Source organism: Mchenga conophoros, linkage group LG2 (genome assembly GCF_057382185.1).
Source record: "Mchenga conophoros isolate Kocher_MC1m ecotype Shallow Benthic linkage group LG2, M_conophoros_male_GT1.1, whole genome shotgun sequence".
NCBI classification, from domain to species: domain Eukaryota; kingdom Metazoa; phylum Chordata; class Actinopteri; order Cichliformes; family Cichlidae; genus Mchenga; species Mchenga conophoros.
Window position 1 is genome coordinate 25,652,624 of NC_140527.1, and position 117,113 is coordinate 25,769,736.

The 117,113-nt window shown below is 39.7% G+C and overlaps 10 protein-coding genes across 23 annotated transcripts; 6 read left to right on the forward strand and 4 right to left on the reverse strand.

Annotated features, from left to right (window-relative positions):
- Positions 1-766: 766 nt before the first annotated feature.
- stc2a (stanniocalcin 2a) lies at positions 767-7,189 on the forward strand. Its single transcript, XM_085290194.1, has 4 exons — positions 767-1,083; positions 3,080-3,222; positions 3,832-4,043; positions 4,254-7,189. The coding sequence occupies exons 1-4, from the start codon at positions 942-944 to the stop codon at positions 4,615-4,617; spliced, it is 861 nt and encodes a 286-aa protein (XP_085146320.1). The 5' UTR covers positions 767-941; the 3' UTR covers positions 4,618-7,189.
- Positions 7,190-11,293: 4,104 nt separating this feature from the next.
- LOC146582038 (cytoplasmic polyadenylation element-binding protein 4-like) lies at positions 11,294-22,003 on the forward strand. Of its 3 annotated transcripts, none has more exons than XM_085290195.1 (11): positions 11,294-11,505; positions 12,383-13,502; positions 13,611-13,709; positions 14,573-14,666; positions 16,761-16,784; positions 17,163-17,339; positions 17,600-17,689; positions 17,786-17,904; positions 18,454-18,568; positions 18,654-18,835; positions 18,968-22,003. In XM_085290195.1, the coding sequence occupies exons 2-11, from the start codon at positions 12,438-12,440 to the stop codon at positions 19,193-19,195; spliced, it is 2,193 nt and encodes a 730-aa protein (XP_085146321.1). In that variant the 5' UTR covers positions 11,294-11,505; positions 12,383-12,437; the 3' UTR covers positions 19,196-22,003. The 3 variants fall into 3 exon arrangements, with proteins under 3 accessions (XP_085146321.1, XP_085146326.1, XP_085146322.1); XM_085290200.1 differs by having other exon boundaries at positions 14,576-14,666; XM_085290196.1 differs by lacking the exon at positions 11,294-11,505 and adding an exon at positions 11,537-11,953.
- Positions 22,004-25,624: 3,621 nt separating this feature from the next.
- On the forward strand, positions 25,625-29,781 carry LOC146582039 (uncharacterized). Its single transcript, XM_085290295.1, has 3 exons — positions 25,625-26,033; positions 28,329-28,405; positions 29,110-29,781. The coding sequence occupies exons 1-3, from the start codon at positions 25,721-25,723 to the stop codon at positions 29,200-29,202; spliced, it is 483 nt and encodes a 160-aa protein (XP_085146421.1). The 5' UTR covers positions 25,625-25,720; the 3' UTR covers positions 29,203-29,781.
- A 7,567-nt stretch (positions 29,782-37,348) lies between these two features.
- LOC146582040 (homeobox protein MSX-2-like) lies at positions 37,349-39,982 on the forward strand. Of its 2 annotated transcripts, none has more exons than XM_085290278.1 (3): positions 37,349-37,754; positions 37,864-38,513; positions 39,069-39,982. In XM_085290278.1, exons 2-3 carry the CDS (start codon positions 38,210-38,212, stop codon positions 39,503-39,505), a joined length of 741 nt encoding a protein of 246 aa, XP_085146404.1. In that variant the 5' UTR covers positions 37,349-37,754; positions 37,864-38,209; the 3' UTR covers positions 39,506-39,982. The 2 variants fall into 2 exon arrangements, with proteins under 2 accessions (XP_085146404.1, XP_085146411.1); XM_085290285.1 differs by having other exon boundaries at positions 37,726-37,754; positions 37,871-38,513.
- Positions 39,208-64,457, reverse strand: drd1a (dopamine receptor D1a). Of its 2 annotated transcripts, XR_014894260.1 has the most exons (3): positions 64,128-64,457; positions 63,219-63,335; positions 39,208-39,501 (listed from the first exon to the last, which is right to left on the reverse strand). XR_014894260.1 is itself a non-coding variant. In XM_085290263.1 (2 exons), the coding sequence occupies exon 2, from the start codon at positions 62,955-62,957 to the stop codon at positions 61,845-61,847; it is 1,113 nt and encodes a 370-aa protein (XP_085146389.1). In that variant the 5' UTR covers positions 62,958-63,335; positions 64,128-64,457; the 3' UTR covers positions 58,458-61,844. The 2 variants fall into 2 exon arrangements, 1 of the variants encoding a protein (XP_085146389.1); XM_085290263.1 differs by lacking the exon at positions 39,208-39,501 and having other exon boundaries at positions 58,458-63,335.
- A 3,963-nt stretch (positions 64,458-68,420) lies between these two features.
- Positions 68,421-71,343, reverse strand: LOC146582042 (uncharacterized). 2 transcript variants are annotated; one of them, XM_085247936.1, is made up of 4 exons: positions 69,714-70,105; positions 69,516-69,566; positions 69,287-69,424; positions 68,421-69,176 (listed from the first exon to the last, which is right to left on the reverse strand). In XM_085247936.1, the coding sequence occupies exons 1-4, from the start codon at positions 69,834-69,836 to the stop codon at positions 69,042-69,044; spliced, it is 447 nt and encodes a 148-aa protein (XP_085104062.1). In that variant the 5' UTR covers positions 69,837-70,105; the 3' UTR covers positions 68,421-69,041. The 2 variants fall into 2 exon arrangements, 1 of the variants encoding a protein (XP_085104062.1); XR_014888733.1 differs by lacking the exons at positions 68,421-69,176; positions 69,714-70,105 and adding an exon at positions 71,144-71,343 and having other exon boundaries at positions 69,353-69,424.
- A 13,082-nt stretch (positions 71,344-84,425) lies between these two features.
- Positions 84,426-88,316, reverse strand: nek12 (NIMA-related kinase 12). The gene is made up of 2 exons (XM_085290253.1): positions 87,127-88,316; positions 84,426-85,081 (listed from the first exon to the last, which is right to left on the reverse strand). Exons 1-2 carry the CDS (start codon positions 88,223-88,225, stop codon positions 84,885-84,887), a joined length of 1,296 nt encoding a protein of 431 aa, XP_085146379.1. The 5' UTR covers positions 88,226-88,316; the 3' UTR covers positions 84,426-84,884.
- Positions 88,317-88,759: 443 nt separating this feature from the next.
- Positions 88,760-92,231, forward strand: pin4 (protein (peptidylprolyl cis/trans isomerase) NIMA-interacting, 4 (parvulin)). The gene is made up of 4 exons (XM_085290305.1): positions 88,760-88,927; positions 89,101-89,168; positions 90,203-90,322; positions 90,696-92,231. Exons 1-4 carry the CDS (start codon positions 88,891-88,893, stop codon positions 90,852-90,854), a joined length of 384 nt encoding a protein of 127 aa, XP_085146431.1. The 5' UTR covers positions 88,760-88,890; the 3' UTR covers positions 90,855-92,231.
- A 108-nt stretch (positions 92,232-92,339) lies between these two features.
- faf2 (Fas associated factor family member 2) lies at positions 92,340-98,987 on the forward strand. Of its 2 annotated transcripts, none has more exons than XM_085290209.1 (11): positions 92,340-92,481; positions 93,321-93,389; positions 93,487-93,621; positions 93,898-93,974; positions 94,067-94,205; positions 94,309-94,394; positions 94,625-94,716; positions 95,196-95,373; positions 97,098-97,269; positions 97,356-97,499; positions 97,747-98,987. In XM_085290209.1, the coding sequence occupies exons 1-11, from the start codon at positions 92,419-92,421 to the stop codon at positions 97,927-97,929; spliced, it is 1,338 nt and encodes a 445-aa protein (XP_085146335.1). In that variant the 5' UTR covers positions 92,340-92,418; the 3' UTR covers positions 97,930-98,987. The 2 variants fall into 2 exon arrangements, with proteins under 2 accessions (XP_085146335.1, XP_085146339.1); XM_085290213.1 differs by having other exon boundaries at positions 93,487-93,564.
- A 440-nt stretch (positions 98,988-99,427) lies between these two features.
- Positions 99,428-112,690, reverse strand: rnf44 (ring finger protein 44). 8 transcript variants are annotated; one of them, XM_085290227.1, is made up of 12 exons: positions 112,448-112,690; positions 110,851-110,957; positions 108,347-108,539; positions 107,938-108,160; positions 107,574-107,741; positions 106,982-107,155; positions 106,700-106,861; positions 104,631-104,746; positions 103,823-103,910; positions 103,454-103,575; positions 103,270-103,369; positions 99,428-103,175 (listed from the first exon to the last, which is right to left on the reverse strand). In XM_085290227.1, the coding sequence occupies exons 3-12, from the start codon at positions 108,451-108,453 to the stop codon at positions 103,113-103,115; spliced, it is 1,323 nt and encodes a 440-aa protein (XP_085146353.1). In that variant the 5' UTR covers positions 108,454-108,539; positions 110,851-110,957; positions 112,448-112,690; the 3' UTR covers positions 99,428-103,112. The 8 variants fall into 8 exon arrangements, with proteins under 8 accessions (XP_085146353.1, XP_085146348.1, XP_085146355.1 ...); XM_085290222.1 differs by lacking the exon at positions 112,448-112,690 and adding an exon at positions 110,553-110,633 and having other exon boundaries at positions 110,851-111,469; XM_085290229.1 differs by lacking the exon at positions 112,448-112,690 and adding an exon at positions 111,226-111,467.
- Between the last annotated feature and the right edge of the window lie 4,423 nt (positions 112,691-117,113).

The following is a 117,113-nucleotide window of genomic DNA, read 5'->3' on the forward strand; positions in this document are numbered from 1 at the left end:
GAACTCATTGTCACAGACTAAACTGGGAATTGTGTAACAGAGCTCTCTGTATGTAGTTCCCCATAAAAAAAAGTTAAGGAATTCTATTTATAGCAGTCAGCAGTCAGTCATAAAAGTTATTATAATCTAACCTTAAAATCAGTGTATATTATTAATAGGCTGGTGTGCAATTGCCAGGCAGTTAAATTTCATTAAGCGTTTCTGTCACAGCAAACTTTGCAACCACCTTCTGTGGAAGTAGTGTTCTCACACATGTTGTCGACACTGCGCTTAATTTAAAAGCTGCCTTAGAATAATGAGTAGCAAGCTGCAGATCCACTGACATCAGATTGCTTTTTTATTGCAGAGTGTTTGGACATTACACATGTTACATTTTCCAGCATATTGGTAAGCGTAATGCGTCTTGAATCTCCCACTGCTCTGTGTATCCTATGTAAGTGTTTCCATGGCATAAGCAGACTTTCTGTTTACTTTTCATTGCTGCAATAAAAAGCAGGAACTGCAGCTTATCTTAGATCAAATCAACTAGATAAAGACTATTAAACGTCTGGTTGGGATATTGGATGTCTGAGGGTTATGCTGATTGTAGAATTCAAGTCAGCTTACTCATGAATATTGCCTTAGAGGGCCAGTTTTTTATGGCAAAAAGGGGACTTTTCGCTGGACACTCCCCTAAAACCTTGGACGTGGATTTCTGCGTCTCTGATTGGTTGTAAAGCCCCGACCGACAACACCTGCTTAACTCCTTCATCCAAATTGACACCCGGGGCTCTTAGAAATATAGGCAGCATCACTTCCAGCTCGTGCATTCAGTCCAACAGCTGCCCCATAAGCCACCGAGCAGCAGCTCCGTCGATCCAAGGTGCACCCTCACCCACGCAGAGACACTCGCACTCGCCGAATCTTTGCAGTGGGGATAGAAGCTCATTGTCGGAGAAGCAATGTTTGTCAATCTGGCAGTGCTGCTGCTGCTGGTTTTGTCAGTACTGGAGCAAGTAGTGGGAACGGATAATATTGACATTTATGACACCCCCCCGGAGAAACCTGCGAGCCAGAAAGGACGCCTCTCGCTGCAGAACACAGGTAAGAAATGAGTGGCAATAGAGGTAAGAGTCGTGGGGTTTGACCGGACACGTGTTTCTCGTGGCTGCACAATTAAACCATGCAGGAGGCACGTTTAGTCGGTTTTGGCAAATCCGTTTAAAAAATAATAATAATAAAATGTTTTATTTTTATTTATTTATTTTAACTTAAATCCCGACGTTTCACTCGAGAGACGTTTTTCGATACCTGCGAAAGACGATATTTTGTAAATACTCAGATAGAAATTCAGTATGTTAGTAAACTATTAATAGAACGGCGCAAGGTAATAGGCAACGTATACGGCAGCGCATCTAGGTGTGCGTGCGCGCTTGTTAATGTGTGCGCGCGTGCCACAGCTGATTATTTCAGTGGTTAGCTGCTTAAAAAAAAATACATGTAAATATGTATGTCTGCGCTGTGTAGGCTGTCTCCTGATATCAGTGCTGGGTGAGGTGTGCAGGTTAGTAGAGCGGTAATGAGTGCACTAGTGCGGTGCTTGGTCTGCGCTGAAGGCAAGCTGGAGTTAATTTACTGAACCAATCCTTTGAGGCAGTAGTGCTTATTAAATACCATTAAAAAAAGGGGGGAAGTATGCTTCACCCAATTAACACAAAGCCCCAATACCACCACCACCATCACCTTCTCGGACTGCTGCTCTTTCCCTGGAACTTGCACTTTATATTGAGTGATTTTTTACCCTCACAGACCCCAAGTCTTGGTCGAGACCGACCATGTGAACCTGTGTCAAAATATTAGAGCCTAGTTGTTATCTTTCCTCCACGCTGAAAAAAAAAATGGGGACAAACTCCAATGCAGGTCTCTCTCTCTCTGCAGAGACCCTGGTAACACCACTGTGTAATTCAATGCAAGCTGCGGCCAAGCTCGTACGATCCAAGCACATTCCCGTGATGCCAAAACAAGCACTGCTGACAGCGGCTCACTTTTCCTGCGCACTAAAGTTCAACTCAGAGCCTACAAAACCCCCGTAGCAGCCCCCGCCCCTCTCTCCTCCAAACACACACACACAGCCTCACCACCACCACTACCACGAAAAAAAGAGGCTCTTTGTTGACAAGCGGGATTTCTAATAAGTCACACTTAATCCTTTATTTGCTGTGGTCGAGACAGAGTCTCCTTTTCTTGCAAACAGGGCGCAACTCTGACTGTGAGACAAAAACTGTTCTCACGCCCATCAGTTACCAGCTCCAAAACTTATCACCTGTGTAATGATGTATTACTTAAGTTAACAGTTAACGGTTGTCAGAGCCAGACTGAACTGTAAATGCTCTGTTGCCTCACGAGGTAACTTGCCATCTGCCACATTAATCTAAAATTGATACGGGGTCCCACTGTGATTTGTGATGTGATTCTGCCCTTTTTTTTTTTTTTTGATACTTGTATCTGATGCCTGCAGTTAAAACAAAAGAAAGGGGGAAAGAGACAAGCCTTTGATGTAAATGTGAAAAGTTCTCTTTTTTGTGCTTGCATCACTGCTGTTGCATTTTCAGTATGCACTTGATTGGCTCTGCAAATATAAGAGTGCAAGACTTGTTGATGCACATTTAGGGGGGACACTGAAATGGCTGCTTGTGTTTCCTCCACAAGTAGTTAAGGCTGTATCTGCAATGCACCATCCTATCTCAATGCTAGGCAGTGCAGATGGATTGTGGTGCAGAATGACACAGTAATATCTGTCACCAAGTGTTCCTCTGCAGGAACCCCTCAGCTTGGGGAAATTAAGACTTCCTCTCATCCCTGCACACACCCTCCCCTGCATTCTTTCTCTCTCTATTAGAGAGAACGCACACGAACAGCATCTGTGGAAATAGTTATACGCCACATCAGCTTTATGATTTGTGCAGCAATCGGTACTGAAGTGGAGTTGTGCCTCCAAGCTGTATGGTCTTCGTTGCCAGCACGCTTGTAACGGTCTGCGTGCTTTCTATGCTGAGAGCAGATGATAAGGTCCCTCCTCTAACCTGTTCTCTGTTTCCAGCTGAGATTCAGCACTGCCTGGTGAGTGCAGGGGATGTCGGCTGCGGTGTGTTTGAGTGCTTTGAGAACAACTCCTGCGAGATACGAGGGCTACAGGAAATCTGCATGACGTTCCTGCACAACGCTGGCAAATTTGACTCTCAGGTACTAAACTAATCCGTCTGTTAGCAAAAAAGAAAATGGTAAAACAAGAGGCAGCTTTCCTTTTTATTAGTCCATTGCTTCTGAATCATCAATTTTCTTTTTAGAAGTGCGATCATACATGCCCTGAACTAATCATCTATTTCTTTTTCCCTTTCTTGACAAGTTCACATGCCTTTCAGCGGAGTGATGTGTGTACAGTTAGGACTAAGCGTCATGAGCCAGCTGGCTAGAAGCCCAGTGAGCTCCCTTTTCATACATAGCAGAGGTTGAAACCCTGCCAACCCAGGCTTGACTGGGGTGTTAATATGCCTATAGGGTCACATACTAGGAACTTACATTTCAGAAGATTTCAGTAGAAGAACAGCGGTATTTGACTACTGATTACAGAATTACATGTCCATTTTCCTTGTGAATAAAGTGTAGTTACCATTTATAGAACACAACCAAAAATACACTCCAAAACTACTAAAATAGATGTACGGTACCCACAAAATGCCAAAGCTATCTGTGTAAGTACTATACATGCAAGAGAGAAGGAACACCACATGAGCTTGCTCTATAGCTGATTTTCTAGGAACTTAAAGGGAACCCGTCTTTATGTGTACATAGGGGAAGTCCTTCATCAAGGATGCTTTGAAATGTATGGCGCATGGTCTGCGACACAAGTTCGGCTGCATCAGCAGAAAGTGTGTGTCCATTAAGGAGATGGTGTTCCAGCTCCAGAGAGAGTGCTACATCAAACACAACCTGTGCTCTGCCGCTAAGGAGAATGTGGCCGTCATGGTGGAGATGATCCATTTCCAAGATCTATTCCCCAAAGGGTAAGGGACTGATCTGGACCAGGTTTAGAGCGGTATTTTCTCTAAGCCGTCCCTTCTCTTTAATCCCAGATCTTTTTTGAAAAAAAATTACGATTTTGTGGATATTTTTATTTGTTCTTCTGTTGATTGTAAAGATGCATCTCAGTGAAGTCTATCCATTTGCTAGACGCTTATTGTACTTCCAAACCTAATGTGCCTCTCTCTGCTCAGTCCATATGTAGAGCTGGTGAATATTCTCCTGAGTTGTGGAGAGGAAGTGAAGGAGGCGCTGTCACGCAGCGTCCGACTACAGTGTGAGCAGAACTGGGGGGCCCTCTGCGACAGCTTGAGCCTCTGCACCTCAATGGCCCCGTCTCCTGCCAGCACCCCAGTCGAAAACCGCCGCCACCTCATGCCTTCACAGCCTGAACCGGAGCACCCTCGCCTGCCGCGGCAAGGTGAAAAGGAGAAAGCTGGTAAGGCAGGCTTCAGCTCTCACCCACGTAACCGCAGCCAGGGACCCCGCCGTCATAGTCCGGAAGCTGGAGTGGTGGCTGAGGAGGAAGACCCCAAGGCCACCGACATCCGGAGGTGAAAGCTCAGGAAATGGACTTTTGACCTCCTACACCATTTAAAAGCCACACTTGCAGACTTGTGTACACCTTCACACAACTACAAACACACACATATTCGCACACCTTTCAACACACACACACAAATTCCCATAGACTGAGCTGAAGGAAACAAGCCCCGAATTTTCCTATCCTTATTCCGCCCTTTCTAGTCATTCCAGCAGTCCCACATGGTAAATGTGCAGGGTAATCATGGTGTAGCTCATGCCAGACTGTAGGCCACATTATCATTATTATTATTATCATTATTATTTTAAAAATGAATAACAATTGTTGACTATTTCAGCTGTTAGGACTATTTTGGCTCTAATATAGCATTTTCTCAAATCATACTCACTGTAAGATTTGATTATATTTGTATTATTTATTTTATTCTTTATGCAAAGTTGAAATATCAATATGTACATAGAATATCTATATTTATATGAACATGTATAAATATAGTTACAATATGCAATACTGATGACATAGTATATGGTGTGCTGTCTGTCATTCTCTTCACAGTATTGCACCCATCACACAAAGGTCTGTAGATATGTAACATACACTATTTGCTGTTTTCAAAGTGGATATGTATTATAACTATAGATACTTGATGATTAATACAAATTGTACAGGATTTAAGTCCAGTTCTGGCACATATGAATTGTAGTGCATGACGGCCATTAAATATGTGCATTCTTCAAAGTGTAAGTCCACTCAGAAGAGAATGAAAATGTAATGCTACGAATATGAGCAGTTAGTTCACACTTGTATGTATCGATAAGTCTCTCGCAAAGCTAGAAATAAGAGCGCAGAGATGCTTCGTCGATGTCACCCTGGCACCGCTCTCTGGGCAACAGTCAATGGGAATCTGTATGCTTCACGAGTATTAGATATATTCTATTCACGTGTCTTACTTTAAATGCAAGTATCACACCACTCTCATTCATTGTTAATAGAGCTCTGGAAACTGTGTGTCAGAGACATTGCAGATCGGTGTCAGTGTGTTTGGTTTCAGGAGCCGTCACTCATGTTCACAAACAGCAGCTGAAATGTCAAATGTGTGACTGTCAGCTATCAGCGGCAAAGAGGATGTTCGATTTCAAATGCCCCCCCCCCCCCCAAAAAAAAACCAATCATAAACATCAGGGTGCCTAAAGTCATTAATGTCCACCGTGACCGCTTCTCTGTGATTTTAATTGAATCGATTATACTGTGTCATGAGGGAGGTTTTAATGTTAAAGCTATTTTGCGAAGGTGTTGAGCCACAAAGTCTTGGATTTTGCATTGTCGGTTTGTGTTTGACCAGTGCAGCTTGAGAAATAAGACCACATTAGCTCAGTAGTCACCCTCTAGCCAGAGACCGTTTCCTTTAAGCAGCCTGGATTTCCTTTCGACGACGGCACCAAAAAGGCCTGCATCCTCACTGAATCAGGTCGAGCCATGCTGCCCTTCCTCGGTGTCCCAGTGGGTAGGAAAGAGGCTTGACAGAAACCCTCCAGATCTCCTGGCCCATATAAATTAGTCCTTATTCATCTGTGGTCCCATACCTAGGTCAGACATGAAGGCCTGTTATTCTACCCGTTAGAAACACAGCGAGGACCCAGGAACTGGGTTAAGTCCACACACGGGGGCTCTGGCGCTGTTATTCTAAATGTTATATTTACAGAGGCCACCAGAGAATTCCTCTGGGTCACAGCCAAGAGCCAGCAAAACAGAGAGGCAGAGACGAGTGGAGCAAGGAGTGAGACGAGCCCAATTTCTTTCTTTCTTTCTTTCTTTCTTTCTTTCTTTCTTTCTTAAATGTGATGATTCACTCTGTCTTTCCTTCTCTGAGGACTCTTCTTTTCCTCCTTTAGGGCACAGACATGCAGATTTTTGACCATTTCAGGCCAGTCACATGCTTCAGTTGTGGAAGTGCAGTTTATGAACACATTTCACCACATGCTGAGGAGTGCTTTGTGCAAAAATAAAAATAACACATGTTCAGATTTTGTGGCTCAGTTAAAGCTTTTTCACAGTTTTTTCTCCTTTTACTACATACTAAAGATAAAGATTTATTCTCCCACTCATTTAGACACGATCTTAAGTGCAACTTTGAGGCTTTTTTTAATCATTAGTATTATTATTACTATTATCATTATTATTATTTTTTTGTGGAAGTTGGGATTCCTGTGACATCCCAGCATAAGACATAAGCTAATCCTATGAGAATGTACTGTATGTTTGTAACGTGACAATCTGTTAAGCGCTCTGTCATTAGGTTTGATATGGCTTTTTGTAATACTATAGTGGCTTGAATGGCTTTTTTTGCCCTGTATGTGTTCAGAGGAAAATAAAACTAACCAGGTTTCCTGTATTCTTAGTGCTCCATAACTACATCACAGGTTTTCCTCTGTTAAGCACAAAGTCTCTGCTTTCACTGCTTCAAACTACAGGACATCATCTAGAGACTTGTAACTTACTTGGGTGATGTTGAGTTTATAACCCTTGAAGTATCTTTGGACTCTTTAAGTCAGATGAACATTGTTCATTAAAATATTTTTGTCTGCATTTTGTGTTCTTCAAGGCAATTTTCTTTCTTTTTTATCAATGTTAAAGTTGCATAAAACTGCAAACAGACACCAGAGGCAAACCATTTACTCAGCTCTAAGTAAGTTAGCAGAGAAGGCCTTGACGTCTCAGGTGTACCCACAGGTTAAAAGACACCCTATTCTCATTTGACTTGCTGCCTCCTTTCTGACAGTGAAATACGGACTGTGTTTAAAGTTTCAAGGACTGGAAATATCCTCTCTTTTGAAAGGGCCCAAACATTTACGTCAGCAGCTCTGGATTGTATGCAATGCCGGGGCTGGGTTTAGGGTGTCAGTTTTTATGAGAAGGCCCAACAGTGTACATTGCCTCACCAAACATTTAGACGGTGCTCTGATTTGAAAGGTAGACTTTCACCTTTTATTCAGGTGCTCAAAATCATTCTAAAGTCACTTGTAGGTCATACACAAAGGTGGTAGTCACACAAATCCTGTATTCTATTTTTCCATTTGTCTTACTGTGTGGCAGGGGAGAAAGGCAGCAGCATGTCTGTGATACTATATAATTTGGCTTAATTCAGATATGGACACTCTGCAGTTCTGTGTGATTCGGCTTTGCACACTGTGCACTGCTGCATTTCTCAGTTGGTAGTGATAGGGATTAACCACTGGGTGGCGACATCTCTGCTTATTGACACAAAACTAACTGGAGGAAGCAGGTGATTGATTATTAAAAGTTGAGATTCTGAAAGGAAACTACAAATTGTTTTATAGATGAAAGAAATAAAGACAAAATATTTCCAGGTTTACATTTTACTTTGACATCGGCAGCATACAGAGAAGTCGTCATAAGGCCAGGATTAGAGTCTAAATGTCAAAAATGTGAATACAGCTTTAACCTCTTCATTAGCTTTAAGTTAATTTCTGACTTAAAACATGGATTTAAACCATCGTGAGTTTGTGTATGTCTGATACCAACCTCATTGATGTATCTTGTTTTTGCACTTTATTTATTTTTTATTCAAATAGGTATGTGTCTTTCGTTTTTTAACATAGGTTTCATTGCAAATCATAAAATGTCCCTTCTTTAGAAAGAAGAGTCACCTTCAGATCATTGCATGTTATATGTTAAACTTCTCCATATGTTCATATGTAGTTCATACCACACCCAAGAGGTAAGATGCTGGGCCACAGTGTGTTTCAAGAACAGGTCTAATGCACTGTGGTATTAATTCTGCCAGACTTCTATTTTTCCAGTTTTTTATTTTTCCATTTTCTTAACTGCTTATCCAAGATGTGGACAGTTTCCACACTTTGTTTTTTGCCAGTGATAATATTGATGGTAGAGCATGCTGACTAATGTGTCAGTCCATAATTGTGACTCCAAAGGCCATTGCGCCATTTTCTTCATACTTATCAAACTATATGTTGAAACCTCTTATCATTCAGATTAAAAGAAAATGATTCCAGAAGCGATAACTCCCGTAATGACAGAAATGTTTCATCATAGTATAAAGACTGTCATTCAAAAGATTTCTTTTAACTGATTTGCAGTGAGGATTTCTTCAAAGGCAGGGGAGGGAAATTCCTTTTCCCAAGGAGCCACATGGAAAACTTGGACTGTTGTGGAGGGTCACACCACTAAGCTTATAAATAATTTATATTGAGCATTTCAGCTTATTGGTGCGGCCCTCCAAAACAGATCCAGTTTCTCATGTGACCCCTTGGGAAGAGTAATTGCCCATCCCTGTTCTAAGGGGACAAGTGGACCCAAATCAAGTTAGTAGGGATCAAGGGGGTTTGTGTTTTTTCTTTCATTTGTCACATATCACAGTGAACATATTCCCTACTTTTGATTTTATATTTATGTGGCGTATAAAACATTTCTGCTAGCATTAACTGTACGGTGTGGCGTCAAACAGGATTAGAGAGCATGAGAGAGATTATGCGGTGCCACGCTAAGCTTTTTACAACCATGCTTTGAGTCAGAGATGGATGACCTCCTGGACAAACAATGGGCTGCTGACTGGACCAGAAATCTCCCAGCTTTCATGGTTGGTATGGCAACTGAGCTCTGTCAATATTGAAGCGACAGTCATATCTCAGACAAGACTGAACAGAAGCAAGAGAGGATGTGCCTCCGAGCTGCGAAACCTGAGAAAGCTGGTTCCAGGCGCTTTGTGAACGTCTGCCCCGTGTGCTCCAATGTGAACTAATGAATAAATGACTGGGTGCCCAAGTTTCATGGATGAATCATTTAAGAACCATCTGGGGTTAAAGTGTGCACACCACCTCCTTCTACTGTTGGGTTTAAAAAGACAGATGTCCTGTATGTGTGTGCTACAGCTGTCAAACACACCAATCTATTTTCTGAGCTGCATGAAACACATGAAACCTCTGCAGCAAGGCCTACTCTCATTTGGAAATATTCAATACACTTTCAATTCGATGCAATTCACTTTACCTAAATTTAATTCAGGTCAGTTTTTTTATATAACAGTAATTCAGAACAACAGTTATCTTGAGGCAGTTAGAAATTGTGGTCGCTGGCCTTAACTTTGAAGAAAATACATGCTTTACTAATAAACATTCGGCAGGCTGGTCGGGCCAGGACAGAAATGAGCCAGAAATACCTGAAAAAGTCCCATGGAAAGAAAGGATAGAGAGGACAAAGACCAACAAGAGAGGACACAAAGCTAACTGCATGTAATAGTAATGTGGAAATAGCATATGAGGCCTGAGTTATACCAGCATACCTAAGGGATCATCCAGGGTCATCTGAGCCGACCTAAACTATAATGTTTACCAAATAACACAGCTCTAAGCCTAATCGGAGGTGCCTCATAGCTGAAGGCTCCACCTCTTCTTATACTGTCAATACAGAGCATGTTGCTCTCCAGACAGAAAAAATGATACCATTTATATTGCTTGAACTCTTGATGGGCACAATGGCGTAGCAGATGGTTGCACAAAATGTGCAGCATACATTAAAACACACAAATAATATAACATTAATATAATACTGAACTAGTAACACTCGGATCAGCTGCCTGTTATTTTTCACAAGACTCCAAAAGCTCAACACACAATGCAGTGTTGTTAAACCAACCCAACAGGCCCTGCAGGACATGGTTGGGAAGAAGTGATGTGTGTCACTACTGTTAGCACTTACAAATGAAGGGTGGGTCTGCCTTGGGGGTTTAGGAACACTGTAAAGGCAAACATTAACTTGTAATCTGGTTGGAAAGGAAGTGAAATGGAGTAGTTATGTCTGCTTGTTTGGATACTATTATAAAAACCATTAAGGTTATGAATGTAAGCACACGTGTTCTTAAAAAAACAAGCCCTGTTTTTCTTAAGTAGGTTTAGCCTAAACAAAAGTAATTTTACTACCACAAGTGTAATGTATACGCTGTGCAAACAAGTGCACTCCTTTTGAACAAGACAACCTTTCATCTCTTGTTGAATGGCCATTTACATTGTTAATGAATCAGCTTCTCCAGAGGGAAATTAAACACCTATGTAAACTTTTGGTTTGCAGGAGGATAATGGGTGTAGAAGATGACATTCTTGTGTAAAAATGTGATCTAGTAAGTGAAGGTATGATATGATGGCATGATCAGAAGACAACTGGCCAAAGTGAAATGAATGAACCTCTCAAGCTCGATTACATTCTGAAAATAGCAGCAGCTTATTTTAACGAGATTGCTATGCGGGACTATGCTGTGGATAGGGATTGTAGCAGATCAATAAAATCTCCCTACTATCTATCTATTGCTACCAAAGTACGCTGCTTTTCAGGGCCAATATAATACTACAAACATTTGCTTAGCCAAATAATCTCATCTGCATTTGAAAAAGGTGGTTGCAAATACTGGCTTTTTACTCTAAAAGCCTAAAAGTGACTGAAATTATTAATATGTTTTTTTAACTCTTCCATTGTGGTTTAGACAGAAAAAAATATACAGATAATTTTCCTTATATAAAATACTTTTCCCTACAATTTCAAGACATCCTTATTTGGGACTAGAGCGTCTTGGGTGTATCTGCCATTCATCGAGAAGGCGTATGATGGGTGGTTCCTCTTAGCAATTAGCCAATCAGCTAATAGAGCTAGGGTTGTTTAGGCGGGGCTACGGAGGGAAATCCTGACACACACTGGCTAGCTGTTGGAGCTGGGGGCAGGGCTTGTAGACGGAAGTGTCTCCCGACTGGTCCAGCTGTCATCTAGAAGAGAGTGGAGACCATTTACACCGGCTGCATAGGAAATGCAGAAAAAGGAAAAAACGCTAAAATATGGCAACATCTAAACGATAAGGTCATGACGCCGAACTGAAGGTAGCTATGCCCGACATGTCGACGCTTACACACGTCTGTCGTTACGTTGGAGTAGGTGTCGAAATTGCGTCACGGTATTTCGGGATGTAGAAATGATGACAAGGATTGGTAGGCTGTGTGACATTGAACATACAGGACACGAAACAGACGAGGTCGTTTAAAGAGCCACACACCGGTTCCAACATGTCACGTCGCGAAAAACTCTGAGGTTTTTGACGCTAACGGAAATTCGAGGAGACGTTGCAGCGACTGAACTGGTTTATTGCTTTCTGGCTGCTGTGCCAGTATGCTACAACGTCTCTGCGGTTATCAGCTATTATCCTAGCCTAGCGGCTCGGTGAAGGGAACTACCCTAGATTCAGAACAGACTGGAGACGTCATCAACATTTTCCTGTATTTAAGTGGTTGCTTATCGGGAGGTCATTGCTTGGAAAAGGGAGATCATTCGGTAGGTGTTCGTGGTGTTGGTCGCCGTGACTCTTGAGCGTTCGTGGTTAGCCTGCAATGCATAAACGTACTTTAAAAGTGACTGCATGATTAATGGGGCACATGGAAGGTGGCGGAGCAGCTGTTAGCTTGCTGCTAGCTGCGTAACGACCTTTTGGAGACGTCAGCTTCACAAGCTTAGACTGTTAGCTGCCTGCGCTTGTTTTTCCGTGGTTGCCTTCCTGCTTTAGTGTTATATTTCATCTGAGGCCTCCCATAGCCAAGCGAGTCAATGATTTAATCTCATTGATTGCATCACAAGACCAGGCAGGGTGCAGCCCAAGCACATCTACTGCGTTTGCAAGGCTGTGTGTGTGTTTTTTCTTATTTTCTAGGTGCCAACTCTAACAATCTTTTGAAATTTTGTCATACATTTTCTACCACATTTTAGGATAAAGAAGACTGAGTAAGTCAAAAGTGAACTTAAGATTTACTGGGTGTCCTAAATGGGGGACTACGGGTTTGGAGTTCTGGTGAAGAACGGCAGTGGCAACAAATCTACTTTCCCTGTAAGGATCCCTCCTCACCTGCAACCCCAGCACTCTCACCACCCTTCCAACCCCCCCAGCCCCCCTTCCTTTGTAAACAACACCTGCTCCACCAATGGGGGAAGTGCTTGGCTGTTCCCTGCAGTAACCCCGCACACTAACATGCAAGATGAGATTCTGGAGTCAGAAAAGTCCAAGGCCTTGGACCTCCAGGATATGCAGGAGAAATCTCAGGTCCAGGCCCAGCCTCAGGCCCTGTCTCCAGGCCAGCAGGAGCCCGGTGGAGGCTTAGGAGAGCTTGAGGGAGCTCTACCTGACGACGGCTCCCTGGAGAAGGGTACTTTGGAGAGCAGTGCTGGCAAGGAGAAGCTGAGGATGGAGTCTCCGGTGCTAAGTGGCTTTGACTACCAGGACACCCTGGGAATGGGTACAAGCTGTGCACAATCCACTTCTTCCTCATCTTCTCTGACCAGCTTCAACAACTGGTCTCCTGCTGTCCCATCTACCCAGTCTCCTGTGGTTGGGGAAGACGTTGGAGGTTTCTTTGGTCCCGCTGGCTCCAATGCTAATGGACCACATTTGCTGTTCCACAATTTCTCCCACCATGCTGGCCCTGGCTTTGGAGCAGGAGGTAGTTTCTCCCCACAGATTGGGCCAGTCTCCCAGCATCACCCTCCCACACCTCACCCTCAGCACTACCATCCCCAGGGACAAGGGGTTCCACAGCAGCACAGGCGCTCCCCAGCTAGCCCTCATCAACCCCAGCCTTCCTTCCCTCCACATCCCCATCGCACTGGACCATTTACACAGCTGCCCCACCTTGCTCCTACCCAGAACAAACCTCCCTCCCCTTGGGGAAGCTACCAGAGCCCCTCCACTCCCACATCCACCTCGTGGAGCCCAGGTGGGTATGGTGGCTGGGGAGGTACACAGGGGATTCGGGATTACCGACGGGGTGTCGGCGGCGGGATGTCAGGCCTGAACTCTATTTCGCCACTGAAGAAGTCCTTCCCTAACAATCAGGTAGACAGGGCTGTCATGGTTAATCTCATACTATGTATATTCATAGTAGATATTTGCATTTGCTGATATAAAAGAGACTTGTCATACAATTATTAACATTTTCTCCAGGTTCCTTTGCAAAAGTTCCCCAGAAATAGCTCTGGCATCAACCACAAGGGCTGGGTGGAGGACAGCATGAGCCGCAATGACAGTGTTTATCCTTTCCAGGTAGGCATACAGCTAAAATAAAACACAGGCTGTTGTTAAGGGAATTACTCAATATCTAAATTAAGTAAGTTCAGTAGGTATTGTGAGAAATGATGAACAGATATGGACTGTGATTGTATATGTGCTTTGTGTATTTTTAACAGACTAAGTATGTAATCCTGTCATACTTGCTTAACTGTATCAAATGTAACAAATGAACCATTGAGCAAAACGGGAGATGTGACAGGCAAGCCAGCTAAACGGATGACTTCAAACTTATTGTGTACTGAGATCTTATCTAGATCATTTGGTTAAGAGCTGTCTCATCATCTGGTTGATCACATGGGTTTCCTACTGTCCTGATTCGAGTTGTCTCGCGCTCTGCTGCAGCTTTAAACACACTTGATATGCTTTTATATAAAGTGACACACTTTTACTTATGTAGTCTTTATCACCAGTTGTGTGTTGCTCACAGATTTTCTTTGTTTTTAGAATTTTTAAAAATCCAACTCTCCTCAGTTTTGGTTAGAATTTGTATTGATTGCAATGTGGTAAAACCGAAAGTAGCTTTTTTTTTTTTTTTCTTTTTTTTCTCTCTTCTCTCTCTCACCGGCTCATTTTATGCAGTGTGTCTTCCTATCAGATGCTATCAGATTCAGTGGAAAGATGTCACATTACAAGCGAATGCAGATGACTTTGTAACATACTTTGTTTGTCTCCATTTTCTGTTTAGTGCTCTGTGCTGGATGTCACCACAGGGAAAAATGAATTTTTATTTCTCCTTTTAATACTTATTAGCATCATGGGTATCTCACAGCTTATACTGCTTTAGATGGTGATTTTGGGAAGTGAGGAAGCTAATTGTTGTTTTCCCCTCCTTTCAGCAGGAGAGAACACGGTCCTTTGATGGTTTCAGTATGCAATCTCTGGAGAACTCTCTGATTGACATTATGAGGGCTGAGCAGGATTCCTTAAAAGGTTGGTTCCCACACTAACAACAGTGAGACCTAGCTAGATTTTCTCATTGCTGGCTGTAAATAAATGTATTCAGAAATCTGTGTTTATTTGACACGTAGGAATTTTTTCCATATCCCAAAATGCATATGTAATTGCATATGTTATGTTTGAATGTTTCTCTTGCAGCATTGTGCTTTGATGTTAATGGCACTACCCACAAATATTATTCAGCTTTATTAAATCCGTGCTTACTGCAGGCAAACCGTTGCATTAGTGGGTTTGGATATTATTGACCTTTCCAATATGGATGCCTATATCATTTTCAATTCTTGGGTTGCAGTCAGACAGTCAAAACCCCCCAAAAAGTTAATGTAGCTTTCCCTGAACACTTTCCAACAACCTTAATGGAAAACATCAGGTCAAGGCAGGATGTGAAGGAAAATTTTTAAGGACAACCACGGTGCCAAGATAATCAGAGTGCACTTTAGACTAGCTGTGCAATTATGCAACCTTAATGTTGTCAATGTGGTTTTTCTATCGTGAAGCTAAAATCTTCCTAAAAAAGGTGGCCTACAAAAACCCATATCTGAAGATGCTTCACCTTATGTGACACAGTGTCATTTCGTGCAGGTTGTCCACCCTACGTATAAAAACCCAGTTTAAATAATTTGGGGTCAAAGGTGGAACCACTGCTTGCTGTGGCTGTGGGTGGAGCTGCTGCAAGAAATTTAACACTGATTTACAGGTGTTGCTCATTATTTTTCTATCAACTAAAACTACCCCAGCTTTACTCGTTGGTCATACCGATCGGGTGTTTTCATGAACCCTCGGCGCATTATCTATTTCTTTTGTTAAAGATTGTTTCATGATTTAGATTCATTCATTTGTTTATATATATTTTTTTTTTTTTGGGAAGGGGGGGGGGGGTGTTAAACTCTAGGAGCAGCACCTTTCCTTAAAGTTGTGAAAATTCCAACCAGTAAAAGACTATTTGACTGCAACCTTTCAACACCAAAACAATTCCATGGCTCCCCGGCAGCCATTTTGGTAATTCCTTTGCGCAGTTATTGTGGGCTACGAAGACCGGCTTAGACTAAGTGAATTAGATAACCATAAATGAACACTAGGGCACAAAGTCAAATCTGATTTTTACAAAGCCACATAAATGCCTTGGTGGTTTCCCCCAAACATGCATTAAAATCTAACCACGTACACTGTGAATGAGGCCAACGCAGTCTTGAGTCTCTCAGTGCAGAACATTACCTATCTTCTATTAAGTTATGAAAACAATCATATGCAGCATTTTTCCACTGGCATTTGTTTGATCTCGACGCAGACTCCCTTATTAATAAAACATCTACCTTTTGTCACCATCAGTCAGAAGGGAGCCATTTTGCATCACAGCCAGTTCTGTTAATGCTAATTCGAGAGCGTGGATGTGCGTACTTTTTTTTTTTTTTTTTTTAAACCTGGTCTTTGATCTTTTATACAGTCATACATGCCATTTTAAATTAGGATGTTTTCCATCTCTCTTGGCTTCTCAGTAATCAAAATCATATTCCTGTGGTCATATTCACAGAGGTGAAACGAAGTGGTTTAACACACATTTTTGGCCTCATTTTAATGTATATTGCCCTAAGATGCACATTTAGTTTACTTGTACTGACAATGTGAGTTGCATTTGTGGCCTTTTCTAAAAAATTTTTACTAAATGCTGTCCTTTTCCTGTACATGAAGAACACCCCCCCCCCCCCTCCTCATTTCAGCTATTTAGACATGAGAGAAGGGAATTAATAGAATTCCTACTCCATTTGGGAATCATTTCATCTCTCAGTTTTGTGAAGCTGCTCCTGTTTTTGTTTTTTTTGTCATTCAGTAAACTTCAGCTTCTTTCACTAGGGCGGACATTCACCTCTACCATTGAATGATATGCAATACTTCAGCTGAAGTCAGCATAGCAGACAACAGTGTCCTAAGATTAAAAAAAAAAAAAAAAGTTTCTTAAAATTGGAGTCCAGACCTTCACAACTAATTGTAAATGGTTGATAGAAATTTCCTATATGTCTTTATCTTGTGATGTTTTTCTAAAAACAATTTGTTTTGTTTTACATGCAGCGAGAAGTTATGGGAGAAGACGAGGTAAAGCTTGTTAATGTCATGTCTGTCATTTTGATTTCTTCGATGTGATTTAAACAGCATCAGTTGCCTCTGACATGATTGCTTTGTTTTTGCCTCTGTTTGTCTGCTTGATTTTTGTCTGCATCACTGATTATTCTGTCTTCACTGCTTGAGATCCTTTTTTCCTCTTCAGAGAGTTTACACCTTTGCAGGCTGTCCATCAAGAACTAGTATTAATAGTAATCCTAATTTTATTGCGGGATAAGAAGTGGCAATTGTCCTTTGTGTTTTTTTTTTTTTTTTTTTTTTAAATTTTTTATTATTTCTTGTGATTGAACTTATTTGGATTAATTCTGATTGGAAGTTAAAATGTGTTAATTAGATCCTTCTCTCGATTAGGTCATTCGTCTTTGTTCCCCATGGAGGATGAGCGCTCTTTTGGAGATGATGAGTCAGGTGACCAGGGGCTTGCTGGCCTCGGTCCAGGCCACTGCTTTGCATCCCTTAATGGTGAACGTGTGGAGCGATATTCGCGCAAGGTGTTTGTTGGAGGGCTGCCCCCAGACATAGATGAAGGTGAGTCATGTTAAACCTGAAGGGGGTCCTTGACTAACTGCAGTTTTTACAATAATGAAATATAAACAACTTTTTTGTGTTTTCACGTGTTTTATGGCATTTCTAGATTTAAGTTATATATTTACAAGTTATATTTCAGCTACTGTATCAATGGTGTCCTGTGGCATGGTAGTGATATGCAGTGCCATTTTAAATAGGTTTGCTGATGTGCTTGTTGACTGTTCTTTTTTTTTTTTTTTTTTTGGGTTTTTGTTTTCTAGATGAAATCACTGCCAGTTTCCGTCGGTTTGGTCATCTTTTCGTGGACTGGCCTCATAAGGCAGAAAGCAAGTCCTATTTTCCACCCAAAGGTGCATCAGAAAAGTTTAATTTGATATTTTGTGCCGTTCAGATTAAAATTTATTTTCTGGTGAGCACTCATTGTTCTGAATGCCCAATATTTCCAGGATATGCATTCCTGCTGTTTCAAGATGAGAGCTCTGTTCAGGCCCTGATTGATGCCTGCATTCAGGAGGATGGCAAGCTTTACCTGTGTGTCTCCAGCCCCACCATCAAAGACAAACCGGTGAGTTTTAGCATTAAAGCTGCATCCACACCAGAAGTGACTTGCAATCATGTGAATCGCACATGTGTCGTTGCCAAACGTGCAGGACCTAACAATCCTTCCTCAACTTCCAGACTGAAGAATATTACTGACTGGAATATTAACAGTAGTAAATACATTAGAGGGGTTAACTAAGGTTAAATAGTTAAATAAGAGCCTGCAAATGACCAGCCAGCAACTTCGAAGTTGTGAAACAAGCGAATCACTTCCAGCGTAGATGCAGTGGGCTTTTTTATTTTTATTTTTTTTTATTTTTTATTTTTTATTTTTTTATTTTTTTTTTTTTTGGTGTCCATCCTCATTACAAATGTTTTGCATTCTGCTGTATGCTAAATGCAGCACACAAGAGGCTTCTTGTAAAAAGCCCCTGCTGCAACCGACAAGACTATTCAGACTGTTATAATCTATATTACATGAGCACCAAGGCCTTAAAATTATCAGTTCTAAATGTATCTTGGTCAGAAACAAGTAGGACACTGGGGAAATTATTATGCATTTTAAATTTTGTAGGTCCAGATCCGGCCCTGGAATTTAAATGATAGTGACTTTGTAATGGATGGTTCTCAGCCATTGGACCCAAGGAAGACTATCTTTGTAGGAGGTGTCCCTCGTCCCCTGCGTGCAGGTATACATTTGAAGTGACTAATAAATGTATCAAGCTTCTGAGATTCAAACTGTTAAAATCACTCTAAGTTTCATTGCTATTCCAGTTGAGCTTGCCATGATCATGGACCGTCTGTATGGGGGAGTGTGTTATGCTGGGATCGACACAGATCCTGAACTGAAGTATCCAAAAGGGGCAGGGCGAGTGGCCTTCTCCAATCAGCAAAGCTACATTGCAGCCATTAGTGCCCGATTTGTTCAACTGCAGCATGGGGAGATTGATAAACGGGTGAGTTGATCAGATTCTAGTTCCATATTCGTATCCTGAAAATGTAGATGGTATGTTTCAAAATATAAATTTCCCACTTACCAGACCCCCCTCTCTCTCTCTCTCTCTTTCCCCCCCCCCCCCCCGTTCCAGGTGGAAGTGAAGCCATACGTCCTGGATGACCAGCTGTGCGATGAGTGCCAGGGGACTCGCTGCGGAGGGAAGTTTGCTCCTTTCTTCTGCGCCAATGTGACCTGTCTGCAGTACTACTGTGAGTACTGCTGGGCAGCAATCCACTCCCGCGCCGGCCGCGAGTTCCACAAGCCGCTGGTGAAGGAAGGAGGGGACCGACCACGACACATCTCCTTCCGCTGGAACTGAGACAAGAGACCTGGGAGGGACTGAGAGAAAGGGGTAGTTAAGGGCGGGGTATGGGCTATGATGAAAAATAAATGCACTTTTCTTTTAAGTTGAGAAAAAAAATGGTAATATTGATAATTTATTTTTATTTTTTTATTTTTTTAAACTTGGGCCCACAAAAAGTAAATGCTAAGAAGAGTGAAATCCCATTTATGTTTTGACTTTCAGTGTGCATGAGCATATGGATGCATTATATTTGGATTTGTGTTTCTTGTTGACTTGACTATATTTTCTTTCCCTTTTTTTTTTTTTTTTTTTTCATATTAGCTGGCAAAGCTGCTTACATTTGTTGATGAGAGTAACATAAAATTTAAGTGAGGTTCATCACACCTAAATCAGTATACTAACTATGGGAGTTTAGGAAGGGTGCATTTTCTTACTTTTTGCTTGCAGGATTAGAGAACAACTGTACAATTTACCAAAGGTTTAATGTAAATGGTTGAGGTGAACAGTGGTGGAACTCTGTTTCAGATGGATGGATGGATGATTGAGTTTTCCAAGCAGCTCAGCGTATAGCATCTGGCCACGTCACAAAAGACAAAAAAAAAATCTCTCCCTCAGTTCAGTACACATGTTTAAGATTGTCAGCATGAGTTTTCAGGTCTTGGTTTAAAAGTCAACACTTTGTAACCAGAAAGGGCAAACCAAAGATTGGCCTAAACGCATCACCTAAAACAGTCATTGATCTGAGGGTAATCAGGATAATGTTCTCGTACAGTTAAGGAATGGCTGGAGTTTTGGTTTGTGAGTTTCAGCTAACAAAGACACAGCCCTCAGGGCTCAGGTATTGGCAGTAGTATTTACTCACTTTATATTGTCAGGGATATTAGCACTGGAAGCTAACATGCTAATGTAATACAAACTAATGGGAATGCACAGTCCAGTCTCCCTGAGTTGTCCTCATGGTGTACCACTGCACGCTCTACCATGACTGGAGCTTCTCTCACAAGTGTTGTGGTTGGATATGGTAGTAGCTAGAATTTGCTGTCACAGAGATAAAGATATTATTTTATACATGGCCTGCTGATTTTTGTACAGTGTTTTATAGCTGATTATTTTGTCATGAACATATATACATTTATTATGCACTACTTTTCTAAATATTTTTTTCAATAGTCATTTTAGGCACATTTTTCACAGATGGGAGAACTCCTTTTGCAATACCTCATTTTTTTCACTTGGTGAAAAATAATTTTGTACCTTTGTTACTAAGAGATCTGCATTTATGGTAAACTTAATTTAACAAAAAAGAATGATATTAATATAATTTTCAATTAGCTTTTATATATTTAAGTGCTGGTAAATCTGAAAATTGTCTGGTGCATTAGTGTGATTCTGTAGATTTAAAAAAACAAAACAACAAAAAATATATAAAGCTATCATTAGCCAGTCATATATGGATTCTCCTCTGTCCTAATAAACATCATTACAGGATCCTAAGGCATGGCAAGACCTTTCTAAACTGATTTTGATAGTCTTGAAAATGCATATAATCTGATATTTTGCTCCTAGGTGTAGTCACTAAGATTATCATTAGGGTAAATGTTTTGGCTTTGATCAATGTGAAATCTTCCCTTCTATCACCGGAGTGGATATCAGCTGTTTGAATATTTAGATCCTCTTTCTGGGACTGCCTGTGAGTTCTACTTATTCTTGGCATGCATAAGAAATAAAATGACTAGTGATAATGCAGGACCTAATATAATGCACTAGATCTCCTTTTTTTTTTTCTCTCTCTCTCTTTGACTTTCTTTATTTCTCTTTGAGATTGCCTCTCTTGTAGCCTCTCTTTACATGATTGAGTCTGCCTTCCTTTACACAGACGTGATGTTTATGCAATCTACACGGTGACAACACTTTAGGTCTGTTTTTTTTTTTTTTTTTGTAACATAGAGGACACTCAGTAGGACATAGGTGAGGAGACTTGATCACTTTGACCCCCTTTGTGATGTGGCATGCTTTGGGACATAACCTGAATGTGATTTAATGTTGCAAGTTAACTTTGAGCCATTATGTGCAATACTTATTCTTTCCAGAAACAGTTCTCCGCAGTGTAAGTCATTCAATCCATATAAACCATGCAGTCATTTACACACCTTTTGTTTCCTATTGTTCATGCTGATGTCTGCAAAAGGAAAAAAATAATTTATACCTGAATTTATTTTTAAACATTAGTTTTGTGCTTATTAACATATTTTGCTACAACCATGCTACTGTGATTGAAAACATTGTGTATATAATAGGTCGATAATGTATTTACCGTTTGCTATATTTTCAGTTGAAATGAATTACTGTCATTTTGATCAGTTTTTTTTTCTTTTTTTTTGTCATTTTTTTGGGGTGATGTGTTCAACTCGTTGACGTGTCTAGTTTTTCTAATTGCTGTATCTGTGCTCCACATTTTCACATGGGAAAAAAATGATTATGTCTGTTAGTATTACTTGATTGCAAAATTTCAATAGTTTTTAATTAAATGATGGGAAGGTTATATTTATTAACTTTTTTTTTTTTACCTGATATCATTTTGATTTTTTTTTAAAGTCATTTCACATTTATATGTAAGTTCCAATTTTTATATTTTCTCGATTAATTTGCGCTACAATACAGACGTCAGTTTTTATAGTTGGTTTGTAGTACTGAAGTAAAACAAAGATCTAATGTCATATATTCATTTGCTGCCAACTGTTTGTAACTGTATGCATACATTTGAAGTATTTGTAATGTGAGATGTTGAACGAATTAAAAAAAAAAAAAAAAAAAAAAAAAAAACCGCTGTGAGGAAGAATCTGTCCTGTGTGTTAACGGGAAATTCTCTAAACTGGAACCACGCATCTATTGCCATTGTTGTGAAAGGGTTTTTTTTTTTTTTTTTTTTTTTTTTTTTGTGTGGCACAGCCATGGGTTAAATCTGCTCAGATTAAGCAGTATTTAAAGACTGTTGCTTGTTTAGTCTTCTGTCCTGAAAATCTTTGCCTGTGTAGCTGCATTTGTTTTCTTTTTAAATTTATTCAAGTGAAAAATTTGCAAACAGTATGGGGAGCATAGAAGATTGTTAGTGCAAACTGCTAATCTAGACAAACTATTTCTAGACGGTAATGATTTTTGTCCTTGGGCTAAACCTGTAGTTATTATCTTGCAACATCTAATTAAGTTTCATGTTCCAGCTATTCCTCTAACCTTATGTATTTTATACTTTTTTTTTTTTTTTTTTTTTTTTTTTAAATAATACTCCAGACGTCCATAAGTGGGTCAATAATGACCTGCATTCATTTCTTATGGAATTTCATGGGAACTTGTGATTTGTAACTGTCAGCTAGATCTAGAGATCTATAGAGATCTCTATATAACCAAAAAGAATTGGGGGGACCACACTTTGTGGTCCTTAATATTATTTTACAAATGACAGACGGCATTCATTCAGCATTCAGACAGCAATTCATCAGAAGTGATTGTGCATTACAGGGGGAGGTTTCAAATGTCTACTGCACATGCCAAACAAGCTTGTCAAGTATGACCAGAAGATTTTCTGGGTTTGTGATGCAAGGATCCTCTTTGCAGTATTTGGAATGGTTTACAGGGAGGCAAATTCAATAGAATCTGAAGGAAAACATTGTCCAGTAGATTCAGAAACACACAATGCAACATCACCACAGTTAACTTTCTCCCCAGTGTGCCTAAGGCAGACATCGTTCCTCTGATGAAGCCTTCAGAGTCCTGGCTTACAGCACAGTGTTAGGATTCAAACTTACTATGGTCAGCTATGTCAACAGGAAAGGAATGGGTGTTGTACTCCTGAGCACATTGTATCAAAATTAAATTGTGAATAAAAATACCAGAAAGGGGAGGGGGGGGGGGGAACACAATTGATCATATTCTATAAGACCAAAGGAGGTGTAGATACTATGGACCAGATGGCACATATATCTGCCAGTGTAGAACCTAGAGGTGGCCCATGGTGCTGTTGTACAACTTGACGCTGCCGCCCTGAATGCCTACACCTTTTCCATGGCTTAGCGCCCCAAATTCAAGAATGGTATTTTAAATCCATGACGGGTCTTTTTCACTGAGCTCTCAAAGGAGCTTGCCACACCACATATGAGAAGTCAACTGGATGGTTGTTCCCAACTGCAAACATCGATCACTGAAGCAATGGGAAGCTGTGGCATGAGAAAAACCACAACTTGGCCACAGGAGAAGAAGCAGATAGGGCAAGCCAAGAGAACAAAATTTCAAGTAATGAAGATTGTAAAGTCAGACAGGGCCGTGCAGAGACGTTTAAAGGGGCGGATGCTCAAAGTTAAAAAGGGGCACATTGAACCAGGCTGAATAACAACAACACACATTCATCAAGAATCTAATATGGGCAACAGGGCAAAGCAAACGTAGCTGATGTTTTACCTGATGGGTACAATGTTGCTGTTGAGGGGTTTCTGCTGCTGCTGCAGCTGATAGTGCTGGAGGGCAGGGCTGTGTTGATCTGAGACTGTAGACATTAAAAAGTCCATAGAGATGGTAGCTGATTAAACAAGTGTCATGAGATAATAACAAAATGCAAAGATTGGTGACAGCGCTTGGAACCATAAGGCAACAAAAAACTGTGAGAAATAAACTAGGCTCTGCCTGTGAATCACTCTTTGCTTCTCTTCTTCGTTCCATCCCATCTTTTCATATATCACTTTCCACTTGCTGTCCATCTGAGAACAAGGCACAACTTGCTATTGCAATAAACTATAATCTAATTATCCACACCTAACAACTCTTGCACTTAATCTATAATAAAATGATGACAGAAAAATGTTATAGCACTGCCTTTAGTAGCCTCACACAGCTCCTACTGTTCCCTCCTCATGTCCTTACCAGGCATGTCTGGACAATGTTATATCATGATTAATAATTTAAAAAAATCCATATACATAAAACAAACACATGCACACACACACAGTGACATTTTAGACCTTCTTCAGAATACTGTATATACTATGGGCATCTCGGTGCTGATCCAGAATCCTTACATTATTATTTATTACTAGAGCTACAATAATAAAGCAATGAGGAGGGGGAAGTAATAAATATGAAATAATGTATTTATGATGATTCCATTTGTTTCACTATCCACTCTGTGCAGGGGCAAAGCTTATTACATTTTTAAACTGTAGAGATACAATAATTTTACTGCTGTAAAATCCAAATTTTGTCTTATTTAAAATATAAATCGAATATAATCTGCTTCTTAATGTATGTTCTTTAAAATACAGTGTGTGTTTTTTAATATATTATAATTATAATAATGCATAATTGTGAACATGCATATTAGATCATTTTTTAGTGAAATATAATCCTTCCAGAAAGGCAGGAAAAGCGCTGTAACTTACTTACTAAATATGTTCTCTAAAACGGTGACAGAGCAACAGACCCATGACAGCCTTACACAGATAGCCAGCAGCTATGACCAGCACTACTTGTGCAGTTAATAAAAAGACAGGTAATGTTTGTCACGCTGTTGCACACACAGCACGCTCGTTTGTTTCAGTTCGTCAGTTGCTACAAGAAAACTTACCAACGTGTACGTAATAAGCTGATACTCTTGGGTGCTATAGACTACAGTGTACGCTGCACACCTACTTACTGGTTTTGTCGCATCAGTCTGTATGGAAGAAATATAGTAAGTCTGTGTCTCTGAGTTAACTTGTGTTTCTCCTACAGCTCCAGACCGCAAAAAATGCGCGTGCTCTTTGTGAGCTCGTTCCCGGCTCGTAACCAGCGCGTTCTGCCGTCAAGGGTGATCATTGGTTAAATGTGATCATGTGACTGATGCAAGTCAGATCCTTTTATTTAGCAAAACTGTGATTAATAGTTAAATATTATTGTTGAGGGGCACAGACAGGACTCCGCACGCAAACACACATAAAAAAATAAATAAATAAAATTAAAAAAATTTAAAAGTTGCCTCAACAAAAGGGCACTTTGGGCACTCATCAGGAAAGGGGCGGGTGCTCAAGCCCCTCTAGCCCCCCCCCTCTGCACGTGCCTGATAGTCAGATGTCGGTGTGGGAAATGCAACGTACCTGTGTGTAGGGATTACAGCCTGAAACAGGTGGTTGTCACAACTACATTCAGTGACGGAAAAGGCTAGAAAAGAGAGAGGAATTGTCTGGACAGTTACACACACATGTATATACTGTCTCACACAAACACACAAAACGGATTTTGACATCGTTCAGTTGCTGTTGTGTATTTTTTTTTTCCTTTTCTCATTTTAAAAATGTTTTAAAAAAAGTTAAAAATACAAAATACTTCAAACATTAGAATCATTCTTGTGTGGATACATCTAAAGGTTAATTCAAGAGATAGTATTCTGGCTATTTTCGGCATCCACATTTTTCGAATAACACTGCCACCTGCTGGTCGTTACAAGCACAATACAGAAAAAGGCAGAGTAAGCACAAAGTGTCATCCGTCAAGTGTGAGAAGGTGTGAAAAAGAGAGATGCGGCGAGTCAAGACTGTGTATGTCCCCCAGTTTGGGTCACAGCAGAGCTCGAGTCAAAGAACTGAATCGGATAAGACAGAGTCCCTTTCTCAGACCCCGAGGGAGAAGACTGGGAACAAGCGCCGCAAAGACAAACGCGCAAAGCCTCGGTCCATCTTGAAAGTAAAAATACCCAGACTCACCAGCCACAGTTTGCTCGGAAAAGTAACAAAGGACAACAAAACGCCGGCAAGGTCGATGTTGGAGCCTGCAGTAAATGATACCAAGGCAGCAATGAACCAAGGAGGAGAAAGGCAGTGTAGTATTTTGGGTAACTTTAGCTAATAAGCTAACTATGTAGCTTTATTAAGGCTGAACAGTTAAGTGAGCTGTTGCTAGCTTAAAAAAGAGCACAGGTCTTGTGATTTCCGGTATATGCTCCCCAAAATTAGTATAAAAATAAAAATAAGGTATAAATGACTTGTTGGCCTATAATCTATGAAAAATGTCTTTCATGAATAATAATGATGGTAAATAATTTGGAGCCAGAAAGAATATTCCTGTCACAATACACAGTACAAGTACAATAATGCAGTCATAAAGATACGTACAAAACACGTAATGTACGTCTGTGTGTTTATGTATATATAGACAGATATACAGTACCAATGTGTAAATAATGTTGACTACAGCCTATTTACCAATACAAGTAAATAGGTTACATATAAAACACATATATTTACAACCATGCATGCATAGTTAACTCATAGAGAAAATTTGCTTTGGATGCAGAAGTAGATCAGTGAGCTCACCTCACACTAGGACAATTGAGTGTAAGTGTGCCGTGTGTAACATTTGTTTTGCAATTTTCAAGTAGGGCCATGCTTTAAAACTAGCTGCGCAAGCTGATGAATGATCTTCCCAAAGTCCGGCCTGCCCATCCATTTCAGTGTCCTCTTCACTCAGTTGCTGTAGAAACACTTAACTACTGTAAACCAAATACCTAATTTGAGTTTGCACTGCAAAAGCCTGTCGGTGATGTGGTTTGTATTTTTCAGTGCCAAATTGTATGAATTAGTGTAACTTACAGTTGAAAGTTTCAGTACAATTTAGCTAAGGGCCACAGTGACTTGACTGTGTGGGCCTGGACCTCCAAGACCTGTGCATAATACTGACACTGCTCCGGACTGAACAGAAATAAGAGCGCTCACTCTCACATTCACCCCTCTTTTCTTTAGCGGCTGTGTTTATGTCTTGTGCTCTCTAAATGTCCTAATTCATGCGATGTCCTATTATTCAAAATATAGTTTAAAAATATGTAAAAGACAGCACTGAGGGATGAGTGAATGGCAAAAGAAATATATGTGCAGTATATTTATAGTTGTTTTTGGCTTTCACCAGTATTAATCAGTGTTCCTTAACACAAGTGTTAAAAAAAAACTTAAAACTGTATTTTTTACAGAATGATTTCAGTAATTTTTAGTATTGTTCTGTTAGCCGCTTCCATTACTAAGTGTTTTGTATGAAGTTTGTCTTTGACTGTGTTTGAGTGTTAGTGTTGTTTACATAACTGTATTAAGCTTTTTGCTGTTATGTCCACCCCCAGGGCCAGCTCATTTCACATTGGCCTCCTTAATATCAAGCTGGTGAAACTATAAACCTAGACTGAAACTAAAAGTCTAACACAAAGCCAGTGTTCTTTTAGTGTCAGGCCCTAGCCTGGATAAATGGGGATTGTTGCATCAGGAGGGGCATCTGACGTCAAATCATGGCCAAGTCGAACATGATGATCATATGTGGAAGTGATGGTGGATGAGTTTAAATGGGATCAACCATCTAAAGTAAGGGACAGTTCACAAGTAGGGTGAGGAAGCGAGTGCAGGCAGGGTAGAGCAATTGGAGATAGGTGTCAGTGATTTGTGACAGAAGGATAGCAGAAAGAGTGAAAGGGAAGGTGTGCAAGATGGTAGTGAGACGGTTTGTAGACGGTGGAAATGAGTACATAGGAAGGACACCTCAGGTTGAGCAGTTTGGAGACAAAGAGAGAGGCGAGGCTGAGATGACTTGGACATATGCAGAGGAGGGATAGTGGATATACTGGACAAAGGAGGTTGAATATGGAGCTGCCTGGCAGGAGGAAAAGAGAACTCAGACCAGGTTCATGGATGTAGTGAAGAAGGATATGCAGAGAGTTAATTTCACAGAGGAGGATGTGTGAGATAGGGTGAGATGCATGCAGATGATCTGTAGTGGTGATTTCTAAAGAGAGTAGCTGTAAGAAGAAGTAGAAAGTGGGCAATCATGGCTCAAGAGTTGGCAGTTTGTCTTGTAATCAGAAGGTTGCCGGTTCAAGCCCCGGCTCGGGCAGTCTCGGTCGTTGTGTCCTTGGGCACCTACTGGTCATGGCCAGAGGGGCCGATGGTGCGATATGGCAGCCTCACTTCTGTCAATCTGTTCCAGGGCAGCTGTGGCTACAACTGTAGCTGCCTCCACCAGTGTGTGAGAGTGAATGAATAGTGGAATTGTAAAGTGCTTTGAGGGTCTCGAAATGCGCTATATAAATGCAATCCCTTATTATTATAAAAAAAAACCTAATATTCATCCTGTTTGTCATTGTTGCGGTCAGGTGCTGACACTGCAGATGGAGATGTTTTCTTTTTCTCCCAAAGATCCACTGGCAAAGCAACAAACGAGAAAGAAAAGGTAGGTGGTGTGCAAAGTGTGCAGCAGAAAAATGGTAACAATGTGTACCAAACAAGTTTATATAGTTAAAATTAGTGTAATTTTAAATAGCTTAGGGTTTAATGGCAAACAAAAAATTGTCTTCTATCAGGCTCACTGTATATTGAAAACCTCTTTATGTTTTACTTTGTAATTTAACTTTAGCGTGACTGATCTTTCCTTAAACTCTAACTTTCAAAAGTTAAATAAAGGCTCAAACTGTGCATCAGGACTTCTAAACAGGCATGCAGTTACAGTAAAAAGTTTGTGAACCCTTTGAATTTTTCTCTCTTGTTGCAAAAATATGACTGAAAACATTACAGCATGTAAAAACCAACCAAAAAAAATTTATTCTTTTCATCAAATGTGAGTTGTGGAGATCACTTAATGTCTATGTTATTCAAATAAAATTATTTACACACGGTTGTGGTCCTGTTGATAGGACACCTGCCTTTAATGTACTTCCAAATTTACAGTCAGTATTTGAGGGTCATGTTAATTTCTGCTTGTCACAGAAATTAATTCAGAAATCTGATGTTTTGGGTCATATTTATGTAGAAATATAAATATGGCTCACCAAAAGTTATATGTGTATTTTGTGTCCTCTAGACCCACGAATAAGGCAAGATCTATTTACACCATTTCTCTTTTCCCTTTCCTCTGATTTTTTCCCCTTCACTGGATAGGCGAAGCAATTTGTTCTTAGGACCATCTCCAAGATGTTGGAGGAGAATCAGCTTATCAGACAGAGACTGGATGCTCTCACTAAGGCCAAATGAGTCTGCGAGGATCATAGTGGCCCACAAACATAGTAGGCAACTTGCTAGTACTCAGCACAAGTGTTTCTTTAAATCTTTGTTCTCATCGGTTGCCACATTTACTTTGTTAAGCATTGGGTGTGTGTTAGAAGTGTTGTTAAAGGTCAGGTTGCTGGATCTTGAAGCAGTTTGCATAGAAATGCATTTCTCAGAGAGAACCACCGTTTACTGTGTTTAGCTGAAACTGTTATCTTATTAAATCGGTCAGTGAAATAATTGTGCAGAAGTCTTCTTCAAATTATACATATTTTACCGACTAAATGTTAACTGAGTCTACATAACATGACAGCGCCTTTAACAGGGCTCTAGACTAACTTTTTTCCACGGTTGCACTTATTTTCTTAGGTGCAACCAAATTTTTCTTTAAAAAAGATATCAAAGTTGATGATCCCGACTTCATCCATGGTCCAGGATGTTGCAGGAATTACCTTTATCCACCAGAGGGCACCACCGCCTCTCATATTATTTTTTGTTGGTCTTTTGGTTTTCAGTTATTCAGCAGCAACAATTTTATAACCAAAACAGGAAACCTTATAAATGTTTAAGTTGCTTGTATTGGAAACACTCAAAAAAGAGAAATTGGGTGGTTATTAAATTTATAAGAGTCTAACTTGTAATTTGAACAAAATCAGAATATATAAACATGGTGAATGCAATTAAATCATGTATGATGTGCATGCAATTCAACAACGTAACACTTGTTAAATATATTCTTGTTGAAATGACATGATACAATCTAGCAAGAGTGGTTAGTTGCCTGGTTTCGTGATATCACACGATCTTACAAGATTTCAAACTGCAGGAAAATCACTGAGGCAGAAAAGCGTACACACACCACATGTATGCTATTGCTATTTATTGTGGTTTAACCTGTTTAAGGACAAGTGCCCTGTCCAGGGTGTACCCTGCCTGTCGTCCTACAACACCCTGGAGTTAATGAGAGAAAATGACAAGTGGGAGAGATCAGTGGAGTGACAACTTTGTGAAATTTGTTATAAATCTATTCAACTGGAGGAAAAAAAAGATGCATATGACAAGTTTCATGTTAAGTAGAATCTAGACTTTGTCAAACACTCCAAAAAATAACTCTTTTTAATTCTAATGTGTGAACTTAAAATAATCATAGAAAGGATTTCCACGTTAATAAATGGCTTTCTGTTACCATTTTGTTGGGCTAACGGGGCTTGTGCTTTGCTTGAGAGAGTTGTTTTGCTCAGACTAAGAATTTGCTTGTAATGTGTAATAAAAGCTTCAAATTTTAGGGCACATTCGGCGCCTGTTATTTTACATTTTGAGAAAGAAGATAGTTTGTGATTGTTTTAGCAAAAAAAACCAAAAAAGTCAAAAGTAAAAATTTTAAATTGTTTTCACTGTATTCATTGATTGATTCACTAGTTTAAAGTAAAAAATTTTCATTAGTAGAAATAGGAAAAAATAAGAATTTTATTAATTGTATTGACCTCTTCTGGTTCCCCACAGGTTTCAATGTTGAACTTAGAACCAAACGTTTCAAGTTGATTCTCTTTGACAGGATTGATATTAGTATATCAACTTGAGAGGCATGTGGCAGTGATTATTTTAAGTGTAATATAATTGCTGTTAAACCATGGAGTCGCACAATTTAATTTAAATTGTTCCGCAGTTTCTTAATGTTTTGATTGATGAGCCTCATTGCCTCTGTGTTCAGAGGTCACTTGTTTTACCCTTTTTCCCTCCACACATATCAGGGCAGCCGTGTCAGCAATCTCAGCAAGAGTTCAGCAAAGTTGTGTCTCTGCGACCATAGTGTGCGCTAAAAAATACAGCTCTTAATGTCTTAACATGATGTTGCGTGTGACACAAATTTTTACACAGTAGATTGTTAGCTATGTTGCTGTATAACCTTGAAATTAAATGGTGAAGGTCTGAATGCAAAGTGCTCATCGGTGGGTTAAACTGGTATACATTCAATCACCTCTCAGCCGCCAAACTATAGAACACATGCATTCAAACATGTGTCTCTCAGACCAGCAGCCTGTCATTTTAAACAAGTCTGATGACAAGGTAGCCCTTTAAAAGTAAACACTTTTTTTCTGAAGACCCCACAACAAAAATTGCACAAGTTTTTGTACATTAGAGTCCCAATTGACAGAATCATAACTGTGTCAGGTTTAAAAGAATGTAGCTTGAAAAAACGATTTAGGCACAATGTCAATACAAGTCTACAAAAAGAGGCCTAACTTTGTTCACATATCTCAGTTACGCTCAGTTTGAGGGGAGTTCTTCTTTCTCCTTGTCCTTCCCGATGTTGTGCATTTTTCCATTGTTCGGCTCCGGGTCGCTGCTTGTGCAGCTGACCGGCCAGCTACCTAGCCTGACCTGTCTCCCCCATGTGATGTTTGTGTATTGTATGTACGATCGGCAAAGTTACTCTCTTAATTGCCCCTTGGGGATAAATAAAGTCTTCTGAATCTGAATCTGAATAACCTCTGTTCATAATTTGATGTGCTCTGTAGCAAATAGGGCGCGTGGTTTTGAACATAGTAAACAGGCAGTTTATTGAGGGTGTTCTTAAAGCATGGAGGATAAATGTGCGTTGGGGTGGTATAGAGGCCTTCAAACAATCAGAGCTGCAGTCTGCGAGGAGACTGGCAGACTGGCAGCTGTACCTTCAGACGGTGTTGCCAAGCCTGTTGATCACTGGTTAGCCGCATTGTTTACATGGTCAGAGGCGTTGGAATGTCAGTCCACTTTAAAACCAGCGCTTTTCTTTTATTTCAGGAAATAATGTAGTTGAGTACAGCTAAAAACATTACAGGGAAATCATTCACAAGTGGATACAAGTACCCAAAGTGGCATATTTACTATGATGACTATCCTTTAGTCTCCTGAAAACTCAAGATAGTGGGCATTTTCAACATGGCTTTATTTATTTATTTATTCTTCAGATAATGTAAACTAGAGTTGCCATTTTTAATGATTTTAGCCAATTCATATACTTTACCATGTGGAAGTTGAGTTTGGAAGTCTGATATTATTCAGAAGTTTGCCTTTTTTCATAATAGTTTGCTAGCAGTGGAGTGGGCTGTAGTAGTACAAGTTATACTTTTTGCTTCACTCGCATCTACTTGGTGGGCCTGTTACACTCCTCAATAGTTACCCCTGTCTTACCCGTGGCCCCCCAATAGCTTGCTGTGTATGGTGACATAGGATTTAAACTGCATCCACACAGGAAGCTGGTCACGTGTTGCTTTGTTTGGTAACTGGTCGCTAGTGGACATTTCAGGCTCTGCTTAACTGGGTATTTTCTGATATATTCACTACTGATCATATGTCAGTCAATGGCGTTGTGCTTCTCACTGATAGTTACATCAGCCTCTCTCCTCAGTGTTGAGAAAAGTGAATCTTGGGATTACCCCCTGGGGTTTTTAATGTGGTCGATTTAAGACACAAATGTCATTAATCTTTTATAGGCTGAGGTCGCCACACTGCTGCAAATCACCTGTAGTGTGGATGCAGCTTTAGAGGGATTTCAGAAGGTTTTTCGTTTGATCTCTGACTCCTGCAGTGCATGTCTTGGGCAAGATACTGAACCCAAAAGCTTGTGTTTGCATAAGTGCATTTACCATAGATTAAAATAGTAGACTGAAGAATAAAGCAAACACTAAAGTTCTAAAAGTTTAGCAGACACTTGCATGAAAATCTGATGGTGTAGTTAGATTAGTTGAATAGTAACCTCACAAGAAGAAGCTTTGAACCCCACTTCATACCTAATGTCTGGGATAACCTCTCATGAAGTGAGAGTGAACATAAGAAAGCTGAGCAGCCAACCTTTATGCATTGAATACATGAAATTCATTGAAATAGATGGAAGAATTTGGCGCTGGGTGAATGTCTGAACCTAGCTGTATGCATCATAGTGCTACAAAAGTGGGGGAAGGGAAAATCTTTTCATTTCAATCATTTTGTTTTACCTGAAACTAAGACACTCAGATACATGCAGAGAGATTTTATAGTTATAGATTATGGTTACTTTTGATCAGAAGCATATAAATCAAGAGTACAAACTTCTATAAGTCAAACAATTGTTTTCTAAGATAGAGATGACGACTGAATTGGGAAGTTTTGACATTTTGAAAATTCAAGGGGCTAAAGTGATTTTCTTTTTTAAAATTATTGGCTAAAGGGGGAAAAATATGCAAATGTTGGTGCTTGTAGATTGTTTCAGTTATCCGCTGCACTATTAGCTGGAACTGGCGATATGTACTCTTTGGCCTTTAAATTCATGCTTATCTTAAAATAAACCTGTGTTAGTTTCTATAAAATGCAAAGTCTTATTACCCTTGATGGCATTGCAGTGGTGTTTCTACTTTTTCGTGATGTTGGATGATTCATTACTTTTTAACACCTTCTATGCCACATCCTGACTGAGACAGCTTAATGTGAGAAAAAGCGCCTGACACTGTCAGCAAATTTGAGCACTGACTGTGTGGCAAGAAAGATAAAACCAAAGTGGGTTAAAGTTGTTGTTTTTTCCTTTTTACATTTTTGAAGATTAGATTGATATTTTGCTGCTGGATTTCTTTGCTGTTGGCCAATGATTCTCAAATATGTAGGGGTACGTGGGTGGAAAATTTAACAGATGAAGGTATTTGGGACCAAATAGCTCTGGGGACTTTCTGGTGGGCGCCTGACCATTAGATCACTTAACTACATATCTTCTAGGTTTCTCCTGCTTTTATTTGCACTGACAGTAGAAAAATTATGCAATGGCTAGCTTGTAATTGGGATAGCAGAAGTTACAACCGCACTGACAAGATGGTAAATTGCAGCTGTGTGCTTTTGGCATTTGGGGTACTGTGACTGCTTGCTCTTAACTTGGCCATCAGACAGAACCATGCTTAAATGTCACACCATCACTTTAAAGTATTGCGCGTTAGTTTGCTATCAGCTTAAAACACAGACCCAGGGTAGCCATTTAAGTCCTTTTGTAATGCAACAGAAAGTCAGTGATCATCATCTACAGCTTTATTACAGTGCTGCAGTCCACTCTTATCTCTGTCGTTTCCCTTAAAAGTCCTTAGTATAATCCACGATCCTAATGTTACCCCATACTGCAGCAAAGATGTGCTTTTTTCATTATATCTATATATTGTTGACAATATACAGTGTGATTATGGTCAATTATAAATAAAAATGATCTCACAAATTGTGCTGCCTGGAGTTGCTAGCAATGCCATGCCATAGGTACCATAAAGCCCATACAGTTGTACACTAAAGTGATAAACCATTTTGTTCCATATCAAATACATTTTGTAGTAACTTTTTTTCATTTGTTCTTAAAGTTTAGTAAAAAGTAAATAAATAAAAGGTAAATGAGTCAATAATCATACCAAGTTGAAGCAGCCCCAAATAAAACAATGGGAAACGTAAATCAGGTTTATGAAATATATTTGTAGTTGGTGGGTATTGTGGGAATTGCTACATACACGATGAACATGAAAGTTGACTTCATTGCTGTTTGTAATATGCAGTGCTAAGTTTAACACATCGGCACACTCGCTTCTACTATTTCTTTCACATAATATTTCTGCCACTTGCGATCGTGATCACACTAAAAGCTGATGTTTCCCATCTGCTACCGTGTTCAGAAGAATCATAAATGTGACCTTTTAAGACTATGGTGCATCATGAATTTGTGGTGAAATTTGTGAGATACTTTTACTGAATGCTTGTTGTGGTTTGATTTAGCAGCACATGTGGGTTAAAGGCTGACTTCCTGTAAGACTTAGAGTGTCACATGCACATTAGCATATAGGGAAGCTGTAACTTGTGGTGAGATGGGGATTTTTTTAATTACTCGGGGGATTTTATTTATTGATGTTTTCCATGGCTACAAATTAACTACAGAAAAATGTATGGAATCATTATTGTGGCAATGAGTTCACTGTCATGTTTGGTGTGTTTTAAACTTTGTGACATGGTATATTATCCTGTTGGAAACAGCCTTCAGGAAATGGGTACACTGTGGCCATAAAGGCTGTTCTTAGTTGGTACAATGATTACCAGACTGTGCCCCCAGAAACACTACCATCTTGATATAGTTAGTATGGCTGTAGTTAGTGTGTTTAACTATAAAGCCGTTAAACATCATGCTACAAGTCCTGGAAATTGTGTTACTGCTAAAAAAAAAGCATGTAGCTTTACAGTTTTTCTATTTTGACTGAAGTAAAGGTGAGCTGTCGTCTGTCTTATTTCGTCACTGTGAGATGCTGGCGTGTGGTACAGCTTACATGTGTCGGTGTTGCTGTGGTGACTTCAGAAAGCTATTACTCATTACTATAGAGCTGCGGTTGTTCGTAAGACGAGGAAAGGGCAAATATCTGAGTCTGAGTGCATCTATACCCGAAACTTGCAGCAAAACGAATGCAGCTCAAGTAAATTACAAACCAAAAAGAGAAAATGGTTAAGTTACTTCAGTTGCTGTTAAAGTGTAAGCAGTTATTTTGCTGGTGGTGATGGTGAGAATGAAACACTCAGTTTGAGGCTTTTAAAATGGGTTTTCCCTAACAGACTCTCTTATATACTGTCTGTGGCACCGTCAGTAACATGGGCTTCATCACTTGAAGAAACACATACAGAATTACATTTCTGTATGTGTTTTGGTGACATGTTGTATAGGGCATTTATCTGTGTTTTAAGAATTTTTCTTTTTTAGACAAAAAAAACAAAACAAAAAACGACTAAAGCAAATGAAGGTTAACTATCAAATGTTTCTTTGTAAGATGGAGCTGTGATATTTCTTTTCCTCTAGTTAAGCTCTCAACTCTTTGATACTCAGGATAAAAGTATTCTTTTTATGGTATACCTGGGTTATGTCCTAATTTATTTAGGCATTATGTATGTTGGAAAAATAAAGTACTGAGGGCAATGATATAATTTTGAGATTGACCTCAAGATAAGCTCTTTTCACGAAAATCTGGGTTTTACATGTGTTTGCATGCATTGTCCTTGAACCTGGTTTAGTTATTTCGTTGCTTCTAAGTCAATACGGTGGTACCTTTTTTAAAACATTTCCCACTGTGTGTTGAATGCATTAAACTTCTGTGGGTTACAGCTGATGCTGTTATTACTATTTCTGTAATTTTAACTAAAATACTCTAGATGATTTTTGTGTATGGTTTAATTGAAGTTGCGAAGTGTTCACATAGGATATGCCAGCAGTTGGCTATCAAATGCTCCTTCAATTACATATATTAGCCTAACAGGGCTGTTGTCCCGCCTTAAAGTGCATGGCCCTCTGTCCTCCTGTTTTATTATTTATTAGAAACATGCGTGCAAATGCATGGTTTTTTAATCATTTAGAATTTTAAACACTATTGTAGTTTTATCAGTTTTATGTGTCCCGCTTTTAATATAAAATATGATGGTATGTGATGATGTTTCTCACCATTATTCACCTATACCCTTCTTGATTACCAAAAGTCTAACAGTTCTGTTTGATTTTCAAATATAAGCTCACACCCAGTTACCCGTGCACATTATAAACCTGTAGGTAGGGAATCGGTAGAAAAGCACTGTAATGACAGAGAGGCTCCTTTGTTAAGATGCACGTGCGTATTACAGGAGACTAAGCTCGTGCTGTGTGAGCACTTTGCTTCACATGGAGAGTAACTGTGTTGTGGAGCTGGGGAGCTGAGACCCTGATGCCACTGTAATCCTGATGATTACAGAGAGCACACATTCTCTGTGAGGGCTGATCACAGAGCACTGGACACAGCAGCACACACCAGTCACTTCACAGGAGGTCTTTGCGATGTGCGGACATGTGTCTGTGAGGGAGAGACAGACAGAGAGAGCTAGAGTATGCAGCAAGCACATTCATCTTGCATGAAGTTAGGTGTGTGTCACTTTTTTGTGTCACTTGTAAAACCCATGCACTGCGCTGGTATTCTTCACTGAGTGGCTAGAGGCTGCATTTAGGAACGCCGTTACTTCTCGTGATGTTTCCTAATACTTTGGAGCCCTACAGGTATGAGCTTCAAACAGGCACGAGACACCTCTGTCTCCATCCACACAGCAGAGACTGGGACTAATCGCAGCGGGCGCCACACACCTCAGGAAGGTAGCAATTTTCCATCATTACCGTTAAATCCTGCTTAAAAGAACCGGATTCCACAGGCCTAATTACAAGGTGTTAATAATAACAATGTAATGACAGTCATTTTAAAGCCTGCCCAAAACCATAATCCATCGCCCAACTGACTCTCACATTTAAGTGTGTAACTGCTGTGTGATGTCTGAATTTTGAAAGCACCATGATTGTTATTGATTGCCATTGTGATTACTCCAACAGTCGGTGTGGCAGGGTCTGCGCGTTGGGGCTTGAATTAGGAGCGTCGTCAGCTTTTGTCAAATGGAAATGCAGCTCTACAGACAGACGCTGATGCTTGAAGACACGGCAAGCCAATCTACCAGCCTAATTGCTGTACGGGACAGAGCTTTGCAGCCAGGGAATCGATTTACATATATTAGTAAGGTTTTGTATTCGGCCTCTGTCTCATTTAAAATGATTCTGCATTAATTCAAGACATCAAGCATGACTATGTGCAAGCTTTTTCAATGTTAACTAAGGGTATGCAGTTTGCAGAGTGAAAGAAATACAGCCAGGAAACAATCTTCCACCATGGTAATTACTGCTAAATGAGGCTGATGCGAAGCTGACCTGCTGTCTGGTTAGGGGTGTGGCAGAGTGCCCTAAACACAACGTCCAATCACAAGTCTTCCCCCAAACCCTGGGATCAAGACTCATCATTGGCTGAAAGTCCCAAATGCACGCCAGACTTTTTCCAGCACTAACTCTGTCAGCTTTGTGACAGCTTAAGAGAAGCTACTCCAGATTCCTCTCTGACCGGTCTCATTCTGGGACCAGAAAAGTGTCTTATGGATTGTACTTAAATTCTAATACTGAAAAGAAAGAGAAGAAAAAATGTCTGCGTCTGGGGACTCAAGAAATGAGTTTTCCACAGAAGAGGATGCAGGATCAACGCAGCTGAAGCTCGGGCGCATGGCACAAACATCCTGTCTTCCCTTCAGCGTTGAAGCTCTCATGTCGGAGACGAGGCCGCTGGCTGTGACCAGCAAAGAAAAGGGAAATTATGATTTGAAGGAGGATGAGGCGCAGCGGACAGATGAGTGCACACAAAACTTAATATCTATTAAATCAGAGCCACTGGAACAACAGGAATTTCCCTCTTGGATATCCAGCTCCATTAAGATGTCTACTCCCCCACGTAAGTCATTTTCCAATCCAGTTTTATTACTAGTTAGTGGTTCAGTTTTGAATCAGGGTTTTTTTTTTTTAAATCAGGGTCTTCGAGTACTGTAAGTCATCCAGTTTAAACTTTTGTAATGCAAATGTGTAAAGTTGGAGGAAAAGTCCCACAGCTGGCTTCAAGTTCATAATTTTAAGAAAGAGTTTTTATGCATAATTAATACTGAATCAATAGACAAATCAAACATTTTTGACAGAACAAGAAGGAGTAATAAAAAGAGAAATATATTGATTTGTTTTTAAGAATTTTGCATAATGATTTTTCTACTCACCAGTTTCACATTGTTTAAAGATAATCATCTTGCATTATTTAAAATTTTAGATAGTGGTAAATACTCTAAGAAGCAGGATACAGGAGAAGCGTGGCTTTTCCATCAGTATTGCTGTCCATTAATTTTCTGATCATTACTTTTCCTGTTTAGTCATTTGGTGTTAAACCACTGAAAAGGAAAGAATTAAAGGTCTGTTTGCTTTGACAGCTGATTTAGTTTCATGTTTTCCATATATCCTGTAGGGCAGCTTAGTCCGACAGTCTGCTCATTGAGGAAGCACAAAACCAACCGTAAGCCTCGTACTCCCTTTACCACAATGCAGCTTCTGGCCCTGGAGAGGAAATTTCGTCAGAAGCAGTACCTGTCCATCGCCGAGCGGGCCGAGTTCTCCTCCTCACTGTCCCTGTCCGAGACCCAAGTCAAGATCTGGTTTCAGAATCGACGGGCCAAAGCCAAGAGGCTTCAGGAGGCTGAAGTAGAGAAACTCAAACTAGCAGCTGGTGTAGGCTCCAAAGCTGTCTTCTACCCAGGATACTCATCCTTGGGTTTTCCCCTGCACGCTGGTTCGGCAGGGCTCTATGGACTGGGCTACTCATACGGCCGCACCCCTGTTCTCCCTGCTGCACATCTGGCTATGTACGCCTCACAGGTCGGCTACAGCCTTTTCCACCTCTCCTGAGACGAAAAAGAAATATACAGAAAGATTGTGCTAAAAGGGATGACAAGAGTGTATCATTAAATCATGCACCTTATGCAAAACTTGTTTGCATGTGACCTGAAGTGGACTTTAAGCTTCATTGTTTGTCTTAAGAAGGATTTACAAGTGTTCTGCTATTTGCAAAAGACTATGGAAGGATACAGCATCCCGAAGGTCCCTCTTTGCCATTTGCAAACATAATACCAGAATACATATTGTTCAGATTGTCTTTTCTGCCCTTTTTCTAAAGTGTTTCTCACTTGTTACCCTTCAACATGCAGGGATATTTCACTGCACCTTTAAATCATTGAATACTCAAGTCACACATATTTATTTGTAATAGTTTTAGAGTCACATACTTGATGTTACATATCTTCATTTTCATTAGTTAATATTTTATGTATATGATATTAAATTGAGATCCTTAGCACGCCCCCTCGTTTGCTGTATTTATTTGTAGCCTGCATACAACACAAGGTAGAATTGGTAACCTGGTGCGGTTACTTTAATGCAGTTGTCTGCTTCTTTTGATGTGGTCTTCTGTTCATACCCAAATTGTGTTTAGTTCTTTGTTTGGTGGCCCATCTGCTTCTGAAATTCAGTGGCCTCCTTTTGTTTACCACACATGCAGGAAGAGGCTCTTTTCTTCTCATCTCGTTTAACACGCCTCATATGCTTTCTTCTACAGAAATGTTAAGGTCAGTGCAAAATATAACGTATTTCAACTGCAATTACACAAAAATAACATTTCCCTCGATGATTTCCTTCCCCTATTCTGAATGCATTGTGAGCTCTACCGTCTAACTAATACTGTCTTTGTTTCCCAGAAAGTCGTCATTATATCATTATTTCTTTTTCTCACTTATGCTGTTTTGGGTGTAAATTATCTTGTAAAAAGATCAATGCGTTACGAGAGATTTTAACTTTTGATCATAAATGGTTCAGTTCCATTCTGGATGAAAGTGATCCTAGCTGCTTTATTGCTATAGAGAGGCATCATAAACTTCAACTTTTGGCAAGAATTTGGAGCATTTAGCGTCTTTATTTGGGCCTAAAAGCAGTGCTGTAATCTTAAATCCCTAAAATGTGTTATGTCTTGTGCTCTTTTGCTGTTTGGGCTCCAAACTATTATGCAAGGAAAAATATGCTTTTTATTTTTTTTTAACAATATCTTGAATTTCTGCATTTATTTTTCAGGGACTCTTTGATATAAGAAACTTGTGTGTGACCAATCAAACAAACTACTCAAGCTATTCACTTTACCAATGTGCTTCAGGGATTTGCACTTCAAAAATGAAAGCACAGCATAAAAACTACAGCTGCCAGCTAATCTCTAACATTAAGAATAATGAAGTAGCAATTTCTATACATGGGTGGATATACAGCGGGGTGGTCCAAGGGAAGAGGTGTTGCACTCTTTAATGAATATTTATTCAGCCAAATTTCCCCCTAAAGATGAGAAATTATATAAACAAAAATGAATGCTTTCAGCAAATAGCACGTCTCACATTGTCTTAATTGTAAACATGTGTTTTCATATTGCTCTTGGATCTCACAGAGGTAGAGATTTATTTGCTTGATGTGAGCCTTATTTTTAAACTGTATACTTTAAACGAACTCTCTCTGTGAACTTTCTAACACAGCATTATAGCAGGCTGTCCCTTTGCAGTCTGTAGTTTAATTGTGCTTGTCTCAGAGTTCTGACTCCAAAACTCTGTGAAATTATATGTGCAGACTCAGTGATAACAGAACGGGGCATTACATGGTCTCTCTGTCTCTGTGCCTCTTTCCTTCACCAAACTTGGAGAAGTCTTGTTACCATTAGCACATATTTCACAGTCCATTTGCTTCCCTCCATTTTGAAATTAAACCCGGCATTAAGCTGATAGGAAGGCCCTTAATAGCGTTGACTGGCCACAGTCTCCAGTTTCAAATGTTTTCAGTGTGAAACTTAGGCAGAAGAAATTATCACAGCCCATTTGAGATCAGATAAAGAAACAGAGACGTTATGTTTTATAATGAATAGATACATTAACAGTAATCATTATAAACACCAAATGTAAATGAAAATCGCCACAAGATAGATGTGCAAATTTGACAAAGCATGATGTTATTTTCATGGAAATGTGCCTTGAGGGTTATTTACATTCTTACAAAGCTAATTTGAGTTTCTTGGGTAATTAGCGAGGGCTCGGGTCATACAGTCTTTCTAATATCCTCAGCCAAGAGAGCAAAGGGTCAAACACTTCACATGTTAAAACAATACTCACATATTTATATATGCATTGAACTTTTCACCGAAATACTCTTTTTTTTGTATTAGAAATTTAAAGGAACCTACATTTACAATTGCTTTAACCCACCGCTGTCAGTTTTACCCTTCATAGTTTACATTTAAGTGTGTTTGGAAGACTTTTTTTTAGAGTCGGTATGAATAAGAGAATATGAATACAAGGGACACATCTGACAACCAAACAACCAATAACTCTGATGATGCACTGGTAGACAAACAAGACTATAACCTCTAAAGGTCTGCATATTGCTTTTAATTACTTAATATTTTTGTGAAGTAAAATCTATTGGTCAACATCCCCCTGAGACCCAGTATATTCACTATGTTTAACACTATGTTCTTTCAGTTTAACAAAACAAGTTAAATTGAAAGAACCTCTTTGAATTTGTCTTCCAATTTCAATTCTTTTACATATCAGGACATATAAAATTAAGCCAAAACGCAGAAACGGTTTGGGAAACAGTTAATAGAAATTAAGATGGTGAGTAGCACTTGATTAAATGATCATCAACAAGTGTGAGTGCCTATTTATACAATGCCAAAGAGAAAAGACCTCAGCAATGATCTTTAAGAAGTATGGCTCGTTTGGAAGGATTGCCAGAAGAAAGCCTTTCGTGGTGGGGGGAAAAACAAATGGCAAGACTTCTGAAAAATATGTTCAAGCAATGTTTGGACAGATTAGACTAAAGTGTACAAGTTTGGCCATAATGCACAGCTCCATGTGTGGCAAAACCCAAACAAAGCATATCAGCACAAACATCTCGTATCAACTGTCAGGCACGATCTTGTCTTACTGCCACAGGATCTCCGTACCTTACAGTTATTGAGTCAACCATGAGCTCCTTTGTATACCAAAGTGTTCTAGAGTCAAATGTGAGGCCATCTGTCTGATAGCTGATGAAGCGCGAGCTGATTTGATGAGCTCAAGCACAGGAAGAATTCTACTGCATGGCTGAAATGGCTGAACCAGAGAAGAATCAGGGTGTTGCAATGGCCCAGTGAAAGTCCAGACCTCAGCCTGACTGATATTGTGTGGCACTACTCTAAGAGAGCTTTGCATAAACCTGCCCACAAACATCAATGAACTGAAACAGCGATTTATGGAGTAATGGACCCAAATATCTCCACGGTGATGTGAGAGACTGATAAAGTCAGACAGAAAACACTTACTCCAAGGTAATGCTGCCAAAGGTGGTTCTACATGTTATTAAATCGTGCTGCTTCTGAACTTTGGCTTAATCTTTCATAAGAAGTAATGACATGGTGTGGTGTGCCATCTGTTATTTCTCATCTGAGGTTGTATTTAAGAAGTTTAGATCCTGGTAAGATCTAAATGATTGATCACGATTAAGTAAAACCTTAGGACTATCAACAAACAACACCTTGACTGTGTCAGCAAGTCACTGCATACAATAGGTGTTGTTACTTGAACCTAATATTCTTGCAGCTCTGCCAGAAATCCACTAGGTGTAGCAGCTTTCCATCTATTGCTGCTCATTGAAACCAACAACACCAAACAGTCCTTCTGATTCTAATAACAATATCAGTAAATTCATTCTCGGCATTTAGGATAATTTTTAATAGTTTTGGTTGATGACAAATCTTCTTGGATAGAAAATGGCATGTTATGTAACTGCTGTTAGATAATTTAATTCATCATGAGTAACCTGGTAAATAAAAGATGAAACTCTTCTGTGTTGTTCCACTGTGTCTTTAGTAAAATGCACAAGTTTGGGCTTTGGGGATTTCTAGAGTTCAGTGTGGCAATCCTTTTAACTGCATCACTGTTGAATTGGATCTGCTCACACAGAGTGAGATTTAATTTGATTGAGAATAAGTGGCCTTCCCCTCCACACTTTTATTTTGACAGATATAAGCAGTAATAGGCATTTGTCTAATTATACCTATTAAGCAGGTCCAGTACTGTGCAAAAAGTCTTTAGCCATCCGTCACTTCTTTAACTTTTGTTACTAAGGAGGTATTTAAAAAAAATAATAATAATAATAATTCAAAGGTCTTTATCAGCAGTTCTTTAGGATTTCTGAAGGTCTTTAAAACTGTTTGGACTTTCGGCTGATTTTTCTTTGTAACTGACCATTTTCAGAGGAATGTATTTGTTTTTTTTTGTTTAAGTCACTTAGCACTACCCTATGAATGATTCATGCATAAAAAGGCACCTAACTGTTGTGTCTGCACATAGGAGATGACTTAGCAAAGACGACTTAGCAAAGAACCAATCTGATTTTGTAAAATCGTTTTTTTACCAGCAATCTGTCAAAAAAAGAAAAACACATAATGTGTTCCCATTTATTTAGCTGAATCTAAGAAAAATGCCAACAATAACAGTTTGACAGGCACAAAATATCATTCTTATACCAAAAAGATGATCCTCAAAAAGCTATTAGCTGAAACCTTGCCATATCTTGGCAGTGTCTGCAGTGTGTGCTCAAAAGATTTTGAAAACTGGAAAGGGGAGGACAGAAACAGAAGTGGCAGGCCTAAAGAGCTATATATAGCAAAAGAACAGTATCTGTTACTTATATCCTTAAGAAATAGGAAAAATCCAGCAAAGACTTGACACAGAACCCAAGAGATGCATGTAGACCTTCAGTTGATCCATCCATTGTTTGCAGAAGGCTCATCAGAAAAGGTCTTGGTGGCTGTCAAGAAGCCATTCTAAAGGAAGGGAAACAGGGAGAAAAGGCTGAGGTAGTAGTATAAGTAATATAAAAGGAAGGTATATTACAACAATCTCATGACAGAGAATGGAACAAAAGGTAGCAGACATCCAAAGAAGAGCTTTCAAGAAGCCCAGAGAACTATTCCTAAAGATGTCTGTGAAGGTTCTCAGTCATCCAGGTCATCGTAGTCAAAGGAGCTTGCAAAGAAAAGCGTCTGGACTTCTATAAGTTGCTTGAAGACGTTTCACCTCTCATCCGAGAAGCTTCTTCAGTTCTAAGGTCAAATGGTGGAGAGTCCCAGATATAAACCTAGTGGGAGTAACCCCCCACAGAGGGACAAAAGGACCCCCTGATGATCCTCTAATCGCCTGAGCCAAGGTGTGAAACTGGGCGTGGGTCCCAATCAGCCAGAGTTTCGGGTGAGCCCAGTTTCACACCTTGGCTCAGGCGATTAGAGGATCATCAGGGGGTCCTTTTGTCCCTCTGTGGGGGGTTACTCCCACTAGGTTTATATCTGGGACTCTCCACCATTTGACCTTAGAACTGAAGAAGCTTCTCGGATGAGAGGTGAAACGTCTTCAAGCAACTTATAGAAGTCCAGACGCTTTTCTTTGCAAGCTCCTTTGACTATTCCTAAAGACTAACTAAAGAAATTAGATGGAAGTGGCCTAAGAGACTTCAGGATGTGTTAAAGAATAAAGGTGGTCACACCAAATATTGTTAGAATTGTATAATGTATGCATGTTTTTGCCTTATTATATATCAATTTATGTTTGCACGTTTCAGTAAATTGCTGCACCTATTTCCCATTTTTTCTAGAAAAATATAAAGAAATGAGGGGTAGCTAAAGACTTTGGCACAGTACTGTATTAAACATGGCTGCAAATTTGGTAAAAATCTGTTTTAGGCTAAATGAAGCAGTAAGATCCATTCCTTAAAAAAAAAAGAAACCTTAATTTGGCATTTCTCCCTGCATCTCTCCTCTGCTGTCTTTGCCTGTATGGCAAACTGAAATCCAAGATCAACATTTTAAGATTCAGCTGCGCACTCAATCCTGGTATACAGTGCTTGCTTCACTGCACACGAGAAAAACACACAAATGTAAGGATCACTTCTCAGGAAGGAAGCAGAAATGTGAGCTATGACAAACATAAGAGGGGTGGGATGGAGGGGAGAGAGTGTGGTGATAATTTTTGATTTTGGTACAAACCTTGCAGGTCAGGGGAGTTAAAAGCATAGCTTGGTGTCCCTAAGTCTTAGGGACACCAAGCTCTTAGGGTCTTCATGTGAAGTATGAGCTCTTAGGGCCTAAGAGCTCAGTACGCTTCATGTGAAAAAAACACAAGCAAACCAAGAAAACATTTCACCAATTTGACAACACGTGGAGCATTTAAAAAGAAAATAGAGATAGCACAGTGTAGCACAGACTGACACTAAACAGAGACGGACACGGTTAAGGTATGACTGTCGGTGACTCATGCAGCTACTGACACTGATCACATGATGTCTTTCTGTATTTTCAGTGCATTCCTATATCTGGTTGTGTTGTTTCACTTGAATACTTTGCGGGTGTTGTCAAATCCCTGAATATTTTTGATCCTGTTTTGTGTATTTTTATCAGTTTTCTTTAAAAGTTGGGGTGCATGCACTCAGAGTCACCGCACACTGGCACTTGTATTGTTCAAAGTGCAGTGAAAGACATGACATGCTTTTATCTTGTCTTCAAAGCTTGCAGGCAGGTGTTTCCCTGAACAACCCCACTCTATCCTCCATCTTTGCCGTTCACTCTTAGGTTCTCATCTGCGTCTCTGAACACTTTTTTGTCCTCTGCTTTACTGCCTCCTTTTCTTTTTCAGTCCTGGTGTACGATGATGCAGTCATTGTGTAATTAGACTCCCATTCACTTGCACAAACTGTGGCTTAGATAAACTAACAAGTTCAGAAGTTCTTTATCAGTGGAACTTGATCTTAACTAAAACACACAAACACACACAGAGGCAGACCTTGTCCTATCCTTCCAGTAATTCCACCTCTAGCACTTTGTGTCTTTTGTTTCGTTCTTTCAGCTGGTTTTCAAGAGATATCGCCCCCAAGCAGGTTTGGCCAAACAGGATGACCTATTTAAACATAAAGGAACACCTAAAAGCTTTGGCTTTAAGGTTATAAGACAGAAAGCTTCTCATGGGTTATGACTGTTTTTGTGACGATCTGGGGCATACAACAAGACAACCTAAAAAGTAATTAAAAATGAGACAAAAAAAACCTCTAGGATATTCTTTTTATATATATTCAACTTAACCTTAAACATATTCCTTTTTTCACCTTGGAGCTTTTTTTCTCTGCTGCTGTGCATTTTTTTCCCAGGTTATCGTTGCTCTTTCCCTCCTTATAAAGCAGCAGCCTGATGTTTTGTGTCCTGACACTGTTTCGTGTAGGTCTTCTGCTTTCAAGCCCCAGCTCTCTTTTGAAGCACTGAGGTGAACAAAGCTGGAATCAGCACTACAGTTGTTGACCTTTGTAAAGAAAGAACAGCACAACCTTTCGTATTTGTTACAGTTTCGTATCGTATTCGCACATAGATTACAAAGTGTTTTTCTCCTCATTTATTTCACTGTAAGCCTACGACATGCTGTGCGTCTAAGATTAGATTATTTTGTTTCCTCTGAAGTAACTCTTGCAGATAGGACACACTAATGTCAACTGAATTAGCATCTCCCAGTGACATCCATACATTGCCCCGTGGGAGGTTTGTACCCCGTGTCTGAGCCTTTTTAGAGCAGTGACATCTTTAGCCTTCACCATTGTCTGTGTTTCCTCACAGATCTGTCTCTCCTTGCTGTCTCCTGAGATCCTGTGACTCATAAATCTTCCCCACGGGCTCTATTGTACTAAAGGAGGCCTAGTTGCCCATCTCTTTGTGATAACTTAGTAACGCACTAGGTGTCATGACATACACAGAAACACAAAGGCTGGTTTACATATATTTAATGGTAATTATGGATAAGGGCGAGCTAGGTAGTAACTTTTTACTCTGTTTTGACTTTTGATTAAAGCAGGGATGCACATATGGCCAACCGTGACCTCTTTGACTCCTCTTTCTGTGAGTCATCAGATATCTACACAGAAGAAAAATATTTTAGCAATTACAACAGCAGTTTTTTACATGATGGAGAAATGCAGCTGTAGTAAATAAATGGAATCTATTAGTGTGGCTCTTTGAGCTTAAACTGTATGTGTAAAAATGTTCTGGTAGCAAAGTTTTTATTCAGTTTCTGTGGACCAACAGTAGAAAATAGACATTTCTATATTAGATCATCATTTAAATACTAATCTGTTAATAAGTTACTTTTGTGCAATATGAATGGGAATTGGGGAGTCTTTATCAGTAGGAAAAGCTCTTTAAAGCTTATGAAAATATGTCCAAAATCTATGTCCTCCTTCATATTTTCCAGTGGGCTGGGTTGGAGTCTTTGGCGTGCCAATTCTGGCTTATGGGCCAGAAAGAATAAGCCCTTATGGTTAAAACATATTTCTCAGCTAGATAACAATGAAATTAAATCAAGCTTTTAAATGTACATAATGTTCACTAATGTAAGGGTTCACATGAACAAATCTGACTTTGATTTTTGGTAATATATATATATATATATATATATATATATATATATATATATATATATATATATATATATATATATATATATAATTTAAAAAAACATGTAACATATAATGTAATTGCAATGAGGTATTTCTGTAGTCTATTGATTACTAGATAGTGGAAAGGGGATGGGATTAAATAAGCTTACGCTTCTTCTTGCTCCTTTTATGAACATAAAAGTTATTTGTAGTTGTGTTTGCTCGTTTTCCTTTTGTTTTGCTTTGTTTGTTTGTCTCTTTTAATTCTATGTTGTTGTACTTTTTCAACATGTTCAAAATAAAGATTCAATCAATTAATCAATCAATCAAAGAGTTGATAATTTGGGTTTCCATTGTCACCATTTTTTTCTCAACAAATTACACAGTGTACCTGGTAAAGATTTTCAACTGAGACGCAATATGTAATTTAGGCGTTAAGAGTAAAAGGTTTAAAAGGATAGAGAAAAAAGTGAAAAATGTAGAATTCAATTTGAGTGCGTGGCCTAAAATAATTAACTAAAATGTTTTGTAGACTTACATTAAAAAAATAAATACAGATTCAAAAGTCATTCATGAGTCATTCTGTAAGCCTTAGATGGCAGGAGAAGTAAACATAAGGAGATAAGGCTGCCACAGCCATGTCTCTGATGCAATGGTTTTATGGAAACTTGGCAGACTTCAAAATCCAACTTAGAGTAATTTGGACCATGTGGGCAGTAGTAAAACATCACGAAAGGACTGTGAGTAGTGTGTCCTTGTTTTTTTTTATCTACAATTATTATTAAAAGTGTACACATATGCTAGCTGTAGTCAGGTCACTGGTCAGTCTGGTAGTTCATATAATGAGGCAAGCATGGTTGGGGATTCACATATTGAATTATTGATGGACAGTAGGTGGTCTAAACAGGAGGGGAGACTTCAATCTGGGACAATTAAAGACGATTGATGCAGTCCACAGAAAAACCATTCATCTCCACTTCCTCTCCCCGGTGTTCATACAAACCATTTAAATACAGATGCTTTGTTTATTCTATTCTTTCCGTATAGGAGTCTTATTACATTCTTATTTACACAGTAAGCCCTGACGTGGCTTACAGCAGGTATATGGGTTAAAGTCCCATTTGGTGAGCTGGTGAATTGTTTGGGATTTTCTACTTTATTCTCTGTCATGTTGCTGCTGAATCACAGAACAGATGGCTGAGGTAGTCTCTCCTATGGGAACTTCATTTCACTTCTTAGTAATAATAAAATCATGCTCTTTGGTAGATGCCATCGACATCCTGTTAGCCGTCCTCTCCTGTCTAAATTTATCTTGTAATAAGGTAAATGAAGGTGAGAGAATATCCTGAGTTTTCAGGGGGCTGGAGTGCAATGTGCCATTAAATATTTACGTGAAGGGGTTAAAGCATTTTATGGTACTCGGATAGGACCAAAAGAAAGCTCTGCAATCGTTGTTCCCACAATCCCCCAGCTGTGCCGCTCTCTTTATATGTGTGCGCACATTTGTTTATGCTCGTGTGGTCCCATCTGAACTTTCCAGAGGGTAAAAGAGCCTCCTGCTGCGCTTGACAAGTCCTTTCTTAAAATAGACAAAATTGTGTCCGCTGTCTGCTTCCCTCCTATGGAATTAAAAAAAAAAAACAGCACAGTTGCACAGCCATCGTACCATCACACTGCAAAAATAAATGTTTGACATGCTTCTATTTCTGGCCCATCTGAGCGAGACTGTGTTTTCCTGACTCTTCTCTTTGGTCATATCTTGTACTCAGTTCATTATTAATCCTGGTGTCTTGATTCAGTCACTGCATAAAATATTGTGTGTTTTAAAAATACTACAACAGAAACATTGTAACATATACACACACACACACACACACACATATATATATATAGATATAGATATAGATATAGATATTAGGGGTGCAACGATACACAAAATTCACGGTTCGGTTCGGTTCAATACTTTGGTGTCACGGTTCGATATTTTTTCGATACAAAAAATGTTCACGCTTTTTTAATTTGTCATTTATTAAAATTATAAATATATAGTTTAACTCAAACGTACAGTTTTTAAATTTAATGTTGCTGAAACAACAAGGGGATAAAATAATAAATCTATCGGATCGAGAAATCACTCATCTTTGGAAAAGAGAGTTTATTACGGAGAAATGTCTCTTTCCAAAATAAAAGCTATACTATACACTTCTTCTGGGGTATATTCTCATAAGGAGAATCATGTGCTAACGGCTGTCTAAATGACTCGGGTAAAATTTGTAGCATGCGTGCTTGTTGTTTTTGTCTGCTTCCACTTGTCTTTGCACTAGGATGATGTCGGCGTAAATGTGCAGTCATATTCGTTGTGTTCCCACTAGTGCTGTTAACGCCACAACACGGCAAATCTCCTTTAACAAGCTACCGTGGATTGCCCCGTGCGTGGGGCTGGACGGCGTCAACACGTTAACGAGCTAACTGCGCTAACGCAGTAGTTCCCACCCATGTAATTGAGGATTGCGTGGCACATTCGACATACTGTATTACTTTTGTCCATGACGCACTTACCTTCAGGGTCATACTTCACATGAAGACCAAAATAGTTCCAAATGCCAGATATGAATGAGGGTGGGGGAGGTTCAATTTGCCATGTTGCAACGAGCTTAGCTTCTGTCTCGCTAGCTTGCACTGCACTCAGTGGATCTGCGCTGGACAGTGCAGCCTAGGCGGAGTAGTCAAACGCAGATCCACTGAGCTCTCAACACAGACAGCATCGTCAGAGGAAAAGTTGATAAAATAAATGTAACATTTTGTATTGTTCGATACATATGCGTACCGAACCGAAAGCACTGTATCGAACGGTTCGATATCGATACGAGTATCGTTGCACCCCTAATATATATATATATATATATATATATATATATATATATATATAGCCAAGTAGCGATGAGTAAAACCTGCATTTTCAAACTCCAATTAAATGATTGAAAAAAAGAACCCTGTGATCAAATAGAACACATTTGCTCCAGTTATGGAGGTTAAAGCAGAAAATGTTTGCACAAGTTCAATATGATCTCACCCCTCTGTCTATACACCACTGTATTAGTGAAGACGATAACATTTTATGGTGGCGGTATTGTACTAAAGCGTAAACGACTCCTCGTTTACCCTGACCAGCATATGGATCCGGATCAACTAAGTTAACACAGATACAATAAAAGCCACTTATTTTCTTTCTACGATTAACTCTTTACTTCTTTAGCCCTGTAATTTTCTCTCTTATTATAGACCTTGCCTCAATCTGCTCCCAGTTTCTTCTTTAATTCTCAAACCGTCTTTTCATCTCGTTGTCCTTATCTCCCTCCCCCCGTACTCCTCCTTCCTGTTCTTTCTGTCTCTCTCTTGGGGATGTTTGTTCAGCTTGTCACAGTGCCATCGCTCGAGTGGGATGTCTGTTGCTGAGTGGTCGCCTGTACTGTCCTCCCGCTCTGTTAATCTCCTTTTCACATGCATAGAGCAGGACTTAAAATTTATGCCTGGCATTACATTCATTCGGGTTGTTGTTTTTCATCCCCTTACCTCGCTATTCGTTTTTTGTGTCACATGCATGACAATATATATAATATATATACAACACTCATATTTATATAATTATCATAATAACTTTTTTTGCTCAGCCATTAATTCAGTCATTCCTTTAAAAAATTGTCATTCATATTTCACATTTTATCAGGTAATACATTGACTCTTGAAAACAGTTTAAATAAGCTTTTCCCTTTGCTTTGTGCAGTTCATTATAGAGCTTCATTATAGGCTTTCTTTCCTTTATACATACTTAATTATGATGAATAATAAGGTTATTATTAAGGTTAAGGTTAATAAGGTTTAATACAAAAATTTTAAAATCAAAGCTGACTGCCCCTCCACTTCTCCTTAAGGTTACTATTACAGCTGCTGTAACAGTGACCTTAGTAATGACTAAACTGAACTAAATGTGTGAAATAGTGGAGAACCCCTTTAATTGCCAGCGAAAATCTAAAAACTATAAATAAGAATGGTATGGGTCTAGAGAAATGAAAAAGTTCACAAGAAACTGGTACAATTGATGAAAATGTCAAACTATGCTGTCACTGGTTTTTCGTGTTGCCAGATTAGAGAAACTGTGAATGAAAGCAGAAACTAGTTGCTTTCAAATGAGAGTGCATTTCTCACCACCTCATATGGGGGTTTCACTTATGTGCAAGAGTAACACATTACCCATCTGTGAAACATCTTTTCCTTTTGCAAAAGCAAAACACGTGGTTTCTTTGTCATGTAGACATAGCAAATGACTCAGTGGTTGCTAGCAAAAAACAGCTCATTTTACAAGCAAAATCAGAAGTGATTGTTATCTCGTTGACTTTAGAAACTAAATTTTGAGCTACATCTTATGTAACATTAACTTGCACAGCATTGTCTGTGCATTTGTATCCATCAGGTTGCTTAATGCTTTCATTTAGTTTTGGGTTGGGTTTTTTTTGGTTTTTTTTACTTTTAACTGAAAACGTTAAGATGAGTAAAGCGCTTGAAGTGTGCTTAATGTTCACCACTTGGCATGCACTGTAGTTGGTGCATTACAATGTAACTTCTTTGTGGTCAGTCAAGTCCACGCGTTCAGAAAAAAACAACAAAAACAAAGAAAAATTAGCAGCACACCCATATCCATACAGACCCTCACATACTCATCCGATGACAAAATTTCCATCGTTCGGACACAAGTGGACCCTAGCGTACTTACAGATGCAGAAAGTCTATCCAGCTTACTGGAGCCTAACTACTATAGGGTAAGAGGCAGGGTAAACCCTGGACAGATTACAAGGATCACAGGGCTAACATAGAGAGGGACAGACAACCATTCACACCTGTGTGCAATTTAGAATCACCAATTAACCTAACCCCAATAAATAATAATAATGGATTGCATTTATATAGCGCATTTCGAGACCCTCAAAGCACTTTACAATTCCACTATTCATTCACTCTCACATTCACACACTGGTGGAGGCAAACTACAGTTGTAGCCACAGCTGCCCTGGGGCAGACTGAGAGAAGCGAGGCTGCCATATTGCGCCATCGGCCCCTCTGGCCATCACCAGTAGGCGGTAGGTGAAGTGTGTTGCCCAAGGACACAACGACCGAGACTGTCCGAGCCGGGGCTTCAGGTTACAAGACGAACTGCCAACTCTTTGAGCCACGATCGCCCCAAATGTAGTCAAAGTCTAATCAAGGCTTAAGCATTTATTCAGTCACATACAGAGGTACTGTGGATGGTATTATTATTCAGCGTCATATCTGACTCAGGCAGCAACCTCCGGGGCTGGTGCCAAAAATGGCATTTCCAGGTGAGGCGGTCCTGAGGCGGACTCCAAAAGCTAGTTAATCTCCATGGTTAATCAAGCTTGCTATCATTAGCTGAGGATTTAGCACTCCACTTTTTCTTCCAAATACAATCGCTTCTGGTGTTAGCAAGGCAGCGCAAAAGCAGCCATGTTGCTAACATTGAGGTTCCAGATCGGAACTTCACAAACCAGTGGTTGGTCATTTTGTCTCATGGAGTGACCTCCAGGGGACATGAGCTAAAAAAATAAACTGACCTGATTTGTCCTGACCCAATCCACTATAGAAAGCAGATTTAATGTTGGCTAAAAAACGGCTTATATTGCCTTGGTAGCATATCACAAACTGTCATTGAGGTGGAGAAGGAAACATTGCTGAAGCATATTAAATGAGTAACAAGCCAAAGCAGTGGAAGCTAATCAAATTATACACTGAATAATAAGCTGGGTGCAAATGAGTTTGGAGGGTGAACAGTGTACTCAGCAGGGATGTTGTCCACTCCAGCCACGCTCTGCAGCTTAGTTGGGGAGAGAAGAGGTGCTGTCTGGCAGAGACAGCTCTAAGTGGAGAAAATGCTATTAATGATGCTAATGTTGATGTTCTTGCTGGTAGGATGCCCCAGAGGTGAATTGTGGTGATGCTAATGCTAATCAGCTAGCTTGTGCAGGAGAAGATGTCTTTTTAAAAAACATCATCAGCTGAATGAGCTGTCAGACACAGAGCAACTGAGTGATTACTGCCAAATCTACTGGGAACTGGGAGATAGTTGCCCTGCTTCATGGGCTTAATGATGGCTGCTGTTTGTCTGGCCTAAATGAGCTAAACAGTGAGCAGTGCTGAATGTGAGAGCTTTGGAGCTGATGACTGCATGTGCTGAGTCATGCTTGTGCTGCTCTCATGCACTTTTGAAAAATATGGAAATTAAATGGTAAGAGTGTTTGTACTCCTTTTATTTACTAAGGCCTGAAGAGAGATTGCTAGAAAGAAGCCAAATAGAGAAAGACATGAGTATGACTATTTTCTTCTGTTATCTGACAGTTTAATATCTTAAAACTTGCTTTGACATCACAGATTTATATGTGATTGATGCGACTACAAAGCCGTGGTGATGGCATTTTGCGGAAAGCATTTTACTAGAATCTGGATTACCTAAAGTATACACCTCTTCACCATCAGCAGCATCAACTAATCTCTGGCTAGGTTTTAGAATAAGCTCAGATGGGATACAGAAACTGAGAATTCCACACTTTTACATACTTAACATTGTTCTGCACATCACTACTCAGACATACATGAGCAGCAGAAAATCAGCAGGACTTCTAAGTACTCATGTTCAGTTTCTTTGTGATACTTGACAGCATATTTGTGCACACCAATATTTTGTTTGTTTGCTTGAAATATATTTCAAGCAAACAAACAAAAACAACCAAACTTGCTTTTGCAAGTTTTTAGGCTTTTTTTGTGTGTGTGAATTCATCGACCAGGGTAAGAAAGTCACGCAGTGTCCTAGTGTAACATTCTACGGTGCAAACAGCATGAACATGGTCCTGAGCCACATAAACACAACCTTTATTTGCCATCTGCCAGATTTTACTCACTTTGTCTTCCACTGTGGTCTGTTTAAAATTTTCTGCCATTCGTGACGCAACACATTTCTTTGCCTTGGATAATTGTAAATTTTCACTCATTTTCAGACCTGTCTTTGTACCTTAGGATATTTTTTTTGTTGATCTACTTCATAGGTGTCAAACTCTGGCCCGCAGCCTAATTACATTTGGCCCGTGAAGCCATACCAAATTACTATTAGAGCTGGCCTACTGGTATTATACAGCTAATATATATATTGTTTAGTATTAAGCTTTGCTTGTTCCATATTCAGTTTTTCAGCAAAACGTGTTTGAGTCCATAAGAAAAGATTCATTCTCATATCTGGAGGAATAAATATATTTCAATAAATATTAACTTTAGCCCGCGACTTTGTTCCAGTTTTGAATTTTGGCCCACTGTGTATTTGAGTTTGACACCCCTGATCTACTTAATACTGACATGATAACCACTCACACATAAAAATGCACATAACTCAAGGCATGAACCAGTGTTGTGTCTACATGTTTGGTGTGGAAAGGGCTTAAGAAATAGGAAAAACTCCACCAAAGACCCGACACAGGACCAGAGAGATGCAACTGGCCCTTCAGCGGATCCATCTACTGTTCATTGAAGTCTCAGCAGAAATGGTCTCAGTGGAAAGGAGTCTGTCAAGAAGCCATTCTTAAGAAAGGGAGAAAGGGCTCATGTAGTGTAGCTTGAAGTGAAGTCATATTACAACAATATCTTGACAGAGAACAGAACAAAAGGCAGCAGATATCCAAAGAAGAGGTCTGAATGTCTTTCGAGAAGGCTAGAGAACTATTCCTGAATTTTACTTAAAAAGAGATTAGAAGAAAGCTTCCCAAAGAGAATTAAGGCTGTACTGAATAATTAAACATGGTCATATCAAATATTGTTGGAATTGCAAAAAGCCTGTTTTGGCCTTATATACTGTTTGATTTATGTTTACATGTTTTTTTTATAAATCGCAAAATATAATTATAAAAATATAAAGAATACACAGCTTGAGGCTTTTGTACAGTATTGTGCAAAAGTATACTGTACTATGTTTAACCAAACTAGTAGACCAAACTCTTGGTAAGCTGGTTGTTTGCTAAAATTAAACCAGTCTTTTATTGTGCATCCCTCCCTCGCATAAATATTTTTTCTCTTATCTCTTTGAAGTTCTCTGTGTGAGCATTCCTTTCTCTTCGTTCCCTTGGTCCTTTCCCAGTGGTGGGGTCAGAGGGCATGTCCTTTCCACTGGAGCCAGTTAGAGTGACGAATGGTAACGCAGTAATGCCAGCGGGTTTGTAGCACGAACAGTAAACAGTGCGAGGGTGGAGGAAGAGAGCGGAGGAGTGTGATAAGAAAGAGAAATGGTGAGCAAGAGCAAAATCAGAAAGATGAATGAAAGGCTTGCCGCAAAGAACGGGCACTAAAGGTCAAAAAATTTGCAGGGCAACCTTTGGCTTAAGCTTATGTATCTATTTTTGAAGAGCAGCCTTTTGCCAAAATCAGACAAGCTTTTTGAATCTGCTGTGCCATTTGCAAAGAGAGCCTCCATCGACCCCGACACAAAGAGAATTTGAGTGGCTGGGTGTGTGTTGTGATTGTGCTGATGCTCTTTCACCTCAAAATAATCGAAAATCATCATAGAACATTGGTGATTTCACCAGCGAGACCAGACGCAGACAAAAAAAAGTTAAAAGGTGTTTTTTAACATGCAAAGTGTATTCATGACTTTCAGCATGTAACTGTGTTGATGCACTTTGGCTGCAGCCACCAACACATTTGCTCTCAATCCTGGTGTTGTGCGAGGTATTAAAAATGCATTAGGCTCTAGTGCAATTATAAGAGCTCTGACAGTTTTGAATAATACATATTTAATAGAGAGTGATACAGATTATGGAAAACTGTTTAATAGCATTTTAATTCTCCATCACCTCCCCTGAGGAGGGGAGGTGACAGAGGAATCATTAATGGCATTAAAAATCCACCAGGTGTATCTTTCTTGAAGCAAACAGTATGTGACTACAGGATCCTTCATTATATATGTGACGGCAGTCAGACTGATGACACTTTCTGGTGGGTTATGTGATATTTACACAGCATCCGCTGTGTCTCTTTTTTTTAAGTTGCCATTGCTTGATTCTTACATAAGACTGTCTGTCTCCTTGTCCCTTTTTTCTCTCGCTCTCTGTCTTAGTAAATCATTTCCCTAAGGCCAGTCATTAGCATCATCTAAAGTTACCACATCTAACATCCATTTTCTGAAGTGCCAATCCAAAAAGGCAGGATTGCTCTGAGAATATCACAAGTTCCACAGGAGGGAAAGAAAGGGCAGCAAACAGAAATTTTCTGTGTTCGCCGAGTGCACATGACATTGCAAGGACTCTGGGTTGGGCACTGGAGCTAGCAGTTGTAGCACTGCATCACAGACACACATTCCCTCGCACACACACACACACACACACACACACACACACACACACACACACACAAACACACTGTCTTGTTGCCACCTCAGCCATCACTCTGAATGATGTCACTCAAATTAATTGCTGTTCCCTTCTCGTGGCACGCTTGAGGAGGTTTCTTAGAGGCAAGGACAGTCCAGAGCCAAGAGAAAGCGGCCTTTAAAGGACAGCTCTGCGTGCGTGTGTGTCTGTGTGTTAGCCCATGAGAGGAAGAGTTTCTCTCACAGTATATAGTTTTTTACATATTTATAATGAGCATTAACTTAATTCAACTGAACGATGTCACTTCTTACACTTGCTGCTTATTGAGAGGGATTTATTGCCCCGTAATTATTTTAATATGGTTGACCAGCAAGACGAAGCAACAGTTCTACAGAAAAATTAATCAAGTTCTGATTTTTACGACGCATCTACAGAGATATTCATTAACATTACCGAACATGAACTTCATGTCAAACCATCTTTGAGTGTGATTTATCTTTTAAGACGACGCAGCAGGCTAATGTGGAACAGAGTGTGTAACTGGGTCTTGCCAAATATAATTTATTTCGTCCTTGTCGTTGCTCTGCTGTCTTTTCACACTTCAACTACTTCAATTTCCCTCGTACTCCCCATTGAAGCATCTGAGTGGATTAGGTTCTTGTCACAGGTAAATCCATAACAGACAGTGGAACCACCGCAAACTAAAATCTACAATCCTCCTTATCCTCTTCTTTTAACAAGGAACTGAAACACGGAGGTGACAAAGGTGCATCGGAATCAAAGTTCTTGTTTAGCCGTTTGGTATTGTTTAAAAATTGATAGAGTGGGAAATGTTGTAATGCAATCAAAGAAAGAAACAAAGCCAACAGTGGGGATAAAGAGGTGCCACAATGGTTGCACTCCTTTATTATGCCAGGCTATTCACAACTTCTGATTAGGCGCTTCACTTTACAAATGATGGCAATACATCACCGGACTGAACAAACACATGAACACCAGGGTTATGTGAGAGTGAAATGTTAGATGTGAAGCACAGCTGATCCCATTAGGTTTTGCTCTTTGGATGCTGGTGTGAAATTGGCTTTAGGTAATTTGATGTGTGGAGGTCAAGGCTGTGCAGCCACTCTGTCTCTTTATCTCACGCACACACACACACACACACACACACACACACACACACACACACACACACACACACACCCTGTGGATTTCATGAAAATGGACAAATATACATTTATAAACATGTGCACTGATGCTTCCACATGCACAAGCAGACATTGCACAGCTGTTTCTTCTGATGGCTTTATACACTTCTGAATGTAACATAACATGTATACAGTAGTAAAACCAATATAACACCTGCATATTCACTCACAACACACTTACAGCTTTTGCTTGTCATGAATTCTCACTCTGGCTAACAGATTAGCGGTAGATCTTAATGATGATGTTCTTTATCTTGTTATGTCTCTGATATTTGCTGGGTCTTATTTTCACAGTTTTGGCCACAACATCTATCAGTCATGATTGATTCTGCCAAGATTTAGATTTGATGGTCAACACCACTCATGTCTGTCAGATGAATTTGAGCCTGTCACCCAAGCGACAACCCCTGGGCCTGAAAAATTAAGGTAATGTTGAATGCAATGGTGGCTAAAGCCTACAGAAACAGAATTATTAGCACAGTGATTGGAAGCAGTAAAAATGCTAACTGGCTTTGTTTAAAGTTTTTTTTTTTCAAAGCTAAAATCAAAGTTTACTAATACTTCTACAGGTAATTTTCAAAAAAAAAAAAAAGAAGAAGAAGAAGAAGCTAAAGCTCATTAGCAAACTAAGTCAGCTTTAGCCTACACAAAGAGAAAAATTCACTTAGCAAAAGATTGGAAGCAGTGGCAAATGCTAACTTTCTCCAAAGCTAAAAAGAATATTTACCAGCACCTCTAAAATTAATTCTGATTTGCGGTATAAAAAGGGTTTATATTACATTGCAATACGTGCAGGACTATTTCATTACTTCCTGGGGTTCTGCTACTGATGAAAGATTTCCAGACAGGAAACCAGAACAGACAGATAATTTTCCAAAACATGAGCCATTTTTTCTTCATTATATGGGAACATAGTGGCCTCACTAAAATAATAAAGATAATAATAATTAAGATTTGTCTTGTTTATTCATCTTTGATGAGCAAAATTCTTCTGACGATTACTGATTTTTTATTTTGGGGGGCTTTAGTGGAAATGAAAAGATGCATTTGATATAGAAAACATATTATTAAATTTGCAGTTTAAGTACAGCAGTAAATAAATGTAAAAATCAGTCTAAAGCATAATTTAAACTGTGGTCTAATGCATTTCATGTCAAACTAGCAACTTGAATGATGTGATGTAATAAGTTTTTTAAAAAACATCTTTATTACACCAAAATTCATTTATGTTTCAAGTGAAGTAAAACAGCTGATAAGTGGACTTTTATTTCCCAATAGAGTTGTGTGGTTTTTAATTAATTCTTACAAATTATGGTGTTCCTCTGTTTCCTTCTAACTTATATTTTGTACGAGAGTCCCGTTGCCTGCCATGCGGTTTTCTTGTGCTACAAGTTGCTTTTTTGCATTGTCCGTCTTGTTAGGTTTAACTCAGAAAAGCAGTAGTTTTAATGCTCTAAACTGTAGGCTGGCTGATTGTCTGGCATCTTGTGTTCATTGCCTTGTTGGAGTTCACAGAGAAATTCAGTAATGCATCCAAACCAATAAGAACTGTGACAAAATCAGTGAGAACAAGACCCATGGTAAATAACGGTCACAAAAAATGACACAATTGTCATTTAGATGTGCTTTCACTATGCAATTTATTGCACAAAGGAAGTGTGTCACCAGTTGACACTGTATTTCTGTTCAATTTCACAGGAACATAAAACAACATTACACCAACCCATTTCAGTTTTCACATAAAGAACCCATAATCCCATAATAATCCCATCCATAGCAGGTACAATACTGTCTTCTGCCAATAAAACACTTTCAAGCACTGGAAAAATCAGGCAATTTGATACAACATTAAAACCACAAACAGGTAAAATGAATAACATTCTTTATCTGGTAAAAATGGAATGCTCTGCAGGGAAACTTTGGGCTCAAACACTTATCTAGATGTTACTTTGACATATTCCACCCACATGAACATAGCGGCAGAACAAACACAACCCAGTGGCAACTTATTCCCTGAATACAGCAGGTCAAGGCACCCCTCCACCCTGCAAAAACTGCTCATGGATGACTCGACACAAGAAGAGCCCGAGGCACTGACCTGGCCTCCGAACTTAGCAGATCTTCAGTTGAGCATCTCCAGGATGCAATCCACCGTTGCCCCACCTCACAACCCACAGGGCCCAAAGTGTTACACAATATTAGGCAAATGGTTTTAATGTTGCCGCTGACTGGTGTCATTTCGGAGGTCACAAGTTTGTAAATTTGGTTTAAAGTTATAATGATTCGAAATGTCGATGATTTATAAATAACATTTCAACCAGTAACGAGGCAGTCGGTTTGTTTTTCCCCATCTCTGCATCCTATACGGATTCAGATCACATTTTTACGTCTCCACTTCTTAGGGATTTCCTTTTACACTTGAATTTATTCACTTTTCATTCTAGCTGTAATATTAAGTCACTTGTGGATGTACTTTACCTGTACATATGTTCAACATAATTTGGCTTGATGCTTTACTGCTGGAGTCTTTGCAGGTCCTGAAATGTCAGTGTAAAGACTAACAGTGTTTCTGTGTGCTGTCATGGAATTTGTTGTTGTAGTGTGCATGCTGGGTGCTACATGATATTTCGGGGAGCATGTTTTGACAGTGTTTGTTTGTGTGTGTGTGTTTGATGATATAGAAGAGAGCAGTGTCTGACATCATTAGGGTGTGTGCTGCCCAGTCATGGGATTATCTATCCCAAGAGCTTGTCAGCACCGCTGCTCTCCCAGATCCCTGGTGCAACAGCGGCGGATTTTAATCTCAATCCCAAATCCTCTCTCCTCTATCAGGAGCTTCTCCCATCTGAAGACAGTGTAGAGACAATGGCGAGCACAGCAAGCCCGCTATGGTAGACATCGCAAAGGCAGACCATTCACCTAATGCAAACATGGATGCATGTGGGGTCGTCGTACCCTTCAGTCAAAATAAGAGTTAGCGCACGAAAGCAGTCTTTGCATTTCAAGTCAATCAGACTGGCTGCAACAGGAACTCTTGGACTGTTTTAAGAATTAAGGGATGAGTCAGTGCTGTGAGAGAGTTGTGAGTCATTTCTTGTTTAGACTGGCCGTCTCTATGTCGTGGCCTCCTGGATACAGTCTGTGGCATCCCAGCAGGATGGAGAAGGCCTTCCGGAAATCCGCATTGAAGGCATAGATGATGGGGTTTAGGGAGGAATTAGCCCAGCCGAACCACACGAACACATCAAACGTGGTGGGGCTGATGCAGGGGAAAGCCTCCCCTCCGCTCGACTGCTCGCAGAAGGGCACCATGCAGTTGAGGATGAAAAATGGGAGCCAGCAACACACAAACACCCCCATTATCACTGACAGCGTCTTCAGCACCTTTGTCTCCCTCTTGAATGTCAACCTGAAGGAGCTCTCCGAGTCTGCGATGCTGGAGCCTCTGCCCATGCTGTCGTGTCTGTTTTTGGCACTTTCGGCTGCCCGCTCTAGAGCAGAGATCCTCCTGATTTGTCTGTGGGCAATGCGGTAAATCTGTGTGTAGGTGGCCACCATGATGACCACAGGGATGTAAAAGCTTATAAGAGAGGTGGAGATGGCGTAGGTCCTATTCAGGCTTGAGTCACAGTTCTCTGGGTAAGATGTAGCGTTTGATGCCAGTGAAACAGAGGACCCAGTAAGAGCAGTGTAAGATTTGGTTTGGGCTTTATGCCAGTTGAGCTGCACTGGAATGAAGGAAATGAGGACAGACAGCGTCCAGGCCACACTGATCATAATATAGGCCACTGTGGGTGTCATCTTCCTCTCATAGCGGAAAGGACTGGAGATGGCCCAATAGCGGTCCAGGCTTATGACGCAAAGGTTCAAAATTGAGGCCGTGGAGCACATAATGTCAAAAGCTACCCAGGTATCGCAGAAAGAGCCAAACGGCCAGAATCCGGCGATCTCCGTCACTGCTTTCCAGGGCATCACCAAGATGGCAACCAATAGGTCGGACACGGCCAGCGAGATCACAAAAAAGTTGGTCACTTTAGAACGCAGATGGCGAAACTTGGTGACGGCCGCGCAAACCAGAGTGTTTCCCAGCAAGGTGGTGAGGATGAGCAGCGAGAGAAAACAGCCAGTTAGGACACGACTTGATGGCGCCTCATCCAAAAACCCATTGTCGATGACAGTTGTAAAGTTCATGGGATCCATCCCTGAAAGTGAGTGTGTGCTTGGGGAGGAGGGGGTTCTTTGCTTATGTCATACTGAAGAGTCTTGCTACATTTTATCCACTAGTTTCTATGAGGCTCCTGTTCTCCATTACTGCGAAAAGTCTCCATCAGTTTATCGTCTGATAAATCACGAAAGATGAGACATTTCAGGCAAATGCTCTCTGGGACAGTCATTTGCCCTCTGACCCTGTAAAATAGATTTGACATCATCTGAGCTGCACTGATGGAGAGGTAGTTGTACCTTAATTCCTCAGTGCAGTGGTGTAGTCACTGATTCTCTTCTGCTTGTTCTGTTTTAGCCCCAAACCCAATGTAATCGCAGGAATCCTCTGTCTGCTTACAGAACACATCAGTAGCCCTGGGGATTAAAAGAAATGAATTAGTCTAGAAAAATTCAATATTGTGTAAGATAAAAGTAATCATAAATATGCATGATTTTCTAAATGTTATATATCTTTTTTGTGGTTTGTTGTGTTGTGGTTTATATAATAGCTCTGATTGTTAATATAGCTGATTACGCAAAAGAATATTAGGGCTATTTTAAGTAAAAGGTAAAAAGATTTGGGGGGGAAGGGGCTCATTCAGCCTCATCACACCCCAAGCACCATTAAATGGCCCATGATAGAGCACAGTTTGGACAATAATAATCAATCATACCTTTGCATATCTCTTTGTAGCTCCTGATGCCCCAAATTTCACCTCATCAAAATCAGTCTCCTTTTGAATAGTTTCCAGTTATAGTTATGTATTTGTAGAATTCGGATACCTCTCATAATGTGGTAAATCCGGGCTGAATCAAGGAAAGACCTATTTGCATAAATATAATTGTAAAGTATTATATTTAATCAGTGTTCTAATTACTATTCCAATCTTCCTCCACTAAATTTATTACTTTATCATTATTATTATTATTATTATTATTGCAATGGCCCCAATAAACCCTCGTACAGCTGTAATTTGTATTGCCAATGATCCGATTTAGAATAACACACTGTCTGGCTGGAGCTGTGAGAGCAGGATTTTCCCGTGAGCGGGCTGTAATTATTAAGACGTGACTCAAAACAAGAGTCACATCCTCCTACATATATACAAACTGTGTTTGCGGTTTCTCTATTTTACTGTTTTAGCACCAAATTCACTTCTTACTTACAGATAAAGTGTGCGGTCAGCTGCAGCTTGATACCACATCTAAAAACAAACGTCCCGCCGCTTCCATCCGAACTTCCCAGTGTAAAGTCCCTCCAAAGAGCATCCAGACCCCATTTCCTGCAAACACAAATAAATGCACAGTCCTGTGTCCTCCCTGGAAGCCAGCTCGCTGACTGTTGCTGTGATTTAATAGTACACACCACCGGATTCAAATGTCACTCAGCGCTCTCGCTGCGTCCTCCTGCAGCCACAGTGCGCATCTGCGGCCAGATCCCAAAGACCTCTGGCTCGCTTCCACACCGGCGCTCTGACGTTGTCCCATTCAGGAGAAAGTGCGATGGGAAAGAAAGCGCGTGACTGTGTCCCTTTGGCGACCGATCTCGGTCACTGCTTTATGACACAACAGGTTTCACGAGAAAATCATCACGCATCCCGTTCCCCGTTAAGCCTTGCTGTAGTTATTTTCCAGAGTCTTATTTAAATCTGGTGAAGTTTATTCAAATGAAGAGGTAGATTATAAAATCATTGCAAGGTCCGTTCAAGTACATTGGGTCGCTGAGGCCACCTGTTGGAGAAAGAAAAGAAATGCGGGCGCAGCATCCTGATAAAGATTTTTTTCTGCATTCTTTCGTCACATTAAGATAAAGAAGTATGTTAGTTGTATATTTGCTTTTAAAGTATATCCATTTTTGTTTAAACTGACCCCAAATCGATGTAGATAAATCAAATTCTGAGGTCCTTTCTTTTCTCTATTATCTATGATTATCCATATATTAGTATTAGTTCACGGGTGGCTAATTTAAAAACAAATCATTTCGATTAGGATATTTTAAGTGTATTCCTTTGGTCCTTTCTCATCTCTTTTGAGGCTCAGGCTCTCTGCCTGGCTGCCAGGAAATTAAAGACACAACAGGCAGGGGTAAGAGTTGAAAGGGTCAGAGAATAAATAGACAAGTTGAGGTGCACTGTTGCCTACATTTCTCTCTCACTGCATCCTCCTCTGTTGGTTTTCTGTGTTCAAAGGTGCACCTGCTACTCATCTAACTCATGTATACTTCAAAGACACCACTCCAAGGTTGCTGCTGTCTGTACTGTGTGATTTCCCACACGTGACAAGTGCCACGATAACCTCTTTATCTTACTTGTCTTTTCTAGCAATATAATGAGTCACTAAGTTACTCTTCAGAAAACCTGATGTGACTAAAAATGTGTGAGACTAGATTAGCAGAAGTCATCTGTAGATCTCCTTTTCGCAATCTTGATGTGCTCTTGTGGGAACCTAAGGAAATGTAGTTTTCAATCATGAGATCTTGGGTTAAAGTCTTTTTAAAGTTGTGAGCTTTTTTTTTTTGAAGTCGTGAGAAGGCTCCAGAGTGTTTTGTTCCTTTTTTTTTTTTTTTTTTTGCTTGGTGATGACCCACAAAATATGCAAAAGCGATAAGTAAGATGGCTAAGAGCAAAAAACAAAACAAAAAAACTGCCATTTTAGGAAGCCAAAAAACCCCCAGCCCTCTTATCACACTCCTGTGTGTTAGTGTGAGTGCATGTGTGATACAGCCCTGCGTGTTTATCAGACATGCCTGTCTGTGCAACTTCATGCCTGTGCGTGCGTGTTTTGTGGCCTGCCATGCAAGCTTGTTAACTTTTACTTCTCTAAGGGAAGTTAAAAAAAGAGGCACTTCTGTCATGCTTTTCCCACTATGCCTTTCACCGAGTTAAATGGGGGTGGGGAACTTTCTGCATCTTCTATCCTCCAACACATCCCTTCCCACTCTTCTTAATTAGTCTTTTATCATCTATACTTGCAATATTTTTTTTTCTTACACTTATTTTACAAGAGGGATTATGAGACTGATTATAAGATGAGGATAGATAAAATTTTATTAATAAATGTGGCAACTCTTTGCAGCAAAGTAGCCTAAAGTAGCTTTACTGATTGCTTAACAACTGGCTTAACATTGACAGGGTTAAACCAGGTTTATATGGTAAAAATGTACTCTGTGATGCATCTATAATCATTATTTCAGTTGTTATAAAAAGGTTGAATCAGTGGTTTCACTTTGTTAGTGGTTGAGTTACACCAAAATAACTGGGTTAGGTTTTGGAAATGATTGTGCTTAAATTATAATATGATAAGCGAGACTACACATTTGAACCTATGTATGCGTCATAGGATCAATGGTACGGGCTGTGGGTTTCTGTGACAAACCAGTAGCCTTTGACAGAGTGGTATTATCTAAGGACCTGGCCATGAGAACTGACTCACTGATCAGCAATAAACCTTTATTACGACTTTGTAATATGAAATGCTAAGTAAATAGCATTAAGAGTTTTTACAAAATAAATTACACCAGAATTCTTTTAATCATTAATTAATTTTTAAAAAGTGTAAAATTGTGTCTTAAATGTTATACATGCAGATGCCATCAGAACGTAACTGCTATAGTGTACAATACATAAAACATAGCGATCATAAAACTGTACTGTGTGTATAGTTTGACTCATACCTAAAGATGTAGTACTACTAATGATCCCAATGGGTCACCACAGCAGAAGGCATTTTAATTTTGACTGGATGCCCTTCCTTGTTGTTTGGTCAGAATCCACTTGTTTCAGTTCCTCTCACCACTGCCGTTGCTGCTTCTACACCATTGACCTCTGCTGTTTCCTGAGAAGGGCCCCTCATTCTCTCTGCCCACTTCACCAACCTCTCCGTTGACACCTCACAGCCCCCTGAGCCTCCGGAATGAGCATTATCCCCACCAGAGCCTTTCACGAATGAGTTAGTAAAGGCCTAGGGCTTTCTAACACTATGCTGGTATATAAACAGTTCATTAGAATGTATGCCTCTGATTAGATTGCGCTTGTAACTAATCTGAAGCAAGGCAGAGCTTTATTATGGGCACAGGCCAGAGAAGAGTTAACTTACTGAATTACTGAATAAATTGAAATGTATTTTTGTTAAGGGAACCAGCGCTGATGCAGCTCAATCTGTAAACTTAGTGTGGCTGATTATTCAGTGAATTTCTGGATACTGGCTGAGGAGAGATGCTGGGAGGAAAGGCACTCAGAGAAGCTTTTTTTTTAGTTAGTAACTTGATCTGCTCTCAGTCTGAAAAACTTAAATGCAAATGTTTTATGCAAAGACCTTGCTCTTTCTTTGCCTCCCCCCCAGATCATACAACTGTGCCATAGATGCCTTACCTGGTGTTCCTCCCCCCACTGGTTGTCTTTACAACAATGGAGAAATACTTCCACGAAAGCAGGTATCATTTGGCCATCTTCTTCTCCTTTGGCCACTACTCTTTGTAAAGAAAAAAGATGGAACACTCCATGCATGCATAGATTGCCGCAGTTTAAATCAGATCACAGTAACAAACAAGACTCCGGCACTTTGCTCCTCTTGATGCCCCTGTGGAAGATGAAGTGATCTTACTTTCCTCATGTGTCATTGGGTCTCTTACCTGGGAGATCGAGACCCTCATCCAATCTGCACAGAAAAAACAAACCTGATCCCAGAGGAGGTCCACATAATTGTCTGGGGTCCAGCAGACCATTCGTTTTTTTGCAGTGGCACTTATGGCCTAATCTAGAGACTTCTGGGAGTACATCGGTGAGTGCACCATGTGCGCCCAGAATAAGACTGCCCACAATCCATCTGCAGCACTCCTAAAACCTTTACCTTTATTCCCAGCAGGTCCCTGAGGTCATGTGACCAGGGCTTGCTTGCTGTCCAACACACGAGGCTGAAAACAAAAGGCGACAAAGCTTTTGGAACTGTGGCCCCCAGATTGTGGAACTCTCTCCCTTTGAGCCTGAGATCTGTGGACTCAGTGGTCGCTTTTAAAAAACAGCTAAAAACCCATTTTTTAAAACTTGCTTTTAGTTGATTTTTATTTTTAGGTTTTAGCTTCTGTGAAGCAATTTGTGATTTTTATCTTGAAAGGTGCTATATAAATAAAGTTTTACTTACTTACTTACTTACTTACCTGTCCCCATGGTCCCACATCTCTTTGGATTTCGTTACCAGACTTCTTGACAGGTAACACTGTCATTCGAACAATGACCTTACACTTCAATGACTAATATCATGGCAATGAGTATGCTGTGTGATATGCACTCCAAACTGGACTTTCATTGTGATGCATTAACAACCAGGTTTTAGGTAGTCTATGGGCGATCTTTAGTTTAAGTGTTATCATTAAAAAGTACAATGTCAAGTTAAAACCAAACCAAACCAGTTAGAACTACCTCTATATCGTTGTGACTGTTTAAGGCTTATAACAGCTCTGGCATCATGATGTCAAGCTAGACACTGCAGCATACATGTCAGTGTTCACCCACAGTATTATTTCTCTCAATAATTCCTTTTATAAAAGAAGAGACGGCCACTGCAAAGTTTTCAGAAATGTTCTATTCGTAAACTCTCTCAGCTGGAGGCGGTAAATCTCAGAAAGACAACTCTTTGTTTCTAAACTCTTTATTCCACAAAATTTTCACTATTAGTTCAAGGAAAACCACAGACCTCAGTGCTTAAAAAAAAAAAGACAAGAAAAGGCAAAACAGCAAACAGTGTTACATAGTCAACTGTTACCATGTTTTAAATAAAGGCTTTTAAACAAACTAATTAGTTGAATAAATAAATAAATAAATAGACAATAAAGTATAGACAAGTTAATTTACTGAAGACAGCAGTGCACTCCTTTCTCTATACTATTTTCACATGGTGAATATTACAACAGTATCACTGGGAGGTAAGGTCGTCAGTTGCATACAAAACAGTAAATTTTAAATAAATAGATATAAATATGATGAAATAAATACATAAATATATGGAAGCGCTTTTTTTAAATATTCAGAATTTGAAATTTGGAAAGTTAATACGTCAAGGGTTAGGAAGGAAAACTTCCTGGACTCAAGCTACCTTCACTTGAGGTGCTGTTGTTGTGCTTTTTCTGATTTTTCTGGTGTTCAGTTTCTTGAAGAAGCTTTTGTAGAAACGAAAGGTTTGATTGGACATGTGTTCAGCTTTCATACAGCAACTGGGATTCTGGAAAAGGAAAAAAGAAGCTATTACATTGCATGTCATCTGGATGGAGATGTTGACATAAACAAGCTGATCTAAACAGATCTTGTTAAGAGTTGTTCTGGTTGTCTTACGTTGGCATCATTGTGACGATGTGGCAGAATATTCAAGTTTTTCAGAAGCTCTTGTATATAGTGTTCGTCCTCTTCTTGCACAGTCACGTTGCTGAGAAGTTTCTCCAGTTCTTTAATGACCACACCTGAACAATTGTGCTGCAATGGTAAAATGATAAGGCATAGTTCATTTATCATAACAAACGTAATGCATCTATCATCTGAGGAGATGATAATGGGCCTAACTTACGGGCATTTTTGATGAACATCTTGCAGGGACTTTAATGGTCGCACTACCATTCTGAAGAAACAGAAAAATAAATCAGTTAATTGCATTATGAACGGAATATTATAACATTGTAATAAACATCAGTGAAGCCACGGTACACTTTGTAACATAGTGCTGCGAGTGAAATAACAAGTTGCGATAAACATTTCGAGTACTTACATATGTGAAGTTGACTTTGCTGAGACTTTCGAGTCCATGTATGATCTCAGTAATCAAGTTAGTGTCTGACTTAACACTGACACAGAAATGCAACAAGGCGAGAACAAGGACACACTTCATCATACTGCAGCAGCTTCTCTCTCTCTTCCTCAGTAGCGTCGTTCAGCTGTAACACTGATGTGATCAGCACCTCTGCCCATGCGTTTTATAGGAGGAAAGCGGAAGAAACCCCATACACACCTACGTAAAATTACCTTTCTTTTTTTTCATAGAGATGCGACCGTTTAAAAAAAGATTACTGTATGCCAAAAGTTTTTTTGTTTTTTTTTTCAAAATAGCGCCCCAAAGTTTCACTTCTGTCTCAGTATTGCAGACAGATTGTTATCTTTCAACTTTTGTAAACAATAAATTCATGAAGTAAATACATTTACTTTATGAATTTATTTGCATTTGGTTTAGCGAGTAAAAAGCTACAACTTGTGTAATGCAAAATGAGCATAGCTGTCTTCACAGGCTTGGTGCAGTGTATTGCATGTGGTCTGGAGGTGATGCAATTTATCTATAAATAACCAGTATAAAGAACCAGCTTTATTATCATTTCTTTCACAGCCCTCATATGTAGAAAGCTGACATCATAGTGAGAAATCAAATGCATGTGTTGTTTCTCTGTGTCAGAGGGTTACTACATTTTAAATTCCACTGGTTGGTGCAGGTGGTCTTTTGACAAAAACAAATGTAACCAATAAGATGACTGCAAATGACACCAAAATATATAAGTGGTAGGATGGAACTGTGATGTGGTGTCCCACTTGGCAGAGACAGGAAATAATGTGTCTATCTATCTATGTATCTATATACATCTATATATATATATATATATGTGTGTGTGTGTGTGTGTGTGTGTGTGTGTGTGTGTGTGTATAGAGAGAGAGAGAGAGAGAGAGAGAGAGAAAGAGAGAGAGAAGAGAGAGAGACTGAGAGAGTTATATACAGATATAGCAGGTTTCATCAAGTAAAAGGAAGTACATGCTTGAAGAGTCAAGGAAACTGATATGGGCACCCCTCCTTTTTTTTCTCTCTTTAGCTCCTGTCATCATCAACACACACACACACACACACACACACACACACACACACACACACACACACACACACACACACACACACAAATAATACATATCGTTAGCTTCATAGCATAATTGCCTAAGTCATTTGACTAAGTCAATGACTTAGGCACTTATGCTATGAAGCTAACGATATGTATATATTTATGTCAGACTATTCCTCAGCATTTTTCGGTGACCTCACAGTTTCTGTGTCGCTTAGATGTGTCACTAGAAGATGTGTGACTAGGAATTTCTTAAACGGGAACTTTCTTAAAATGTTGATGTTAAAGAGGGGCCGTGATGTGTGGGGGTGTTGCCTCTTACCACTGACGTGGTTGTCGATAAGGTTCACGCTTTTCACAGGGAAACTCCTCTGAATTATTTAGGGTTTCGCTGGTTTTTGCACATTACACACAGTATTTGAAGATTCGAAGGTTTGAGAAGGTGCAGGAGCTGAATACTACAAAAATAACAATAAAAAACAATATAAAGGTCATGTATTATGGTTTACCTGGTTACTCTGGTTTGACTATTTTACAGCTTGAAATTAGTTAATTGCTAGGATCAAGATTTCAACCAACTAATAACAACATTTAAACAACTTTGTGACCATGGTGACTGAATTAAAAAAGTTAAATTCAATTTTATTCATATAGAGACAAATCACAACATAAATTGCCACTAGGTGCTTTGTATTTTAAGGCAAAGACTCTACAATAATAAAAAGAAAACAGAGAAAACCCCCAAAATAAAATGACCCCCTATGAGCAAGTTCGTTGGTGACAGTGGGAAGGAAAAGCTCAGTTTTAACAGGAAGAACGACGTTTAGGGAGAGGCGGGCAACTCAGTTGCCTGAGGGGAGGACGACGGGACAAAGACATGCTGCAAAAGAGAGTCAGAGGTTAATAAGACCTAGTGATTAAATGTAGAGTGGTCTATGAACACATATGAGTGAAAAAAAAGTTGAGTGAATAAGAAAGACTCAGTGCATCATGGAAAGCCCCCAGTAGCCTGGTCGACTGTGTTATAACTAAGGGTCAGCTTATCCAGCCCCAACTATATGCCTTGTCAGAAAGGAAAGTTCTGTCATGTCACTAATGAGTCACTAATCACTCACACTATTAGTGAGGTATTAGCAAGTGCTTAATTCATCATGCATGTGTCATTGTTTCTCCTTAGTATGTCATTTACAAACACAGATATGTTTATCCATCTGTTACTGTTACAACATGTACAGCTATCACTGCCAGTAATAGTCATAATCATAGTCATATTCATATATATGTATTTATAAAATGACATACAAAGGAGGAATAATGCTTTATGATGAATTAACCCTTTCATGCATGAATTATGACAACCTCAATCTTGATTTTTTTCTTAAGTATTTTTATTAATCTTTAGGCATGAAAAAATATTTTTTTTAACGTAATTTTTTTAAAAAGCATGTACTTTTTAAAGAGTTTTTTACATGTCCACTTAGGTGGACAACTGATGCGTATGAAGTGATACATCAGTGTCCAATGTAGTGGTTTATGTGCAAGTATACCATCAACCCTGACACAAATACAAGGAAATAGCCTTTGAATAGCTGTCCACTGTAGTGACCACTGTGCGTGAAAGGGTTAAGCACCTGCCAGTACCTTGCTAATAAGTTCACAGAGACACTGGAATCAGTGCTCGCCAGCAACTCTACTTTCTGAGGAGGCTGAGGAACTTTGGCATGAATGCCAACATCACCTCAAATTTCTACAGGTGTGTGATCAAGAGTTTGCTGATGAGCTGTATTACAGTTTTTATGGAAGCTGCTCTGCTAGCAGCCATAAATCACTACAGAGGGTGGTGAAAGCAGCAGAGCACATCACTGGCATGAGGCTTTCAGGACATCTATCTTCAACAGTGCCTCCATAAAGGACACAGCATCATCAAGGACCACAGCCACCCAGCACATCGGTTGTTCTCCTTGTTAACATCTGGGAGACTTTATAGGAGTCTGTCTGCTTGGACTAAAAGACTTAAAAGCAGTTTTTACCACCAAGCCATTGGCCACCTCAACCACAACCCTTAAACACACACCACAGGATGCACACAGAAGCTGTCCTACAGTTTCACAGGTACATACTACACTCTGCATTGGTCACCCCATTTTTATTAGTATTTAAATAAAAATAAAAACCCTTACTGTGTGCAATACTGTATTAACTGCCACTCTAAAATCGTGGACTCCAAACCATCAACGTGTCTTTTAGACCCCATTCCTACAAAACTGCTCAAAGAAGTCCTGTCATTAATTAATGCTTCAATCTTAAATACGATCAACCTTTCTCTAATAATCGGCTATGTACAACAGGCCTTCAAGCTGGCAGTAGTCAAACCTTTACTTAAAAAGCCATCTCTAGACCCAGCTGTCTTTGCTAATTATAGGCCAATCTCCAACCTTCCTTTCATATCAAAAATCCTTGAAAGAGTAGTTGTCAAACAGCTAACAGATCATCTGCAGAGGAATGGCTTATTTGAAGAGTTTCAGTCAGGTTTCAGAGCTCATCACAGCACAGAAACAGCTTTAGTGAAGGTTACAAATGATCTTCTTATGGCCTCTGACAGTGGACTCATCTCTGTGCTTGTCCTGCTAGACCTCAGTGCAGCGTTCGATACTGTTGACCATAATATCCTATTAGAGCGATTAGAACATGCTGTAGGTATTACAGGTACTGCACTGCAGTGGTTTGTATCATATCTATCTAATAGACTCCAATTTGTGCATGTAAATGGAGAGTCTTCTTCACACACTGAGGTTAATTATGGAGTTCCACAGGGTTCAGTGCTAGGACCAATTCTGTTTACACTATACATGCTACCCTTAGGCAGCATCATTAGAAGACATAGCATACATTTTCACTGCTATGCTGATGACACCCAGCTCTATCTGTCCATGAAGCCAAATAACACACACCAATTAGTTAAACTGCAGGAATGTCTTAAAGACATAAAGAGCTGGATGGCTGCTAACTTTCTGCTTCTTAATTCAGATCAAACTGAGGTTATTGTACTCGGCCCTGAAAATCTTAGAAATATGGTATCTAACCAGATTCTTACTCTGGATGGCATTACCTTGGCCTCCAGTAACGCTGTCAGGAACCTTGGAGTCATTTTTGACCAAGACATGTCCTTCAATGCACATATTAAACAAATATGTAAGACTGCTTTCTTCCATTTGCACAACATCTCTAAAATTAGAAATATCCTGTCTCAGAATGACGCTGAAAAATTAGTTCATGCATTTATTACTTCCAGGCTGGACAACTGCAATTCATTATTATCAGGATGTCCTAAAAACTCCCTGAAAGGCCTTCAGCTAATCCAAAATGCTGCAGAGTCCTGACAGGGACTAGAAAGAGAGAGCAGATTTCTCCTGTTTTGGCTTCCCTTCATTGGCTTCCTGTTAAATCCAGAATTTAATTCAAAATCCTGCTCCTCACATACAAGGTCTTAAATAATCAGGCCCCATCTTATCTTAATAACCTTGTAGTACCATATCACCCTATTAGAGCACTTCGCTCTCGCTCTGCAGGCTTACTTGTTGTTCCTAGAGTATTTAAAAAGTAGAATGGGAGGCAGAGCCTCCTTTTTGCTAAAGCATATAGTTAGGGTTGGACCAGGTGACCCTGAATCCTCCCTTAGTTATGCTGCAATAGACATAGGCTGCCGGGGATTCCCATGATGCATTGAGTTTTTCCTTTGTAGTCACCTTTCTCACTCACTATGTGGTAATAGACATCTCTGCATTGAATCATACCTGTTATTAATATTTTTCTCTCTTTTCCACAGCATGTCTTTTATCCTGTCATGGCAGATGGCCCCGCCCCTCAATGAGCCTAGTTCTGCCAGAGGTTTCTTCCTGTTAAAAGGGAGTTTTTCCTTCCCACTGTCACCAAAGTGTTGTTGTATTAAAAGAATATTATGCTAGATTAACTTGAATACTCATATAGAAATGGAGGTCTCAACATACTGCAGTCCCTCTGGCTGAACCAATACAAAACAGTTATCTGAAACACACAACACATAGTACGGTATGAGTTATGATAAATCACAAAGTAAAGAGGTTTTAGTATGCAGGTTAACTTGAATACTCACCTTACTCAATGTTGGGGGATAAGTATTTGTTCAACAGGTCGCTTTTTTCTGCAACTCTGTCTATGACCAAGTCATTGTCAAGGGACATGAGGATGTCTTTCTCTGTAGTCATAAGCATGAAGGCCTACAGGTGTTCTTGCAACTGTGTGCTTCTTATTCTACTTTTTATGTGTTTGAGAACAGAGAAACTTCTCTCACATGCTACCTGTGTCACAGGCAGAGTAAGGAGGTACCTGTATCCCCAGCCAAGAATATGTTAAGTATGTGTGAAGAGGTTGTATCATTTCAGAATCTGATAACAACAGACTGGGCATTCCTTGCAGGATTTGCACTGTTTGTTTAGTACATCTGTGTTCTCTTCTTCGTCACCATCACAGCCAACCTCTACCATCCTGACCTTGTACTCTTCACAGCCGCGTTTTGCATCGTTTCTTTCCACCATCTTCGCTTCCTACTCCACTTCTTCTTCTTCTTGCCTGGGGGCCACAGCCAATGCAGCTGGCATCCAACTTAGAGGTGCAGTGCTGCCCCCTAGAGCAGCGGTCCCCAACCTTTTTTGCGCCACGGACCGGTTTGTGCCCGACGATATTTTCACGGACCGGCCTTTAAGGTGTTGCGGATAAATACAACAAAAATAAAACTAGTACCGGTACCGAAAAAAATAAGATATATTCATAACACACGTGAAAAGACTCAGGAAAACCGAGTTAACAAAAAAAGATAACAAAATAACGCTAAAAACCGATAAAAACCCTGAAAACCATACATTTCACACCCGAGTGTCACTCTCGCAGCCCGGTAAGCATGCGTGGAGAGTGTTGTTGTGCGCATGCGCCGAGTCTGCGCAGAAACAATGGGTAGGATGTTTTTTCAGGTAGGGTGGATTCCCAGATTACCCCCCGGCCGTTCTGTGATTCTCCAGAATCCACAGATGCCCAGTCCGCGGCAGCTGCTGAGTGACTTGTGTTCTGCTCGTCAAATACATGTCATTGCAATGTTGACACTGTGCTAACTTGCATATGACAAATAAAACTGAACTGAACTGACCTTAATATTGCGTTATAGTGTAACATTATTATAAAGCGCTACCTAATTTTAAACCTAATCTTAAAATTAAAGAGGGTGTCTTATGCCTGAATTTCAAATGGGGAGCAGAGAAGGGACCTGAAAGCTGAAAGCTCTGCCTCCCATTCTACTTTTAAATATACTAGGAACCACAAGTAAACTAGCAGTCGGAGAGTGAAGCGCTCTGTTGCGGTGATGCAGTAAAATAGTAAAATAAGATATGACCTGAGATTAGAAGTGTTTGGCCCCTTTTATGTTTATATCCGCTACCAGTCAAAAGAATTTGTACACACTCTGCATTCAGACAGCTATTAGATACAGCTGCTTGTATCAGTAAATTCAAAGCAGCTACACCGCCAATTTTAAGTCCTAAAAAAAGCCCAATAGGAGAGTTATTTAAAAAACAAAAAACAAAAAAAGGAAATCAACTCATCAAATCCTGGCATTATGAGGGGTTAAAATAGCAAGAAACCAGGTTGTAACATTGTTCATTTCACTGCTGAAACTTGACATTTTAATGGGGGAGTTACTTAGTTTTGGAGACACCTCAAGTCTACATTGTAGGAACTGAGTTCTGGCCTTTCATTCCCTTTTTCAGCTTTTCAGCTTTTTCAGCTTTAACATTAAATATTTTGTTTAACTCATAGACTAGGATCTTTTGTTTCTTTGTTAACAATGGTAATATTAATAGTTGCACGTGGAAATGTCAAATGAACTGTCCTCTCTTTGGATACTTTTTAAATAAAGTGAGTGTTTCCCTTGATAATTTTAGGTTTTGTTCAGCAAACCGTGCTTTAAAATGACACTTTTGTTAAGAATTTGCTCCTGTTTTTATTGCTTCCACATATCACATGGATACTAAGACAGATGTGGTCAGACTGTGATATACTATTAAAGTTGTAACTCAAAGCTATTTAATCATTTACATCATTACATTGTATGTTTTCAGGTCAACTGAAAATTGACTGACATTTTTCAAGTTTCACTTCCTTCGGTAATTTAGTCTATATACTGTGACAGAGGCCACAAAGACCAGTTAAAATCTCATGCAAATGGTGTACTCACATGCATGTTGTGAAACATATTAATAGCTTATGAAACATGCATGAATGATTGCATGATATGATACTGGACAGCACAAGTCCTGGCAAATTCATCTGAGAGCAGTTGTGGTTGAAAAGAAAGATAACAAAGGATATAATCAAAGAAGAAATCACGGTTTGAAGAATTCACATCGTCTAATTTCCAAAAAACATTTATCTACAAAATAAGCATCTTTCAAAAGTTACATGTCATATCTTTTTAGATCTTTGTACTGCCGCAGCCTGATATGACTCATTGCATCTAAGATGTGTGATGATGCCGCTGCAGCGTTTTGCACCTTTCATCATGGAAGTTAATGAGGCGCCTTTGTCTTAACACCATCAGTGAATTAACATTGAGATGACTGTGCAGGTGTCAGTGTGAGGAGCACTGAGGGGAACATAAGAGCTCTTTCTTTGCACAGGAGGGGAATCTTTATGCAGGGCAAATTAAAATCGGCACTCTTGGTTTACAATCAAAATTCCCAATTCCGCAGAATGTTGTTAACGGAAGCGGATATAAGCATTGATAGTTAGGCACTCATAGATCTGATGAAACTCATGGCTGTCCTCTCAGAAGTGTTCTAATGTCGTTAATCCTAACAGTCGATCCTGAGATGATATTCACTGTATCATTCACCAGGCAGTTTCTTCTTTAACCTCCTAGGACCTGGCGTCCACATATGTGCACATCACATTTTGGGTTATTTAGACCAAAATAGTAAATTTTGCTCTACAAGGGCCTACTATCCACTTATGAGGACATTTTACTGCTACTGTCCTATCGAAGTTTTAAACGAATATCCTTATATGTGGCTCTCATTTTTCTTAGAAACAAAAATCAGGTAAAAAAAAAAAAAAAAAAAGAAATCAGGTAATTCTTTGCTTTTACATTCATCAGGTCCCAATCAGCCCAAATATCAAAGAGAAATTAAAAACGCAAGCCATGAAAGAGTCCAGGTCTTAGGAGGTTAAAGCAGTATATTTAGAGTGAGGATGCGTTTCGAGATGTCTTTCAAAACCATGAAATGAAATACATAAATTGTTGGCTTTCGAGACTCATTGTTCCAATTCATAAACAAATTGTGTGTCAGTAGTGTGAGGAAAATAAAAGGTTTGTAGCAGGTTTTTTAACACTGACCCATGACTTCATTCATGATCTGTCTACCTGGTTCTCCCCTTTTTTGTGGTGTGGAGTTTCAGAAAGGAAAATATTGCCAACGCTGCATTTGTGTGTACAGTATTTACTAATGGAACAATTCACTTGTGTCTGTCATCTCAGAGCGGGACCTTTATGTTGCGATGGCGAAGTTACTGTGGGTGAACTTGAGACTGCTGACTGCGAGCTCGGAAAACCTTGGTTAGCTCATGAAAAGATCGTGTGCTGATAAAAGGTGAATCTTTCCGTTGAGACAACATTCCACCTTGAATTTGGCACATTCAAAGCTCATTACACTTTCAGAAAGATGGCGGGGAAAACTCACTCTCTACCATCTTCTTGAAAATGTAACGAGATAGTGGTTAGTGAAATGAGTTAGTGGCAGTTAGCTTTACATTACCTGTCTGCTCTGTTACAGCAGGCCCAGCACCATCGATGACAGTGTGATCCGTATGATCTGAGCGCCTGGGCGTCTTCGTGATATCAAAAAAGGATTAGCTGTTGACGTGTTTATATAATAGGTCACCAAAGGGTCATTTTAAGATTGTGTTTGATATTCCTGAATTTTAAAACTTGCTTTGATGACTGTTGCTTTGAGGAAAAACACAGAGGTGACAAATGCAATGTAAAAACGTACATGTTGAATGCTAATGCTATAATTGATTAATTATTGTGGCATGACAGTTGATTTGTCCCCTTATGATAAAATAACATCATAATAAGGCAGTTTTTTGTCCCTCATTTGTACTTGCAACAAAACTGAACCTGTCTGAAATAATCACAAATTGCAGGCTGCTATGACAATTCAGCTAATTCTTCTGTTCAATATATGGTTTGATCCACGAAAGATTGCAATAGTCATTCAAGGTTTCATGAGCTCTATCCATATCTATTTTCTGCTGCTTATCTGGGTCTGACTCATGAAGGCAGCTGACTGTGTATTTAGGCGTGTATCTGTACTTTTAACCCTGGCATGAGCGAAAATCCAAAATAAATTCAAAGTTGTTCACACAGTGCTTTTTTAAAGGTCACTAAATATATACACTGTGTAATCATTCCAACCCGAAAAAAGAACAGTTCAAAGAAATTACTAAAATAAAATCCCTAAATTCCCATTACATTCACGCCTATGACAAGACAATCTAAACTTCTGACCCCAACTGTAATATTTCCAGCTTGTGCTGGGTTTGTCCTGATGCCTCCTCCTCCTGGTAGGAAATGTCAAGAATTCGTCACTTAGCTTAGGGCTCAAATTAACTTAATCAGAAGTTAATAGTTTATTTCTTAGACAATGACCGACTCTAAAGTATGAAACCCATTTGGACATCCTGCTTTGTAGTGTTTTACCAGACCTATACTGCAGTTGTCGTCAGCTGTCTTTCTGTCTTCAGTTTTGTCCTCAACAAATAAAAAGGTAATTTGCTCAGCTTGAATCAGATAATTGACTTGGCTACTGCAGAATAGTACATTTCTTTTCCTTCAACAACAAAAGGAGGTTGACCGCATTATCTGTCTAAAGATTTTTCTGGCTGTGACAAATCTGCCTGTCCTGTTTTTTAAGCTGATTGTGCTTTTCTTTGTGTTGAATCTTTCCATATTAATTTCTTAAATGATGATTCTTTTGGAGATTGTGATTCACTTCACTGGATGGTGAGAAGTGTTTTTTTCTTTCTTTACCATGGAAATGTGATCATCAGTCCCTGCTGTCTTCTTCAGACTTCCTTAGAAAGTACCGAATGATTGACTTGGCCACTCCTATTATTTTGGAGCTCACGTACAGTCTGTTTCACTTGCGTCGATACCGCAACTGCTTCCATATGCAAATACCAAACCAGCTTAATTGTTGAAGAAATCGTTTTAAAAAAACACACTATAATAATCCGACTGTGGAGAAATCAATTGTCTAAAAATTTGAATTATTCCACTCTTTCAGCCTACAGAAGAGGGGACTATGTATAAACATGGTGGTAACTCCTTAACAATTAAGGAGTTACAGACTGCTTTGAGCCGATATGAAACACCCAGTCGTTACAGCACAGTTATGCCGAGATTTTCCTCTGCACAACTCTGTAGTGACAACTTAGTTGCATGCCTTCTGTTGTAGCCCATCTGCTTCCCACCTTGATGGGCACTACATAAACAGAAGACTGGGTGCCACTGCTTCTAGCTAAGAAAAGAAAACCGAGGTTACAGTTCACCCACAATCACCAGTGGTGAAAAGTAGACCATTGGAAAAATCCAACTTTCAGATGGTAGGATCCAAATTACGCGTAAACAACATGAAAGCATGGATCCATCCTGTCTTGTATCAATGGTTGAGGCTGGTGGTGGTAGTGTAATGGTGTGGGAGATGTTTTCTTGGCCCACTTTGAGCCCCTTACGGCTAATAATAATAATAATAATGGATTGGATTTATACAGCGCTTTTCAAGGCACCCAAAGCGCTTTACAATGCCACTATTCATTCACTCTCGCATTCACACACTGGTGGCTAACTGAGCATCATTTAAACAAACTTCACAGCTTGAAGATTTGAGTTCAAATACCTGGGTTCAACTATTCAAAGGAACAAGAGAGGTAAAGAAGAGAATGCAGGTGGGATTAAATGGGTGGAAACGAGTCTTTGGGGTGATTTGTCATATACAGTGGGGCAAAAAAGTATTTAGTCAGCCACCGATTGTGCAAGTTCCCCCACTTAAAATGATGACAGAGGTCAGTAATTTGCACCAGAGGTACACTTCAACTGTGAGAGACAGAATGTGAAAAAAAAAATCCATGAATCCACATGGTAGGATTTGTAAAGAATCCTACCATGTGTATTTTTTTGTAAATTTTTGGGTGGAAAATAAGTATTTGGTCACCTCAAACAAGGAAAATCTCTGGCTCTCACAGACCTGTAACGTCTTCTGTAAGAAGCTTTACTGTCCCCCACTCGTTACCTGTATGAATGGCACCTGTTTGAACTCATCATCTGTATAAAAGACACCTGTCCACAGCCTCAAACAGTCAGACTCCAAACTCCGCCATGGCCAAGACCAAAGAGCTTTCGAAGGACACCAGGAAAAGTATTGTAGACCTGCACCAGACTGGGAAGAGTGAATCAACAATAGGCAAGCAGCTTGGTGTGAAAAAAATCAACTGTGGGAGCAATCATCAGAAAATGGAAGACATACAAGACCACTGATAATCTCCCTCGATCTGGGGCTCCACGCAAGATCTCATCCCGTGGGGTCAAAATGATCATGAGAACGGTGAGCAAAGATCCCAGAACCACACGGGGGGACCTGGTGAATGACCTGCAGAGAGCTGGGACCAAAGTAACAAAGGTCACCATCAGTAACACACTACAACGGCAGGGAATCAAATCCCGCAGTGCCAGACGTGTTCCGCTGCTGAAGCCAGTGCATGTCCAGGCCCGTCTGAAGTTTGCCAGAGAGCACATGGATGATACAGCAGAGGATTGGGAGAATGTCATGTGGTCAGATGAAACCAAAGTAGAACTTTTTGGTATAAACTCAACTCGTCGTGTTTGGAGGAAGAAGAATACTGAGTTGCATCCCAAGAACACCATACCTAGTGTGAAGCATGGGGGTGGAAACATCATGCTATGGGGCTGTTTTTCTGCCAAGGGGACAGGACGACTGATCCGTGTTAAGGACAGAATGAATGGGGCCATGTATGGTGAGATTTTGAGCCAAAACCTCCTTCCATCAGTGAGAACTTTGAAGATGAAACGAGGCTGGGTCTTCCAACATGACAATGATCCAAAACACACCGCCCGGGCAACAAAGGAGTGACTCCATAAGAAGCATTTGAAAGTCCTGGAGTGGCCTAGCCAGTCTCCAGACCTCAACCCCATAGAAAATCTGTGGCGGGAGTTGAAAGTCCGTGTTGCTCGGCGACAGCCCCAAAACATCACTGCTCTCGAGAAGATCTGCATGGAGGAATGGGCCAAAATACCAGCTACTGTGTGTGCAAACCTGGTAAAGACCTATAGTAGACGTTTGACCTCTGTTATTGCCAACAAAGGTTATGTTACAAAGTATTGAGTTGTATTTTTGTTATTGACCAAATACTTATTTTCCACCGTGATTTACGAATAAATTCTTTACAAATCCTACCATGTGGATTCATGGATTTTTTTTTCACATTCTGTCTCTCACAGTTGAAGTGTACCTCTGGTGCAAATTACTGACCTCTGTCATCATTTTAGGTGGGGGAACTTGCACAATCGGTGGCTGACTAAATACTTTTTTGCCCCACTGTAGGGGACAGCAAGTATGAAAGGGAAGGTTTACAAGATGGTAGTGACACCTGCTATTATGTATGGTCTGGAGACTGTTGCACAAACAAAAAAATGGAATTTGGTTGCGGAGTAGAAGGTATTTAGATTTTAATGATGAGTACACCAGTGGTACAGGTCCGGTTGAGCAGACTAGAGACAAAGTTAGAGATTTGAGACTGAGATGATTTGGCCATGTGCAAAGGAGGGATAGCGGATATTTTTGACAAAGGTTGTTGAATACGGAGCTGCCAGGCAGGAGCAAAAAAACACTGAGAAAATCCATGTATCTAGTGAAGGAGGGCATGCAGAGGGTTGGTGTGACAGAAGAGAATGCTAAGGCTAGGATGAGATGGAGGCAGATAATCGACTGCGGTAACCTCTAAAGGGAGCAGCTGAAAGAAGAAGAAGCATACTTGAGTATTGTTACTGCTACTGTATGACCACAGTGTACCCATCGCCTGAAAGCTGCGTCCAGCAGATAATTTGCCATGTCACAAAGCTTAAATCGTCACAAACTGGTTTGTTAAATGTGACAATGAGTCCAGTGTACTCAAGTGGCCTTAACGGGCAACAGATGTCAATCCAGTTGAGTACCTTTTGGATGTGATGGAACAGGAATTTCACGCGATGCATGTCCAGTCATCAAATTTGCAACAGCTGAAGAATGCTGCACGAAGAATCACCCACTACTAGTGATGTGTACCTAATGAAGTGGCTAGTGAGCACATGACACCAGGTTGATGTAATAATGTTGCGCACACCTTAATAACACAAAATAACATGACTTTGAAAGCGTCAAATAAAGTGTGAGCATTATGAAGCTCCTTATTATGATTTTTTTAATATATCGAATCTTAGATATGCGGTTTCACTTTATTTTTTTTCTTTCTTAACAGACACGATCACAGGAAACACAGCGTTCAGTAGTGCCTGCTCGGTATAATGCTGAGACAATGAAGGAGGGTGTTGCTATGTGTGCGCTCTGCCAGTCAGCACTGGGCTTTCTGTTACTTTTTAATTTGAACGTTTGATTAAAACGTTCAAATTAAAAAGTAACAGAAAGCTGAATCAGTGCCGTCCCAGATTACAGCTTTTACCCACAGCGAGCAAATGCTTTAGGTAGATCCTAGCTTTTCAGCAAATATAAACACCACACTTGCGTTGCCCTTTTTGCCACCAATTTTTCATGCTGCCATATTTGGCTCACACTTTGTTTTTCTTTTCGCTGCCAGTATGACTAAGCTACGAATGACATGTAAGATGAGTGAAGAGCATTTGCATGTAAACATCATTGCTTAAGCATTGTGACTGACAGGAAAAAGACGCCTTAAAATCTTCAAATAATGTAAATGGCGTGCGTCACAGGAGTTTGCGTGGATTCGGAGATGGAAAAAAAAAATACCATAATATTTTTAATGTCAGTTACTGGTTTGCTGCATAGTCAGTTTTAGCAAAAACAATGAGCTCATTGAGTTGAACACAGAAAGATAAGGAGCTCTAACATTCACTGTGGGGCCTTTTGAATCCTGAATGCAATCAAGTGTAAAGTCGCGCACCGAGTGATGATAATAATGTTTCCTGGCAGGTCTTGCGTTATTTGCAGACCTTTGACTTCTAAGCAGTTTACCCATTATGTCTCTTTGCAATTCCTGCAATATTTTCTGCGCTCATATGTTATCATGGTTAACTTTATGACCAGCATCGTGCACCACATACTTCCTCTGAACAAATGCGTGCCATATAATGAAGCAGAGGTTAAGAAATAGCTGGTAGAAAGGCCGTGTCATTTCACATATATTATGTAATAACACAAAAGACAAAGCATTGAAAGTAATAGGATAAAGACACAAATACACAAACAGATAGAAGCCTGATATTGAAAGTTGTGTATTAACGTTTAACATCCACTTCCAAATGTCCACTGCTGCTTTTGGAAAGCATTCAAAAGTCATTGCTGGTGTTTCATCCTCCATAAGAAAACAATATCAAACTGCATCTACAAAATGTATAAAATTGTAAAACTTCACCTTCACTTCTGTGGCCATAATGCATCACATTCATTCAGCATTTATCACACAGCTGAGCAGCCACAACACAACTATTTGTTCTCTTTAGCCCCACCAAGTGTTTTGAACATCATCCAGCAGTAAAAGGAACTTATTTATCCCAAAAGGGTCTCTTATGGAGGGGAAATGTGCTATAAGACCGCTGACAGGAGGCCTCGCGTCCTTTTCAAACTGAGGCGTATAAAGCTTTTATCAAGCCAGGCACTTTTAAAATAGGTTCAGCGTCAAAGGTCCCGTTATTTAACACTGTTTTATTTTAACAATGCATTGTCTCTTTACCCCTTCTCCTTCAGCACTTTCAGTGTAATGGTCAAACCTCCAGCATCGCAGAGCTGAAACTCTTCCACCAGAGCTTCATCGTGTGGCTGCTGAGCAGCGTCAGCGTGCACACAGTCTCCTTCATCATCGTCCTTGTCCTCAATTTCCTCAAAGTCATCTGGATAGTCAACTTGTTCTGAAGTGTCAGGGATCGCTGGAAAAAAAAAAACAAGATTCAAGGGATGAAACACGTTTGGTTTTAATAATGGCGTTGTAAGTCGGTTTATTCTCAACAGACCTGATATAGGAGAGCTGTTAACATCTTTCACACATTGTTTTGATCACCAGTAGTGGATTGTTTCGTTTTCACACATCACAGATGAACAGAAGGTCCCACTGGAAAAGCAGGTTTTCCCTCAGTTTATCAGTTGATCATTCTGTTCATCTATCCCTTTTAGCAGAGGAATCAGCTATTTAACACAATGTTGGTAAGTAGCTGAAAAAAGTCTAGCATCTTTCTCAGAACACATTGTAGTGTTTTCATTTCCCCCCAAACTGTCTACATTATTAATCCATCCATCCATCCATCCATATTTTTCTTATCCCAGCTGTCACAAAGACCTTTTTGGTGCATGGCCACACTGCTAACCACTGTACCACCTCTGACATTATTAAGTTGGAACAGATAACGGTAGACATGTTGCACTTTGATGCTGCTGCTGTAAAAGATCTGTAATAATAACTAAATAACTAAAAATGGAATTTCACATTTTTCTGGCCTTAAACAATAATCACTGTATTGTTTGGTAATTTCTGGGTTATTCCACTTTTACTATGCTGCTGTCATGAAACTACACACTGACTATTGATCCCTAAAGTGCCACCAGAAATTCTCAGATTTAAGAAGCTGAAACAGTTGAAGAAATAATATTTTGCTTGATAACACACACACTTCTACATAAATGTTACAAATGTGTTTTGACAGTGTTCAGACAATAACCATAGCCCCAGATAGTTCTTACGTTAGGCTAATCAGTTCACTATAAGAGCTAACAAAAAAAAGTTTAGGATTTGATAGAAGTTGCTCAATGAACAATTAACAATATGTGACTGAAGTGATTCAGCTTTAAATCAAGAAATTTAGCCACAATATTACCATTTCCAAAGGCCCAAACTAACTTTAAATATAAGGTTTACTTTTAATACAGCCAATGAGTACATGAAGTCCATAACCTGTGAATATCATCATTGAGATGATAAGTGGGTTTATCTGCATTCAGCTTTGTCTTCATTAACTGAAAAGCTGCTCTACTGAGTTGAAATCAGGTGACTGAACTCTTGGGTTGCTTTTGCACTTTGCTTTGGTTTGATTTGAACACCTGCAGTTCATCCTGCTACTTCCATTAGCAGTCACAGCATCAATAAACCCCTGAGACCCGATTCCACCGGCGGCCACATGTGTCAATGCCATAACGCTGCCTCCGCCATGCTTGACAGATGATGCGGTATGCTTTGGATCATGAGCTTTTTCTCTCCTTCTCCGTAATTGATCCACAGATTCCTTTTACAGAATTGTGCAGACTCGTTTAGATGGGTTTTTTTTGACAGACTCTAATCTGGCATTCCTGTCCTTTAGCGTAAAAGGTTTTCAGCTTGTTTTACACCTGCAGTGTTTCCATTTACAAAGCCATTTCTTAATTGTAGATTTTGGCAGTGACACACCTGCCCTCTCAAGAGTATTCTTAACGTCATTCAATGTTGTGAAGTAGTTTTTCTCAACCTCAGAAAGACCTGTGTGATCATCCACTTTAGTTTTCTTTGTGGTCTCTCAGGCTTTTTCTCATGCTGAGCTGGCCAGTACATTAATTCTTGTTAGGACAGTACTACATAACTGATCTGGCAATTCCCAATTTTTTGTTTATAGACATATTTTGGGTTTTTTCAACCTAATGACAGCCTATGAATCTTTTACGTCATTTATTTGTCATAGAATAACACAAAGCCTCACTGGGCTATTAAATTACTCATCGGTGAATTTTCCAGTTACTTTCAAGCCTTTGAAAATGGAAGACTGTTTATAAAAATGTTTCTAATTCCTAAAGAGTTAATGTTTTTTGTTAAACTCTGATTTAAACCTAAAGTTGGCCTGTCAGTCACATCCTGATTGCCGGATATAAAATCCACTGTGGTGTTTTAATGTTTTTTTTAAATGTCATGCCCAATGTCTGAATACTTATGGACATTGGAGGGACGCATTACCAATGGACTCAGCAGAATTGCTCCTCATTGCCAACCCAGATTGTTTACTTTGTCCCTCCAGAGAAGACAAACTTCCATCATCATCAAAATCCTCAGGATAGTGGGATTGGTTCTGTTCATCTTCCTCCTCTACATCTGCAGAGGAGAAACTGACATCCATACTTTGTTCTTTCTCTTCCCAAGAGTAGGACTGACTGGCGAAACAGGGTTGAAGTGTTGTGTTGATGTCTTCTTTTCTAAATTCCACATTAATGTGAGCCACAGGCGTGGAGCAATCTGTCTGTGTGTCTTTGATAGATTGCAGGTGATCTCGCACATAGGCACTGCTAAGTATACAAGCAGCACTGGGCCTGTTGTCCGGATTGAGGTTGAGCATGCTCTGGATTAATGAGGAAATACTATCTGAGAACAAGTCAGGCACCGGGTGGTATTCTCCTTTGGTGATCTTATTGAACAGACTCAGGAGATTTGTGGCTGCAAAAGCAGGCCTGAGAGCACAGAGCTCATACAGGAGACAACCAAGAGCCCAGATGTCAGACTTGCAGCTGTACGGGATGTCCTGGCAAAGCTCAGGACTTAGGTAGCTGGGTGTCCCAACACATGTGGAAGCCATATCGGCTGTGTTAGTCATTATTCTGGATATGCCGAAATCCCCTAACTTTACCACACCTTGCTTTGTCAGCAGCACATTAGAGGGTTTGATGTCCCTGTGAAGTATTTTGGCTGTGTGTATGTAATTTACAGCCATAGCGACCTGGACAAACCAGCCCATCACAGTGTGCTCTGTGAAGAACTCCCCTGGCTTCCTCTCCTTTACTCTGTCATCCAAAGTCCCTCCATCGCAGTAGCTCATCACAATGTAAACGAACCCATCGTCGGAGTTCACAAAGGCCTCGCTGCATTTCACAACGTGAGGATGCACCAGCCTTTTGATAATTTCAGCTTCGTGGAGAATGGCCCTCTGCGTTTTTGCCCTCCTCGTGGTCTCCGCCTTTATCCTCTTCACCGCGTACAGGCACTTCCGCTCTACGTGCCTCATGAGAAACACGTCTGCCGCTCCTCCGCTGCCCAACCGCAAGACCCTCTCGTACTTCTCCATATTTGTGTCATAGAAACAAAAACACAGAGGAAACACCCAGACTGCAGCCCGCACGTCACGAGCCGTTTGTGTTCATTACGTTTCCATAGTGACCCATGACGCTGTGAGAATGGGTATGGGGCCAGTCAGCGGCGTCGGGGTGTGAGAGTTACACATGCGAGTCCAAGCATTAGTGTGGTTTCTAAATGGACACACTGTTTTCTTTATTTAGCACCTGTTTCATTACCTCTGCCCTGCACAAACTTTTAAAAAAAACCTTTAATGTTAAAACTATTTAAACTGTGGTTCGACAATATGAATTTATTAATAAATCAAAATATTAAAGCTCGCTGTGCATGCGTGAGCCTTTATGTTGGCAAAGGGGATAACATTGAGTGCCGTCGAATGACTGTAAAAAAACCAGTCATTGGTACTGTCTCATAAGAAAAGGAAGAAAGATCTCATTAGCTTGTACATGAATGAACCGCGTTTATGGTTCTATACAGTAGATGGCGGTATATTGTGTCAAGAATCTTTGATCTACCAACGAGTGGCGAAAGAAGAAGAAGAGTTTGGGTTCTCTGCGCAGGTTTATGCGCATGCTAATCACAACATAGCAAGTGTTTGATCTGTAACTGTTATTTCTCATTGATTATTGTTGAGTTATAAGTGCACGTTAGCCTGAAATGCCACCAAAGGGAAAAGGGGGAAAGGGTGGTAAAGGTTAGTGTCCTATAACTTACTAACTGTATATGTATTCTATAATTAAAGTCAGCTAATAACTTTTCCATGTGATCCCAGAAGCGCCTTTATCACAACGGTTACTACTACAGTGCAGTTTTAATGGGTTTAACGGGTGCTGTGGTGTGTTCATCTGCCACCTTGTCACTATGTAGGAGCTGCTTCAGGGAGTGCAGACACCGACAAGAAAGAAAAAGGCCCAAAAGGAGGGACCGCTGTCAAGGTAACGTTACATTGAAGACAAAGCTTAACTGCAACATTAATGACAGATTTCATTCCCTTCCCAACAAAAATGTGACTTTTGGGGGAGTTGAAAGGAGAGCACAGATGAACGAGTCCATGTCGCGTGCAGTGTCCCGTACGATGCTATTTTAATAATCCAAACCTTCCTGCTTTAACAGAAATGTCTGAACAATTGTTGCCTTTTCTTGTCTTTTTAATAATTATCCTTTGCACAGTATATAATTCCCGCCTTATTTAGGTACATTCAGAGAGACTGTTGTTAAACGTTTTTGTTAAAAAAAAAAAAAAGGTTTTCTGTTAAAAAATATTCTGTGAAAAAGCACTTCATAAACTTAACTAAACATCAAAATTTAGTACCAATAATATCAAAATCTGAATCTTTTGATGTGGAGAAATCTCTGTGCACAAGGGCTGCGATCTTCGAGCCCTCAGGAGGCATAACGTTGAAAAAAAGGCTTGATTCTGTCATGGAAATCACTGGCTCTGTCATGCAAAGAAGAAGTCATGTGAACATGATCCAGAACTTCCCTCGCTCGCTTAAAATGGACCGAGGGAAAGTGGAAAACCGTTCTGGGTTGAGACGAATAGAAACATGAATATTTTTTTTATTTTTGGAAAACATGGATGCTGAACTAAAGACAAAGAGCGACCATCCAGCTTGTTATATCATCACTCGTCTCTAACACTAGCTTCTCTGATGGCTTGGGGGTACAACAGTGCACTCCTTGGGAGCTCGCACATCTGGAAAGGCACCATCAATGCTGAAAGGTATATACAGGTTTTTAGACCAAAGTGTGCTTCCATCTAGACAATGTGTTTTCGAGGGAAAGGCTTGTGAGAGAATGCTAAACTGCATACTACTGCAAACTGCAAAACATTTAACACATTGTGAAATGAAAAATAAAAAAGACTCAGGGCTATCGGGCAGCTAGAATCATATATCAGACAAGAGTGGGACAACATTTCTCTCCCACAAGTCAAGCAGAATCATCTGTTTTTGTTTTTTTTCCGCAGGTCCGGCATATCCTGTGTGAAAAACATGGAAAATGCATGGAAGCAATGGAGAAACTGAAGGCTGGAGTTCGTTTCAGTGAAGTAGCTACACAGTATAGTGAAGACAAAGCCAGACAAGGAGTAAGCGCTTGCACTCATAATCAGATGTGCGGTGTTAGTTTCCCTTTATTGACAGTCTCAGTTTGTTTATAATGTTTAACTGAAATCATCCCAGTCAGAAGTAACGTAACCATGGAAAATTTGTCATATGATTCCTTAGTTATCATATTACACAGTACGTGGCTTAGATGAGGTCATTGTTGAGAGTTTTTCTTGGCTCTGGCAGAAATCTATCCATTTTAGTCCTTTCTCTTAACCATTTGATAATTGACATTTGGATTATATTAGAGCAAATGAAATCCAAACTAATAGAAATGTTTACAGATTGCTTTTTGCATTTCCCCAGATGCATATCATGTGATCTCTTCATGACTTTTATGTTTGTTTGTCACAGGGTGATCTAGGGTGGATGACGCGAGGATCGATGGTCGGACCTTTCCAGGATGCAGCATTCGCCCTCCCTGTCAGCTCCATGGATAAACCAGTCTACACAGACCCTCCTGTCAAGACAAAATTTGGGTACCACATCATTATGATAGAGGGGAAAAAGTAACTCGGGCCAGTTCAACACTTGAAATCAAGACATGTAAATTCCCCAATGTGCTATATTCCTAAACTTCTGATGATTTTCTTATATTTTTCAAAACACATGAGAATAAAAAAACATTGATGTAGAATTCTGTCAGATTTGTCTGTGATAAATGTGCTTGCCATACTGAAAATTTAACGTGAGGGAGAAGATATGCATTTATGTAATAAAGAAGTTTACTGGTATGACTGAGAGGGTATAACAAGACTGCTAGAAGTTAGACTCATTATTGAAAAAGATCTAATGCCTTATTATCTTTTAGAAAAGGGGATTTATTTTTCTTTAACGTGATGTCTTTTAATTCTTCGCTTCCATAAATAAAATTACCATAGTAAAAAAGGAAATTCTTCAGTGGGTGTGAATATTGGATGATTGAGTGTTAATGTAGGAGTTTCTATTATTGTGTATCCCGAAGAAGAGTTTCATTATAGAGAACATTTTAATTATAGAGAACGTCACATGAATTATAAATCATCAGAATTGTGTAAAAATGTATAAAAGATGCATGCTAAAACACGAACCCTTGAAGCAGAGTTATTACTGTACTGCACATCAGTAGTGTATATGGATGGACAGTCTGGTAGACTCCCACCTTATCATCAAGAATTGGACTGCATGCTAAATCTCAAGTGAACAGACTGTAAATATATGATATACAGTCCAGGGCGTTTCTTGGCTCAAAACAGGCTGTAAATTTTCTTGGGTTTTTCAGAAGGATAGGGGGCAGAGGTTCACCAATCTTCAAAAGACTTGAAAAGAAAAATTGTAAAATTGTAAAGACTTTGAATATTTTATCATCTGCCGTGCATAATAAGGTCTTAAAAATCAAAGAATCTGGAAAATCTTTGTGCAAAGAACAAGGTTGAAAATCAGTATGGGATAGCCATTATCTTTAAGCTCTGCATCGACACTACATTATAAACAAGCATGATCATTAGATGGAAATCACTGCATGACCTCAAGAACACTTTCAGAAATCACTGTCTCTGAACACAGTTCCCTGTGCCATGCACAAATGAAGGTTAAAGCTCAAAGAAGAAGCATATGTGAACATGATCCAGAGACAGCACATTCTTCATTGTGCCAAATTACATTTTAAATGGCAAAGCAGAAAGGTGTTGTGTGATTAATTGAAATTTCAAGTTTCTTTTGGAAAACATGGATCCGGCGTCCTCCAGACTAAGGAGAAGAGCGACCATCTGACTTGTTATTGTGCATTAGTGCATATGGAATTGGCTAAGTTATTACTGTACTGCACATCAGTGGTGTGTGTTGATGAAGAAGTCAGTGAATTTTAGTATTTTATAAACAAATAAATGGAGTAAAGCTTGAGTAAATGAACATTTTTGTACTTTTGCTTTTCCTTTCAATGGAAAACAAAAACTTCTTTCATGGGTGCCATAATGAGGTGCTCAAATACATCCAAACCGCTAGGCGGCAGCAGCCCGCGCAGCTCGCGCCTGCACGGCTGGAATCAGGAAAAGACAGTTGACGTTGTTAGGCCTTGCTAGATGATTGGCGAGGTAAGATGGCGGCGCCAGAGGAGCCAGAATTATCCCAGGCGCAGACTGAAAAACTCCTCCAATTTCAGGTAGACAGCTGATATTCCGCCTCAACTCGTGCCCGTTTGAGACCTCGTGTGGCGATGCTCTGTCGTCGATAGTAACAGGGTGTGAACGTAGTGTGGCCCGCATGTTTCAACGCTTTTTTGCACAGTCAACTTCGATAACGTTACCCCCAGCCCTCACCCGTCAACTTGAGTCAGAGCTAACGTTAGCGAAGCTAGCGAACACTAGCTAGGCTGGCTAACAAGTTAGCAGACTTTAAACGTTTATATATTTGTCGCGCGGCTCTCACGCGGGTATAAACACTCCAGCTAGGTCAGTCCGTTCCACCATTACCTGGTGTTTAATGTCATTTTTTACTCAACGTCAACTTGGGCTGAGGCTAGCTTTTCATTGACGCTCCCTACATAACACTTGCTGAGTTAACATTAGCACAGCTGCCACTGAAGTTTCTGAGCCACACAATAGTTGTAGCTACGCGAAGTCACTCTGTCATTATATGATAATAAACCAAATACATGCGATATTGCTCCATCTCCATTTGTAGCCTGCTCTAGCTTTCTTTGGCCGTTGGTAAGCTAACTGTTGGAACCACTTGAATTAACATTACATACCATCGTGCTTTGTTCTCTAGATGATTTATCTTGTTTTCGAGGTCAAATTCCTCCCCAAACCCCGTTAAAGGACACTAAATAAGATAGGCGATTCAGACTATTATTGTGTCATTGTTGCTCATTCTTAATGAAGAATTTGTGAGAGACAATCCAAGCTTAGAGACGACAATTTTCTTCTTTTATAGTCCACCTATGGTCTTTTTAATCTTTCGGGGTTTTTTTCTGTTTGTTTGTTGTTGTTTTTTTAATAGGATTTAACCGGTTTGGAATCAATGGACCAATGTCGTCGAACATTAGAGCAACACAATTGGAACATAGAGGTACAGGAGACATGCTTTTTTTATGATTTTCTATTGACTTAATATACATATGACTGCTGAAATAAGAACAACTGGCTTAAACATTTGTTTATTTCAGGCTGCAGTACAAGACAGGCTTAACGAGCAGGAAGGAGTTCCCAGTGTGTTTAACCCTCCACCATCCAGACCACTTCAGGTCAATACAGCAGATCATAGAGTATATAGTTACATCGTGTCAAGGCCACAACCCAGGGTAGGTCTGGAGACTGGTATCTATTGTTTCACTATACAAAAATGGCATACTAGATTCTTTTCAACTCTGGCACATACTTCACCTGTTTCTCTTGGAAATAGTGCTACTTATATGCTGTGTGTAATATTACGTGTGTAACCTTTAAGTGTCTTTGAACAAATGTTCAGTCTAAGTGATTTTGTAGTTTTTAGTTGTGTTTTATAGTTAAAAAGATAGAGAATCTCTCATTTTGGCAATGTTTAAGGTGTGATGGATTGCACTGGTGTTTCTTTTCAGGGGTTACTAGGATGGAGTTACTATTTGATAATGCTACCATTCAGATTTACATATTACACACTTCTGGACATATTCAGGTAATTAGAGCCTTTAGGTTTTTAACTCACAGTTGCTGCATAAAGCAAAATTCCTGATTGCAACTATTATATAAAATGTTTTTTGTTCCAAGGCTCGCCCTGCGGTTCATCAGGCCTGATCCTCGTGGTCGTGTGACAGACCCCGTTGGAGACGTTGTGTCTTTCATTCATAGTTTTGAGGAGAAGTATGGGCAGGCACACCCTGTCTTTTACCAGGGAACATACAGCCAGGTGAGAACATGGATATGGATGATAAAAGTATATTTTCGTTTCTGAAGTGATGTTAAGACAGCTTAAAAGATAAAACCGCCTTTGCTTATTGTGATACTTGTAGGCACTGAACGATGCCAAAAGGGAGCTCCGCTACCTATTAGTGTACCTTCACGGAGACGATCATCAAGACACTGACGAGTTTTGCCGGTATAGTTTTTTTTTTTTTTTATGCCCACATCACCTGTAGCCACTATAGGTCCCATACTGTCTGATGCATGTGTTGTACAGTTGCTGGTGTACAGGTACATCTGCTTGCTTTTTGCTGCATGATGTAAAGACACATCCTTTCTTTATTAACAATTAATTAACAATTTATTTGTTCTAAGCATATACACATAAAAAACATGTTTTTATGGTCCTGATTTGTCACATTCCAGCTCCACATTATGTACTGAAGAGGTCATTACCTTCCTCAACACACGAATGCTCTTTTGGGCATGTTCAACAAGCAAGCCTGAGGGCTACAGAGGTATGCATGTTTGTTGCTTATTACTGAGTTGCTGTGATAAATGGGAAATAAAGTATAAAACAGGTTGAAGTGAGGAAGTGCCCTCCTTGTTTTTGACTTAAAGAATGATAAGAAAAGAGAGCACCATCTTTGTTGTGTGGAGGCGGTCTAGTTGTAATAAAAAAACGCTCAGTTTGAACATCCATGTGCAGTTTTATTAATCATCATTAATGGAGATGTTGTTTCTAGAAACGGTCACATGCTGAGTCTGTAATGTCATTTTTGATGCTTGGAGAAGCAACAAAATCCCTTTTATTGCTTTGAGCTGGCAGTGAAGGGTTTAAAGCCTAATTTGAATAGAAATGATTTGCCTGTGAGCTGCCACATGTTCGATGAGGTAGGATTCGTTTGTCCATTTGTGCTTGGTGTGAACTGACTTTTAATTAAAATGTAGTGTCACTGTTATTACAGGAGATTTGACAGTGTAATTTCTTTTTAAGTGTCCCAAGCGTTGCGAGAGAACACCTACCCATTCCTGGCCATGATAATGCTGAAGGATCGCAAGATGACAGTGGTCGGCAGGCTCGAGGGTCTCATTCAGCCAGAGGACCTTATCAACCAGCTGACGTTCATCATGGATGCTAACCAAACATATCTAATGTCAGAGCGCCTTGAACGGTACAGAAAATTGATTAACTAACACTGACTTGCATGACTTTAAAAGATCTTCTCGACACTTAAAAAACCCCATTATGTTTTGGGGTCTTTGCCTTCATTCGACAGTGTAGTAGTGGAGAGTAGACAGGAAATGAGAGAGAGAGTAAAGGGCTCTGGGTTGAACTCAAACCTAAGCCGCTGTATTCAGCCTTGTGACATATGGTCGTCCATTAACCCCGTGAGCAAAACTGCTCTCTGTTTATGTTTAACTTTAATTGTGTGATAGTTTTGATTGAAGTGTGACCATCACAAATTATTTCATCACTTTCTTTCCCCTGATTACTGAAGGCAAAACTGACCATTGTGATGTTTGTGAAAAAAGATAATAGGCAACTAGTTAAGCTCATCGTAAAAGCTAATCAAAGCCCTGTGGGCTCGCCTTTTGAGTGCTGATTGGTTGTTTGCCAACTGTCAGTCACTTGTGTGTGAAATGTCTGTGAAGGTTCTCAGTCATCCAGGTCATCGTAGTCAAAGGAGCTTGCAAAGAAAAGCGTCTGGACTTCTTTAAGTTGCTTGAAGACGTTTCACCTCTCATCCGAGAAGCTTCTTCAGTTCTAAGGTCAAATGGTGGGGAGTCCCAGATTTAAACCTAGTGGGAGTATCCCCCCGCAGAGGGACAAAAGGACCCCCTGATGGATCCTCTAATCGCCTGAGCCAAGGTGTGAAATTGGGTGTGGGTCCCAATCAGCCAGGGCTCATTGTGAAACCTGGACCCACCTTATCATGCGAATTCCTGAGGTCAGATGGCCCAGGATGTGAGTGGGCGTTCAGGCGTCTGGGGAGGGAACTCAAAACTGGATTATAGATGGCAGACAGTTGGAGTCGTAAACCACTGCCTCTGTTCAAAGATGGTCGCTCACAGTGGACATAGATGGCTTCTTTCACTCCTCTTTCAAACCATCTGTCCTCTCTGTCCAACATTGGCATCCTCGATGCTGATGGCTGATTGGGACCCACACCCAATTTCACACCTTGGCTCAGGCGATTAGAGGATCATCAGGGGGTCCTTTTGTCCCTCTTTGGGGGGATGCTCCCACTAGGTTTAAATCTGGGACTCCCCACCATTTGACCTTAGAACTGAAGAAGCTTCTCGGATGAGAGGTGAAACGTCTTCAAGCAACTTAAAGAAGTCCAGACGCTTTTCTTTGCAAGCTCCTTTGACCACTGGTGTGTGAAGTACTTCTGCCTTAGACCTAGTCCACACATACACTAATATTTTTTTTAAAACGGTTTCCCCTTTCTCAAATAAGTGTGCACATGAGAATCCAAAAACACAACTTGGATGTTGTTCAGAGCATGCCCAACCAGTAGGAGGTGATATAACCCCAAAATATAATATTAATACAGAGAAGTGTACACATATTTTTGCCTTAGAAGGATTTCCAAAGGTCAGTTTTGTTAGTAGATGAATGAAAATGGAAAAGTTCAATTCCTGAAAAACACCCATGTTTGTTTTGGTAGGAGGCCCATATTGTTTAATTTAATTGAAGTGCAAGGACAAGGACACAAGGCTAATTTAATGACCACAGCTTATTATGGCATGGACAATGATGTGTAGATGTAGATGTGGTAGTCAGAGATATCGACATGGCCGGCATTTGCGGATATACACAAAACAATAGTATATCATTCACTGCTTAATGCCACACTTTGTGTTGGATAAAGACGTCACCTTTTTGTTTCAGCGAGGAGAGGAACCAGACCCAAGTGCTAAGGCAGCAGCAGGATGAGGCCTATCTGGCTTCGCTCCGTGCCGACCAGGAGAAGGAACGAAAGAAAAGGGAGGAGCAGGAGCAGAAGAGGCAAGAGGAGGAGAAGGTCCGACAGAGTGCTCTTGCTGAAGAGCGGAGACGACGAGTGAGTCCTGTTTTGCATTGATGGAAATAAGAGATTTTTTTCATGTTTGCATTCTGAGTTTCTGATTAATGTTGTCACTTTTCCAGACACTTGAAGAGGAGAAGGAGAGGAAGTCGGAATGTCTTCCTCCAGAGCCTCCTGCAGATGATCCTGAAAGTGTCAAAATAGTGTTCAAGCTGCCCAACGATACACGAGTAGAGAGGCGATTCCTGTTTGGCCAGTCTCTGACGGTGAGCATCACTCCCATTTGCCCTTGCTTAATTTATCTACTTTTAATAATTGTTTTGGCAAAGTGTCAGGTTTCTAGTAAATGATGTTGTGTAGCCACATGGTTTAGCTTCCTTATTTGGTTTTCTCATCTAATTGCAGTAATTCAGTAGTCAACAAATTAATTTTTACATAATTTCATGTTATTAGAAAAAAGTTTCTTCTCTTGTTTCATTATGAAAGCGTCATTTTGTTATTTTTCTTTCACAGGTAATACACGATTTCCTATTCTCTTTGAAAGAAACTCCAGAGAAGTTTCAGATAGTTACAAACTTCCCTCGCCGAGTCTTGCCCTGCCTTCCCACTGAAGAGCAGCCCAACCCACCCACGCTGAAAGAGGCAGGACTCAGCCGCTCCGAGGTGCTTTTTGTTCAGGACCTTACGGACGATTAATAGATAACATACCTCTTCTACAGCGAGGAAACATTTTCCTCTGACACCAACCCATCCTTTTTTTCTTTTTTCATATTTTGTTCAATGGCCATTATGCATAAGGGATCATTGAGATAAAACCCTAACCTGGAAAAAAAAAATTAAACCACCCTACATCTCTAGTCCTTGTTTGGTTGTGTTTACAGGGTTCCCAATAGCCTGGAAAGTCTTGAATTTTATCAAATAAATATTTCTTGAAGTCCTTCCTTGAACTCATCTATGTGTGGACAGAGTTTGATTTCCATCACTTGTACTTGCCCCGGTTAATTCGTGTTCTTTCACACCAGTATTTGTTGCAGCACCAGATTAATCATCTAATGAAATGTTCTGAAACAGCACAATAGCTTTGTGCAACACCAGAATCATAACCCAGTCGTTCTTTTGTGGGCATTTGACCCACCAGAATGTGTTAATAGTTACATTGAGGATGCAGAATGGAGATTTCTATGATGGTGTGTTTCCTTAGCTAACTTTTTTTTTTGGTCAAAGTTTTGATGTTTGATCCTTGTCCCCATCCAACATCCTTTCGCCTTGAGTTTGTTTCCCCTCACACTGACTAATGAGCACAACAAAATCAGTCTGAGTTGGGTTTGTTACCGCTGTGATTGTTAATCCATGTGGTTTGAAGAACAAATGTACCTACTTCAGGGAGCAGGTTAGTGGTTTTGGACTTTGAGGATAAATGGGAACCCTGTTATAAATGAGCCATGACCTGTACATAAGTTAGCTATTTAAAATCCCTAAATTTACCATATGTTTTGTTTGACTCCTTTGTGTCATGAAATGACCAAATGCAGATTGGTTACTATGTAAAGCAGACTGCCGCAAGCTCATGAAGTTCAAAGATACATTATTTAACAAGAAGCCACAGCTTTTACATGTGGCTTTATCTAGTATAGTGCGAGTCTGCTCATAGTGTGCCTGTGGTTACTCATAGATGCCTGTTCGCCTGTAACATCTAAATGGGCTCATGTAAAGATGTAATTTTCCAACTATAAATTAAAAACATTTTAAAAATGTGGGTTTATTGAGAATGAACAACACTTGCATGCAGTGATGAGATCTTATTTCTCTCTTCTTTCTTTTTTTTAGAATGACCTGATGTTATTTAAAGTACAATGAGCCATATATCCCCCCAACCTTGAATAGCGAGTCAGATGACAGTTGTGATATTGGTATACATCATACATTTATTAGTGAACAACCCTCTCAAATCAGCCACAACAATTAAAAAAAAATATGATTGCACTACTTGGTAAAGCATAACTAGCAACTTTTCATTTAAAAAAAGTACAAATCTTAAAAATTTCAAACAGTATACAGATGTATATATATAATACACTAACTAGTTATGTTAAATGCTACAAACAATATGATTCCAATGGAATGAAAAATTATAACATTAATAAGAACCATTTCCTATATATAATATATATTAGTTGTTTTCTCCCCCTCCCACCCGCCCCAATACAAACATGGAAAAAATGAGGTAACTGTAAATGTGCAAGTACCAAAGCAAAATATCTGCCTAACACAGAACACATGCCCCTGGCTCTGTTGGTGGGTGGGTAGTCTGGTGTTCAGGCGAGGGCCCCTAGAGGCCAAGGAGAGTAAGAACAGTAAACCACTATCCCACCACAGCAAAAAAAGAAAAATCATTGGTAAACAATAAATGGCGTCTACGGAGCAATCGATCACAAATCCTAAATAAATTTTAGCTGCTTATTGGAACACAGTTTTCCACCACACAAGCTGTGAGATTATTCAATAACTCTTAACAGAAAGACTACAAGACTCTATTCTCAATTGTCGTTAAAAATTACTTCATTACCTAGGCCTTAATGGGAGGTTCTTTTTAATTAATAGGGTAACTGGATATTGTCAATTAAATATTTACTCCAAAAAGAACAGTGCTAACATTAACATGAATTAAGGTAATCTATATGTGAACAATATATTTTTAAGATATTGATACACTGAGAGCAAGAGCCTGATAGGCAGGTAAAGTACTACACTGAAATAAGTATGACAACACTTTCTTTTTTTCCTTTTTTCTTTTTTTTTAAATCCCTTAAACTATATTGGTTTTCACTTACATTGTTTAGGGGTATTGGTATAACATGCTTTAAGAATACATGGGATCCATGACAAACTATTGCATTCACGCAAGTGAGTTTTCATACCTAAAAGCAGAACATCTAGCACCTTTTCACTATGGCTTTTGATAAACTACAGTAGTTTCAGAGCATGTAATTTTCAGTCGTCAGGGCAAGAACAGTAACACAATGTATGTAAGAATTTCTGGATTCAAGACCAGTCTTTTTTTTTTCTCTTCTTCTTTTCTATAAAATGAAATTAGCGCAATAAAATCTTGTAGTCATTCAGTTCTATTACAAATGTGTGCAGTACAATGCATGGCAGTTATCAGCTGAGCGTTAAGATCCAAACCCCCAGAACCCGAAGCCAACTAGAGCTAAAAATCAGTTGGGATCTGGTTGACAAGCATGCATATTGTGCACCATTAAATAGGTCCCGACCAGATTTTGAGAGATCCTCCACTATAACACTTGTTTTTCCTTTTTTTTCCTTCTTCTTCTTGTTTTTTTTTTTAAAGTCATGCAAAACACCTCTGAAATAGATCTGGGAGTGAATTAGGTAGGATAGTGTGCACTGTGGCACGTTTAGAAATGGGATCACAACCGCTATGTCTGAACATATGGTTTGAGTACAAGAACAAAAGTCAAACAGGTTTGAATAATACACTTGTAAATGAGTTGCAGTGTACATTGCCTCTTTTCAGTGAATATTATTAACATATTTACTGATCTTTTTTTCTTGCATGCCTGTCTTTAAATGATGTAATATCTACTATTTCAGACAAAACTGAATATTATAATTGATTACATTAAATTATTTATGGTCTGAGGAAAATGACCAAACTAAATTCAGATATACCCTTTTCATGGCATCCTTTCCATCTGAAATGGACTGTTCTCCTTTATTTTTATATACCGAGAGGCCCTGAGTGATTTTTTTTTTTTAAACTTACAATATATGCCAGCGAATAGATATGTACACATAGGTTAATTCTCAAAGCTGTGGGTTTAACTCATTAAATGGCTTTTTTTCTCTTGAAGGTGGCACACATCAACGACTCACATTCACGTAAGAAACAAAATTAAAAGGAAAAAAAAAAGGCAAGATCCCTTTACACATAAAAGCAAAGGTTACAACCGCCTGTTAGTGCTTAGTGGGGCAGTTAGGAGGCAAGAGAGAATTAAAAGCAAAAGTTCATATGTTGCTCTTTTCCCTCCCACCCCTAATAGATCCTGTTTTCTTTTTTTAGCATCAACGCAAGCAGGGAACTAGAAGTCAAACAGTGTTTCTACACTACTGAACACTCCAGCTCCGTGTCATTTGAAGCCCGCTCTGATCACTGTAGAGCTGGTGGAGTGTCATCAGTGACTTCTACAAGGTTTTGTCAACATTCTTCTGTCTTCAAACGTTTATCTAAAAGCATTCACACTGAAGCTATACATACAGTTGGCTCTTTTACAAACACCATTACCATGGCCTAAGACAATGACCTGACCGAGTTACCAGATTATAACACTTACACAAACATTGTTAGTGCTCTAACTGTTTTCTTCAATGCATTTTCTCTAGAACGTAAAACCAATAAATAAACCTTAAAAAAAGGAAATAAAACGGCATACTTTCAAAACAAGTGGAAATGACATAGTATTTTCAGGATTAGTAACAGGTTTGTGCTTGTCAAGGTCATAAAAAGGCAGATCTGAAATCTTCAACAGTAGGCTATATATGTATATAGGATTTGGCTCACAAACAATGAAATAAAAAGCCCAGTCTTCCTAAAAGGGGAAGAAAAATGTTCATTTAAAACTCGCCACTCACTGCACATATTGCTTTCTGCACAGGTCTCCAGAGCACTATGGCATCAGCATACCCCTCAGAAGAGTACTCCCATACTTTAAATACACAGCCATGGTGTATTCACATGCTAAGTCTTCTCTCATGGCGCTTTCTGAACAAGCAAGCAATTCATTTAGTATGCTTCTTTGTCTTTTCTATTTCTTTAAAATTTGATAATTTTGGTGGCAATGCTTGATTAAAATATTGCTAGTCTGAATCAACAGTTCATGCAAATCCTAGCATGCTGCCCTGTATCCAGTGGTTACACAATGCATTGGCTCTGTGAACAGGACAAACATACACGCACAATATGCACACACGCGTACACACTTTGCCAGAGGAACAATGCTGACGTGGAGGGTGGATGAAGCACTTGTGCAGTTATGCCGGATGACCTCGAAAAGACGCAGTCCATTAATCTACGACTGCTTTTTGTACAGATCCGTGTTCCAGAGTGGATTATCTGGGGTAGAGGATACCCCATGGTTGCAGTCCATAAACCTCAGGCTTAACAGAATCTGCACTGAACCACAGCAAGTCACACTTTCACAATAGCATCGGCAAAAAAACTAAAATAAAAACAAACAAACAAAAAAACAACCCTAAAAACAAATAATGGATAAAACCGTTAAAAGGATCAATACATTATTGCAGAACATACATTATTAACAAGTCACTTTGCCCAACACCTACACAAACATGCATCTATGATGGTTAGGTGTCGCCTCCAAACACAGATACCCATGTTGAAGTACTCCTATTATTTTTCTGCTAATTGCACACGGTGTCCAGCCATCATTATCCAGGCTTCCGACTCACCTCTTCCAAAGCAGGACCCCCACTTTTCACAAACGCCCCAACCAAATCCACCAAATTTAAAAGAAACCCTGTAAACAAAAGCAGCAAATAATGCATTGCAGGGAAAAATCTTTGGAATCTGCAACGAGGGGGCAGAGAAAGAACTGGCTGGCGATCCCAGATCTCTGGCTATAGGCTGCGATAGGCAGTGGGTTTCATGTGACTCGGGTGATGAAGCACAGCAGAGGTACAACAGGCTCCAGAAACAATCCTGGATTGCTTTTTATTTAGGAAGGGGCAGGAGTAGTGGGTTGGTAAGCAATAATTACTGGAGGACGCAGGGGCAGGTGTCCCCAGCTTTGGGGCAGACTCTGGTGTGTGCAGCTTTCCAGTTCAGCACTCAGAGACAGTTCTCACTCCACCTCCCGGTGTACGTCCGAGGCATCGGCTCGGCAAATAGGACAAGTGCGATTGGTCTGAAAGCCAAACAACACTCAGTGTAAAGACAAAGTCTTCTAAACAAAGTGCTAAAAATATACTTTTTAAAGGTTTAAGCAGACATCCGCTTACCTTTAACCACTTGTCCACACACTTGGCGTGGAATTCGTGGTTACACGGTAATACACGAAGTAGCTGCCTACACTCAAAGTCACTAAAGCACACAACACACCTGAAGGGATGGAGGGGACTGGTTAGTATCATTAAGCCAATCTACACTTACTGAATCCTACTGAAAAGTGAGAGATGATCTTACAGCGTTTGTTCAGATAGATGATTCTCTGAGTTGAATCTATAGGACGGAAGTTGCTCTATATCTGCTTTTGTGAGTCCTCGTGGTTTTGCTTCACCCAACCTCTCTGCCAGATTCAGTAATGCCTAAGAAGAGAGAGAGAGAGGGAAATTATGTTGATGTTTTTGGTGTTCCTTCTAGGTTTTTGATCCACATATAGAAATGAGAATTGTATTTTATAGGTGTTTTTCAGCACTTGTACATGAAGTCAGAATTCAAGAACAATGAGCGCTATGATGCATTTGTATTACTGCAACCCTTTGGTATGTAATGTCAATTCAGCGTGGAAACAAGTTTACATGTGACAAATGAGCGATTAACAAATTCACTAACTTCATAGTTCTCCATCTCCACATCATCCACATCCAGGTCTAAACTGATGGCTGGGCCCACTGCTGTTGGAGGCACAGGAAGCATTGACCTGAGCATGCAAACACACAGAGACAACAGGTGTAAGAAAGAACTGAACCCAAACACATAATTTCTCCTTGTCAAAAGGCAGCACATGCCGTGCAAATACTAGCACTGAGTGGCAGCTACATTGAACCTCCATTTATTTTTAGACAGCAGAGATTCAAAAGTCATTATCATCATCAATATCTGCATAAATTTAAAAAGGATATGAAACACTAAACATATTCCTGTTTGAGTGCAGCTAGCCAAACAATGTAGAGCCACTTACAGCTAAAGAGTAAGTGGGTGAACATGGACAGTATATCCTAAAACACATTGTTGCAGCCAGAGCCAGCTGACTTTTACTAATAGTGTCGCTAGTTTCCTCTGAGTTATCAAATCTGTCACTAGTTCGCTAATATAAACGAATGTAAGTCTATTAATCCACAACCAACCACATGACTTCACACTCCAAACTGACAGAAGATGGCGCTAAACATGTTTTTATAACTTTAAGTACTTGTTTCTGAAATCCAGCTTCACAGAGTTGCATCTATGTTAGTTTTTGAGAGCAGGGCTCCTTTATATGTGTAGCATTTCATGTCCCCTTTAACCCTGATGTAGCTGCAGTCAATCATCAAGCCCATGCACTAAAATCAGTGTAATCAGGCAGTTTTTATTGAAAAAAAGTATATGATTAAAACTGCTATATTTCATCAAGAGGTGTGCTTTTCCTGCAGATACTCACAGGAAGTAAGGGAGGAAGCCTGGGTAGTAAGATGGGGGAGGGGGAGGTGGGGGGAGAGGCTGCTGCAACCGGTATCTCTGTCCACTCATTCGCCGGGGCAGCATGTGTGGATATGGCTGCAGAAAGACACACAGTGTCAAACAATTCAGTGTTTAAAGTTGTACCTTTTCTTCCATTTTACCTTCAAATGACAGTAAATTCAGTATTAATATTTTACAGAAATTAATTTTCATGCTTTGAAGTTGATGTAAAGCAACATTTGAAACAGCTGGAACAGAATGTGACCAGCTACTTTTAAGCACAGTAATAATATTACATTTTCTATGTTAAATAAATAGGGAGCCAATTATTACAATTTGCAAGTAATGTGCCTAAAACTGCTGATTATTCAGAGAAATTGTTCTCATACCAGTCACAAACGTGAATCACATGAATTACTATACAGTGCAAAATGCTTGAGCTACACCCCATTTCTTTATATTTCACTAGGAAAATGGGAAATAGATGCAGTGATTTATTAAAATGCGCAAACATATGCTGAAAAAAAAAGTTTGTACAATTCTAACAGGCTTGAAAGTCAATATTTGTTTGTAGTTACAGTGCATATGGTGAGTTAATATCTGACAGTACTTTTCTCTGTTCATAATTCCATCAGTTAACAAGATTACCAACATCACAGGCTCAAATGCTGCTCCAAATGACAACAGGGCTTCCACTGTGTTCTACAGATTGATGTAGACACTGTACTGCTACTCTTCTGACCTCCGTGTACGTATTATACCAAATCTTTCAAATTTGGGTTCACTCCATAAGACCTGTTGCCACTGATTTTCAGTCCAGTTCTTGTGTAATTTGGCATACCTCTGTTTTTTCTCCCCATTTCGCTTCCTTAAGAATGGCTTCTTGACAGCCATCCTTCCACTGACACCATTTCTGATGACGCTTATGTAGATGGATCAACTGAAGGGCCAGATGCGTCTCTCAAGTGTCTGTTCTTTGCTTTTCCCTATTTCTTAAGGACACAACTTATCCTGTTCATCTGCTGCAGATAGTTTTTTAGGCATGACACTTTTTTTGTCCTCCAATTGCCCTTAATTTTTAAGGACACACTGGACAACATGTCAAGAAATGCCAAATGTTCAACTAATAGCTCTTTGCATCTTGTTGGCACAAGTGCTATTTTATGCCTGTCAAACTGTGTTTTCATTCTGCGACAAGCTGCTAGTAACAAAATAGCTAAAGATAAAATTTTAAATTGGTTCTTTGCCAAGTTTTCTATTATGTGTATTGAGTTAGGTATTTTCCTTATGCTTTAATGTTTCATAGGTCAAAAAAAAAAAAAAAAAACTCATCTGAAAATAGTCAGGTACAAGGAATGGACTGAAAACGAGTGAAAAAGGAGCAGCTTTGAAAGACCTACAGAAAATACAATTTACAAATTTGTGCAAAAATGTGTTCAGTATTTCAAAAACTCAAAAAGGATTGTTTCAGTTCAGACTCTTACTTTGTAAATATGAACACAATGTGTCTGTTATTTCATATTTACATGAACACATTGTAACCAATATAAGTATTACTACGGTACTTTAGATTTCTAACTTCAATTTCACACCTCAAAAATCTTAATCTTCTGTAAAGCTTCTGGCATACTTAAATGCATCAGTGTGTATGCGCCTACTCAGATTAGAGCACACTGGCGTGTGAATTTGAGACGCTTTCCATGCTCTCTGCTCAACCCAAAACCACCAGGGCATGTCAAAAACTAGGAGATCATTCAGTGGATTCATATTTTCAAAGTGGGAAAAAAGTTTTTCTAAACAGACAAGTTAGTTCTAACTCAATTGGAATACACGCATTTACCAACTACTGACTTTATCTTGACTTATAAATATAAATATAGCTGGTAAAGGCAAAAAGTACATAACGTTCAATCAAGACAATGTAACTGTAACATTGGAAGGACTCATCCAACTTTTTGCAGCAGTAAAGCTAACATTAATGTTAGTTCCCTAAAAAATAGAGCTCCAGTTGTTAATCTGTTTAACTGTGCGAGTCACAGGCTGTCTTACCACTCCAAAGGGAAGCTCCTGATGCAGAGGCTCTTGAGGAAGATACTGAAGGGGCAAAGAAGGAGGCAGCGCTGGTGGGTGATGAGAGGGAGGGTAGGAGAAGGTGCCTAATGGGTGCTGGTCCCCTCTTAGGTCAACTTCATTGTCTACCCTCTGTAGAGGCTGCCAGGAGACAGAAAAGGTCAGCATCGGGTTAAGCATGCAGACTGACCAACAAGCGACAATATTCTCTCTTTTTCTAGATTTTTATTATAGAACAAAAATATACAGTGCAGTACTCACCATGCGTGGGTGCTGAGGCTGTAAAGGGACAAACTGGCTCAAAGGAGTAAGGTGCGGTGGCTGGTGGGGTGGTACAGATGGGGTTGGGTGCAATACAAAATGTTCGCTGGAGATCAGGGGTGGGAAGGCTTGATAAGACACCGGTATATGCTGCATGGTACATGCCTGTATGAGCTGAGGAGAGAAAACACCACAAGAACAAACATTTAAGTCAATTTAGAATCAAACCCAGTATTTTGAATAAGCCTCCACTTAACCAAAGCAAATTTGCTCCTTATATTCACAATAATGCAGCTATAATGAAAGCGTGTAGTGAATAGAAGCAATGTGCTGCATAAAGCCACACCACTGACATTACTAACACAACACCAGTCTGCTTAATAACAGTTAAAAAACAACAACAAAAAAAAAAAAATTAAATATGCCAAAAATCTTATTTCACACTGCCTGACTCATTTTTATGCTAACATGAACACTAATTTACAAATCCAAGAAGCTTGTTTGCTAATCATGAACAGTGACAGATTGCATGGCTGTTATGGCGTGCTACATGGATGCCACTGACATTTGGGCTCTTCCTTTTCAAACTCACAGGAGGAGGAAGGCAGCAGAGCAGAGAGAGCTGTCCGCTGAACATTACCGAGCATGCTGGGAGCTGCTGAGTGTTGCACCCTGGAAGGGGCTGCCCGGTGTGCATGGGAAATCCGTGGGTCGTCACCGTCGTAACAGTGTATGATATAGGAACCGATCCCTGGTGCATCTTTTAAGGGAACAAAGTAAGGGGGCAAGATGAGGCAAAACAAGAAAAAAAAACAGATGTCTGTCTGTTAAAAAACATTTATTACATATTAACCCACAAGAGACTTAAAATAATATATTACTGTGAATACATCCAGTTAGATAGCACAGCTTAACACATTTAACAAATGGTAGAAACAAGTTACTCTCACTGTTACCTGGTCATGTAGATCCACCATGATGGGGCTCTGCTGGGGCAGGTGAGCAGCAGGGTGAAGCATGCGTGGTGCTGTGCTGGTGTGGCTGTACTGTCTGGACTCATCTAAAGGAACCTGTTGGTGGTGTTGGGAGAAAAGCAGATGATGGAAGTTCTCATCCTGGACCGGCGAAGTGTGCAGTACAGGTCTGTCTCGTCTCCCCCACTGGCGTCTTATTGGTGGGCTATATGTCCATATAGGGAAAAAACAAAACAACAACAAGTGATTGCTACAAACACTGAGTACATTGTATGAAGGTATATGGTCTGAAATTGTTCTAGAAACCATTTGACATGCTTGATGCAAAACTATACTTCAAAAATAACTCAAAACAACAATCCTGGATGGAAAGACAGGGCTGAGAGTTTACCTTCTCCTGAGGTGCACTGGGGCGTTGCAGGGCTCTCCAAGGAACCTCCTCGGGTTTAAGGGGGCTGTTGGTGGCAGCCTATTTACTGCTATTTCCCATGGTCGCATTGGTGACGTCGTGCAGACGAGTCACGCTCTGGGAAAGGAAATCGTACAGTGGAGGCACTTGTATGTTGCCTCTGATTGTCTTAACCCTGCAAAGAAAAAAAAACACCAACAACAAAAATGCCAACTGTCACGTTAATAATCATGATTATGCTGCAGTGCTTATTGCTGTGTCTATTAACTGAGCATGCACCAATGATAAGTGAAGTTTATGGGTAGAAAATAAAACGAATATTAACCTTTTTAAAAGGACCCTCTATGTAAGATTCACAAAGATTTCCAGGATCTTAACCCAAATTGGATCAAAAAAGAAGGCTGATAACAGGATCACTGACACTATCTGCACACTGTTTTGGTTAGATTAAATATGAAACAAGAGCATTTTTATGAACTAACCTGTAAATTTCATAATACAAGCAACATAACAAGATATGTGACTTAAGAAAGTGTCTGTAACTTCATGTTTTACTAAGGCACAAGAGGATTTAATTGCTCCTAGGCCCATATCTCACTGCTTTGTTTTAATGACCTCATTCAGGACTCAGAATTTATGAAAAAGGAGCTAAAGTATATTCACCGCAGCTCCCTTTATTTAAGTGCTAAATTTAAAGGGAAAGCCAACATAGCAGGGTGTTGGGCCACCACGTGCACCTTTGGTGACCATTCTACAAGTCCCTGAAACAAATAGATTAATGGAAAACCATTCCTCCAAAAGATTTTCCCTCATCTGGTGTTTTGATGATTTTAGTGAGAGAGCTGTGTAACACGCATTCACTGTGTCGAGATCTAGTGTTTGCAAAGGCCAAAGCTTATGAGTCATATCATTTTCATACTCAAACCATTCAGTGATCCTTGTGCCTATTGGATGTGGCCATTGTCAGGTTGGCAGCACAATAGAACAGTGCTTTTCCAGACTCAAAATGGGCCTTTGGTAGATAAGAAAGCCCACAACCCACAAAAAAGTATTTTACCCTCTTTTTGTCAAGAAAATTCATCTTTAATTTGCAAGGCCAGATAAACCTACACAACAGATTCCACCAGTTAATAGCAAATGTAACACACACAAACACAGTGTTGTGTGAGGAGGTGCAAAAGTAATCATCAATTTCACTGACAGTCATTCTTGATGCTAAATAAATCAGTATGTTGTCCTCACACACACACCAAATTATTTTTCCTCATTAATTTCCAACTTAATGACATCAATGTATGACTTTAAATTTGGATTGTTAGCCACTTTTTAAAAAAAATACCTAGAACTGTCCTATGCTTTCGCAGGCACTGCCATCTGACCAACAAGGTTTCATCCCAGGATAAAAGATATTATTCTGAACAACTTTATATTGATTTTCAGCAGCCCTACCTTCCAAGTGAACAAGCAGAGCCAAAGGGGAAAAAAAAAAATCATATCAGAATGCTCAGATCCCTTTCATTTAAAGTAAGGCTCAAGGTTCCTTTCCTTTTCCCCCTTCCCCTTTAATTTGCTACTGGGCTGTAAACTAAAACTGACAATTTCTATAACTCATTTATACATTATCGAATAAATATCACTTGAGCTAAAAAATAAATAAATAAAATCTGTATAAAATAGTAAATTCTAAACTACACCTCTTCTCTGAGGGGCCTCCTGTCTGTTTCACTTACTGTTGCCTACTCCGAGATATGAAAATGTAACAAACACATCATGTTGCTAGTTACAGGTGCCTAACTGGACTAACAGGAACTGGATAATTACATCCAGCGGTATTGCCACTAATAATGAATTGTTTAAAAAGCCAGGTCGATAATATACACTACTTTATTCCGACTTTACTGCATTGTCTGTATTATACGTGGACATGACTTGAGTTAAACTACAATAATGCAATATCAACAGCTAAGGAATGTGCAAGCGGTGGTGTAACTGATGCGATTACATTGTGGGTGCTGATAAACAGGGGTCGCTGCAGCGTGCATGAACAAAAACATGGAAAGCCATGTGCTCATAAGACAAAGCAACAACAAAAGATGTGGTAGGTAAGCGGGTAAGCTCGCTACTGTGCAGCTTGTGAGGCCACTGCACCACAACATAATTTCACAACGACATTAGGTAAAAGCCTTACACGCATTGCTGCAAGATGAGAAACAATGATATCGGGGCATCCGCCAGTTCCTTATAACCAGGGCAAATCAGATGTCCCCTGCTGAAGGAGAACAGCTAACTTTAGACGAGCTAGGCTAACGCTTTGTCCAATGATGCAGCTGCTGCAAATAACGTTTGTTAGCTAGCATGCTATTACAAGATTTGGATAGATATTATTACAACTGCACATCTAAATCCACATAACAATTCTACACCACAGACAGACACAAGTATTATTCAGCAATGAGTTTGGTCACAACACACTGCCCATATCTTACTTTTTTTTTTTTAGCTAGTCTGCTTGTTCGACGAGAAAGGGAGATGTCAGGTGTTTCAGCCTTCGAAATGTCGTGTCCCATCAAGTTATCCTTGCACGTAACTGCCTCTAAACGACCACCACCATCGGCAAAAAACAAAAAACAAAACCCAACGTTAACGGACTTTCAATCTTCTCTGTTCGACAGCTTTTTTGACACTGAGCCCGACGAAGCTGCTATTAGCTTGCTAAAGTTAGCCAGCTAGCACACGCTTTTAACAACTGCATAAGGAGTCCGTCTCTCCCCAGAAGCCGCTAAAATGGCCCGTCGGTTAACCGGAGCGTTTACCTGAGCAGGAAATACCGTTAATTGTGTAACAAAGACAACGTTAGCTACCATAAGACAGAAAACATTCCTTGGCGCGTGTATGTTCCTTGAAATGCATTGTTATGGCGAAACCACGCCTCCTTCGCCGAGCGGCCAATCAGCATTCAACAAACACAGACGGCAGACATCCTGACAGTCTTAGCTACAATGTATCAAAACAAGCAGCCGCGCTTCTTACTTGTAGCTTATAAACAAAACGCCGCCGGAGGGGTCGCAGGGAAAGTAGTGCAGATGACCGGAAACATTCAATTAAGTGTTACAATTAAGTGCAATTTTGAGGTTTTACACTATACTTTCAAAGATTTTTACATATAGATTGACTAAAAACTATGATGTATTCATTTCTATTTGTTAAGCTACCCACCAGTAAATACAGAAACCCCATCTCGACCTCCACAAGTTGCTCATTCAATAATGCATTCGCAATAATTCAGCAATATTCGGTACATGCATCGACCTGCTATTATTTGTCAATGCGTATTGCTGACTTTTATTCTTATTTTTATTTATTTATTTATCTTACTCAAGTAGTAAGAAACACTAATTTACATACGTCAGTTTTCCACTTTTCTCACTTTTCCTCACTTAAAAATGATTGAATATTTAGAATCAAATTACAATCAAACTTAGTCTACTAATTTTTTTGTTTGTTTTGTTTTTGTTTGTAGAGCACACTTTTTGAACTCAACAACAGCACTGTTGCACACAGTCTGTTTTGATTCTCATTGGAGGCCACCATGTCCTACTGTAGACTACCCAGCCGGTTATGTAATATTGCACTTGCATGATCAAGTCAGACATAATAAGGGATTTTATGTTTCTGTTGGCGACTGAATACAGCTGCAAAACATTTTACGTGATGCTGCACTTTAAGATTACCAAGCTTAAATGGGCTCACAGGCTACCTATTAGGCCCAATTTGTCCTGTAAGAATAGTAAATAATACAGGGCGTTTTGGGTGCTTCAAGGCACAGTACCGGAGCATTTCTGACATTTTGCATGCATTCGAAGGGTGCACCTATGCAAAGCTGACTGGAGAGTGCAGTGGCCGTATGCAGCATAGACTAAATGTAAACATTACAACATCGCACTCGGTAGCAGCAAAACAAGGAGGGGCTGGAGGTTGAGCAGGATGACAGCCCCAATAAGCCGTCTAACCATCTCCCGTTAAAAAAAAAGCAGCGCAAATCTTCAAATTTGAAAGCAATAAGAAGAGGAGATGTGTCGTTACCTGATTGTTAATATGCAACCATCTAGTTATGACTGATATTTCCCTTGTAATGTTCACATCTCGTTAGGCTAAGTGCGGCATCCTGTGGTCAGCTGTTCCCGTGTGGAACATTCCGTGGATTTCACCACTGCTATTAAAAAAAAAGGTGCTAAACATTACACTCTCACATTATCGGCAAGTTCTGTGTATATATTGTGCGCATTTGTGGCTTCTCAGCGGTCGAGACTGATTCCGTTGGAGCCACCTTTTCGTTTTGGAAGTGGCAGTCCAGCCCCGTGTCTGTTTTGACTTTCTGCAGTTCCCTGTTACACCCCCATTTTTGCGTATTTCAAGAGCAGAGAGCACACGGCGCGCTGCCATTTTTACCGTAATGGACAGAAAAAAGTGTGCCAGTCTGACTAGGAAGTTCATAGTTTCCCTACATAAAGTGTTTTATTTGCCTTCTGGGATTTGTGCGAAAAGGGGGGAAAGACATCTTCATCATCTTACTGAAAAAGGTTAATTAGTTACTTAAGATAACTAATTAACTCTATCCTTCAGTTTTTACATAACCTAAGACATCTTAGCCTGGGGCAAGCAAAATTGCCTAGAGAAGTAGTATGGAATAACTTTTTGTATATAATGTACAAAAAGTTGTTCATTATGTACAGCATTTTGCAAAAGTCTTGACTCACCCATCTTATATTTTCCTAGCAAAATGAAAATAGGTGAAGCGATTTATCGAAAGGTGCAAACACATGAAAATACAGGTTATAAGGCAAAAACAGAGTTTGTACAATTCTAACACTTTTGAGAGTCAGTATTTAGTTTGACCATCTTTACGCTTCAATGCAGCCTGAACTGTCTTAATAGTAATATCCTTTAGTAGTCGAATAGTAGTGGTTCACTGTGTGTTTTTCTATCCAGCTATGCTTTTAGCCACTAATCAGAAGGTCGGTGGTTCGATCCCAGGCTGCCTCCTGGCTGCATGCCAAATATCCTTGGGCAAGATACTAACCCCGTGTTTGCCTACTGGTGGTGGTCAGAGGGCTCGGTGGCGCCAGTGTCCGGCAGCCTCGCCTCTGTCAGTGCGCCCCAGGGCAGCTGTGGCTACAATGTAGCTTGCCATCGCCAGTGTGTGAATGGGTGAATGACTGAATGTAGTGTGAAGCGCTTTGGGGTCCTTAGGGACTAGAAAAGCGCTATACAAATGCAGGCCATTTACCATTTTAGTGCAGTGAGAGTGTGTTTGGGATCATTGCCATGCTGACAAATAAGGCTGCTCTCAATCTGACAATATTGAACCATGATCTGTGTTTTAAAAGTGGCTGTAGACACTCTCCTGATCTCCTTTGTACATATTAATGATGATTTGAATAAATAAAATACAAATTAGGATTCATCAGTCCATAAGACCTGTTAGCACCTATGTCTGTCCAGTTCTTGTGTAAGAAGGCATACATGAGCTTTTTTTCCCCTTGCTTCCCTCCCTTAACAATGGCTTCTTGACAGCCACCCTTCTACTGACAGTATTTCTGATGAGGCTTCAGTGAACAGTAGATTGATCAACAGAGGGTTCAAATCCATCTCTGAGGTTCTGTATCAGTTCTCTGCTGGATTTTCCCCCAATGTTTTAAAGAAATGACTTTCATGTCCTGCTGAAGTTAGGAGATGACCCGAAGCTAATAGGTCTTTGGGAATCTTCCAAATGCTTGTACCAACAAGGTGAAAACACCTATCTCCTGACCTCCTCTGTACACATTGTCTGCAATGCATAACAGACACCTATTTCTTCCCTAGTGCTACTGAACTAGGGAAGAAATATGTCTACACATGTAGGCACAACACTAGTTCATTCTTTGAGTTCTTTGACTATTTTATACTATAAATTGGCTTAACAAACAAACAAACAAAAACAAAATTATTGAAAATTGTCAAAAAGAAGTACTGGACTAAGTGAAAATCAGCCAATGCCCATGGAAATGTTTGAAAGACCTTAATAAACCTTTGGGAACTTATTGCTCAAGACCATTTTAAAAAACTATCAAAAACGTCTGGCTTCTGGGAAGGAAAATATAAATAAATGAAGGGTGGCTTGATGTAGGAACTAAATAGCATGAAATCAGATATATATATTTATATATATATATATATATATATATATATATAGTACTATGTTTTAAAGCATGTGCAGGGTTGTTATGAAAGCAGACATACATACATGATTCAGAACTGCCAAGTATTGCACAGGGATCAAAAGTTGTATTAATATTTACTCAATTTATGACTCCATCTGTGGAAAGAGGAACCCTTTCACTTTGTAACTATGAGCCACTAGAGGGACTATTTTACACTGAGCATGAGGCTTGTGTAGCCTGTTGTTCCCGTTTGGTTTGGCTGCCTCTGATCATGTTTTTGTGACTCAGAGCTCTTAATCAATGGTTTAAAAAGACAAAACAGGGGAGAAATCCCACCTATTAACCACAGAACAACACTGCTGGCTGACCTTGACGTCCAGTGCTCTGGCTATTTCTTTATCACAACAACCTGCCAACCTGGGCCGGACTTCCAGATAACTCATATGTCTTTTCCCAGTGTCTTTTTGAATTTGAATTTTTCATTCACATTTTTTCTTTCCCTCCCTATTGCATTAATTCCAGCAATTCTCACAGTATTCTCAGAGTCCCCCCAGACGATATATTCCCAGGACCTGAATGTAAAATTTGGTTGCACCAGATGTGAAAATATGTTGCAATTACAATAAAAATCCTTAAAAACACACACTCACATCTGTACCTATCTTGTTTTTTTGTTTGTACCCAAGTGTTTTTTGTCCAATACCCTGAAATCACAATTTGTCTTATTCCATTTTTAAAAAGTAAAGTTATTAAAAACATACACAATAAAATCAAATAAAACAAACTGTGGTACATTGATCTTGTTTCTTGAGGAAACGAGGAAACGAGAAGTCAGAAAAATGTGGGGGGAAAAATAGGACACCATTCATCCAACAAGGAAGGAATCAAATTAGGTGAGAAGAAAGGGCTGATTTGTCCAATTTTTATCAATACTCATATAATTTCCTAGAAACCTGTCACTGCAAATCGATTTTTTTGTTTCTTTTGGAATTCAGTCATTCTCTTGTCCATTTTGTTACACAATCATATGCCTTAAATCATGATCTAGTTTATCAACATTTATCTTCTCAGTATTGGACTGTGTGGGTTCAACAGTTTGCGTAACCCTGAGATCACTCTTTTTTCTTTAAAAAAAATTATGTTTCTGTTTACTGGAATTGCTAAGGAAGAGTTTTATTCTGTTACCGCCCATTCATATATTTCTATTGCTGCTCAGGGAGTGGCAGTGCTGTGTTAAATGCTGTAGGTCATAAACCAAAGTCGAACTGGATAAGAGTCTTGGAACAAATTCTTTGTCGCCAGTATCTTGTCTTAATCACTTTATGTCAGCCTGTGAATTATAATATTGCTCTATTTTTTTCTGCATATCATCGTTTGACTACACGTTTGCTTAAATGAAGAGTTCCACACATTTTTCTTCATCATAAAATAAATCTTCACATTTATATCTATTGAGAACAGCTCCTGGAGGACTGATTCTTTTTCAGCCTCTGCTGACTGTCCGCTGACTTCCTGTGACACTATCAAGAGGCTGACATTTATGTTTTCTGTAAAAAAATAAAAATGCAAAGTGTTTCTTTTCTACCAGATTTGGCTTAGCCACTCTTGTGGCATACAGGATAAACTTTGTGAACCTTTAAGCTACCACAAAACTAACACCATGTAATAATATGACGAAGACAATACCTGCTTAGCATTAGCATTTTTAGCATCACTATTGTCACTGGCATTATCATTTAGCTCAAAGCAAACCAAGTATTTGGAATAATTTTTCATCAATGTTTTTATAGTTACTGGTAAGCATCAGTAATTCAGTGGATCCAGTGGATTAATAGTAGACACAGACAGTGAGTTTAGGGACAGTACTAGCATGATAACATGCCAAATCAATATGGCGGCCGTGGTAAGCTTCTTGAAAAAAACATGCATTCAGGACTTGGTGGAAAGCTTTTCTCCTTTATATATCTTAAAAATTTCAGTTGCTGTTTATTTTAAAATGTTACTTTTCAAATGACTCTTGGAAAGCTGTAGCAAACTTCTTTTGTACTAATATGCAAATATATATATATTTTTTGCTTATTCAGTAAACCACTGAATAAAGTCAGTGTTACATTAGATATTACCACAAGTAAGATATATCTTTAGGCTGTGTGTTTCTTTTTCTTTAAATTTAATTTGTTTTTGACAGAAATAAATAAGAAACTTGTCTGATATATATAACATGTATATCAGGAATTTTCTTTTGAGCATTCTGCACATTTGTTCATGCTAGTGTTTTTCAAATGTATTTTTATTAATAGCCCCATTCTCAACACTTAATTTACTGGCATTTGTTTCAGTCACAGTGAAGATGTTGTTTTCAGTATATTGCCTCATTATGAATGAAGCCAGTGGATACAAGAGAGCATAATCCTTTGTGTGATACCCTTTAATGAGTAGAGTAGACTGGATGGGTTGTGGAGCTTCACTGGGAAGAGCTCATTAGGGCCTGGAACTGTAGTTTCTGGATAAGGGACTGAATCTCTGATTGGTTCTGAAGGCATGGGCAT

Excerpts from the sequence above, each read along its gene's own strand:
- stc2a (XM_085290194.1), top strand. The coding sequence starts at position 942 with ATGTTTGTCAATCTGGCAGTGCTGCTGCTGCTGGTTTTGTCAGTACTG. Across the intron at positions 3,223-3,831 it reads CTGGCAAATTTGACTCTCAG|GGGAAGTCCTTCATCAAGGA; the intron begins GTACTAAACTAA and ends ATGTGTACATAG. Across the intron at positions 4,044-4,253 it reads CAAGATCTATTCCCCAAAGG|TCCATATGTAGAGCTGGTGA; the intron begins GTAAGGGACTGA and ends CTCTCTGCTCAG.
- LOC146582038 (XM_085290195.1), top strand. The coding sequence starts at position 12,438 with ATGGGGGACTACGGGTTTGGAGTTCTGGTGAAGAACGGCAGTGGCAAC. Across the intron at positions 17,690-17,785 it reads GTCCTATTTTCCACCCAAAG|GATATGCATTCCTGCTGTTT; the intron begins GTGCATCAGAAA and ends CAATATTTCCAG. Across the intron at positions 17,905-18,453 it reads CCACCATCAAAGACAAACCG|GTCCAGATCCGGCCCTGGAA; the intron begins GTGAGTTTTAGC and ends TAAATTTTGTAG.
- LOC146582039 (XM_085290295.1), top strand. The coding sequence starts at position 25,721 with ATGCGGCGAGTCAAGACTGTGTATGTCCCCCAGTTTGGGTCACAGCAG. Across the intron at positions 26,034-28,328 it reads AAGGCAGTGTAGTATTTTGG|GTGCTGACACTGCAGATGGA; the intron begins GTAACTTTAGCT and ends TGTTGCGGTCAG. Across the intron at positions 28,406-29,109 it reads CAACAAACGAGAAAGAAAAG|GCGAAGCAATTTGTTCTTAG; the intron begins GTAGGTGGTGTG and ends TTCACTGGATAG.
- LOC146582040 (XM_085290278.1), top strand. The coding sequence starts at position 38,210 with ATGTCTGCGTCTGGGGACTCAAGAAATGAGTTTTCCACAGAAGAGGAT. Across the intron at positions 38,514-39,068 it reads TAAGATGTCTACTCCCCCAC|GGCAGCTTAGTCCGACAGTC; the intron begins GTAAGTCATTTT and ends TATATCCTGTAG.
- drd1a (XM_085290263.1), bottom strand. The coding sequence starts at position 62,957 with ATGGATCCCATGAACTTTACAACTGTCATCGACAATGGGTTTTTGGAT.
- LOC146582042 (XM_085247936.1), bottom strand. The coding sequence starts at position 69,836 with ATGATGAAGTGTGTCCTTGTTCTCGCCTTGTTGCATTTCTGTGTCAGT. Across the intron at positions 69,567-69,713 it reads GCAAAGTCAACTTCACATAT|AATGGTAGTGCGACCATTAA; the intron begins GTAAGTACTCGA and ends CTGTTTCTTCAG. Across the intron at positions 69,425-69,515 it reads GATGTTCATCAAAAATGCCC|CACAATTGTTCAGGTGTGGT; the intron begins GTAAGTTAGGCC and ends TTACCATTGCAG.
- nek12 (XM_085290253.1), bottom strand. The coding sequence starts at position 88,225 with ATGGAGAAGTACGAGAGGGTCTTGCGGTTGGGCAGCGGAGGAGCGGCA. Across the intron at positions 85,082-87,126 it reads CAATTCTGCTGAGTCCATTG|CGATCCCTGACACTTCAGAA; the intron begins GTAATGCGTCCC and ends TTTTTTTTCCAG.
- pin4 (XM_085290305.1), top strand. The coding sequence starts at position 88,891 with ATGCCACCAAAGGGAAAAGGGGGAAAGGGTGGTAAAG. Across the intron at positions 88,928-89,100 it reads AGGGGGAAAGGGTGGTAAAG|GAGCTGCTTCAGGGAGTGCA; the intron begins GTTAGTGTCCTA and ends GTCACTATGTAG. Across the intron at positions 89,169-90,202 it reads AAGGAGGGACCGCTGTCAAG|GTCCGGCATATCCTGTGTGA; the intron begins GTAACGTTACAT and ends TTTTTTCCGCAG.
- faf2 (XM_085290209.1), top strand. The coding sequence starts at position 92,419 with ATGGCGGCGCCAGAGGAGCCAGAATTATCCCAGGCGCAGACTGAAAAA. Across the intron at positions 93,622-93,897 it reads TGTCAAGGCCACAACCCAGG|GGGTTACTAGGATGGAGTTA; the intron begins GTAGGTCTGGAG and ends GTTTCTTTTCAG. Across the intron at positions 94,395-94,624 it reads GACACTGACGAGTTTTGCCG|CTCCACATTATGTACTGAAG; the intron begins GTATAGTTTTTT and ends GTCACATTCCAG.
- rnf44 (XM_085290239.1), bottom strand. The coding sequence starts at position 108,453 with ATGCGACCATGGGAAATAGCAGTAAATAGGCTGCCACCAACAGCCCCC. Across the intron at positions 107,742-107,937 it reads TGGTGGATCTACATGACCAG|ATGCACCAGGGATCGGTTCC; the intron begins GTAACAGTGAGA and ends TTCCCTTAAAAG. Across the intron at positions 107,156-107,573 it reads TCTGCTGCCTTCCTCCTCCT|CTCATACAGGCATGTACCAT; the intron begins GTGAGTTTGAAA and ends TTCTCTCCTCAG.